The sequence below is a fragment of the Coregonus lavaretus genome (assembly GCF_964263955.1).
Source record: "Coregonus lavaretus genome assembly, chromosome: 13".
Taxonomy (NCBI): domain Eukaryota; kingdom Metazoa; phylum Chordata; class Actinopteri; order Salmoniformes; family Salmonidae; genus Coregonus; species Coregonus lavaretus.
The window spans coordinates 27,926,740-28,070,918 of record NC_140000.1 but is presented as its reverse complement, the minus strand read 5'-3'; the positions used below and the strand labels follow the sequence as shown (position 1 = coordinate 28,070,918).

The window sequence follows — 144,179 nt, the reverse complement described above, 5'->3', positions numbered from 1 at the left end:
CTTGTTTTGGGCACTGGTGATCAGCCTTCATTGTGTTTTGGGCACTGTGACCAGCCTTGGCTGTGTTTTGTACACTGGTGACCAGCCTACCAGCATGTGTTTTGGACACTGGTGACCAGCATACCAGCATAAACTGGTCACCAGCATACCAGCATAAACCAGCATCGAAGTGCTTAATTATTTAAGACAGTACATTAAATATATCAAGACCTAGTTTTTCCCTAATACAGTAGCGACATCAGGTCTGCAAGTCACATTATGCTGGCTTGCAAAGTGATGTTTAATTCCTATTGGAATCCAGCCAGAGTGGGGACATCCAACCATTAGAAATTATATTCATCCACAATCTGCATTCAGAATGACTCCCGTGGCTAGAAAGATTAATAAATGAGACTACCTAAACCCTCTAAACTGGAACAACCATTTCAGTAATGGATGCAACTAACAGATTGGATTAGTTTACAAAAATGTATGTTATTTATCTTTGTGTAGCATAAGATTAATTAGACAATCATTGTACATGCAAAAATACAACAATCAATAAAGATATTGATTAAAACAAACAATTCTAAAAATCTAACTGCAATAGAGCATGCTGGGTAATATGATATTGATGGGCATGGTTTTGCAAGGCCAGCTTGACCAGCTAGACCTTGCTGGACCAGCTTAGACCAGCATGAACCAGCTTTGTCACCAGCATACCAGCATGAACTGGTCACCAGCATATCAGCATAAGATGGCCACCAGCATACCAGCATGATCTGGTCACCAGCATCACCAGCTTGACCAACTGGTCGGCCAGCCTAACCAGCTAGACCATGATAGTCAGTCCAGCTTGACCAGCATAGACCATCATGAACCAGCATAGACCAGCTTGAAATTTAGGCTGGTCTATTCAGTTTTTTTCAGCAGGGAAGTCTGTCTAAGATAGCGAGTTGGTTATTGTTCTTTAGCTGGCATTGCTATGGTTCAGATTCCCAAAACTGCCCAAATTTCATGTTGCTGTAAAGCTGGACTCAATTTGCAGAGCGCCAGATTAAATATGAGTCACCATTAACATGGCTACACTTTTCCTTAAAGCTAATTCAGGAGACCACCCGTGAATGTAATTAAGGCTGCCAAATCTCTTACATTTTTACTGTGCTACACTTGTCAAACCACTCTGAATCTAAAAACGTATGAGAAAAAAATTGAACAGAATCTGTGTTCTGATAGACATGATTGCTGTTACAGTAGTTGCAGAATTACTCCACTTTGATATATTCAAGATATACTGTAAGATGAGTACAGGTCAGCTGTAATGGCATATGAATGGTAACAAAAAATTATATGTATAGTCTGTATGTATAGCTGTGAGGCAGTTTAGGCCAGACATTAGATGGATGGACTGCCTGAGGATGCTTTCATCCAGGGACGTGATGTAATAAAAAAAAAAAAGTTTTTAACTCAAGTGGTTTGACAAATGTGAGAGAAGCTGTCAAGGAAAGAAAACAAAGGAAAGTGGAAGGGGGAAAAAGTAAGGAACTTGTCTGTCGGCCTTGCATTAAAGAATATAATTGGTTAAAGAAAATTGTGATAAATAAAAAAGTATACCAGTTTAATTTAAGGACCAAAGGATTGACAGCCTTCCCATATAGATTGCAAAATAGTTGGGAAGAGATTTTTGACGTACCGATTCCATGACATAGTGGCGCAGTGGTCTAAGGCACTGCATCGCATCGCAGTGCTAACTGTGCCACTAGAGATCCTGGTTCGAATCCAGGCTCTGTAGCAGCCGGCCGCGACCGGGAGACTCATGGGCGGCGCACAATTGGCCCAGCGTCGTCCAGGGTAGGGGAGGGAATGGCCGGCAGGGATGTAGCTCAGTTGATAGAGCATGGCATTTGCAATGCCAGGGTTGTGGGTTCGATTCCCACGGGGGCCCAGTATAAAAACATATGTATTCACTAACTGTAAGTCGCTCTGGATAAGAGCGTCTGCTAAATGACTAAAATGTAAAATAGTGTTTATGAATTTATACGCAAAACGACGCCGGATTCAAAACTTAGAATTTTTCAATTTAAATTATTATATACAATTCTTGCTACCAACAGAATGTTATTTATATGGGGTATACAATCTTCCCAGCTCTGCAGATTTTGCTGCAAAGAGACAGAATCATTTGATCATTTGTTTTGGTACTGTCCATTTGTAGCTTGTTTTTGGACACAGGTCCAGGAATGGCTAAAGGATTGCAATATTTACCTGGAGCTAACCCTGCAGATAGCACTACTGGGTGATCTGAAAAGTCATAGTCAATCGATCAATAATATAATAATACTTTTAACAAAAATGTTTATTTTCAATTTACGATCTGTAGAAACAATGAGAATAGAAAGGTTCAGAACTTTTGCAAAATATCACAGTTCAGTTGAAAAATATATGGCAAATAGAAATCCAATATGGATGGTGTTAAGAGATAGATGGGAAGTGTTGAATGGAGCTGAGGGATGGGACTAATAACAACAATTAATAACAACAAGATAACTAATGTAAAACATACTGTGTCCATAATAAGTATATAGGTTATAGGTTGAGAGCTTTTGTGAAAGAGCACAGAAAAATATGGCATATAGAAGCAAACCAGATGGACATCATGAAAATGATCGGAGGAAGTTCAGGAGTAAAAATAAACAAAATATAATTATTGTAGAATTTGACTGCGTCCATAAAATGTATATAGTATGTATGGGCTGGAAGTAGAGGCCTAAGCATTGTTGTTCACTAGTTTACTCCAATTGGGGAAGGGGTGGTGGGATTGGAAAGTAATGAAGGGAAATATAATTTAAAAAAGGATATGTGTGTGTGTGTATGGATGTATGTATATATGTATGTATGTATGTATATATATGTGTGTGTATGTGTGTATATGTATATATATGTATATATATATGTGTATATGTATGTGTGTATGTATGTGTGTATATATATATATTTATATATATATATATATATATATATATATATATATATATATATATATATATATATATATATATATATATGTATGTATGTATATACAGCAAAAAAACATATGGGGGATTGGAAGTGATGCAGACAATTACATTGATGGAAGTTACAATCTATCGGAAATATTAAAGCTGATCTACCCCCAAAAAAATAAAATAAAAAATACAAAAATAAAAAAATAAAATAAAATAAAAACAAAGGATGCTGCTGTATTTAACTGGGCCAAGGACAGTGTATACAGGTGACAACAGTATCAGTAGGTTTGTGTATCAGCACTGGTTTCACTATTTATCCTCTCATGGGAATAATTAACCAACATACCAAGCATTTCTGGTTTTTAGAACTCTTTGGAACTCTGTTGAAACAAACAGAATGTTTTTAGCATTGGAAAAAACTGTGAACTTGGCTTAAAATGAATGATGTTTCTGTTTTGAATTATGACAGGGATAAAAAGGGCTAATACATTTTAAGTAAACGGCGTCATTAGAAAAAGAAGAAGAAGTCTGTACAAAGAAGCTAACTTGTTTTCCAAAATATGCCTGTTGCATTGGAAAAAATAATAACACTTTTGGAGAGAACCGGCTAACGCATAATAAGACATTTTATGCACATTTATTTATTTTCCTCTGTAGACTAGACCAACATAGTTTGGATTTCATACTTGTAAAAGAGACTTTATCACGTTGAACCTGAGCTACAGTGCCTTTAGAAAGTATTCATGCCCCTTGACTTATTCCACATTTTGTTGTGTTACAGCCTGAATTCAAAATTGATTCAATATATTTTCTACACACAATACCTCATAATGACAAAGTGAAAACATGTTTTTAGACATTTCTGCAAATGTATTGAAAATGAAATACAGAAATATCTCATTTACATAAGTATTCACATCCCTGAGTCAATAATTTGTAGAAGCACCTTCGGCAGCGATTACAGCTGTGTGTCTTTCTGGGTATGTTTTTAAGAGCTTTCCACACCTGCATTGTGCAACATTTGCTCATTATTCTTTTCAAAATTCTACAAGCTCTGTCAAATTCGTTGTTGATCATTACTAGACAACCATGTTCAGGTCTTGCCATAGATTTTCAAGTAGATTTGAGTCAAAACTGTAACTCGGCCACTCAGGAACATTCGGTCCTTAACAATTACAAGAATACCCATAACGTGATGCAGCCACCACCATGCTTGAAAATATGGAGAGTGGTACTCAGTAATGTGTTGTATTGGATTTGCCCCAAACATAACACTTTGCGCCTTGTTGCAAAGAGGATGCATGTTTTGGAATATTTTTATCTGAAGAGGCTTCCTTCTTTTCTCTCTGTCAATTAGGTTATATTGTGGAGTAACTACAATGTTGTTGATCCATCCTCAGTTTTCTCCTATCAAAGCCATTCAACTCTGTAACTGTTTTAAAGTCATCATTAGCCTCGTGGTGAAATCTCTGATCGGTTTCCTTCCTCTCCGGCAACTGAGTTAGGAAGGACACCTGTATCTTTGTAGTGACTGGGTGTATTGATACACCATCCAAAGTGTAATTAATAATTTCACCATGCTGAAAGGGATATTCAATGTCAGCTTTTTTATTTTGACCCGTCTACCAATAGATCCCCTTCTTTGCGAGGCATTGAAAAACCTCCCCGGTCTTTGTAGCTGAATCTGTGTTTGAAATTCACTGCTTGACTACAGACAATTGTATGTGTGGAGTACAGAGATGAGGTAGTCATTCAAAAATCATGTTAAACACTATTATTGCACACAGTGAGTCCATGCAATTTATTATGTGACTTGTTAACAAACTTATTTAGGCTTGCCATAACAAAGGGGTTGAAGACATTTTTGCTTTCATTTTTAATTAATTTGTAAAAAATAAAATAAAAAAACATAATTCACTTTGACATTATGGGGTATTGTGTGTAGGCCAGTGACAAAAAAATCGACATTTAATCTATTTTAAATTCAGGCTGTAACAAAACAAAATGTGGAAAACGTCAAGGGTGTTTGAGTTGTAAACTTCTCCCATTGCTCCAATTGCTCTGAGGCCTCACATGGGCCCTATCGTGGCTCTTTATCGCAGAACGTAGAACAATACATGGTAGAATCAGAGAGCTCTGTAACATGGCAGAGCTATGTTATGCTTATCTACATTCTAGGAGGTAGCTTTGACGGAGCTGAAATAGCCCTTTGAGAACACTACTTCAAGTCTGCTGGTATAATGCTTCATTACTTATAACCGCTTCATAATGCCTTATACCTGAAGGTTTCAGTAAAGTGTTATCAGGTCTTTTTGTGCATAGAGTCAATGGTTTGAGAAGGCTCAGCAACATAGGAGATTTTCTCTCTCTCCTGGCCAAGGCCTCTTTCCTCATCTAAGTTTGGTTCTTAAGCCCCTACTTAGAGGTCTCTGCCAAGAGCCCAGACCTAAATAGACTTCCCCCGTTATAATGCACTGCGGTGCACTCATAAAATAAGAACTCTCCCCACGTGTGGCTCACACACACAGCAGCTGGGTCAGTTGGAGTTACTGCTAAAGAGCAGTCTTTACGTCAAGCAGGGGTGGAGGGGAGTGGTGGTATTGGGGGGGACAACCATTTTCCACCTGGGGGACTTAACAGGGAAAGCCTTGAGCTAAAATTGTATGGCAAAACATTTGACCTATATGAACCTCCCTGGATGGAAAGGCCTGTGGGCGGGTCAGGGGGAACATGGGGAGGCGGATTCTGCCCTAACATGATTAGATTTATGTTGTTTATGGCTTTGCTCGTAGCTGTAGTCATAACTCATCTCAACGGAAAGGGACAGGCAGCTGGCATAGCCATTCAAACCTCTCCACCGATGACCAATAAATGATCAGAAAGTGAACTCTGAGGGGTCTAAGGCCACATGACACTTCCCGTGGTGGATTCTCCCCAAAGTAATTAATGAGATGTGAAATTAAAACCTACTGTCAGGTTGCCCAACTTGCCTTCCATTGCCTTTGCAATGGAGTTCCTCAAGTTTGATAGATCCTCGGCCATAGGATACCAGACAGAGTAGCGTCACCCATGATGAACTGGAATGTTCATCTTCAGACCCAAACTTCATGGAAGCACTTTGGCATGTCCCGGGCCTTCTTCCATGTAAGGAACAGATAATATGGCACAGATGTGAAGCATGATATCGCACAAGTAGCAGCTGACATATGACATTTCCATCCACTATGTGCTGATAAAATACATTTTCTTCTTCATTGCGTTCACTGGGGTTTATAACAAAAAAACAGCTGATCCATATTAAACTCAGATAAGACCAAATGGAATGGGATTAGACATACTTCTGTAATTGACGGAATGCTTCTGCAGCAGCCTCCTTCCACAACTAATAAGGCTTCAGCTTCTTTGTAATCAGATTCTAAGTTTCTGTTGCAAATTTTAGAGCTAGTCCCTGGAGAATATGTGTGTAGAGAGAGAAGAGAACAACGCACACTTCCAACATAGAGCTGACATTATGCAAATGGCTGTGGGTTTGTGAAGCTCATTCCTCTGAGGACGGAGATAGTGTTGTAAACAATACAGGTGGGGCCACACAAAGGACACAGTGCTCCAGTTGGGCAGGTTGTGTGTGTGCACGTGTGTGTGTGCATGCCTGTGAGTGTGTGTTTGCAAAGAAGCATATGGAAAACATGGTACAGTACAAACCAGCTGCCTTTCCAAACTCCTAGGAAGAGCCAGAGACCCTAGGGCAGAGGGATGCCCAGAGGAGCAGCTTTTATTGGGCAGGGGGGGGCAGCTGAGACCTTGATTCTACGAGAGTTAACAAACTGAACCGTTTGCTCCATTGCGATAGGCTCAATCCCATGGTGGGAAGGTTGTGATCTGTTATTTCAATAAAGATGAATACAAGCAGGCTCTATGGTCTGACGCTGTAAACAGGTCTCTCTTTGCTTGAGGTGAAACATCACAAACACGTCCCTGATGGAACCCCATCTGCCTTTACATTCCACATGCACACACACACATCCATGCATGCCCACGAACTCACTCCACACAGACCCTTACAACAGGAGCACCCAAATTGTCCTTCCCCCACACCACATGCGCGATTGGGTAAAATGAGTGCCCGCGCAAATCCTACCCTACCTCGGACACCCTATCTCCCAGGCCTGTCTGTCAACATTGCAGGCTATTAACTGTCTCACTTACCGTTAGCGTTCCAGAGTATCACTGGTAACCGGAGAGCGCGGGCGAGGGATGGGGAGACAGTGAACGCTCCTACGGTTTCTATCATAAACTTTCATATGGCCTTTGCTGACACCCGAGAGTCCAGTTTTCTTTTTTGTCTGGGAGGCTTGAGAATCAAATAATCGCTAACGCACCTCTAACACACACAGAAAGAGACATTGGCTGATAAAAGAAAGCTTATGAAATTATGGAAGGTTCAATGGGAGTTCATTTAAATTTAGTTTGAGAATCATTTGGTCTGTGAATCTACTCCCACACCACAAGTTGTTTGTTTTCTCTTCGGGTACCCTCTGCCCTTTAGAAGTGGCCCCAGAAGCCAATCAATCAATCAATCAATCAATCAAACAATCTCTCTCTCTCTCTCTCTCTCTCTCTCTCTCTCTCTCTCTCTCTCTCTCTCTCTCTCTCTCTCTCTCTCTCTCTCTCTCTCTCTCTCTCTCTCTTCAACAGAAAACATTCTGCACTTTTCTTGTAATGGTGAAACCGATACGGCGGGGTGGGCATGCAATAAATCATGTTTATTTGTTGGTCATTTCCCTCTCTCATTTACTAGACGGCATATTTTCAAAAGGTCATCTCCTTAGTCGTTACTTAATCGCAGCAATCAATGGCTGACATACAGTGTTACAGGAGGGGTCGCAGTTCCGGAGCGACCCACTAGGTGTCATCCTCTGACAACCTTAGGCACCTCCTCACTCACAGTCTGGACTAATCATTACCTTATTGGTGTCACCTGTGTCTACCTGTTCACCTGTGTATATATGCCCTCACTTCCCTGTGTTCTCTTGCTCTGTTTTCTCTGCTAGTCTCTCGATGCCAAACAGTACTAATCAGTATCTGATTGTGAGACGTATGTATAGGTACTTGAGAAGTGTTCTTCCTGTTTAATTGTTGTTTTCAGTCGTAGTTAGTATTTCGTATGTTTGCTGTCAGCCTGTTTTTGGAGACCAATTTGCTCCTCCTTTATTTTATTTTGACAAGTACGTTATTTTGTATCCTGGTTTTGGGACCACCAGTACAGATCCTGGTTTCAACATCTCTGCCTACTGTCTATCCTGCACCGCACCTGGGTCACACCTCACACCAACCCTTACAATATAGCACTTTATTTATACCAGTCTATAGGAGCTGAGGGCCTAAGCCCCAAGGTCCTTAGTCATGGCCTGACAAGCTCCACACCAGCACATAGACAGAGCCACACACTCTCAGGGAAAGCTACAGTAATAACCTAAGAGCTCAACTGTCGCGAAACACACCAAACACTACACATATTAAGCACCATTATTACTGAAAGTTACAAAGGCATTGAAAGGGACCTAAAAGTCAGTCCCTATGAGAAATATGTTCTGCTGTCTGTGAGTACAGTAGCTGCTCTGCTACTCTAGCAAACCCGCTTTGAAGAAGTGATCAGTCCAAAGCAGCAACTAAATACGTGACAACCACATTTTTACATATACACTCTTAGAAAAAAAGGTAGAACCATATAGGGTTCTTCGGTTTGTCCCCATAGGGGAACCTTTTTTGGTGCTAGGTAGAACCTTTAACAGAGGGTTTGTCACAACTTCCTGGTTCGGGCAGGCTTCGGCATTTGTCGTAACCGGCCTTCTAGCCACTGCCGCTCCTCATCTCATCATTCCATTTGTTTTATCTTGTTTATTACACACACCTGGTTCATATCCCCTCATCAGCACCTGTATAAGTGTTCCCTCTGCCCCCTTGTCTTTGTGTGTGATTGTTTATTGTGAGGAGAGTGAAGCCCGGTTGAGCTCCTTGTATTTTGTATTGCCAAGTTATTTTCCCCTTGTGCCTTGTTGGTTCCAGTGCACCTGTTTTGCGCACTGGACTGTTTTGATGCATTGCTGCATAACTCTGTATTCCGGAATAAATCCTGTTATTCTGTGATTTACCCTCCTGCGCCTGACTCCTCCAAATCACCCATCACAGAATCACACACATGGAGTCAGCAGGAGAGGAGCACATGCTTGGAGTCGTGGCACGGGTCCTGGAGCATTCGACGATGCTAGCCAGCTTGGGAGAAGCGATGGATCGGGTTCTTCAGGTCGTCCAATGCCTGGAGAGGAGAGGACCCGATCTGTCGGGACCAGCTGGGAGACGGGATCCAGCCACCCACACCCCAGCACCCAGAGGGATCCATATATCCCGACCACTGAATTTCGACGGGACAGCTGCTCTCTGCCAGGGATTCCTCCTCCAACTGGAGCTATACTATTCCAGCATCAGCCAGGCCCCATCGGAGCGGGAGAAGGTGTCCGCCCTCGTCTCCTGCCTCTCGGGGAAAGCCCTGGAGTGGGCCAACGTGGTCTGGAATGAAGGAGGAGCCGCGTTGGACAACTACGGGGAGTTTGCTCACCTTTTTCGGGCTGTCTTCGATCACCCGCCCGAGGGTAGAGAGGCGGGCGAGTGGCTGGTCCACCTGAGGCAGGGGACGAGGACCGCGAAGGACTTTGCCCTGGAGTTCCGGACTCTAGCAGCTGGGTCCGGGTGGAACGAGCGGGCCCTCATCGACCACTTCCGGTGCCATCTAAGGGAGGACGTCCGAAGTTAGCTAGCCTGCTGGGACACCATGTTGTCCTTCACTCAACTGGTGGACATGGCCATTCGGTTGGACAACCTGCTGGCGGCCAGAGGACATCCTGGAGGGGGCCTGCCCGTTCTACCCCCCCCAACCTGCGTCACGAGCTGATGGAGCTGGGTGGAGGGAGAACGGAGGACGACAGCGCCAGTGTCACTCTGGTGGCACGAGAGGACATTTCACTACACAATGTCGTCAGCGTTCTTTTGGGTCTGGAGGCGGCAGGCAGTTCATTCTCGCGTCACCCCAGGTATCGAACACCCCCACTCGTTCAGAGCACTCTGCTGCGCACTTTACCCTACCCATCCACTTTCCTGACTACATTGTAGTTCCCCAGTGTAAGGCGCTGGTCAATTCAGGCGCAGCTGGGAACATTATGGACAGGTCATTTTTACATGGTTTAGGCATTACATTGGTTCCCCTATCCATTCCACTCCCCATCAGAGCACTTGACAGTCGACCATTAGGGTCCGGGTTCGTTAGGGAGGTTACAGCACCAGTCACTATGGTTACATACAAGACTCATCGAGAGCAAGTCACTTTTTTTATTATTGAGTCTCCTGATTTCCCTGCTGTGTTAGGTCTTCCCTGGTTAGCACTCCACAACCCCACCTTTTCATGGCCGCAGAGGGTTCTCACGGGGTGGTCGGGAGAGTGTCAGGGTATGTGTCTAAGTGTTTCCGTTGGTGCCACCACGGTGGAAAGTCCAGACAGTACCTCTACCGTGTGCATTCCCCCCGAATACCTCGATTTGGTGCACGCGTTTTCCAAAACGCAGGCGACCAAATTACCACCTCATCGGGCGGGGGATTGCGCGATAAACCTCCAGGTAGACGCTGTGCCCCCCAGGAGTCATGTGTATCCCCTGTCGCAGGCTGAAACGGAGGCTATGGAGACATACGTCTCAGAGTCCCTGGGCCGGGGGTTTATACGTCTCTCCACTTTGCCCGCCTCCTCAAGTGTCTTTTTTTGTGAAGAAGAAAGATGGAGGTCTGCGCCCTTGCATTGATTACCGATCACTGAACAAGGGGACAATACGATTTAGTTATCCTCTACCCCTCATTCCATCTGTGATCGAGTCAATGCATGGCCCGCACTTCTTCACAAAATTAGATCTCCGGAGTGCGTACAACCTGGTGCTTGTCCGAGAGGGGGACGAGTGGAAGACAGCATTCAGCACAACCACGGGGCATTACGAATACCTGGTGATGCCTTACGGTTTGATGAATGCTCCATCTTCCAGTCCTTTGTGAACAAGGTGTTTCGGGACATGCTTGGTCGCAGTGTAGTGGTCTTCATCGATGACATTCTGGTGTATTCCGCTATGCGCGCCGAGCATGTGTCCATGGTTCGCAAAGTGCTGGCCTGACTGTTGGAACGTGATCTTTATGCCAAGGCAGAAAAGTGCCTGTTTTTGCAACAGTCCGTCTCCTTCCTCGGATACCGCATTACCACCTCAGGTGTGGAGATGGAGGGAGATCGCATTTCAGCCGTGCGTAATTGGCCGACTCCCACCACGGTAAAGGAGGTGCTGCGTTTTATTGGCTTTGCCAACTACTATCGGAGGTTAATCCGGGACTTTGGCAAGGTCGCAGCTCCCATCACATCTCTGTTGAAGGGTGGGCCGTCCCGGCTCCGCTGGTCTGCTGAGGCTGACAGGGCCTTCAGTAACCTAAGGGGTCTGTTCACCTCAGCCCCGGAACTGGCCCACCCCGATCCATCAGTACCGTTCGTAGTGGAGGTGGATGCGTCCAAAGTAGGGATAGGCGCGGTCCTATCTCAATGCTCGGGCACGCCACCCAAGCTCCACCCCTGTGCCGCCTTCTCCAAGAAGCTCAGCCCGGCGGAGCAGAACTACGACGTTGGTGATCGGGAGCTGCTGGCTGTTGTCCGACCCCTGACTGTGTGGAGGCACTGGCTCGAGGGGGCAAAACACCCTTTCCTCATCTGGACGGACCACCGTAACCTGGAGTACATCCGGGCAGCGAGGACGGTGAACCTTCGCCAGACTATTCTTCAACCGGTTTGATTTTACACTATCATACATCCCGGGTACAAAGAACGTGAAGGCAGACACACTGTCATGGCTGTACGACACAGAGGAGAGGCCCAGAGACAACACCCCTATACTCCCGGCCTCCTGCATTGTGGAGCCGGTAGTATGGGCGATGGACGCGGATATAGAGCAGGCGTTACGCACAGGGCCATCTCCACCTCAGTGCCCAGCTGGGCTGCAGTACGTGTCTGCTCTTGTCCGTGACCGTCTGATATATTGGGCACACACGTCCCCCTCCTCTGGTCACCCAGTTATCGGTCGTACAGTGTGCTGCCTGACCGGAAAGTACTGGTGGCCTACCTTGGCTAAGGACGTGAGGGTGTATGTCTCCTCCTACTCGGTGTGTGCCCAGAGTAAGGCACCTAGGCACCTCCCAGCGGGTAAGTTACAGCCTTTACCAGTTCCACAAAGGCCATGGTCCCACTTGAGTATTGATTTCCTTACTGATCTTCCCCTCTCTCCAGGTAACACCACCATCCTGGTCGTTGTGGACCGCTTTTCCAAAGCCTGCCGCCTCCTTCCTCTGCCCGGTCTCCCCACGGCCCTGCAGACTGCGGAGGCCCTGTTTACACATATCTTCCGGCACTACGGGGTACCAGAGGACATAGTGTCTGACCGGGGTCCCCAGTTCACATCTAAGGTCAGGAAGGCGTTCATGGAACGTATGGGGGTCTCGGTCAGCCTGACCTCTGGTTTTCACCCCAAGTCTAATGGGCAGGTGGAACGGGTGAATCAGGATGTGGGTAGGTTCCTGCGGTCCTACTGGCATGACCGGCCAGGGGAGTGGTCGGTGTTCTTGCCATGGGTCGAATATGCCCAGAACTCTCTCCATCTCTCCTCCACTAACCTAACACCATTCCAATGTGTTTTAGGTTATCTACCGGTTCTGGCACCGTGGCATCAGAGCCAGACCGAGGCTCCTGTAGTGGATGACTGGTTTCGGCGTGTGGAGGAGACATGGAACGCTGCTCACGTCCACCTCCAATGCGCTGTGCGTCGTCAGAATGCCAACGCTGACCGCCACCGCAGTGAGGTCCCGGTCTTTGTACCCGGTGATCGGGTCTGGCTCTCGACCCGGAATCTGCCCCTCCGGCTGTCCTGCCGGAAGCTGAGCCTGCAGTTTGTGGGGCCGTTCAAAGTCCTGAGGAGAATAAACGAGGTTACCTATAGTTTATTACTTCCGCCAGATTATCGTATTAACCCCTCGTTCCATGTGTCTCTCCTCAGGCCGGTGGTGGCTGGTCCGCTCCAGGAGTCTGAGGTGCGGGAGGTCCCTCCGCCTCCTCCACCATGGCGTACTCCGTCCGTTCCATCCTGGATTCGAGGCGTCGGGTGGGGGCCTTCAGTACAGGTACGGTCCAGAGGAGCGGTGCTGGGTTCCAGTGAGCTGCGCGTCAAGGGGGGGGGGGGGGTTGTACTGTCACAAATTCCTCCGAAGCTGCCTCCTCTCCTGTATAAGTGTTCCCTCTGCCCCCTTGTCTTTGTGTGTGATTGTTTATTGTGAGGAGAGTGAAGCTCGGTTGAGCTCCTTGTATTTTGTATTGCCGGGTTATTTTCCCTGTGTGCCTTGTTGGTTCCAGTGCGCCTGTTTTGCGCACTGGACTGTTTTGACACATTACTGCATAACTCTGTATTTCGGAATAAATCCTGTTATTCTGTGATTTACCCTCCTGCGCCTGACTCCTCCAAATCACCCATCACAGGGTTCTACCTAGAACCGTCTATGAATCGTCTGTAAATTGTTTGCACCTGACGTCATAAACAGTGGTGCCTGCCATGGTGCCCGCAATACTGATGCCCAACTCATTAGCATCGTTCCATTGAAATCAGTTGCATTCACACTATTTTCCTTGCATTCACAATACTTTTATTTAAATTGCTGAATTAGCCAACATGCCTGTAATATGTTGTGCTGATAGTGCTTTGTGGACATTAGCTAGCTAGCCATCTTTACATGACGACTGGCACCTGAGGAAAACCTGAGGAAAGCCTGAGGGCCATCTATGTGTTTATCTACTATATATTTGCATTTTAACTAGCGGAGACAGATGTCACAGGAGATCGATGAGGAGGCGGGTGTCATAACAACGCCCATGGATACGGATACACAGGGAGCTTGGAGGAAGAGGTTGAAAAAACCCCAAACCCAAAATCCTCACATACACTAAGTGCACAAAACATTAAAGAGCAATCCCCCTTTTTCCCTCAGAACAGCCTCAATTCGTCGTGGCATGGACTCTACAAGGTGTCGAAAGCGTTCCACAGGGATGCTGGCCCATGTTGACTCCAATGCTTCCCACAGTTGTGTGAAGTTGGCTGGATGTCCTTTGGGTGGTAGACTATTCATGATACACACGGGAAACTGTTGACATGAACAACCCAGCAGTGTTGCAGTTCTTGACACAAACTGGTGCGCCTGGCACCTACTACCATACCCGGTTCAAAGACACTTAAATCTTTTGTCTTGCCCATTCACCCTCTGAATGGCACACATACACAATCCACATTTCAATTGTCACAAGGCTTAAAAATCCTTCTTTAACCTGTCTCCTCCCCTTCATCTACACTGATTGAAGTGGATTTTTAAAGTGACATCAATAAGGGATCATAGCTTTCACCTGCATTCACCTGGTCAGTCTATGTCATGGAAAGAGCAGGTGTTCATAATATTTTGTACACTCAGTGTATAAACAGTGTATAAATAGTATGTAAACATTATTAAAGTGACCAGTGTTCAATTACTATGTACGTAGGGCATCAGTCCCTAAGGTGCAGGGTAGAGTACCCAGTGATAGCTGGCTAGTGACAGTGATTGAGGGGCATGGTAGGGTACTGGTATCACAGCACCTCTCCTCTTTCAAAAAATCTAATGTAACTGTACTGTAAATAGTATTTTTGTTGTCTCTTTTATATATATATATATATATATATATATATATATATATATATATATATATATACATATAACTCTTATTTTATTTTGAATTTAATGTAATATCTTATGTTGTTCTTGTCTATTACTGTTCTGTACTTTGTCATGTATTTGTATGTTTTATTTGGACCCCAGGAAAAGTAGCACGTGCAGTAGCTAATGGGCATCCTAATAACCTAAACTAAACTTGGCTGAGGGTAGAGTACTGGGCAGAGGCCGTCTAGTGGTGGCTGTTTAACAGTCTGAATCCCTGGGGATAGAAGCTGTTTATCAGTCTTTCAGTCTCAGCTTTAATGCACCTGTACTGTGTTCGCCTCTAGATGGTAGTGGGGTGAACACGTCGTGGCTGAGGTCCTTCATCTTCTTGGCCTTCCTGTGACACTGGATGCTGTAGATGTCCTGGAGGGCAGGCACTGTGCCCTCGATGGTGCATTGGGCTGACTGCACTACCCTCTGGAGAGCCCTGCAGTTGCGGATGGTGCAATTGACGTACCAGGCGGTGATACAGCCCAACCAACAGGATGCTCTCAATGGTGCATCTTTAGTTTGTGAGGGTCTTAGGGTCTTAGGTGCCAAGACTAATTTGTTCAGCCTCCTGAGGTTGAAGAGGCGCTGTTGCGCCTTCTTCACCACACTGTCGGTGTGAAGGGACCATTTCAGGTCCTAAGTGATGTGCACGCTGAGGATCTTGAAGCTTTGACCCTCTCCCACTGCGGCTCCATCGATGTGGATGGGGGCGTGCTCTCTCTGCTGTCTCCTGTAGTCCACGATCAGCTCCTTCGTTTTGTTGACGTTGAGGGAGAGGTTATTTTCCTGGCACCACTCCGCCAAGGTACTCACCTCCTCCCTGTGGGCTGTCTCGTCATTGTTGGTAATCAGGCCTACAATTGTTGTGTCGTCAGCAAACCTGATGATTGAGTTGGAAATGTGCGTGGCCACGCAGTCATGGTTGAACAGAGAGTACAGGAGGGTGCTGAGCACGCATCTCTGTGGGGCCCCCGTGTTGAGGATCAGCGTGGCAGAGGTGTTGTTGCCTACCTTCACCACCTGGGGTCAGCCCGTCAGGAATTCCAAGACCCAGTTGCACAGGGAGAGGTTCAGACCCAGAGCTTAGTGATGAGCTTGGAGGGCACTATAGAGTTGAAGGCTGAGCTGTAGACGATGAACAGCATTCTTACATAGGTATTCCTCTTGTCCAGGTGGGATAGGGCAGTGTGCAGTGCAATGGCGATTGTGTCGTCTGTGGATCTGTTGGGGCTGTATGAAAATTGTAGTGGGTCTAGGGTGTCAGGTAAGGTGGAGTTGATATGGTCCTTAACTAGCCTCTCAAAGCACTTTATGATTAGTCATTTAGTTCAGTTACCTTGCTTTGCTTCTGGGCCAGCAGCCTTGTGAGGGTTAACACGCATAAATGTCTTACTCACGCAAGCCATGGAGATCGGGAGCACGCGGTCCTCGTAAGCGGTGGGGGCCCACGGCGGTGGCGTTTTCCTCAAACCAGATTCTGTACGGAGGAATTACTTACAGGAATACGTTTTTTTTTGGAGTAACAAAGTGACCATGTTTTTTTTACCGGTGTGTTACATACATTTTTAGTCATTTAGCAGACGGTCTTATCCAGATTGACTAGGGTTAAGTGCCTTGCTCAAGGGCACATTGGCAGATGTCACCTAGTGGATTCAAACCAGCAACCTTTCAGTTACTAGCCCAATGCTCTTAACCGCTAGGCTACCAGCCACCCTTGTCTAGTGCTAATTACATTTACATTTACGTCATTTAGCAGACGCTCTTATCCAGAGCGACTTACAAATTACACCCTATAGCCAGTGGGATAACCACTTTAAAAAAAATTTTTAGGGGGGGGGGGGGGGGGGGGGGGGAGGGGGGTAGAAGGATTACTTTATCCTATCCCAGGTATTCCTTAAAGAGGTGGGGTTTCAAATGTCTCCGGAAGGTGGTGAGTGACTCCGCTGTCCTGGCGTCGTGAGGGAGCTTGTTCCACCATTAGGGTGCCAGAGCAGCGAACAGTTTTGACTGGGCTGTGCGGGAACTATGCTTCCGCAGAGGAAGGGGAGCCAGCAGGTCAGAGGTGGATGAACGCAATGCCCTCGTTTGGGTGTAGGGACTGATCAGAGCCTGAAGGTACGGAGGTGCCGTTCCCCTCACAGCTCCATAGGCAAGCACCATGGTCTTGTAACAGATGCGAGCTTCAACTGGAAGCCAGTGGAGTGTGCGGAGGAGCGGGGTGACGTGAGAGAACTTGGGAAGGTTGAACACCAGACGGGCTGTGGCATTCTGGATGAGTTGTAGGGGTTTAATGGCACAGGCAGGGAGCCCAGCCAACAGCGAGTTGCAGTAATCCAGACGGGAGATGACAAGTGCCTGGATTAGGACCTGTGCCGCTTCCTGTGTAAGGCAGGGTCGTACTCTCCGAATGTTGTAGAGCATGAACCTGCAGGATCGGGTCACCGCATTGATGTTAGCGGAGAACGACAGGGTGTTGTCCAGGGTCACGCCAAGGCTCTTCGCACTCTGGGAGGAGGACACAACGGAGTTGTCAACCGTGATGGCGAGATCATGGAACGGGCAGTCCTTCCCCGGAAGGAAGAGCAGCTCTGTCTTGCCAAGGTTCAGCTTGAGGTGGTGATCCGTCATCCATACTGATATGTCTGCCAGACATGCAGAGATGCGATTCGCCACCTGGTTATCAGAAGGGGGAAAGGAGAAGATTAGTTGTGTATCGTCAGTGTAGCAATGATAGGAGAGGCCATGTGAGGATATGACAGTGCCAAGTGACTTGGTGTATAGCGAGAATAGGAGAGGGCCTAGAACTGAGCCCTGGGGGACACCAGTGGTGAGAGCACGTGGTGCGGAGACAGCTTCTCGCCACGCCACTTGGTAGGAGCGACCGGTCAGGTAGGACGCAATCCAAGAGTGAGCCGCGCCGGAGATGCCCAGCTCGGAGAGGGTGGAGAGGAGGATCTGATGGTTCACAGTATCAAAGGCAGCAGACGGGTCTAGAAGGACAAGAGCAGAGGAGAGAGAGTTAGCTTTAGCAGTGCGGAGAGCCTCCGTGACACAGAGAAGAGCAGTCTCAGTTGAATGACCAGTCCTGAAACCTGACTGGTTTGGATCAAGAAGGTCATTCTGAGAGAGATAGCAAGAGAGTTGGCTAAAGACGGCATGCTCAATAGTTTTGGAAAGAAAAGAAAGAAGGGATACTGGTCTGTAGTTGTTGACATCAGAGGGATCGAGTGTTGGTTTTTTGAGAAGGGGTGCAACTCTCGCTCTCTTGAAGACGGAAGGGACATAGCCAGCGGTCAAGGATGAGTTGATCAGCGAGGTGAGGTAGGGGAGAAGGTCACCGGAGATGGTCTGGAGAAGAGAGGAGGGGATGGGGTCAAGCGGGCAGGTTGTTGGGCGGCCTGCAGTCACAAGTCGCAAGATTTTATCTGGAGAGAGAGGGGAGAAAGAAGTCAAAGCATAGGGTAGGGCAGTGTGAGCAGGACCAGCAGTGTCATTAGACTTAACAAACGAGGATCGGATGTCGTCAACCTTCTTTTCAAAGTGGTTGACGAAGTCATCCACAGAGAGGGAGGAGGGGGGGGGGGAGGAGGATTCAGCAGGGAGGAGAATGTGGCAAAGAGCTTCCTAGGGTTAGAGGCAGATGCTTGGAATTTAGAGTGGTAGAAAGTGGCCTTAGCAGCAGAAACAGATGAAGAAAATGTAGAGAGGAGGGAGTGAAAAGATGCCAGGTCCGCAGGGAGTCTAGTTTTCTTCCATTTCCGCTCAGCTGCCCGGAGCTCTGTTCTGTGAGCTCGCAATGAGTCATCAAGCCACGGAGCTGGAGGGGAGGACCGAGCCGGCCGGGAGGATAGGGGACACAGAGAGTCAAAGGATGCAGAAAGGGAGGAGAGGAGGGTTGAGGAGGCAGAATCAGGAGATTGGAGGGAGAAGGATTGAGCAGAGGGAAGAGATGATAGGATGGAAGAGGAGAGAGTAGTGGGAGAGAGAGAGCGAAGGTTGCGGCGGCGCATTACCATCTGTGTAGGGGCAGAGTGAGTAGTGTTGGAGGAGAGCGAGAGAGAAAAGGACTAATGGAATTATGAGAAAAGGACTAATGGCACACTAATGGAATTCATGCTGTAGGCTAACTCATTTCCAATAGGCTATCGTAAAGCTGAAAATGTAAGAAATATGGCTGATTAACCTTTTCCTTGTGGAAATGGTCCCATTATTTTGAGTTAATCGAGAAGAAAGAGAACGTTTTAGTCAAATGCAAACTCTGGAAAGGCAGCATTGATCAGTTCGTCCAGAAACACCTTATCAAACCTGAAAAGGCATCTGGAGGTCCTGCACAAAGGCACAACACTGGTTTGCTAAATGTGTGAAAGAGGAGAAATCTATACACATTATGATAATAAACAGAGATGCCTAAATAATATTTCCAAGTGTAATTAAAAATGGCAATAATTAACATACACTGAGTGTACCAAACATTAGGAACACCTGTGAAAGCTATGATCCCTTATTGATGTAATTTGTTAAATCCACTTCAATCAGTGTAGATGAAGTGGAGGAGACAGGTTAAAGAAGGATTTTTAAGCCTTGAGACAATTGAGACTAGGTTTTTCATGCTCAACAGTTTCCCGTGTGTATCAAGAACGGTCCACTACCCAACTTTAAGCTTTCGACACCTTGTAGAGTCCATGCCCCGATGAATTGAGGCTGTTCTGAGGTCAAAAGAGGTGTGTGCAACTCAGTATTAGGAAGGTGTTCCTAATATTTGGTATAGTCAGTGTATGTGTGCCATTCAGAGGGTGAATGGGCAAGACAAAATATTTAAGTGCCTTTGAATGGGCTATGGTAGTAGGTGCCAGGCGCACCAGTTCGAGTGTCAAAAACTGCAACATTGCTTGGGTTTTTCACGCTCAACAGTTTCCCGTATCAAGAATGGTCCACCACCCAAAGGACATCCAGCCAACTTGACACAACTGTGGGAAGCATTGGAGTCAACATGGGCCAGCATCCCTGTGGAATGCTTTCGACACCTTGTAGAGTCCATGCCCCAACGAATTGAGGCTGTTCTGAGGGCAAACTCAATATTATGAAGGTGTTCCTAATGTTTTGTACACTCAGTATATATCGCCATGAATGTGAGAGTAGGGTGACTCCCCTAGCAGGTATTGAACTCAGGCCACCACACCGAGGCCACCAGCATGTTTACCTGACTCCTTAAAGATGATTTAGCAATATGCAAGAGACTATGGTTGAATTACAGGAATTGGAAGGTCAAGAAAGTGTATTTAATTAATCTTATACAATTAATGGATTCACATACAAGACATAAAGATTAAGTTACAAAGCATTAACACGCATTACAAGTCATTATTCTATGCATGATCAGAGAGGGAAATATATAAAAATAATCCATGGCTTGTGCCATGGCCCAATGCTTTTTGGGGGAGAGAGAGAAATAAAGCGAAAGAGAGAGAGAGTGACCACAGCAGGTCAGGAACAAATAGAGAGTGAGAGACAATGAACCCTTTTATATCCAAAGAGCTATCAATGGTTCACCAATCAGGGCCTTAATTGGCTCAGCAACAGTAACAAGACTTGATGTGTAAAGTTTTTTTTTCTACACATAAATGTTCTTGCAACGTTCCAATGAAACGTTTCTTGAACATTCATATTTTATGTTCTAAGAACATGGCAACCATGTTCTATGTATGTTTGGTGGGACGTTGATGGAATATTCTCCTAACCCACAGAAAACTGGACACAAATGTTTTTGCCAAGTTCCCATGAAACGTGTCTAGAACATTAACATCTTATTTTCTGACAACATGGCAACCATGTTCTGTGTATGTTTGGTGGGACGTTGATGGAATATTCTCCTAACCCACAGAAAACTGGACACATGAATGTTTTTACCATGTTCCCATGAAACGTGTCTAGAACATGAATATCTTATATTCTGAGAACATGGTAACCACGTTCTGGGTAAATTCTATTTGACATTAAGGGAATGGTCTCTTGGAAACATTCCCTGCACATCACAGGAACATTCCTATGAAAATATTAGTTAATGACCTAATGAGAATCTTAACGGTCTCTAAAGTTGTGAGAACATTTGTTGTTAACTGGGGAGAGAGCCGTAAATAATCTTCATCTCATGAAGACGATACAGATGCCCACTGGGTTCTATCACACCGCTGAACCACTTAACAACAGGAGACAAACAGAATAAAGGACCAAATAAAAGAACAATGCTCACAAACAAACAACCAAAACACCCAGAAAGAAATATTCCCAAAAACAAAAAATCTGATGCAGCTGTGTTTAACAATCGCTGGCATTAAACGGACGCCGGTTGATATATGCCTACTGCATTGAGAAATAGCTTTTATGATATCCAAAACATTGCTTCAATGGTTTTCCTCTCTCGAAAGTTTGTGGCTTTTGGAGGAAATCAAAATGGCCACTCCCTCCAGGAGACTTAGGGTCAGAGAGGAATGCTCTTCGGAGACCACAATGTGAGTCCCTTCTAGAAGGCTCCAGTGCTGAATCTCCGACCGCATTTTCAAAGAGAGAAAGAGAGGCAGAGAAACAACTTTGGTTCCGATTATGCCACGCTCCAGGTCCCATTCTTGGATGGGATTTAGAGGTGGGCATGCATAGAAATTAAACATTGGTGTCAGTCACGGCACTGGAAATAGCATCTGGATGATGGCCATTCCATTCCAGTATCCGCTGGTGTGGATCCGTTTAGGCTTCAGCCGGAGGTCAAACTTGTGGGAAGAACACAATGGCTTTTGGAACATTTTAACTTCAACACTAAAGTCATGCCATGTTTCCTCCAATGATGGATAAACAATATTTGTATGTCTATGGTTTTCTCTGTTAACCTCTACGGGATGACTGTTGGAAGTAACAGCAAACTTTCCAGGACATAGACATGTCTTATTTGGGCAGAAAGCTTACATTCTTGTTAATCTAACTGCACTGTCCAATTTACAATAGCTATTATAGTGTAAGAATACCATGCTATTGTTTGAGGAGAGTGCACAACAAAAACCTTATCACGGCAACTGGGTTTGATACATTCACCTCTGAAGGTAAATAATGTACATACATTGTCACGACTTCCTCCGAAGCTGCCTCTTCTCCTTGTTCGGGCAGGCTTCGGCGTTCGTCGTCACCAGCCTTCTAGCCACTGCCGTTCCTCATCTCATCATTCCATTTGTTTTGTCTTGTTTATTACACACACCTGGTTCATATCCCCTCATCAGTACCTGTATAAGTGTTCCCTCTGCCCCCTTGTCTTTGTGTGTGATTGTTTATTGTGGAGGTTAGTTTAGCTCGGTTGAGCTCCTTGTATTTTGTATCGCCGGGATATTTCACCCGTGTGCCTTGTTGTTTCCCGGTGCGTTTTACGCACTGGAGTATTTGACGCATTGCTGCGTATCGCTGCGTCTTCGGAATAAACCCTTTTATTCTGTGATTTACCCTCCTGCACCTGACTCCTTCAAAATTGCAGTGCTAGCTGTGCCACTAGAGATCCTGGTTCGAATCCAGGCTCTGTCGTAGCCGGCCGCGACCGGGAGACCCATGGGGCGGCGCACAATTGGCCCAGCGTTGTCCAGGGTAGGGGAGGGAATGGCTGGCAGGGATGTAAACCTGTGTAGCTCAGTTGGTAGAGTATGGCGCTTGCAATGTCAGGGTTGTGGGTTCGATTCCCACGGGGGGCCAGTATGAAAATGTATGCACTCACTAACTGTAAGTCGCTCTGGATAAGAGCGTCTGCTAAATGATTAAAATGTATGTAGCTCAGTTGGTAGAGCATGGCGTTTGCAACGCCAGGGTTGTGGGTTCGATTCCCACGGGGGGCCAGTATGAAAAATAAATAAATATGTATGCACTCACTAACTGTAAGTCGCTCTGGATAAGAGCGTCTGCTAAATGACTAAAATGTAAATGTAATGTATATCCCCTGTCGCAGGCTGAAACAGAGGCGATGGAGACATACGTCTCCAAGTCCCTGCGCCAGGGGTTCATACGTCCCTCCACTTCACCTGCCTCCTCGAGTTTCTTTTTTGTGAAGAAGAAAGACGGAGGTCTGCCCCCTTGCATTAATTATCGAGCACTGAACAAGGGGACAAGACGTTATAGTTATCCCCATGCCATCTGTAATCGAGTCAATGCATGGGGCGTGCTTCTTCACAAAATTAGATTACCAGAGTGCGTACAACCTGGTGCGTGTCCGAGAGGGGGACGAGTGGAATACAGCATTCAGCACAAACACGGGGCATTACGAATACCTGGTGATGCCGTACGGTTTGATGAATGTTCCATCCGTCTTCCACTCCTTTGTGAACGAGGTGTTTCGGGACATGCTTGGTCGCGGCGTAGTTGTCTACATCGATGACATTCTGGTGTATTCCGCTAAGCGCACCAAGCATGTGTCCCTGGTTCACAAAGTGCTGGGCCGACTGTTGGAACATTACCTTTATGCCAAGGCAGAGAAGTGTCTGTTTTTTCAACAGTCCGTCTCCTTCCTCGGATACCGCATTACCACCTCAGGTGTGGAGATGGAGGGAGATCGTATTTCAGCTGTGCGTAATTGGCCGACTCCAACCACGGTAAAGGAGGTGCAGCTCTTTATTGGCTTTGCCAACTACTATTGGAGGTTTATCCGGGGCTTTGGCAAGGTCACAGCTCTCTGTTGAAGGGTGGGCCTTCCCGGCTCCGCTGGTCTGTGCTGAGGCTGACAGGGCATTCAGTAACCTGAGGGTTCTGTTCACCTCAGCCCCGGTACTGGCCCATCCCGATCCATCACTACCGTTCGTAGTGGAGATGGATGCGTCTGAGGTAGGGATAGGCGCTGTCCTATCTCAACGCTCGGGCACGCCACCCAAGCTCCGCCCCTGTGCCTTCTTCTCCAAGAAGCTCAGCCCGGCGGAGTTGGTGATCGGGAGCTGTTGGCTGTTGTTAGAGCCCTGACCGTGTGGAGGCACTGGCACGAGGGGGCGAAACACCCTTTCCTCATCTGGACGGACCACCGTAACCTGGATTACATCCAGGCAGCGAGGAGGCTGAACCCTCGCCAGGCCAGGTGGGCCCTATTCTTCACCCGGTTTGATTTTACACTGTCTTACATCCTGGATACCAAGAACGTGAAAGCAGACGCACTGTCACAGCTGTACGACAAAGAGGAGAGGCCAATAGACAACACCCCCATACTCCCGGCGTCCTGCATTGTGGCACTAGTAGTGTGGGCGATGGACATGGACATAGAGCGGGCGTTACGCACAGAGCCATCTCCACCTCAGTGCCCAGCTGGTCTGCAGTACGTGCTGTCTCTTGTCCGTGACCGTCTGATCTATTGGGCACACACATCCCCCTCCTCTAGTCACCCAGGTATCGGCCGTACAGTGCTCTGCCTGACCGGAAAGTACTGGTGGCCTACCTTGGCTAAGGACGTGAGGGTGTATGTCTCCTCCTGCTCGGTGCACGCCCAGAGTAAGGCACCTAGGCACCTCCCAGCGGGTAAGTTACAGCCCTTACCAGTTCCACAACGGCCATGGTCCCACTTGTGTATTGACTTTCTTACTGATCTTTCTCTCTCCCAGGGTAACAACACCATCCTGGTCGTTGTGGACCGCTTTTCAAAAGCCTGCCACCTCCTTCCTCTGCCCGGTCTCCCAACGGCCCTGCAGACTCCGGAGGCCCTGTTTACTCACGTCTTTCTACCAGAGGACATAGTGTCTGACTGGGGTCCCCAGTTTACATCCAGGGTCTGGAAGGTGTTCATGGAACATCTGGGGGTCTCGGTCAGCCTGGAACGGGTGAATCAAGATGTGGGTAGGTTCCTGCGGTCCTACTGCCAGGACCGGCCTGGGGAGTGGTCAGTGTTCTTGCCATGGGCCGAATATTCCCAGAACTTTCTCTGCCACTCCTCCACTAACCTATCGCCATTTCAATCAGTTTTAGGTTATCAGCCGGTTCTGGCACCGTGGCATCAGAGCCAGACCGAAGCTCATGCGGTGGATGACTGGTTTCGGCGCGCGGAGGAGATGTGGAACGCTGCTCACGTCCATCTCCAGAGCGCCGTACATTGCCAGAAGGCCAACGCTGACCACCACCGCAGTGAGGCCCCGGTCTTTGTACCGGGTGATCGGGTCTGGCTCTCGACCCAGAATCTGCCCCTCCTCCTGCCCTGCGGGAAGCTGAAACTGCGATTTGTTGGGCCGTTCAAAGTCCTGATTCATATCCCCTCATCAGTACCTGTATAAGTGTTCCCTCTTCCTCCTTGTCTTTGTGTGTGATTGATTATTGTGGAGGTTAGTTTAGCTCAGTGTATCGCCGGGATATTTCCCCGTGTGCCTTGTTGTTTCCCAGTGCGCCTGTTTTACGCACTGGCGTATTTGACGCATTGCAGCGTACCGCTGTGTCTTCAGAAATAAACCCTTTAATTCTGTGATTTACCCTCCTGCACCTGACTCCTTCAAAATCACTCACCACATACATTCAGTAATCTTGCTCTGATTTGTCATCCTAAGGTTCCCAGAGATAAAATGTAGCATAGTCTTGTTTGATCAAATCCATTTGTATATTCAAATGGAGGAACTGGGTTCTACAGTTTAAACCCCTGCCGTCTCTGGCTCCACACCCACCCCGCCCGACCATCTAGATGTGTTAAAGTTAGTGTATAAGCTAATGATCCATCATGTATGACATTCCTTGGAGTGTGTAAACTTACATTTTGTTTTACCATATCATTTTTGGATGTTCTCTATAGTTATGTACTTCAAAATGTATTAATTGACCAATTCGGCACATTTGGGCAGACTTGATACAAAATAGTCCAGTACTGCAATGCTTCACTGGATCAATCTGAAACTTTGCACACACACTGCTGATGGAACAAAAATACACTGCTCAAAAAAATTAAGGGAACACTAAAATAACACATCCTAGATCTGAATGAATGAAATAATCTTATTAAATACTTTTTTCTTTACATAGTTGAATGTGCTGACAACAAAATCACACAAAAATTATCAATGGAAATCAAATGTATCAACCCATGGAGGTCTGGATTTGGAGTCACACTCAAAATTAAAGTGGAAAACCACACTACAGGCTGATCCAACTTTGATGTAATGTCCTTAAAACAAGTCAAAATGAGGCTCAGTAGTGTGTGTGGCCTCCACGTGCCTGTATGACCTCCCTACAACGCCTGGGCATGCTCCTGATGAGGTGGCCGATGGTCTCCTGAGGGATCTCCTCCCAGACCTGGACTAAAGCATCCGCCAACTCCTGGACAGTCTGTGGTGCAACGTGGCGTTGGTGGATGGAGCGAGACATGATGTCCCAGATGTGCTCAATTGGATTCAGGTCTGGGGAACGGGCGGGCCAGTCCATAGCATCAATGCCTTCCTCTTGCAGGAACTGCTGACACACTCCAGCCACATGAGGTCTAGCATTGTCTTGCATTAGGAGGAACCTAGGGCCAAACCGCACCAGCATGTGGTCTCACAAGGGGTCTGAGGATCTCATCTCGGTACCTAATGGCAGTCAGGCTACCTCTGGCGAGCACATGGAGGGCTGTGCGGCCCCCCAAAGAAATGCCACCCCACACCATGACTGACCCACCGCCAAACCAGTCATGCTGGAGGATGTTGCAGGCAGCAGAACGTTCTCCACGGCGTCTACAGACTCTGTCACGTCTGTCACATGTGCTCAGTGTGAACCTGTTTTCATCTGTGAAGAGCACAGGGCGCCAGTGGCGAATTTGCCAATCTTGGTGTTCTCTGGCAAATGCCAAACGTCCTGCACGGTGTTGGGCTGTAAGCATAACCCCCACCTGTGGACGTCGGGCCCTCATACCACCCTCATGGAGTCTGTATCTGACCGTTTGAGCAGACATGCACATTTGTGGCCTGCTGGAGGTAATTATGCAGGGCTCTGGCAGTGCTCCTCCTGCTCCTCCTTGCACAAAGGCGGAGGTAGCAGTCCTGCTGCTGGGTTGTTGCCCTCCTACGGCCTCCTCCACGTCTCCTGATGTACTGGCCTGTCTCCTGGTAGCGCCTCCATGCTCTGGACACTACGCTGACAGACACAGCAAACCTTCTTGCCACAGCTCGCATTGATGTGCTATCCTGGATGAGCTGCACTACCTGAGCCACTTGTGTGGGTTGTAGACTCCGTCTCATGCTACCACTAGAGTGAAAGCACCGCCAGCATTCAAAAGTGACCAAAACATCAGCCAGGAAGCATAGGAACTAAGAAGTGGTCTGTGGTCACCACCTGCAAAACCAGTCCTTTATTGGGGGTGTCTTGCTAATTGCCTATAATTTCCACCTGTTGTCTATTCCATTTGCACAACAACATGTGAAATGTATTGTCAATCAGTGTTGCTTCCTAAGTGGACAGTTTGATTTCACAGAAGTGTGATTGACTTGGAGTTACATTGTGTTGTTTAAGTGTTCCCTTTATTTCTTTGAGCAGTGTATAAATAGAACACACCTGTTTTTTTGTTTGTATTATCTTTTACTAGATCTAATGTGTTATACTCTCCTACATTCATTTCACATTTCCAAAAACTTCAAAGTGTTTCCTTTCAAATGGTATCAACAATATGCATATACTTGCTTCCGGTCCTGAGCTACAGGCAGTTAGATTTGGGTATCTCATTTTAAAAAGGGTCCGATCCTTAAGCGGTTAAGTCACACAATGGCTTTCTTGGGCCTCACAGTGGCTGATAGAGAATGTTGTTGTTTAGACCCTAGTTGCGTAGTGCTCTGAGCCTATTCTCAACAGTTCTAAATTATCCCAATTGGAGAGCAGAAAAATTGTGGATGAAAGAGGCCAAAGCCAGAGACCACAACCTCAATGATGGTGCTAGGGAGGAGGTCACATTTCTGGGTCTCGAGTCAACATGGTAACAAGAAATCTGAGGAAGAAAAATCATCCTAAAAAATGAAATGAAATGAAAGATGAATCTTCCTTCAACCATTATAAACCTCAGTTCACAGTGATATAATATTGCAATAAAATGTTGCATTTCAGCTGATAATCCAAAGTCTATTTTCCATCCAGGCTCATTAGTATTCTTCAGTGTTGACTGTTCCATTTATATTGGCTTTGCGGGTACTGTGCATGGCTTTGGGCTGAGCACAGACTGTGACCTGCAGATTTAACAGAGACATGTTCCACCACCAGAATAGCCCACACTAGCAACTTCAGAGCCAAAGTAGGCATACATTTAGAAGTGTTTGCCAACTTAAACAATACCTCTCACAAGTGGTGGCTTTGCTACTTCAAATGTTGTTTCCATGACACCAACTCCCTCAGAGACAGAGCACATCACAAAGAAGTTTATAATGTTAGGTCTTATGAAATGTTCTAAAAGTGACACCTCTTCATATCACACTCTGTAAAGATGGCTGAATAGATCAATGGACACTACTGTGTGGTCCTGTAGTTTATGTTGCTGGAGTGGAGCTCGACCTGCAACTGTAACCAACGAGCCATTAGTTTCAGCTGACTGGAGTTGTTTACAGTAGTTGCCCCAGGTCTCTCCATGGCACTAAGTGGAAACTGTCATCCTTGAAGTGAGTCGTCTCTCTCCGTATCTTTTTCTCTCTCACTCTCTCTCTCCTGCTCTCTCTCTTGCCTGAGGCGAATGAGGTGCCCCCCCTGAAGACTTCTTCAGCATTCGATAGGTCACATGTTCCTAAATATCAGCTGGCGTGCCCCGGGCAAACTTGTAATTAGCTAACTGAACCACTGGGTATCAACAAAATACAGATGCATATTTGAGAGAGGAAGAGTCTAAGGCAAAAAAGTTCATGATACTGCACAAAATTACGGTGTTGCGTCGTTTAATGTGGTAATTGAAATCTGGCAGACAAAAAGCTATTGTGTAAGTGTGAATTTGTTTACATCTGAAATGCAGGTATTTTGCCTACAGTTAGCCTGCACAGTACATTGTGTTTGTGATCCTTCTAGTATTGCATACAGAAGATTAAATGTCAACACAACACAATGTTGTTTATTAGAATAATGTGTACTATACACTCACTCTCTCATTACACACACTCACACACAAACCACTTCTGCTGGCTGTTGAAGAGAAAATAAACAGGATGGTTGTGGTTTGTAATTATCAAGCAGCAAAACAATAGCATTAATCAACCTCATATGGCTGAGTGGGACAGGAAAGACAGGAAAGAATCAGCAGAGAGCAGCAGTGATTCATACACTCTGAAAATGCAACAACACACATTTAAATCTGCTATTGTTACATCCAATTCAAGATATTCAACATATAGAGTACTGGTCAAAAGTTTTAGAACACCTACTCATTCAAAGGTTTTTCTTTATTTTTACTATTTTCTACATTGTAGAATAATAGTGAAGACATCAAAACTATGAAATAACACATATGGAATTATATAGTAACCAAATAAGTGTTAAACAAATCAAAATATATTTTATATTTGAGATTCTCCAAATAGCCACCCTTTGCCTTGATGACAGCTTTGCACACTCTTGGCATTCTCTCAACCAGCTTCATGAGGTAGTCACCTGGAATGCATTTAAATTAACAGGTGTGCCTTCTTAAAAGTTCATTTGTGGAATTTCTTTCCTTCGTAATGCGTTTGAGCCAATCATTTGTGTTGTGACAAGGTGGGGGTGGTATACAGAAGATAGCCCTATTTGGTAAAAGACCAAGTCAATATTATGGCAAGAACAGCTCAAATAAGCAAAGAGAAACGACAGTCCATCATTACTTTAAGACATGAAGGTCAGTCAATGCGGAAAGTTTCAAGAACTTTGAAAACGTTTTTTCAAGTGCAGTCGCAAAAACCATCAAGCGCAATGATGAAACTGGGTCTCATGAGGACCGCCACAGGAAAGGAAGACCCAGAGTTACCTCTGCTGCAGAGGATAAGTTCATTAGAGTTACCAGCCTCAGAATTTGCAGCCCAAATAAATGCTTCACAGACACATCTCAACATCAACTGTTCAGAGGAGACTGTGTGAATCAGGCCTTCATGGTCGAATTGCTGCAAAGAAACCACTACTAAAGGACACCAATAAGAAGAAGAGACTTGCTTGTGCCAAGAACCACCAGCAATGGACATTAGACCAGTAGAAATTTGTCCAGATTTGAGATTTTTGGTTCCAAACGCCATGTCTTTGTGAGACGCGGTGTGGTTGAACAGAAAATCTCAGCATGTGTATTTCCCACTGAAAGGCATGGAGGAGGACGTGTTATGGTATGGGGGTGCTTTGCTGGTGACACTGTCTGTGATTTATTTAGAATTCAAGACACACTTAACCAGCATGGCTACCTCAGCATTCTGCAGCGATACGCCAATCCATCTGGTTTGGGCTTAGTGGGACTATCATTTGTTTTTCAACAGGACAATGACCCAAAACACACCTCCAGGCTGTGTAAGGGCTGTTTTCCAAGAAGGAGAGTGATGGAGTGCTGCATCAGAGAGGTTGTGTTTTCTCTAGCAGGAGGTAAGCTTGGCTTCTCATGTGGTGTTGAGTAAAGCTTAAACCATGTATTTGGATCGTGGGTAGGTGGTTGTGGTTAGGTGTTGTAGGTAGTTTATTTAGGTAGTTATTTAGGTAGTTATTGTAGGTTTCTGTAGGTAATTATTGTAGGTAAGTATTGTTTACGGCGGAGCTCGGCGAAGCACGAGGCTAGCTAGCTAGCGGGTAGCTACTGGTAACGTTTATTGGTAATTATCTGTTTAGTGCAACGGTGGAGAGTTGTTTCCAATGTTAATGTGCTAGCTAGCCAACGTTTAATTTATTGCTGCGTTATGAAAGGAACTAGACACGGACATGATTTATCTGTTTAGTGTGTTAACACACTCTTGGTATGCTAGCTAGCTAGCGGGTAGCTACTGGTAACGTTTACTGGTAATTATCTGTTTAGTGCAACGGTGGAGAGTTGTTTCCAATGTTAATGTGCTGGCTAGCCAACGTTTGGTTTTTGCTGCGTTATGAAAGGAACTAGACACGGACATGAATTATCTGTTTGGTGTGTTGACACACTCTTGGTAGTTTGTTGTAACCAAGTATTGGTGCTAAACTGTGTGTTATTGGATGCTAGCATGCTAGTTAGCTATGGCGTCATAGCTAGGCATCGTGGGCTGTTGTGGGTAGTTACTGTGGGTTGGCATTGTTTTTCGGCGGTGCCGGGGGTAGCACGAAGCTAGCTAGCTAGCCGTTCTTCAAACAAAGTCAACACAGTAGCCATTGCTAGCTAGCCAACATGACCAGCTAACTGTACTGTAGTAGCTAAATACAATATATTTGTGCTACATAGCCAACGTTTAATTATTGCTGCGTTATGAAAGGAACTAGACACGGACACGAATTATCTGCTTAGTGTGTTAACACACTATTGGTGGTTTGTTGTGACCAAGTATTGGTGCTAAACTGTGTGTTATTGGATGCTAGCATGCTAGTTAGCTATGGTGTCATAGTTAGCTAGCTGAATAAAGTGGGCTGAGTCTATTCCTTTAAACATTGAACCGCTGTGGTTCACAACAATTCTGATTTCTAAAGGTGGAAGTTGGTAGAGTTTTTGTTCGGGTGGTTCAGTGAAACAATTATAGTTTCTGAGGTAGAAGTTTTTGGTGAGGGAGGCCCTGCTCTCTACTCTCCCAGATGTTTAGTTCATTTCATTCCGATCTCCTCTGCATTATTGTAGCCATTTTCTACAGCCTGTCAACTATGCCTCTGCCTATCCCTGTTCTCTCCCCTCTGCACAGGCTACACAAACGCCCCACACCGCGTGGCTGCTGCCTCTCTAACCTGGTGGTCCCTGCACGCACCCCACACCTGGAGTTCCAGGTCTCAGGCAGCCTCTGGAACTGCCGTTCTGCTGCCAACAAAGCTGACTTCATCCCAGCCTATGCTAACCTCCAGTCCCTCGACTTCCTGGCGCTGACGGAAACATGGATTACCACTGAAAACACTGCTACTCCTACTGCTCTCTCCTCGTCTGACCATGTGTTCTGGCATACCCCGAGAGCATCTGGTCAGAGGGGTGGTGGCACAGGAATCCTCATCTCTCCCAATTGGACATTCTCAATTTTTCCCCTAACCCATCTGTCTATCTCCTCATTTGAATTCCATGCTGTCACAGTCACTAGCCCATTTAAGCTTAATATCCTTGTCATCTATCGCCCTCCAGGTTCCCTTGGAGAGTTCATCAATGAGCTTGATGCCTTGATAAGTTCCTTTCCTGAGGATGGCTCACCCCTCACAGTTTTGGGGGATTTCAACCTCCCTATGTCCACATTTGACTCATTTCTCTCTGCCTCCTTCATTCCACTCCTCTCCTCTTTTGACCTCACCCTCTCACCGTCCCCCCCTACTCACAAGGCAGGCAATACGCTTGACCTCATCTTTACTAGATGCTGCTCTTCTACTAATCTCACTGCAACTCCCCTCCATGTCTCCGACCACTACTTTGTTTCCTTTTCTCTCTCGCTCTCCTCCCACACTACTCACTCTGCCCCTACACAGATGGTAATGCGCCGCCGCAACCTTCGCTCTCTCTCTCCCACTACTCTCTCCTCTTCCATCCTATCATCTCTTCCCTCTGCTCAATCCTTCTCCCTCCAATCTCCTGATTCTGCCTCCTCAACCCTCCTCTCCTCCCTTTCTGCATCCTTTGACTCTCTGTGTCCCCTATCCTCCCGGCCGGCTCGGTCCTCCCCTCCAGCTCCGTGGCTTGATGACTCATTGCGAGCTCACAGAACAGAGCTCCGGGCAGCGGAGCGGAAATGGAAGAAAACTAAACTCCCTGCCGACCTGGCATTTTTTCACTCCCTCCTCTCTACATTTTCTTCATCTGTTTCTGCTGCTAAGGCCACTTTCTACCACTCTAAATTCCAAGCATCTGCCTCTAACCCTAGGAAGCTCTTTGCCACATTTTCCTCCCTGCTGAATCCTCCTCCCCCCCCCCCCCCCTCCCCCCCCCCCTCCTCTCTCTCTGTGGATGACTTCGTCAACCACTTTGAAAAGAAGGTTGACGACATCCGATCCTCGTTTGTTAAGTCTAATGACACTGCTGGTCCTACTCACACTGCCCTACCCTATGCTTTGACTTCTTTCTCCCCTCTCTCTCCAGATAAAATCCTGCGACTTGTGACTGCAGGCCGCCCAACAACCTGCCCGCTCGACCCCATCCCCTCCTCTCTTCTCCAGACCATCTCCGGTGACCTTCTCCCCTACCTCACCTCGCTGATCAACTCATCCTTGACCGCTGGCCATGTCCCTTCCGTCTTCAAGAGAGCGAGAGTTGCTCCCCTTCTCAAAAAACCAACACTCGATCCCACTGATGTCAACAACTACAGACCAGTATCCCTTCTTTCTTTTCTTTCCAAAACTATTGAGCGTGCTGTCTTTAGCCAACTCTCTTGCTATCTCTCTCAGAATGACCTTCTTGATCCAAACCAGTCAGGTTTCAGGACTGGTCATTCAACTGAGACTGCTCTTCTCTGTGTCACGGAGGCTCTCCGCACTGCTAAAGCTAACTCTCTCTCCTCTGCTCTTGTCCTTCTAGACCTGTCTGCTGCCTTTGATACTGTGAACCATCAGATCCTCCTCTCCACCCTCTCCGAGCTGGGCATCTCCGGCGCGGCTCACTCCTGGATTGCGTCCTACCTGACCGGTCGCTCCTACCAAGTGGCGTGGCGAGAAGCTGTCTCCGCACCACGTGCTCTCACCACTGGTGTCCCCCAGGGCTCAGTTCTAGGCCCTCTCCTTTTCTCCCTATACACCAAGTCACTTGGCTCTGTCATATCCTCACATGGCCTCTCCTATCATTGCTAAACTGACGATACACAACTAATCTTCTCCTTTCCCCCTTCTGATAACCAGGTGGCGAATCGCATCTCTGCATGTCTGGCAGACATATCAGTATGGATGACGGATCACCACCTCAAGCTGAACCCTGGCAAGACGGAGCTGCTCTTCCTCCCGGGGAAGGACTGCCCGTTCCATGATCTCGCCATCACGGTTGACAACTCCGTTGTGTCCTCCTCCCAGAGTGCGAAGAGCCTTGGCGTGACCCTGGACAACACCCTGTCGTTCTCCGCTAACATCAAGGCGGTGACCCGCTCCTGCAGGTTCATGCTCTACAACATTCGGAGAGTACGACCCTGCCTTACACAGGAAGCGGCACAGGTCCTAATCCAGGCACTTGTCATCTCCCGTCTGGACTACTGCAACTCGCTGTTGGCTGGCCTCCCTGCCTGTGCCATTAAACCCCTTCAACTCATCCAGAATGCCGCAGCCCGTCTGGTATTCAACCTTCCCAAGTTCTCTCACGTCACCCCCCTCCTCCGCACACTCCACTGGTTTCCAGTTGAAGCTCGCATCCGTTACAAGACCATGGTGCTTGCCTATGGAGCAGTGAGGGGAACGGCACCTCTGTACCTTCGGGCTCTGATCAGTCCCTACACCCAAACGAGGGCATTGCGTTCATCCACCTCTGGCCTGCTGGCTCCCCTTCCTCTGCGGAAGCATAGTTCCCGCTCAGCCCAGTCAAAACTGTTCGCTGCTCTGGCACCCCAATGGTGGAACAAGCTCCCTCACGACGCCAGGACAGCGGAGTCACTCACCACCTTCCGGAGACATTTGAAACCCCACCTCTTTAAGGAATACCTGGGATAGGATAAGGTAATCCTTCTACCCCCCCCCCCCCCCAAAAAAAAAAAAAAATTTGTAAAGTGGTTATCCCACTGGCTATAGGGTGAATGCACCAATTTGTGAGTCGCTCTGGATAAGAGCGTCTGCTAAATGACGTAAATGTGCCCTTGAGCAAGGCACTTAACCCTAATTGCTCCTGTAAGTCGCTCTGGATAAGAGCGTCTGCTAAATGACTAAAATGTAAATGTAAAATGTAAATGTAAATCAGATGACCTGGCCTACACAATCCCCCGACCTCAACCAAATTGAGATGGTTTGGGATGAGTCGGACCACAGAGTGAAGGAAAAGCAGCCAACAAGTGCTCAGCATATGTGGGAACTCCTTCAAGACTGTTGGAAAAGCATTCCAGGTGAAGCTGGTTGAGGGAATGCCAAGAGTGTGCAAAGCTGTCATCAAGGCAAATGGTGGCTATTTGAAGAATCTCAAATATATAAAATATATTTTGATTTATTTAACTCTTCTTTGGTTACTACATGATTTCATATGTGTTATTCCATAGTTTTGATGTCTTCACTATTATTCTACAATGTAGAAAATAGTAAAAATAAAGAAAAACCCTTGAATGAGTAGGTGACATTTGACTGGTAGTGTAAACAATGCCTTGCACAAGTATTCATCCACCTTCGCATTTTTCCTATTTTGTTGCATTACAACCTGTAATTTAAATGTATTTATTTCGATTTCATGTAATGGACATACACAAAATAATCCAAATTGGTGAAGTGAAATGAAAAAAATAACTTGTTCAAAACATTATAAAAAGTAAATAACGGAAAAATGATGCGTGCATATGTATTCACCCCCTTTGCTATGAAGTCCTAAATAAGATCTGGTGCAACCAATTACCCTCAGAAGTCAAATAATTAGTTAAATAAAGTCCACCTGTGTGCAATCTAAGTGTCACATGATCTCAGTATATATACACCTGTTCTGAAAGGCCCCAGAGTCTGCAACACCACTAAGCAAGGGGCACCACCAAGCAAGCAGCACCATGAAGACCAAGGAGCTCTCCAAACAGGTCAGGGAAAAAGAGTTGTGGAGAAGTACAGATCAGGGTTGGGTTATAAAAAAATATCTGAAACTTTGAACATCCCACGGAGCACCATTAAATCCATTATTAAAAAATGGAAAGAATATGGCAAAGAAAAAAATAAGCAAACAAGAGACTCCCCAAACATATGGAAGAAGGTACTCTGGTCAGATGTGACTAAACTTGAGCTTTTTGGCCATCAAGGAAAACGCTATGTCTGGTGCAAACCCAAGACCTCTCATCACCCCGAGAACACCATCCCCACAGTGAAGCATGGTGGCGGCAGCATCATGCTGTGGGGATGTTTTTCATCGGCAGGGACTGGGAAACTGGTCAGAATTGAAGGAATGATGGATGGCGCTAAATACAGGGACATTCTTGAGGGAAACCTGTTTCAGTCTTCCAGAGATTTGAGACTGGGACGGAGGTTCACCTTCCAGCAGGACAATGGCCCTAAGCATACTGCTAAAGCAACACTTGAGTGGTTTAAGGGGAAACATTTAAATGTCTTGGAATGGCCTAGTCAAAGCCCAGACCTCAATCCAGTTGAGAATCTGTGGTATTACTTAAAGATTGCTGTACACCAGCAGAACCCATCCAACTTGAAGGAGCTGGAGCAGTTTTGCCTTGAAGAATGGGCAAAAATCCCAGTGGATAGATGTGCCAAGCTTATAGAGATATACCCCAAGAAAGTTGCAGCTGTAATTGCTGCAAAGGTGGCTCTACAAAGTATTGACTTTGGGGGGGGGGGGGGGGGGGTTAATAGTTATGCAACTAAAGTTTTCTGCTTTTTGCCTTATTTCTTGATTGTTTCACACACAAAAATATTTTGCATCTTCAAAGTGGTAGGTATGTTGTGTAAATCAAATTATACAAACCGCCCAAAACTCCATTTTAATTCTAGGTTGTAAGGCAACAAAATAGGAAAAATGCCAAGGGGGTGAATACTTTCGCAACCCACTGTACAAATTGATTACTGAAGAATATAACTTATAAATGCTTCATGAGCTTAGTTCAATTGTCTCACCCCACCAGAACCCAAAATATAAGCTTGTAAACAAACAATGTATAGCCTCAAAATATAGTTAAAACTGTCATCTTGATGTCATGGATGGTCAATGGTCAATCCTTGCATCCATAGCTCTTTCTATGAATTTGAGAGTGGTTACATTTCTCCAGCCCCAAGCTATTTACAAAAATCAGTGGTGGGGTAACCACTTTGTTATTGTTTGAACTGCGGATTGCTTTATATTTTGGCAAAAAAAAACGATTACAAAGATTTTGTGATTGTTGATGGCGCTACAAGCTCTTGACCATTATAGCTGATAGAGATAACATTCTAGTCTGGGATTGATTAAAAACACGGCTGTATATCTTTTCAGGTGCACAAGGGTCTTTAAGGACAGAAGGGCAGAGGAATGTAGAGTGAAAGAAAAAAGAGCTTTGGTTTGGAATTCTCATGAACAGTCACCAGACGCAAAGCCAGTTCCTGTCTAGGTAGCTGTCGATATGGAGCATGAAGAGTAAGACAAACATTCTGAAACAGATCAGCAGATACACTCCTAACACCTGATTTAAGGTCAGTTTTGCATTTTCTACCCCTAATGGTTAAGGTTAGAATTGTGGGAGTGTAAGCTGATCCTAGACTGCACTGGTGGCTACTTACTTCTACGGGATGCTTCTCCCCATTGCACTTTCTGTCAGTTTTCATCAGCCAAACATCTTAACTTCCATAAACAAATTCCTAATCCTCTAGACCAAGAGTTCCCAAACACTCAGGCGCCCCTTCCAGAAAAGTTTGCAGGTTTAAAGTTTATTTCTTGCAAATCTACACATTTTGTCAATGGGTGCAGAGAAAATGTTGCAGTTTAAAAGCTAATTTTCTTGCAATTCTAATTATTTTGCCATGTCTTACAATATATGTATTCATGTGATATTTGAGTGACTCAAACATTACAACAAGATCTATGGACTAAAAAACCTAGCTAAAAATTATACCATTCTACTATTACAACTTTCAAGAGTAAGTTGAAAGCCAGACTGAGTTCCTAACGTTTGGGAACCACTGCTCTGGACAGCTGAACCACAACTGTCCTGAAATGACATCTCACTGTGGGCCATCTGTTGGAAGCCTTTTTAGAGTAAGATTCATACTCAGAAGAGGCCATGTCGCTTACATACCCTCCAGTCTAAACTATATCTCACATTGATGTATCACCATCGCTGCTTCCACTAAAGCCCAAAGTATTAACTTTGGTGATCTATTCTTTTAATCCTGGAGGTCGCCCGACCCTGGGCCACGAGAGCCAAAGCAACCCATCTGGCTTTGATTCCCCACCACATTTGGTTTCTTAACTAAAGATAATCATATAATTACTTCCCACAGGCCTACTGCTCAGAATAGAGCCTGTACTAAAAACCTAATAAGGTAGCCATTCCTATCAGATTTTGCGTTATTAACATCTCCCCCTCCCCCATCTGTCCATCAAAGTGGTCCAGTCCAATTATCACCTCGTTTGGCAGTTGCCATAGAGCCTTGGCGTTCAGGGTTTGATGAGGGCATTCAAAATGTTCAGTTCAGAGTCTTAGCTACAGTGTGTACTGATGTGTTGTACCAAACAACCGCTGTTTCTCTACACATGGCCAGAGATAGGGAGGGAGGGAGAGAGGGAGGGAGCAGAGGGATGAGGGTCAAAGGGGAATCAGACTCACAGGAAGGGATTTATTATTCCACTCCCCTATCCAGATGAAAACAGTTCATGTCTCCTGCACTTCCGAAATGAAACAACCCAACGAGGAGTGAATAAGGTTCACGGTGCTATTTGCATACAACCGAAACAGAGACCAACGTTTTTCTCTCTCTCTTGTCCCCATAGCTACGCCATTGCCGCTTGACCTTTTTTTAATGTGAAAAAAATAAGTGATCTCATTTGATACAATTTCCAAATACTGCCAGGGGAAATGGTTGGTTTGAATAGACCCACTGTTCTGCTCTGCTTGCCTCTGTTCTGTGCACAGTCTCACTCCCACTAGAAGTCTGTGATGTTGGATCCAGCACTCCACTCTTGTGGCTCTTGGGCGCAGTCCAAAGTTAAGTTAAGCAGCGTTACCCCCTTTCCTCACCTCTGCTCCATGGTGCAGACACGTACTGCAAATGCACTCGCCGTGACACACATTCTGTATAGTGCAGACAGAAATGTTCACATGCACACACACTCACTCCCCCTACACGTACATGTATACCCACACCCAAATGCATGCACTTACAAGTAAGCGTGAATGCACACATAGACAGAGACAGACAGAGAGACAGACATACAGACAAATAGACAGACAAATAGACAGACACACAGACACACACACACATACATTACAGACACACATATTCACGTTCACTAACGATACCGCACAGACACGTACTGTACCCTTACTGTAAACCAGTGGCGGCTCCTGAAAAAAATCTCAGGGGGGGCAATTTTTCTGATGATTTAGGTGACCTACACACATTTAAAAAAAGATATGTCCAGCAACAACATGAAGACAGGGGCAGCATATAAGTCAATACCAGAAGCATTTATTGACTGATCTCAAAAGTGTTGGCTTACCAGGGTTGGTGGAGCCCTCAGTTTCATCTTTGCCTCGCAAAGCTAACTCAAACACTCCGCAAAACTTCACACACTGGATTAGCCGGCTGAGGATGTGGCGGTTCTTGCTAATGTCGTAGTAAATATATTTGTTATAGTGAATATGGAATATGATATGTTGAGTAAAATGTTGTGCTAAGATCTATTTAGGTCAGGAGCTGGTTATAAGTTCTGTTCCTATCCAATAACAATGGACAAAAGGGTCCTATCTTGTCAGCCTTGTCAGCAGGTGGCCAAGGACAACACCCACGCCATAGGCCTCTCAGTTCTTCCAACTCACGAGTTCTTGCTCTGAGGACACACACACACACACACACAAACACACACACACACACATCATCACTGTTAAACACACACACACACACACACACACACACATCATCACTGTTAAACACACACACACACACACACACACACACAAAAATCCCCTCTCTTAGGCTGAACATTTGAAGACAGAGAACCCGACTCAGAGCCAATGCAACAGTGACAGTAGCCTGGAGGGGACCTCGCCCAACTCATCAGGACCAATCAGAAGATCAGAACTACTAGATTCAACCTACTTCATTTATTGCATAAAATGTCTGCACACAATGTTTCGGGGCTCTCTTCAGATAATAATAATAATAATAATAATATGCAATTTAGCAGACGCTTTTATCCAAAGCGACTTACAGTCATGCGTGCATACATTTTTGTGTATGGGTGGTCCCGGGGATCGAACCCACTACCTTGGCGTTACAAGCGCCGTGCTCTACCAGCTGAGCTACAGAAAGTGGATACTCATGGATGCGCATCGCAATTGTAAAATGTCAACACAATTGGAGACACCGCGTCATTTTTGGAGACATGTTATTGACAGTAAACTATTGTAGATGCGACTGCTAACTAAATAAAACATTTTAGCTGGCTAGCTAATCATCTTAGCTAAATGTGGGGCAAACAATTCAGTTATTTACCGTTAATTTGAGGGATTGGGGTGAAAGAAATCGAGTTACATAGTGATACTTTACGATATACTGTATTGACAATATCGCAATATTTTAGCGCTAGTTGGCTGTACCTGCACCAAAACACCATTATTGTTCCTTCATAGCTTGTTCTCAATCTTTTCACATTGGGAGCCAATTTGTTTTCAGCACTTTTATTTCCATGACTGATCAAAACTCGTTCTCATGGCTTTCTGATCCCTCTGCAACAGACATATGGTGCGCAATAAAATCACAGTATCGAATCGCAATACGTATAGAATCATGAGACTCGCAATGCATATATCTTATCATGAGGTTCCTGGCAATTCCCAGCCCAAGTTCATTTGCCACAACAAATCTCTTCGCTAGCAAACGCGATGTCTTCTCCAAAACGGCAATGTGTCTCCAGCAATGTTTACTTTTTTGACGTTCTATGGCATCTCCACTTTCCAAGCATATATGACCACATGTAATATTTTGGTAAGTGATGCAAATAGTGAACTATGTAGGGCCAGGATGTAAAATATATGTAGCTGCAGCAATTTCTCTTATCTGATATGGTAAGTAATGGGGCTTAATGTATAGCTCCCTAAGAGACTGACGAACGGGTCCGTGCACGCGATTCCAGATATCTTTACCTCTGAATAAACTGCCTTTATTATACCATATCCACCCTGTCCAAAGTCTCTACTTGGTCTCAGTTCTCCAGTAAACTTGTGATTATCAACACTAACCTCATCGTTGTGGCGGCGGACAGCTAGCCTGTATCCCTCATCCAGTTGAGTGGCAATGTTATTTTTTCGTTCGTACCAATTTTTGGAAAATCCTCGGGTGTAGGACTTTCCGCCTTTAGTAGAAACCTGTTGAATTATTAAATTTGGTCTGGGAGGTCCTAATTGTTTCGTTGCCAATTTATCTTCATTTGTTCGCCGACAAAAAGTAACTTATTTCAAAGAGACAATCGAGTTGCACTGAACGCTATAGCCATCTTGATAGTAGTACGTGAATTGATTGATGAGGCTACCCGCTCTTTTCTTAGTTACGTTCATGGTTACGTTACGTATGACGAAAGCGCGTAAGTGCAAGCCCTCAGACACCCATAGAGATTGTATTGAAAGCTCTGAAATTTGAAAAAAATAGATTTTACATGGGAGTCTATGACAGACTTCTGGGCGATTTTCAACCTGACTGAAATCGCCCCAAAAGGGGGGGGAGCCATTTGAAGCACGACTTTAGCCTGATTGGACATTTAGTGGCAGTGTGGCACTGTGGCAGATCAGACGTCTAGATTACAACACTGATAACTACTGTTGCCGTGATATAATTGATTAGAAAAAAAATCCCTTCCTTTTCCCGTTTGGCAGTGCGTCGCCCATATCGCCCTATTGAACACACCGCCCCTGCTGTAAACTCACTTTCACATAGGCTTATTATAAAGGCATACAGGCATTCTTCCACACGCTTAAAAACATTGTTTTGACAGCTCCAATCCTAGGGAAACAGTCTACTGTCTCCTCCTTGCATACTGTATGCTTGGACGGTGGACCATCCAGGGGCTGTCAACAAGACAGAGGGCTCAAAGGCTCTTGGCCATCACAAAGTAGCTGTGCCGACATGTGACACCACTCTAAAATATTTCCTCTCATAAATGGCTTTAAGGTCTGAACGATGAAATAGTATACTCTACATCTGGTTCAGTCTAAGGTCAGATATACAGTACTTTGCCTCTTTTAATTTGTCGCTGTCACATACACATACACATACACACACAGGCGCACACACACACACATATGTATGTACACACACACACATACACTGCTTTCCTTTTCAATTACCACGAAGCAACACCAAATCACGGGAAACAAAATGTTAAACTTCCATTCCCATAAACTCTTATTCATAGATCCCATAGCTACATCCCATACGTTTCAGTCATCATGGCATTGTATATTCTCTGAATTCAACCACAGAGCCAAGCCATGGATCTGTATAGATTACATCTACCTCACACAATCATGCACTGAACCACACACAGTACTCTTTGTCAGCAACATCCCACACATGCAACTACCCACTAACAACATCTGCACTCCACAGCTGAGTCATACTGCTAGCTAAGTAGAACTGAACGACCTGGCAACGAAGATGTTGAAGAACACAACACTACATGAGTTTGGTCTTTCTCCAGTTTGCATACTGTTAGACTGTTGTTACCCCAGTCCCTTGATCCTACTAAAAGACAAGATGTTGCGCAAGTTGGACATCTCTCTGGTTTCAAAATCATCTTTATTCAGGCTGATAATTCTTTACACAAGCAATATGGAGAGTTTTACTACCATCATGTGCAAATAGGTTTGGCTTTGCATGGGTATGTTGTATTACAGATGTAGAATCTTAATTTGATCACCCTTTTGCAGGAGAACTTTCCTGCGATGCAGGAAATTTAAAATGTGTATTGCATTTGAGGATTAAAAAGGCTTCTGTAGTTTGTCATTTCCACTTTGAAATTTCAGACTTGATTTTCCCTTGCGAAAAATGTATCAACCCCTACAAAAATGTCAATTAATTATAATCCACATAATAATTCACATTTCCAGTTGCTGCAGGATTATTTTCCTGCTGTAGCAAACTGGCTTAAATTAAGATCCTACATCTGTATTATGTGACTGCCCTGGAGATAGGTGGACTTGCAGATTGCAGACCGGTTCTCATCTCTCCAGTCTGACTTCCTGAGTCACAATGCCTGTGGAGATTGCCTCCCTATAGAATGCTGATGTGGTGCCTCTTTCACACCAGATGAGGAACACATGTCTAGAAATCCGGTCGTTCTCTCTTCCCAGTTCTTTTCTCCCTCTCTTTTTATGGAAAAGACAAACAGATGACAGAACTGAACAATTATATTTTGTGCAGAGGAGGGAGCATTCTCCCATGGTCATTTGAATAGGCTCCTGGACAGAACGAGACCCATGAACTTGAACTTAAGCAGGTTTTATTGATTTTGGTACCTGAAATGGCCTGCTCTTAGCATTGCCCTGCTTAGCCTGGTCCTTCAGAATGACAAATGGCCTTAAGACTTCAAGTACAGTGGTCCTTGTTGACCTTTTTACGTGCAGTAAGGTCTATTGCCACAAGATATTCTCACCAGCATACATTACAAGTTGCCTATTACAGAGCACTTTTTTCTCCATCTTTAATTTATTCAACCTTTATTTAACAAGGCGAGTCGGTTAAGAACTTTTTTTTTAAGTTAAAGGGATACTTCAGAATTTTGGCAATGAGGCCCTTTATCTACTTCCCCCAGAGTCAGATGAACTCGTGGATACCATTTTTATGTCTCTGTGTGCAGTTTGAAGGAAGTTGCTAACTACCGCTAGTGCAATTGCTAACTAGCATTAGCGCAATGACTGGAAGTCTATGGGCTAGCATACTAGTAGATACCCATAGACTTCCAGTTCTTATGCTAACGCTAGTTAGCATTGGGTCTAAAACTACCTCTAACTTCATACTGGACACAGAGAATCCTGAAGTATCCCTTTAAGAAGATCAAAATGGGATGATGATGTTTGGGTGGTAGATCAACAGGTTAGACGTTTCCAAGAAGGCAGAGGGATGGGGAGAGTGGAATGCTGTGACCCAAAAGGGTAGACAATTTGTGTGCTATGTCTTTCCAGAATTGTATGTTAACTGGACAGTGCCAGGTGGCGTGAAAGAACAAATTCTTATTTACAATGACAGTATGGCTAAACTGTTCAAGTCTCCTACAACTCAAGCAGGATCCAACACAGCCGAGACAACAACATCGCTCTCATAACCTATAATCAAACCCCCTCTGTTTTCTCCCGATTGATCTCATTTGTTATTCAGTTGGTGTTTGTTACATAAGGGGAACCAGATCCACTTGGGAACACATTGTTCTGCTCCTCTGTATGTCTGATATCTACTGCCCCGCTTCTCCTGAACACTGTGTCCTATCCGCTTACAACCCTCCTTTACTTTATTTACAGATTATCTTCCTAACAACAAGGCCAATAGGCCATGCCAAAGGCCACATGTGTAAATGTGTGTGTTCTATGTGTGTTTCAGTGGAGGCTGGTGGGCGGAGCTATAGGAGGATGGGCACATTGTAATGGCTGGAATGGAATCAATTGAATGGAGTCAAACATGTGGTTTCCATATGTTTGATCTGTTTGATACCGTTCCATTAATTCCATTCCAGCTATTACAATGATTCCGTCCTCCTATAGCTCCTCCCACCAGCCTCCACTGGTGTGTATGTTTGTGTATGTCTGTTCATACGTGAATGCATGACGCAGCATGTATGTGAGTGTGCACGTGTGCGCAAGTGTGTATGAATGTGTGCATTTGTATCCCATCCTTCCGTGCTCTGGATTGGCACGCCATCACCCAGCTTGGCAGCACCAGAGGCTCCTCGCCTATTCCATGTTTGAACTAAATCAAGTCCAGACAGCCATGCAGCTAGAGGGTCCAGAACATCCAATGCCAACCACACTGCTTTATTAATGCCAACCATCAGCAGCTATTTATTAGCTTGGCAAATTTAGCAGTAGAACAACTCCACTTTAAACCATAGGAGTCTGGAGCCTTATTGTGATGCAAATGTTCTACTCACAACTTCTAGGCAGTGTACAGCATCCATATTAGGGTGCCTGTATTGCTTCCAATGTGGGTGTACAAAAGAACTCAGTTGGAATATTTTGAAGCTGTAAGTACATCTGTAATAATACTGAGCCAGACACAACAAAATGAGAAAATAAAATGGAGGGTGGTGCTGAGAGAAGTAGGGGGGAAATAGCTGAAGCAACCTTGACGCCGGAGAGGGGTCAGAATGGGCCCAAAGTATGGGGGGTTGCTGACTGCTGATGGCATTTCTATGAAAACACAAGCTTCATCCAATGTATACTTTTCCCAATGTATACTTACTTGCGTATTCTAAAGAAGAAGGCCTGCATTTCTCAGCCCTGTGGGGGAAACTTGACTCATGGCCCCAGGACTCGCCACCTCTGTGGGTGTACAGTCTGCCCTGAATCTGTTTATTTTTAATTAAGTGGGGCCCGCCAACTTGGGGAAGTAAAATGGACCAAGGGGTACTGTCTGGATATGGATGGGATCCATTGACAAGCTTTACTAGGTTGCCATGAGGTTATCTCAGGCACTTTGGTGGTTCGATTCTCTACCCTTGGATTTGGACTCCACCTCATAGATTTAAAGCATTGGATTGGTGTGAGCATGGGTTAGAGGGAATTTCCACCATATTTCATATACCAATCGCATGCTTTCTATGAGGTGGAGTAAACGAGTGCAAACTTCAGGGAGAAGGGTACTAAATCAAACTGCAACCAGTGTTTAGACGTTTAGTGCAAAGGTTTACCTGATGACACTCAGCAGCTGGACCCTAATGAGAGCTAGATGGGAGAACTGGGGGGAACCAGCCTCAGACACAATGTGTGCATGTATGTGAAAATTCTACTTTGCACTGTGCCCAGGGAATGTGTGATGTGTTCATATAATGTTAGCGTTTGCTAAATTTTAAGTACATCTGGGTTAAATGTGAGGGAACAAGGGTACTCTATTTTTTAATTCAAGGAGTGAGGTTAATTCTAAGTTCAAACTCATACATTACTTACAGTATTATTACCCTGACCTGCCGCAGAGACATACAGTATATCTGCCAGTCATTCATTCATCATTACCAAAAAATACATGTTGCATCAGAGAGGCCAATCTGTGAAAGACAATCTGTGAAATCCAATCTGTGAAATCAGATCAGATACAGTAGTGCAGCTCATTGAGGTTGTGCAATATAACACTCTGGTAACTGATATGATACATTATATGCTATATGCTTGAAAGAGTTCTCCCTGCACATTTCTGTCACACAACTCCCATTCCCTCTTAAAAAACTGTATCAACAGACTGTACAGTAAGAAGATCAAATACAAATGTATATAATTGAAGAAAATCGACCCGTCTGCAATATTGAGACTTTTTCATGTCCAATCATGTGCAAATATTACTTATGTAATGATCTCTTTTCTCTCAGCATCAGATTTGGCCAATGAAGGACAATGTGGCAGTCAGTGACAATAAATCATCTTTGTCTGTCCAAAGGCCATATGTAAGGACGGCCATGTCACACCAAGGCACATCATCACACCAAATACCCAGACCAGCAGACAGCCAGCTCCTGTCTCTTTGGCGAGATGACTTCCTTTCCAATCACCCGTCAACAAGAGAGAGCGAGAGAGAGAGATGAGGAGAGGAATGCAAGGGGGACTTTCCATTTTTAAGCGCTAGACGCATCTGCGTCTCACTCCCCCTTTGGGAGACAGTACAGAGCATAAATTACAAAGGCGAGATGGGGTTGAGAGGGCGGAGGGGGGAGAGGACATAGACTTTTCCATGGATCAGTGGAGAAAATGAATGTCCCTCTTTTGTTTCTGTTTTATGGAAATGTATTCCTATGGACATGCATCCATATTGGACAACAACAACCAATGAAACATTGAACTGAATGGACGAACAGGCAACAAACAGGAATAACATTAAACCTATGATGACTCTTTGCAATTAACTATTTTCCAAAGTCAGTGGGTGATATAAACAGTTAACATTTTTACATGTTTAGTCATTTAGCAGACGCTCTTATCCAGAGCGACTTACATTATCTTTTTATTTTATTTTTCATACTGGTCCCCCGTGGGAATCAAACCCTCAACCAACTGAGCTACATCCCTGCCGGCCATTCCCTCCCCTACCCTGGACTAATTGTGCGCCGCCCCATGGGTCTCCCGGTCGCGGCCGGCTATGACAGAGCCTGGATTCGAACCAGGACCTCTAGTGGCACAGCTAGCACTGCGATGCAGTGCCGTAGACCACTGCGCCACTCGGGAGTCCGAGTGACGTAGCGATACCAATCGTTGCAGAGGATTTTTTTAAATAATCTTTCAAACTCCATAATCTGTCCCTGTCTCTGTCCTATGGTCCCTGTCCAGGATGGTTTATTGAATACAGCAGACCAGGCCCTGCCTGTGCCAGAGGTGAAAAGGTGATGTTGTCATAGTGTGTGTGTTTAAGGTTAATCTCGCTGCATTTCCTAAATGGTAGGAAGCATGAGTTTTTACTCACCAAAGTAACAACACAGTGTGGTCAAAGACTTAGTGTCTTAGTTGTAGTCAAGATCTGGTTACCTATAACTACAAACATAGTTATGTTTTAGCGTTTTTAAATATTTATTGACTTATTTCCGGATATCTTCGGAACAACCCACAATGACCTATTTCTCAACGTCATATGGAGAACCGGTGCTACCTAGCTAGTTCCAGCTGGCGTTAGCTACTAGCCATGCAAGCATGTAATAACATTCCAAACCAAGTGTTGGCGCTGGTGAGCCGTTTCACGGCTTCTCCCTCTGAAAGCCTCTCCTTGGCACTTCTTTGACAGTGGTAGTTAACTCAGACGTCAATCAGTCAGTCTCCGCTCTCTCTATTTTATATCTGCTGGGTTATTTTGTTGTGTTATGTGGGTTCCTGCCTGTGCTAGACTAGTTCTCCGGTTGGATGGCGTTATGTATTTCCAAAACTTCGGTTTACTTTAATGTACACTACCAGTCAAAAGTTTGGACAAACCTTCTCATTCCAGGGTTTTTCTTTATTTTTACAATTTTTTACATTATAGAATAATAGTGAAGACATCAAAACTATGAAATAACACATATGGAATCATGTAGTAACCAAAAAAGTGTTAAACAAATCAAAATATATTTTATATTTGAGATTCTTCAAATAGCCACCCTTTGCCTTGATGACAGCTTTGCACACTCTTGGCATTCTCTCAACCAGCTTCCTGAGGTAGTCACCTGGAATGCATTTCAATTAACAGGTGTGCCTTCTTAAAAGTTCATTTGTGGAATTTCTTTCCTTCTTAATGCTTTTGAGCCAATCAGTTGTGTTGTGACAAGGTAGGGGGGTATACAGAAGATAGTCATATTTGGTAAAAGACCAAGTCAATATTATGGCAAGAACAGCTCAAATAAGCAAAGAGAAACAACAGTCCATCATTACTTTAAGACATGAAGGTCAGTCAATACGGAACATTTCAAGAACTTTGAACGTTTCTTCAAGTGCAGTCGCAAAAACCATCAAGCGCTATGATGAAACAGGCTCTCATGACGACCGCCACAAGAAAGGAAGACCCAGAATTACCTCTGCTGCAGAGGATAAGTCCATTAGAGTTACCAGCCTCAGAAATTGCTGCCCAAATAAATGCTTCACTGTCACGATCGTCTTGAAATGAAGCGGGCCAAGGCGCAGCGTGAGATGCGTACATATTTATTACGTGTACAAAACAGCGAACAAAACAACCAACGATACGTGAAGTCCTTCGACACAAAACACAACTCAAAAGGAACAAGAAACCACAACCACAAAGTGAAAACAGACAGTTTAAATATGGCTCCCAATCAGAGACAACCAGAAAACAGCTGACACTCGTTGCCTCTGATTGGGAGTCACTTAGGCCAACACAGAAAACAACAACCTAGAAAACCCAACATAGAAACAACCCACACAGAACGAACACACCCTGGCTCAACATACAGAGTCCCGGAGCCAGAGCGTGACAGTACCCCCCCCTAAAGGCGCGGACTGCGACCGCGCCTCAAAAATAGCAAAACAGGGGAGGGCTGGGTGGGCATACTTCCTCGGTGGCGGTTCCGGCTCCGGGCTTGACCACCACCCCTCCATAATCCCCCCGTAGCGCCCCTGGTCCGGTCTGACCCCGCTGGCTGGATCTGGACTGGACATCGACGGAGCAGATTGCTTAAGCTCCGTTGTGGAGCAGCTGACCTGTACCTGATCAGGCACCGGACTGACGACGCGCACCCCTGGCTTGGCGCGTGAGGCAAGAACGGACCGGACCTGGCTGACGATGCGCACCCCTGGCTCGGTGCGTGGAGCAGCAACGGACCGGACCGGGCTGACGATACGCACCCCTAGCTTGGTGCTTGGAGCCGGAACGGGCCTCACCGGATTGACTACTCGCATCCCTGGCTTGGTGCGAGTAGCAGGAACAGGCCGGGTCGGGCTGGCGACGCGCACCGTAGGTTTGGTGCGAGTGGCAGGAACAGGCCGGGTCGGGCTGGCGACGCGCACCGTAAACTTGGTGCGGGTGGCAGGAACAGGCCGGACCGGGCTGGTGACGCACACCGTAGGCTTGGTGCGTGGAGCAGGGACAGGCCGGGCTGGGCTGGCGACGCACCCTGTAGGCTTGGTGCGTGGAGCAGGAACAGGCCGGGCCGGGCTGGCGACGCGCACCGTAGGTTTGATGCGAGTGGCAGGAACAGGCCGGACAGGGCTGACGAAACGCACCACAGACTTGGTGCGGGGAGCAGGAACAGGCCGGGCCGGGCTGACGACACGCACCACAGGCTCGATGCGAGGAACAGGAACAGGCCGGACCGCACTGGGGACACACACCACTGGCCTTACGCAGGGATCAGGAACGGGCCGGACCGGACTGGTAACACACCCCAGTACCTCTCGCCGTGCCTCCACACTTTCCCTCTCCTCTGTGACCGGTGGCCCCCTTAACCTGGCGGCCCTCTCTGCCAACCTTCTGCACCACTCTATCCCGTACTCCTGCTGCCCCGTCGTCCACGGCGTGAGCCCCCCCCTAAAAAAATTCTGGGCTTGTCTCTCCCCCGTGGACCAGGCCTCCATGGTTCTCGTCCAATTCTCTCTCCACTTCTCGTAATTCCAGCCTTTCTCTTCATCACGCTGCTTGACCCAGTCGTGGTGGTTTCTTCTGTCACGATCGTCTTGAAATGAAGCGGGCCAAGGCGCAGCATGAGATGCGTACATATTTATTATGTGTACAAAACAGCGAACAAAACAACCAACGATACGTGAAGTCCTTCGACACAAAACACAACTCAAAAGGAACAAGAAACCACAACCACAAAGTGAAAACAGACAGTTTAAATATGGCTCCCAATCAGAGACAACCAGAAAACAGCTGACACTCGTTGCCTCTGATTGGGAGTCACTTAGGCCAACACAGAAAACAACAACCTAGAAAACCCAACATAGAAACAACCCACACAGAACGAACACACCCTGGCTCAACATACAGAGTCCCGGAGCCAGAGCTTGACATTCACAGAGTTCAAGTAACAGACACATCTCAACATCAACTGTTCAACTGTTCAACTGCAAAGAAACCACTACTAAAGGACACCAATAAGAAGAAGAGACCTGCTTGAGCCAAGAAACATGAGCAATGGACATTAGACCGGTGGAAATCTGTCCTTTGGTCTGGAGTCCAAATTGGAGATTTTTGGTTCGAACTGCCGTGTCTTTGTGACACGCAATGTGGGTGAACGGATGATCTCCACATGTGTATTTCCCACCGTAGAGCATGGAGGAGGAGGTGTTATGGTGTGGGGATGCTTTGCTGGTGACACTGTCTGTGATTTATTTAGAACACTTAACTAGCATGGCTACCACAGCATTCTGCAGCGATACGCCATCCCATCTGGTTTGGGCTTAGTGGGACTATCATTTGTTTTTCAACAGGACAATGACCCAACACACCTCCAGGCTGTGTAAGGGTTATTTGACCAAGAAGGAGAGTGATGGAATGCTGCATCAGATGACCTGGCCTCCACAATCCCCCGACTTCAACTCAGTTGAGATGGTTTGGGATGAGTCGGACGGCAGAGTGAAGGAAAAGCAGCCAACAAATGCTTAGCATATGTGGGAACTCCTTCAAGACTGTTGGAAAAGCATTCAAGGTGAAGCTGGTTGAGAGACTGCCAAGAGTGTTGCAAAGCTGTCATCAAGGCAAAGGCTGGCTATTTGAAGATTCTCAAATCGAAAATATATTTTGATTTGTTTAACACTTTTTTGGTTACTACATGATTCCATAAGTGTTATTTCATAGTTTTGATGTCTTCACTATTATTCTACAATGTAAAAAATAGTAAAAATACAGAAAAACCCTTGAATGAGTAGGTGTGTCCAAACTTTTGACTGGTACTGTATCTGTAAGCTAGGTGTTGATGGCAACTGGCTGACTCACGCAGTGCTAATGTAATGTTAACATGCTGGTAGGGCTAACATTAGCAGGCTAGTAGGGTTACCATTAGCAGGCTTTGGTAGCTAACTCAGCCGTCAATCGGTAAGTCTCCGCTCTCTGCTTTATATCTGCCGGCTTTTTTTTGTGTACTGTGGGTTCGGATACGCAAACAGCGCCGGAAGAAGATGGCTGCCGTTTTACAGCCCTCTAACCAATTGTACTATTATGTGTGTTTTTCCGCGTTATTTGTAATTTATTTTGTACATAATGTTTATGCCATCGTCTCTTATAACCAAAGAGAGCTTCTGGATATCAGGACAGCGATTACTCACCTCGCGTTGGACGAACACTTTTTTTTCAACGAGGCGTTCGCGAAGGATATTCTACAGACTCCAGACAAGGCCCAGATCCCCGTCATTCGCGTGAGGAAGAGACGGAGATACCGTGGACGTAGGTCGGGGTGCCTTGTAAAGATCCGACGGCGAACGAGTAAACTGCCTCTCCCATCAATCCTATTAGCCAACGTTCAAGCTTTGGATAATAAAATGGACGATTTAAGATTACGGTTATCCTACCAACGGGACATTAAAAACTGTAATATCTTATGTTTCACGGAGTCGTGGCTGAATGACAACAATGACAACATTCAGCTAGCAGGCTATACGCTACATCGGCAGGACAGAACGGCAGACTCGGGTAAGACGAGGGGTGGCGGTCTCTGTATTTTTGTAAACAACAGCTGGTGCACAAAATCAAATACTAAGGAAGTCTCAAGGTTTTGCTCGCCTGAGGTAGAGTATCTTATGATAAGCTGTAGACCACACTATTTACCAAGAGAGTTTTCATCTATACTTTTCATAGCTGTCTATTTACCACCACAAACCAATGCTGGCATTAAGATTGCACTGAATGAGTTGTACAAGGCCATTAATCAACAGGAAAACGCTCATCCAGATGCAGCGCTCCTAGTAGCAGGGGACTTTAATGCAGGGAAACTTAAATCCGTTCTACCTCATTTCTACCAGCATGTTAAATGTGCAACCAGAGGGGAAAAAACTCTAGACCACCTTTACTCCACACACAGAGACGCATACAAAGCTCTCCCTCGCCCTCCATTTGGCAAATCTGACCATAACTCTATCCTCCTGATTCCTGCTTATAAGCAAAAACTGAAGCAGGAAGCACCAGTGACTCGGCTAATAAAAAAGTGGTCAGATGACGCAGATGCTAAGCTACAGGACTGTTTTGCTAGCACAGACTGGAACATGTTCAGGGATTCTTCAGACAGCATTGAGGAGTACACCACATCAGTCACTGGCTTCATCAATAAGTGCATCGATGATGTCGTCCCCACAGTGACCGTACGTACATACCCCAACCAGAAGCCATGGATTACAGGAAACATCCGCACTGAGCTAAAGGGTAGAGCTGCCGCTTTCAAGGAACGGGACTCTAACCCGGACGCTTATAAGAAATCCCGCTATGACCTCCGACGAACCATCAAACAGGCAAAGAGTCAATACAGGTCTAAGATTGAATCATACTACACTGGCTCTGACGCTCGTCGGATGTGGCAGGGCTTGAAAACTATTACAGACTACAAAGGGAAGCACAGCCGCGAGCTGCCCAGTGACACAAGCCTACCAGACGAGCTAAACCACTTCTATGCTCGCTTCGAGGCAAGCAACACTGAAGCATGCATGAGAGCACCAGCTGTTCCGGACGACTATGTGATCACGCTCTCCGTAGCCGATGTGAGTAAGACTTTTAAGCAGGTCAACATTCACAAGGCCGCAGGGCCAGACGGATTACCAGGACGTGTACTCCGAGCATGTGCTGACCAACTGGCAAGTGTCTTCACTGACATTTTCAACATGTCCCTGACTGAGTCTGTAATACCAACATGTTTCAAGCAGACCACCATAGTCCCCGTGCCCAAGAACTCTAAGATAACCTGCCTAAATGACTACCGACCCGTGGCACTGACGTCTGTAGCCATGAAGTGCTTTGAAAGACTGGTCATGGCTCACATCAACAGCATAATCCCAGAAACCCTAGACCCACTCCAATTTGCATACCGCCCCAACAGATCCACAGATGATGCAATCTCTATCGCACTCCACACTGCCCTTTCCCACCTGGACAAGAGGAACACCTACGTGAGAATGCTATTCATTGACTACAGCTCAGCATTCAACACCATAGTGCCCTCAAAGCTCATCACTAAGCTAAGGATCCTGGGACTAAACACCTCCCTCTGCAACTGGATCCTGGACTTCCTGACGGGCCGCCCCCAGGTGGTAAGGGTAGGTAACAACACATCTGCCACACTGATCCTCAACACGGGGGCCCCTCAGGGGTGCGTGCTCAGTCCCCTCCTGTACTCTCTGTTCACCCATGACTGCATGGCCAGGCACGACTCCAACACCATCATTAAGTTTGCCGACGACACAACAGTGGTAGGCCTGATCACCGACAACGATGAGACAGCCTATAGGGAGGAGGTCAGAGATCTGGCCGTGTGGTGCCAGGACAACAACCTCTCCCTCAACGTGACCAAGACAAAGGAGATGATTGTGGACTACAGGAAAAAAAAGAGGACTGAGCACGCCCCCATTCTCATCGACGGGGCTGTAGTGGAACAGGTTGAGAGCTTCAAGTTCCTTGGTGTCCACATCACCAACGAACTATCATGGTCCAAACACACCAAGACAGTCGTGAAGAGGGCACGACAAAGCCTATTCCCCCTCAGGAGACTAAAAAGATTTGGCATGGGTCCTCAGATCCTCAAAAAATTCTACAGCTGCACCATCGAGAGCATCCTGACTGGTTGCATCACCGCCTGGTATGGCAACTGCTTGGCCTCTGACCGCAAGGCACTACAGAGGGTAGTGCGTACGGCCCAGTACATCACTGGGGCAAAGCTCCCTGCCATCCAGGACCTCTATACCAGGCGGTGTCAGAGGAAGGCCCTCAAAATTGTCAAAGACTCCAGTCACCCTAGTCATAGACTGTTCTCTCTGCTACCGCACGGCAAGCGGTACCGGAGTGCCAAGTCTAGGTCCAAAAGACTTCTCAACAGCTTCTACCCCCAAGCCATAAGACTCCTGAACAGCTAATCATGGCTACCCGGACTATTTGCACTGCCCCCCCACCCCATCCTTTTTACGCTGCTGCTACTCTGTTAAGTATTTATGCATAGTCACTTTAACTCTACCCACATGTACATATTACCTCAACTAGCCGGTGCCCCCGCACATTGACTATGCAACGGTACCCCCCTGTATATATAGCCTCCCTACTGTCACTTTATTCTATTGTATATATAGCCTCCCTACTGTCACTTTATTTTTTACTTCTGCTCTTTTTTTCTCAACACTTTTTTGTTGTTGTTTTATTCTTACTTTTTTGTTTAAAATAAATGCACTGTTGGTTAAGGGCTGTAAGTAAGCATTTCACTGTAATGTCTGCACCTGTTGTATTCGGCGCATGTGACCAATAAAATTTGATTTGATTTGATTTGATTTGATTTGATTCTTGCCTGTGCTAGACTAGTTGTTCTCTGGCTTACTACTTAGCTATGTCAACTGTGGTGGTTGGCTATCTAGGCTAGCTAGCAGGCTAAAATAACTAACTTTAGCTGGCTGGCTTGCTGGCTAAGATAACTGCATATTCCGGTAAGATTATTTTATAACTGTTTAGATGGCGTTATGTGTTTCCAAAACGTTGGTTTACTTTAAGGTAGCTGTAAGGTAGGTGTTGATAGCAACTGGCCAACTAACGTAGTGCTAACGTAATGTTAGCAGGCTGGTAGGTCTAAAGTTAGCAGGCTAGTAGGGCTAATGATAGCAGGCTAGTTGGTTATCAACCTTGCAAGCTGATTTGTAACAATACATTTTTTAAAGTATTTCTTTGTAAGTTGGATAAAAATTTAATTGAAACCAGTAGTCATGAGTGCAAACAATTTGGTTTAATTTGAAGTTATACATTTGAAGTTATTTCCATAAGAGTTTACATTATAGGGAATAGGCTGGCTTGCCGAGTCCTCCATATTACATTACACCCCACAAATGTTTTTATTACGGCATACCAGCATTCTTCAGAATACTGATCAGTTTTATGTAATAACTCTAAAAATAGAAAAGTAAGGTGTAACTTTGCATTAGGACTTTTGATGCATATTCTAATGCAAATCCATATGTTACATGTGGTTATGTTTATGCTACCTACCCTTTAAAATGCTACTAAAAGAAAATGACATGCACCTGCGTGTTAAGACAAACTTGCTTGCAACAACAAACCCACATGCTTTCTCAAACAGCTACAACTGTACATTGTCTTCTCTTGAGTTGGGCTCGGGGATGGAACAACTGTTGAACATCTGAGCTTGTGGTTGTTTGTGGGGGAAGGGTGGAGAGTGTGTATGAGTGTGCGTGTATGAGTGTGCGTGTGTGTGTGTGTGTATTCCACATCTGTTGCTATGGGGTAATGATGTTAGGGACAATGCAGGATGAATCACAATGATTGTTTTTTCCAAAATAATAACAATAAATGTTTGTTTTATAATGCCAATCCTGGTCTAATGTAACAATCCTTGTATGACCTGCCTACATTTTTACGCATATTATTCGTTAATTGTGGATATAAATTAAGATATGCACGATTTTTTATTATATACTGAACAAAAATATATACGCAACATGTAAAGTGTTGGTCCCATGTTTCATGAGCTGAAAAAAAAATCCCAGAAATTTGCCATACGCACAAAAAGCTTATTTCTCTCAAATTTTGTTCACAAATTTGTTTACATCACTGTGAGTGAACATTTCTCCTTTGCCAAAATAATCCATCCACCTGGCAGGTGCTGCATATCAAGAAGCTGATTAAACAGCATGATCATTACACAGGTGCACCTTGTGCTGGTGACAATAAAAGGCCCCTGAAAAATGTGCAGTTTTGTCACACAACACAATGCCACAGATGTCTCAGGTTTTGAGGGAGTGTGCAATTGGAATGCTAACTGCAGGAATGTCCACCAGAGCTGTTGCCAGATAATTTAATGTTCATTTCTCTACCATAAGCCGCCTCCAACGTTGTTTTAGAGAATATGGCAGTATGCCCAACCGGCCTCATAACTGCAGACCACGTGTAACCACGCCAGCCCAGAACCTCCACATCCAGCTTCTTCACCTGCAGGATCATCTGAGAACAGCCATCCGGACAGCTGATGAAACTGAGGAGTATTTATGTCTGTAATAAAGCCCTTTTGTAGGGAAAAACTAATTCTGATTGGCTGGGCCTGACTCCCCAGTGGGTGGGCCTGGCTCCCAAGTGCGTGGACCTATGCTCTCCCAGGCCCACCCATGGCTCCGCCCCTGCCCATTGATGTGAAATCCATAGATCAGGGCCTAATGAATTCATTGAAATTGATTGATTTCCTCATATGAACTGTAACTCAGTAAAATCGTTGAAATTGTTGCATGTTGCGTTTATATTTTTGTTCAGTATATATATCTATTTTTTAATAACTGTATAAAATACAATCGAGGTGAGGGCGTTGGAAATGCTTTTGGCAGTTAATCTCCTTCTGTTTGTGGGTGGCACTGTGTGCTCTTTTTAAAGGATGGGTCCCAATCTCTCAAAGGCCCTAGGATACAGGTGGACAGGGGTGGTCTGCCAGTCACTGGGACGACAATCCAACTTGGGATGGGGGGAGGTTTTAGTGGGTGGAATAGTGGAGAACAATTGGAGGTTTACTCAGTAGCAGTGCAAATACCATGGTACAGCTATATGGACACTCAATCATTATGGTACTTTTTAATGGTAAGTTTCCAAACATATAACATGATAAATAGAGTTTAAACTTGTATCTCATTATGGTAAATTGTGAAATAAGTATAGCCAGTTGTAACTGTAATGGCTTAGCAGATAATAATAATAAAAGACGATCAGTATTTACCTGGCTAAAAGAGAAGGAATATAATATGTATTGTTTACAAGAACCTCATTCAACAATTTTTGATTAAGTTGTGTGTAAAAAGGTCATGCGGAGGGGCCAAATATACTTCTCCCATGGGCAAACAAACTAAAAAGTAATGATGATATTAATTAACAATTGTTTTTATCGGAATTTGTCAAATTGTTCATACAGATCCGCAAGGTAGATGGATTATTTAAAATATGTTATTGAACCATAAACAGATTTGGCTCATTCATCTATAAGGTTCAAATAATAATGATCCACTCTTCTTTGGAAAGATATATAATAATTTATCAAGCCTACAAGCAATACAAGATTCTATTATTATGGTGGGAGATTATAATATGGTTTTAAATACCTCAATGGACCGTAAAGGAAATCACACTACAAACTATCACCCTCATGCTCTTAAGGAAATCACAAATATCATGGATATATTGGAACAAGTGGATATATGGAGGCTTAAATATCCTGACCTAGTGAGATATACATGGCAATTAGTTTTTAACGAGGACAGAAGATTTTATAACTTACTTTTCCGACATAACATACCATAGGTACAGCAGATCCCCTTATTGTATGGGACACTTTTAAATGTGCCTTTAGAGGCCATGAAATTCAATACTCATATTTTAAACAAAAGCAATTTAGGTCAAAATCATTCATAATTACAAAGGATATAGAGGGACTAACAGTACAGATAGATAGCAATAAAAACGGTATCATAGAGGCACAGAATACGTTAGAGGAAAAACAAAAATAAATGGAGGAACTTATTGAAGAAAGATCAAGTGTAATATATTATTACAAAATAAAGCGAACTGGATGGAATATGGGGTAAAATGCACCAAATTCTATTTTAATCTTCAACATAGAAATTCTACCAAAAATAATTTACTGAAACTTGTTATAAATGATGGAGGCACCAATGATTCACAAAACTATATTTTGAAAGAGGAAGCAAAGCATATGTTTTCATTTCAGTCTCCTCCATCTCCACTAACCGAAGGTAATTGTAAGGATTTTTTTCTATTAATTATGTAAAATTCACAGAATAGAAAGGTTCAGAACTTTTGTGAAATATCACAGCACTGTTGAAAAATATATGGTAAATAGAATTTTAAAAAATGCATGGTGTTCAGAGATCGATGGGAGGGGTTGAGTGGAGCTGAAGGGTGGGACTAAAAATAACAATAATTAATAATTTTTATAATTATTAGTCATTTAGCAGACGCTCTTATCCAGAGCGACTTACAGGAGCAATTAGGGTTAAGTGCCTTGCTCAAGGGCACATCGACAGATTTTTCACCTAGTCGGCTCGGGGATTAGAACCAGCGACCTTTCGGTTACTGGCACAACGCTCTTAACCACTAAGCTACCTGCCGCCCCAAGATAACTAATGTAACATACACTGTGTCCGTAAAATACATATAGGTTCAGAACTTTTGTGAAACAGCACAGTTGAAAAATATATGGCAAATAGAAATCAAAACTGGATGGTTTTCAGAGATAGATGGGAGGGGTTGAGGTTAGCTGAAGGATGGGACTAAAAACAAACAAAAATAACTATTGTAAAATATACTGTGTCCGTAAAATATATATAGTATGTATAAGTTGGAAGTGGAAGCCTATGTGTTGTTGTCCATTAGTTTACTCCAATTAGGGGAGGGATGGTAGTGTTAGGGGAAAATAATAAAGGAAAATATATTTGTAAATATATAAATATATTATACACCAAAAAATATATATGTGCGATTGGAAAATGATGCAAACAATTACATTGATGGTAGCCACAATCTATCTGCAATATTGAAGCTGATCTACAACCCAACCCCCCCCCCCCCCCCCCCCAGTTGAGGGATATTTTTATTTCACCTCTTGATAATAAACAGCTCTACTTTATAAGACAATAATAAATGGATTAGATAAATTGGAAATTAAAAAGTAATGAGTGCATCAACATGAGTTTTCCATAACCTGTATGATATAATACCACAGTGTAATTGCTCTCTTAAATGAGAAATAACTTCATTTTCACTGAATCACCCCTTAGTCTGATAGATTACCAGGTTTTATTTCTACCGAATATAATATGCTGTAAAGGGCAACTTTTGGGAGAAAGCAGGACTACGTTAACACCAACCTCACACATACCTCGGAGATATCTGAGAGATATAAGAAAGATCAGGAAAGGTTATTTTTTTGTTGACACATATTTAAGCCCTTTTTTTAGGCACTAAACTTCTTCCATATATACAGTGCATTTGGAAAGTATTCAGACCCCTTTACTTTTTCCACATCTTGTTAAGTTACAGCCTTATTCTAAAATGGATTACATTTTTTTTTTCTCATCAATCTACACACAATACCCCATAATGACAAAATGAAAACAGGTTTTTAGACATTTTTGCAAATAGATGGGTGTTAGTAACAGAAATACCTTATTTACATAAGTATTCAGGCCCTTCGCTATGAGACTCGAAATTGAGCTCAGGTGCATCCTGTTTTCATTGATGATGTTTCTACAACTTTATTGGAGTCCACCTGTGGTAAATTCAATTGATTGGACATGATTTAGAAAGGCACACACCTGTCTATATAAGGTCCCACAGTTGACAGTGCATGTCAGAACAAAAACCAAGGCATGAGGTCGAAGGAATTGTCAGTAGAGCTCCGACAGAATTGTGTCAAGGCACAGAAGGGTACCAAAACATTTCTGGAGCATTGAAGGTCCACAAGAACACAGTGGCCTCCATCATTCTTAAATGGAAGAAGTTTGGAACCACAAAGCAATCGGGTGAGAAGGGCCTTGGTCAGGGAGGTGACCAAGAACCCAATGGTCACTCTGACAGAGCTCCAGAGTTCCTCTGTGGAGATGGGAGAACCTTCCAGAAGAATAACCATCTCTTCAGCACTCCACCAATCAGGCCTTTATGGTAGTGGCCAGACGGAAGCCACTCCTCAGTAAAAGGCACATGACAGCATGCTTGGAGTTTGCCAAAAGGCACCTGAAGACTCTCAGACCATAAGAAAAAATATTATCTGGTCTGATGAAACCAAGATTGAACTCTTCGGACTGAATGCCAAGCATCACGTCTGGAGGTAACCTGGCACCATCCCTACGGTGAAGCATGGTGGTGGCAGCATCATGCTGTGGGGATGTTTTTTTAGCGGCAAGGACTGGGAGATTAATCAGGATTGAGGGAAAGATGAACGGAGCAATGTACAGAGAGATACTTGATGAAAACCTGCTCCAGGGCGCTCAGGACCTCAGACTGGGGCGAAGCTTCACCTTCCAACAGGACAACGACTCTAAGCACACAGCCAAGACAATGCAGGAGTGGCTTCGCGACAAGTCTCTGAATGTCCTTGAGTGGCCCAGCCAGAGCCCAGACTTGAACCCGATCTAACATCTCTGGAGAGACCTGAAAATAGCTGTGCAGCAATGCTCCCCATCCAACCTGACAGAGCTTGAGAGGATCTGCAGAGAAGAATGTACAGGTGTGCCAAGCTTGTAGCATCATACCCAAGAAGACTCGAGGCTGTAATCGCTGCCAAAGGTGATTCAACAAAGTACTGAGTGAAGGGTCTGAATACTTATGTAATTATAGTAGCCTTGGTGAGTAACCCCCACACATCAGCCATATAATCCACCCACCTACCCCATCCCTGGACCTTCACTATCCAATGGTCCCTGTCCAGGATTGTTTAATCATTACATTAGACAAAACCCTGCTAGTGCCAGGGGTGAAAAGGTGACGTTGACACAGTGTGTGTGGATACGGAGCGTCTCGTCATTGACAGGAATACGTATCTCAGTTTGGCCCGTTATCAAACATAGGCTGACCCAAAGATAGGGTCTACCTAGGGTTGCATTTTTTTCAGGTAATTTCTCCAGAATTCCCAAGTTTTCCAGGTGGATGTTTATCAATAGGTCTTATGCTATGCAGCTGTAGGCCTTACAAAACTATGCAACCACTTGACTATGCAGATAATGGAGTTAAACATGGCAGTTTGGTAATAAGGGACAGTTAGTGTTCAGTAAATAGGTCAATTGTTTCGGCTTGTTTTCAGCTAGTTGTTCAGCGTTAGTTGATTGCAAGCACTGCTTGCACACTTTCATAGCAAAGCCATGGTAATAAGATTATTTGAGAAAGAAATCCATATACAGTACTACTGACTGAGGCTGTGTGTGTGTGCGTGCGTGCGTGCGTACAGTGAGATACTGTACACTGAGTTCTCTATTCTAATGGGGGTGTTGATGTTGTGCTGACACACACTGTCTCATTATGAGATGCACTGAGATCTCCATGGCATTTAGGGTATTGGCGTTGTTTTGACAGTGACTGTATCATGCATGACCTACTGACTTGTCTTGAAACCAGATCTGAACTAAAGGAGTTAGTTAGCTTCGGCTTAAATAATAGCACGTCCATGTCCTTTTGCTGATTAATAATATAACTTTTTTTTTGCCATTTTGTTTTATTAAGTTGTTTGTTTCAGTGGTGTAATATAAATCACAGTAGTTCCAGTTCATTTCTAACCTGTATATCGCTCTGATAGGTTTTGTGCTGTTTGTTTTGCTTAACAGTGGACTTTTCAACTACTCTTATCAGTACCGCTGGTTTCCCAACTCTACTGCTGGGAATTAACACACCCCATGGGGGAGTCACCCCTGGAACCTCCCACAGAATGAGCTAACCCTAGACAGAATAAAAGCCAGGGTTGGAGAGTGAAGGCACTATTACAGACCCAGAATCAGTGGTGGAGATGTGGGTCAGCAACTTGCTGTGTCTGGCCGCTCTGGCTGTTGCCCTCTCTTTACCTACCTTCTCTGATGGAGCTGCACTACATGTGTTGTCAGCTCCTAACCTGCTGCGTGTGGGCAGTAATGAGAACATCTTTGTGGAGTCTCAGGACCATACAGGAGGTCCCCTGGACATTCAGATCATGGTGAAGAACCACCCTACCCAGAGCAAAGTGCTGGCCTCTAAATCAGTTGTTCTGGATCAAGCAAACAACTTCCAGGCTCTGACACAACTGGTCATCCCAGAGGGGGACCACTTTGTGGACTACCCCAAGCAGAAGCAGTATGTGGTCCTGCAGGCCAAGTTCCCTGACCGTGTCCTAGAGAAGGTTGTCCTAGTCTCCTTCCAGTCTGGATACATCTTCATCCAGACTGACAAGACCATTTACACACCGGCCAGCACCGTCTACTACAGAGTGTTCTCTATGACTCCTGGCCTGGAGCCTCTGACCAGGGAGATATTTGTGGACAAGGAGGTCGCCAAAAACAAAGAGATTGCAGTCTCTGTGGAGATCATGACTCCTGAGAACATTACCATCTTCAGGGAGATCATCAACCCAGACAAGGGAGTCAAATCTGGACAGTTCAATCTCCCTGCGATCGTCAGCTTCGGGACATGGCATGTGGTCACGAGGTTCCAGAGCACTCCTCAGAAGACCTTCTCATCTGACTTTGAGGTCAAGGAGTATGTTCTGCCCAGCTTCGAGGTTAGTCTGACCCCAGAAAAAGCCTTCTTCTACGTCGACGACAAAGACCTGACCGTTGACATCACTGCCAGGTATCTATACGGTAAGGAAGTGACAGGGACAGGCTATGTGGTGTTTGGTGTCATCACAACAGAGAATGAGAAAAAGAGCTTCCCCGCCTCTCTGCAGAGAGTAGTGATCGGAGAAGGTAAAGGAGTGGCTTGTCTGAAAAAGGAACACATCACACAGACTTTCGCAGACATCAATGATCTGGTCAAACAGTCCATCTTCATCTCAGTCAGCGTGTTAACAGAGGGTGGGGGTGAGATGGTAGAGGCAGAGAAGAGAGGGATCCAGATCGTCACTTCACCATACACCATCCTCTTCAAGAGAATGCCCAAATACTTCAAACCTGGCATGCCTTTCGACGTCTCGGTTTACGTTACGAATCCCGACAACTCTCCAGCCAGTGGAGTGGAGATTGAGGTGACTCCAGATAATGAAATAGGGGTGACCAGGGCCAACGGTTTTGCCAAAGTTACACTTAACACTGTGGCATCGGCCAAAGAGCTGCCAATCACTGTGAAGACCAAGGACCCGGCTATCAAACACACCAGACAGGCAGAGGCCACCATGAAGGTTCTCCCATACAGGACTTCCACCGGGAACTTCCTCCATGTCGGGGTTGACTCTAATGAGTTGAAAATAGGAGACCCAATGAAGATCAATCTGAATCTGGGACCCCTCGCCTTACAAAACCATGAAATTACATACATGTTCCTGAGTAGAGGTCAGCTGGTGAAAGTGGGCAGATTCAGAAGACAGGGCAATGCACTGGTGACACTGTCAGTGCCTGTCTCCAAGGAGATGCTTCCGTCATTCCGCATCGTAGCGTACTATCATGTGGGAACAGCTGACCTGGTGGCAGACTCTGTCTGGGTTGACATCAAGGTCTCCTGCATGGGCTCACTGAAAGTGACGTCGACCAGACCCAAGCCATCCTATGAGCCTCGTAAGGCTTTTAGCCTGACCATCACTGGAGACCCAGGAGCTAAAGTAGGGCTGGTGGCTGTAGACAAGGGAGTCTACGTTCTCAACAACAAACACCGTCTCACACAGACCAAGATCTGGGACACTATAGAGAAGCATGATACAGGCTGTACAGCTGGAGGGGGAGCAGACAATATGGGGGTGTTCTATGATGCTGGTCTGGTATTTGAGACCAACACTGCTAAAGGGACTGGGATCAGAACAGACCCCAGCTGTCCTGTTAATTCTAGGCGGAGGTGAGCAGTGACCATCAGTGACGTCATCACTAGTATGGCCAGTAAGTACAATGGTCTGGCCAAGGAGTGTTGTGTGGACGGGATGAGGGACAACACCATGGGATACACCTGTGACAGACGGGCCCAGTACATCACAGATGGGGACATCTGCGTCCAAGCCTTCCTCGTCTGCTGCAATGAGATGGCCTCCAAGAAGGATGAATACAAACAGGATGCACTGCTGCTCTCACGCAGTGAGAAGGATGATGATGATGCGTTCATGCGGTCTGAAGACATTGTGTCTCGTAGTCAGTTCCCTGAGAGCTGGATGTGGGAGGACACCAATCTTCCTGAATGCCCCGCCCAAGCCAAGAACTGCGAGACCACATCTGTAATAAAGAACAACTTCCTGAAGGATTCCATCACCACCTGGCAGATAACAGCCATCAGCCTCTCTAAAACTCATGGTATCTGTGTGGCAGATCCGTTTGAGATGATAGTTCTGAAGGAGTTCTTCATCGACCTCAAGCTGCCCTACTCAGCCGTCCGCAATGAACAGCTGGAGGTCAAAGCGATCCTCCACAACTACAGCGAAGACCCCATCATTGTGCGTGTGGAGCTGATGGAAAATGGTGAGGTGTGCAGCTCGGCAAGCAAGAAGGGTAAGTACAGGCAGGAAGTGAACATGGACCCCATGTCCACCCGGGTTGTACCCTATGTCCTCATCCCTATGAGGCTGGGCTTGCACTCCATTGAGGTCAAGGCGTCTGTGAAAAACTCTGGCAGGAATGACGGTGTGAAGAGGGACCTGCGCGTTGTGGCTGAGGGAGTGCTGGTCAAGAAGGAAAACAACGTACTCCTGAACCCGGCTAAACATGGTGGTGAGCAGACGGCACACATACCAAGTGGAGTTCCCCGGAACCAGGTGCCAAACTCTGATGCTGACACACTTATTAGTGTGACAGGTGGAGAGCAGACCAGTGTGCTGGTGGAGCAGGCCATCAGTGGAGACTCTCTGGGCAGTCTGATAGTTCAGCCAGTCGGGTGTGGGGAACAGAACATGATCTACATGACCCTGCCTGTCATTGCTACACACTACCTGGACAACACCAAAAAGTGGGAGGATATTGGCCTGGACAGGCGGAACACAGCCATCAAGTACATCAACATTGGTTACCAACGTGAGCTGGCCTACCGTAAAGAAGATGGCTCCTACGCTGCTTGGTTAGACAGAAAGAGCAGTACCTGGCTGACAGCATACGTAGTGAAGGTGTTTGCCATGTCCAGTACACTGATCAGTGTTGAGGAAAAAGTGCTCTGTAGTGCTGTCAAGTGGCTGATCCTGAACACACAACAGCCAGACGGCATCTTTAATGAGTTTGCTCCTGTCATTCACGCAGAGATGACGGGTAACGTGAGGGGGTCGGACAATGACGCCTCTTTGACAGCCTTTGTTCTCATCGCCATGCAGGAAGCAAGCTTACTGTGTGAGCAGGTTGTCAACAGCCTACCAGGCAGTATGATTAAGGCAGTAGCGTACCTCGAGAAGCGTCTTCCCCACCTGACGAACCCTTATGCTGTAGCTATGACCTCCTATGCTCTGGCCAATGCAGGGAAACTCGACAAAGAGACCCTACTGAAGTTCGCCTCTCCACAGCTGGACCACTGGCCAGTCCCTGGTGGTCACCAGTACACGCTGGAGGCCACGTCGTACGCTCTGCTTGCCCTGGTCAAGGTGAAGGCCTACGAAGAGGCCGGCCCCATAGTCAGGTGGCTCAACAAGCAGAAGAAGGTGGGAGGGGGATACGGATCCACACAGTCCACCATCATGGTGTTCCAGGCTGTGGCTGAGTATTGGGGCAATGTGAAGGACCTGAAAGACATTGACCTGAACATCAACCTAGAGGTAGCCAGCAGGGCATCAGTCACCAAGTGGTCCATCAACAACAAGAACCAGTTCCACACTCGTACAGACAAGGTCAACTCCATAGACAAGGACTTGACAGTAAAAGCCTCAGGAAATGGTGAGGCGACCTTGTCGGTGGTGACACTGTACTATGCCCTGCCAGAGGAGAAGGCCAGTGACTGTGAAAGCTTTGACCTCTCTGTCACCCTCACTAAGATGGACAAAACAAGCCACGAGGACGCCTTGGAGTCGTTCATGCTCACTATTGAGGTATTGTATCGTAACTCAGAGAAAGATGCGACCATGTCTATCCTGGACATCGGCTTGCTGACCGGCTTCATTGTAGACACAGATGATCTGAAATTGTTGTCCAAGGGGAGGGAGCGCTACATAGAGAAGTTTGAGATGGACAAAGTTCTGTCTGAAAGAGGGTCTCTCATCCTATATCTAGACAAGGTGTCCCATAAGTTACCAGACAGAATATCCTTTAGGATCCACAGAGTACAGGAAGTGGGAGTTCTACAGCCAGCTGCCATCTCTGTATACGAATACTACAACCAGAAGCACTGTGTGAAGTTCTACCACCCACAGAGGGAGGGTGGTACTCTGAGCAGACTGTGTCTTGGAGACGTGTGCACGTGTGCGGAAGAGAGCTGCAGTATGCAGAAGAAAGATGAGCTAGATGTCAACCGCATAGACAAAGCCTGCGGCGCGGGACTGGATTACGTTTACAAAGCTACGGTGGTGGACTCGAAGCTGACGACACACACAGATACTTACACCATGAAGATCGATGAGGTCATCAAGCCAGGTACTGATGAGGGAGTGGAGGGGAGGAATCGTGACTTCATGGGACTAGCTTACTGTAGAGAGGCTCTGGGTCTAAAGCAGGGGAAAACATACATGATTATGGGGAAGTCTGAAGACCTGCACAGAGTGGAGGATAAAGGACTGTTGCAGTACAAGTATGTCCTAGGAGAACAGACGTGGATAGAGTACTGGCCCTCACAACAAGAGTGCACGTCCAGAGACTACAGAGAAGTCTGTCTGGGCATTGATGAGTTCATCAACCAGATCACAACCTTTGGCTGCCCTGTTTAGCTTCTCTTCTTGTTTAGTTAAATTTAAATTTTTGTAACATTGCAATCCAGGTTGCATGCCCTGTCATAACTCATTGTAACCTAGAGAGTGTATGGAGATGAGTTTGACCACTTGGAATATATTCTTTTAGAAACTGACCAGTAAATTCTGTACACTGTGCACAATAAAACAGTTTGGGAAAGAAAATATGTTTTATTTTAAAGTTAACCTATGATGATAATACATACATTTAAGTGTGCCATTTACAGTCGTCATAGTTACATTTTCTATGGCTTTATTTTAGCACTAAAATGACCCTGCCTTCTGTAATAAGTATGAAAGAAATGCATTAAAAAAACATATTGTCTAATTCCTTTGTGTGCGTGCCATCAGTCATTTTGGGGATTTAATTGTTTATTGGTTTTAAACACCAAACAAAAACGATTTATGTTTAAGGTTGAGTTGGATGGTAACTGTTTTTGTTCACTATTTGAGCACCAAAATGGCCAAATATCTCTTTCTGGTCCACATGGCAAATCAGTCAGAGTACTATACATCTTTCAGTACTTCATCATTGTTTTTACCAAATGCGATCAGGATTAGCAAACATTTTCTCCTGCCCCATATGGCACTAAGCAAATAAGATGTACTATATACAAATCAGTCAGGGTAATAGACACTTTCATCACTGCTTTTACCGATGTGGAAACTTGTTTATAGAAACAAGATTATTTATAATCAGGGGTTAATTTATTATGAGCAAGGTTTTGACATTAGGGGTACAGACAAAATACACTGACCCTTACCAGGAGGAAGTGTGTTTGAGTCATTGAGCTTTTGTTTTACAGACATGTCATCATGGGAGATATGCAGTATGTATTTTAGCAGACAACAGTTGTAGTGGGATCACACGCACGCACACGCACACACACACACACACACTGATGCGGAACCTTTCATGTAAGCCTTGGGGATGACACAGCTGGAGTGGCTCTGAGTGTTTGAAGGACATTTCAGTCTCAATCAGTGAAGATTAACGACGAAAATAGAAATAATCACCCCACATTAACCATAGCTCAACATCCTCACTCTCTTCCTGAACCCAGATGACAAAGCAAGTCTAAAGCCCCATTTATACCTGGTGCTAACATGCATCCTTTGTTCTGATCTTGTCAACATTCTGATTGTGTCCACATTTTTTGACAGGTGTAGACAATCAAAATACACATTGTGATCTTTCTGACCACATCCGGAGGTAGTCAAGCACGCATTGTATGTGGACATCTTACAAGTGTACAGATCTGGTTGGTGAAACAATTTAACTCATCATTATGGCGAAAGTAAAATGATTGACTAAGCATTACATTATTTTGAAAGAATATCTCTCAAATAATTGTAATACATGGAAGGACCAGGAAATCTGGTCACAATGCCGAGAGAATGGACAGATAACACATTGTAATACCATGGGCTCTATTTGAACATACCTAATGTAATGGTAAATCTAAGCGCAGGCGATAGCGCTATAGGTTCAGCGTTGTGTCCAAAAAATGTCACTATCACAATTATCGGCGCACTTGCTGGCGTTGGCACGAAAGGGCTGAGTTTTGATGAATAAATAAGTTGTTAGTGTGTCAAGGCTTGGCCCCTCACTGGCCAATCAGAACGTGCTCCATGGCGAAATATGTGGTTGCTTCAGGTTGTGTATTTACGGTTTTTTATGTATTGCCTTGGAATCAACTCCAATTCCAATGTTAGTCCGTTATAGTTTGTTAAATGGCTTACAGAAACGAAATATAGACCTATCCCATCTTTGCTAAATAGGATAACTTGAACCCATTTCCAGTCCACATTCCTCTAAGTAATTGCATGGCTTCAATAGCATTCACACTGATATAGGGGCTAGGCCTACTGTAAATTGCATTATGGCTGAGCATGGACATGCAAAACATTGTCAATAAGCAAGATTAAATTAATTACTGATAAGGCCTAAAAAGAGAAAGAATAATTTGAATCAAATTCTAAACAAAACAACTTCCTTTAAATAGGCTATGACGTTGAAACAATGATGCTGATTCAAACATACCATTTTACTATCAACATTTAAACAAAGTCAAATAACATATGTCTAATTAAATATGAAATTCAGCATAATTTCAACCACCACTGCGTATGCCAAACATTAGGAACACCTTCCTAATATTGAGTTGCACCCTCTCCTTTTGCCCTCAAAACAGCCTCAATTCGTCAGGGCATGGACTCTCCAAGGTGTCGAAAGCGTTCCACAGGAATGCTGGCCCATGTTGACTCCAATGCTTCCCACAGTGGTGTCAAGTTGTGGATGTCACGCTGTGATTTGAATTTTCCTTTAAATCAGAGCGCATAGGAGATAACTCAGAGGTCACTGTCGTGGTGGATGGTAGTTTTGTTTCGCCACTCCCCTCCTCCTCCCTCCTCATTCAAATTCTCCAGGGTCCCAGAGCAGCTGTTCTCATATGTCACACAAACACTATCTCTCTCACAAACACTCTGTCACATATGGATACACATACACACACACACCCCTTATTGACACCTTGGCAGTAAATTACTATGATCTGAGAGTTGGAGGTCATTGATATAATACTTTTTTCATGCCGCTCTCTCTTATGGGATAAATTAAGAATGGTAAGATTTCAAATCAAATCAAATCAAATTTTATTGGTCACATGCGCCGAATACAACAGGTGCAGACATTACAGTGAAATGCTTACTTACAGCCCTTAACCAACAGTGCATTTATTTTAAACAAAAAAAGTAAGAATAAAACAACAACAAAAAAGTGTTGAGAAAAAAAGAGCAGAAGTAAAAAATAAAGTGACAGTAGGGAGGCTATATATACAATAGAATAAAGTGACAGTAGGGAGGCTATATATACAGGGGGGTACCGTTGCATAGTCAATGTGCGGGGGCACCGGCTAGTTGAGGTAATATGTACATGTGGGTAGAGTTAAAGTGACTATGCATAAATACTTAACAGAGTAGCAGCAGCGTAAAAAGGATGGGGTGGGGGGGCAGTGCAAATAGTCCGGGTAGCCATGATTAGCTGTTCAGGAGTCTTATGGCTTGGGGGTAGAAGCTGTTGAGAAGTCTTTTGGACCTAGACTTGGCACTCCGGTACCGCTTGCCGTGCGGTAGCAGAGAGAACAGTCTATGACTAGGGTGACTGGAGTCTTTGACAATTTTGAGGGCCTTCCTCTGACACCGCCTGGTATAGAGGTCCTGGATGGCAGGGAGCTTTGCCCCAGTGATGTACTGGGCCGTACGCACTACCCTCTGTAGTGCCTTGCGGTCAGAGGCCAAGCAGTTGCCATACCAGGCGGTGATGCAACCAGTCAGGATGCTCTCGATGGTGCAGCTGTAGAATTTTTTGAGGATCTGAGGACCCATGCCAAATCTTTTTAGTCTCCTGAGGGGGAATAGGCTTTGTCGTGCCCTCTTCACGACTGTCTTGGTGTGTTTGGACCATGATAGTTCGTTGGTGATGTGGACACCAAGGAACTTGAAGCTCTCAACCTGTTCCACTACAGCCCCGTCGATGAGAATGGGGGCGTGCTCAGTCCTCTTTTTTTTCCTGTAGTCCACAATCATCTCCTTTGTCTTGGTCACGTTGAGGGAGAGGTTGTTGTCCTGGCACCACACGGCCAGATCTCTGACCTCCTCCCTATAGGCTGTCTCATCGTTGTCGGTGATCAGGCCTACCACTGTTGTGTCGTCGGCAAACTTAATGATGGTGTTGGAGTCGTGCCTGGCCATGCAGTCATGGGTGAACAGAGAGTACAGGAGGGGACTGAGCACGCACCCCTGAGGGGCCCCCGTGTTGAGGATCAGTGTGGCAGATGTGTTGTTACCTACCCTTACCACCTGGGGGCGGCCCGTCAGGAAGTCCAGGATCCAGTTGCAGAGGGAGGTGTTTAGTCCCAGGATCCTTAGCTTAGTGATGAGCTTTGAGGGCACTATGGTGTTGAATGCTGAGCTGTAGTCAATGAATAGCATTCTCACGTAGGTGTTCCTCTTGTCCAGGTGGGAAAGGGCAGTGTGGAGTGCGATAGAGATTGCATCATCTGTGGATCTGTTGGGGCGGTATGCAAATTGGAGTGGGTCTAGGGTTTCTGGGATTATGCTGTTGATGTGAGCCATGACCAGTCTTTCAAAGCACTTCATGGCTACAGACGTCAGTGCCACGGGTCGGTAGTCATTTAGGCAGGTTATCTTAGAGTTCTTGGGCACGGGGACTATGGTGGTCTGCTTGAAACATGTTGGTATTACAGACTCAGTCAGGGACATGTTGAAAATGTCAGTGAAGACACTTGCCAGTTGGTCAGCACATGCTCGGAGTACACGTCCTGGTAATCCGTCTGGCCCTGCGGCCTTGTGAATGTTGACCTGCTTAGAAGTCTTACTCACATCGGCTACGGAGAGCGTGATCACATAGTCGTCCGGAACAGCTGGTGCTCTCATGCATGCTTCAGTGTTGCTTGCCTCGAAGCGAGCATAGAAGTGGTTTAGCTCGTCTGGTAGGCTTGTGTCACTGGGCAGCTCGCGGCTGTGCTTCCCTTTGTAGTCTGTAATAGTTTTCAAGCCCTGCCACATCCGACGAGCGTCAGAGCCAGTGTAGTATGATTCAATCTTAGACCTGTATTGACTCTTTGCCTGTTTGATGGTTCGTCGGAGGTCATAGCGGGATTTCTTATAAGCGTCCGGGTTAGAGTCCCGTTCCTTGAAAGCGGCAGCTCTACCCTTTAGCTCAGTGCGGATGTTTCCTGTAATCCATGGCTTCTGGTTGGGGTATGTACGTACGGTCACTGTGGGGACGACATCATCGATGCACTTATTGATGAAGCCAGTGACTGATGTGGTGGATTTAGTGCTGGTCTAGAAACATGAACTGAGCAGGCCACAGGTAGGACCGTGAAATTAGACAGTAACATATTGTCTTGAAAATGTCATTTATTTTGTTTAAAGGACAGAGAAGGTAATTTAAAGTTCACACCCTGAAAGGTATTTAAAACCATTTGAGAAATGTTTAAACTACTGGATCATATGGTGTCAACATTCAAACCATTTCTATCCAGGGTATTTTTCAATTTAAGCGCTAAAGTTGGGTGATGGTAGTGATGGTGGTGGTGGTGATATGAAAAACAACTTGTACTAGATAAATGTAGAGTGTTACAGAGCTGCCTCGCATGACCCAGTGGAAAAGAACACACTACAGGTGCACCCCAGAAAACTGTGTAGGGAGTCCGTCTGTAGTACTCCACTGAATTATAGCCCTTGTACCGAGTGCCTGCTTTAGCTAGCCAATAATAACACAGGCTTGTGCCATGGAGGATCTCCTTTCTACTTTACATGGATCTGGCCATCATAATTATTCCTTAATTGGAAGGCATCCAAGAGACAGTGCTACAGTAGCCTACAGCAGCACATTATTACTGTAGCCATAGAAAATAATGACAAGAGCATTACAGTTATGGGTACACTTAACAGTAATTATACAGTATTTCTATGACCGTAGACTGCTACTGAAGGTGCAATGGGATTAATAGAGATATAATTACTAGAATGAGAAAAGTCCATCAGACAACAATTTGACAGCACACTCATGAGTACACTCAATACAGTGGGGGAAAAAAAGTATTTAGTCAGCCACCAATTGTGCAAGTTCTCCCACTTAAAAAGATGAGAGAGGCCTGTAATTTTCATCATAGGTACACGTCAACTATGACAGACAAATTGAGAATTTTTTTTCCAGAAAATCACATTGTAGGATTTTTTAGGAATTTATTTGCAAATTATGGTGGAAAATAAGTATTTGGTCATCTACAAACAAGCAAGATTTCTGGCTCTCACAGACCTGTAACTTCTTCTTTAAGAGGCTCCTCTGTCCTCCACTCGTTACCTGTATTAATGGCACCTGTTTGAACTTGTTATCAGTATAAAAGACACCTGTCCACAACCTCAAACAGTCACACTCCAGACTCCACTATGGCCAAGACCAAAGAGCTGTCAAAGGACACCAGAAACAAAATTGTAGACCTGCACCAGGCTGGGAAGACTGAATCTGCAATAGGTAAGCAGCTTGGTTTGAAGAAATCAACTGTGGGAGCAATTATTAGGAAATGGAAGACATACAAGACCACTGATAATCTCCCTCGATCTGGGGCTTCACGCAATATCTCACCCCGTGGGGTCAAAATGATCACAAGAACGGTGAGCAAAAATCCCAGAACCACAGAGACAGTGCTAGTGAATGACCTGCAGAGAGCTGGGACCAAAGTAACAAAGCCTACCATCAGTAACACACTACGCCGCCAGGGACTCAAATCCTGCAGTGCCAGACGTGTCCCCCTGCTTAAGCAAGTACATGTCCAGGCCCGTCTGAAGTTTGCTAGAGTGCATTTGGATGATCCAGAAGAGGATTGGGAGAATGTCATATGGTCAGATGAAACCAAAATATAACTTTTTGGTAAAAACTCAACTTGTCGTGTTTGGAGGACAAAGAATGCTGAGTTGCATCCAAAGAACACCATACCTACTGTGAAGCATGGAGGTGGAAACATCATGCTTTGGGGCTGTTTTTCTGCAAAGGGACCAGGACGACTGATCCGTGTAAAGGAAAGAATGAATGGGGCCATGTATCGTGAGATTTTGAGTGAAAACCTCCTTCCATCAGCAAGGGCATTGAAGATGAAACGTGGCTGGGTCTTTCAGCATGACAATGATCCCAAACACACCGCCCGGGCAACGAAGGAGTGGCTTCGTAAGAAGCATTTCAAGGTCCTGTAGTGGCCTAGCCAGTCTCCAGATCTCAACCCTATAGAAAATCTTTGGAGGGAGTTGAAAGTCCGTGTTGCCCAGCGACAGCCCCAAAACATCACTGCTCTAGAGGAGATCTGCATGGAGGAATGGGCCAAAATACCAGCAACAGTGTGTGAAAACCTTACAGAAAACGACTTACAGAAAACGTTTGACATGTGTCATTGCCAACAAAGGGTATATAACAAAGTATTGAGAAACTTTTGTTATTGACCAAATACTTATTTTCCACCATAATTTGCTAATAAATTCATGAAAAATCCTACAATGTGATTTTCTGGAGAAAAAAAATCTCATTTTGTGTACCTATGATGAACATTACAGGCCTCTCTCATCTTTTTAAGTGGGAGAACTTGCACAATTGGTGGCTGACTAAATACTTTTTTCCCCCACTGTATGTAGTAATTATATTTATATGACTGTAGCCTGCTACTAATGTGCAGTACAATATGGTTGATATACCCAGCTATCCCTGGGAACTGAGAATAACCGACACCCTGCAAGCTGGCATAATTGAAGCCTGAGGCTGTGCTGGGCTGATGGCTGGTGATGTCGTAAACCATGTCCACTGTCAGTGCCGAAATTAAGAGACAAACAGATCCAGCAAATCAAGGCTGTGTCACCAGCTGAATCCGAGACATGAATGCCTTGGTATAACCATGCTATATGGTGCAGTGAGTCAGTGTCAATCATCGGGCCCGGCTCCACAAGGGGCCAAAAGGGGGCTTAGCCCCCTCAGTTGAAACTTGTGCCATGTCAATTTTCTGTCTCTTTATAAAAAATAGCAAAAAATGGACAGAGCGGACAAAACAGCATCATGGACAGAGCGCATCGTGGAGTGTGTGGGGGGCTATGGAAAGCCACTGGGTGGTTAGATATGACTCCTTTGGGTGTCCATAAAAAGCGGGGGAAACGTTGCTCATCTATGTAAGGCTAAGTGAATAACGTGGTATGCCTCAGTCTGTAATATTTGATTTTGATTTATAAGGATGGGGTCAAGTTTACAGTTGAAGATGCTTCACTCAACTCAGCCTCACGCCCCACCACTACAGAGTTCAGTAAGCTTCTTGGCCAGCTGTAAAAGGCGTTAGTGTTAGTAGCCTATTTCGCTCTAACCAGCTAATCTACCACTGCCACGATGGTTATCAGAAATCAAACCACTGAGGCCGCCGCCAAGCCCACTAGCCTTCCACTAGTGCTGCCAAGATAATGGCTCCACAGCCCGCTCCACCTACAACTGTTCCTGAAGAGCTTGGAACAGAGGAGCCAGCCCAGGTTAGCCTATATAATCCTACCCTAGCCGCAAGTGTTCTGTAATATTCTTTTCATTTAATAGCAACTGGTTCATAGGAAGAGAGTGGCTGGAATACTCGGTTACTGCAGATGTGTCACTTCTTGTTCAAAAGTACTCATTAATACTGGCATTTTAACTTTTATTTTTATTGTGGTATAGCGTGATATAAGCAGAATTCAATATAATTGCATTGCAATAACCCAAATGGGTATAGCTACATATCGGTATGTTTCATCATAGAAATAGATAGCCTACATTTTATTTATATGATAGCCGATCGCTTTTCATGTTTGCAAATGGAACTGTACGTATTGGAAATGTGTTTATGGTAGGCCGGCATTGCTTAATTGATTACGTGCGACGGTCGAATTTGGTCCACAGAAGTGTATTGGGCCATATCGCAATGTGTGGCTGAACTAGCCTAATTATAGATTGTGTCATGCTTTTATCGATCAGATATTTTGTTTATAGGCTTATAGTAGGCCTACCGCTGTTCTGTTCCGTTCGCATTCATTCGTTCGCATTTGCAGTTGTGTTGGTATTCAAAGCCAAACTGCTATCCACTATTTTTGTTTTGCATTAATAACTAGGCTACTGCTTTCAGCTTTTAGTTTGCGTTATTTTGATAAGACAGCTGTGTGTAGGGCTGCACTCACATAGGCTGTTTGTAATAGGTTAATTACCCTATCTATCTTGCAACCTACTGTATATTCATTGCCAAAATGGCTTTGCTTTAGTGTGTAGGGCGCTGTCCATTGTACTGATACAGCGAAGCAGAGATAGGGTACATATTCCGTTCCGTTCTGTCACTTCAAAAGCACTCAATGGTCTTGGAGTCTTGCTGTACTTTCTCGCGCTGTCATGTCCTTTATCCAGTTTCCGTTTCTTACACCTCGTTTTCATCTTTTTCACCCCTTCTTATCTCCTCCCCTTCTCCCCACCTTAAATGACAGAGCAGGAAATTGCCCCCATGAAGTCCCTTTGTTTTTATTCATCAGGGCCAAGGGTTAAAGACCGAAAACATATTTCTGGCTCTTTAGATTCCTAGTAAGACATACTTGAACAATGACAAATTATCAAAGAATCTCCACTGCAGTTGGATGTGTGGAAGATGTATCTATAAAGCTCATGCTTCCCTTCTCAACAACACCAGTCTGTTCTAACTTAACACTAATATGCTTTTATTCACAATGTCGTGCACCCAAAGGGAACATTGCATTTCTTCAGGATTACTGCAATGTGTGTGCCGATGGTCACAGACCTAAGGGGGTCCACACTCCTCATCAAAGAGTGCCCAAGAAAGTGCCTGCATGAAGATTAACTCAAAAAGTTGTGACAATGCTCCAGCTGTTACCTATCTAGAGCCAGCTATTGTTGCTGGGCCACCCCCATGGGATTTGGGCCCTGAGACCTCCCTGGCACTTCACACAGCGACTCCATAACAACAGGCACTGTCGGGAGCTAATAGGTTCTGGTTTGTGTCTGTCTGTGTGTGTGTGTGTGTGTGATGGGGTTCGGGGCAGCAGTTAGAAACCCTTGTCTCTCATCAGAGCAGTTGAGAGCCCAGGTCTGCTTGTAGGTGGAACAGCACCTCCAGGGATAAAGAAATGGGCTTATTTGGAGTGCCTGCCTTTCTGTGGCCGGCCATTAATGCATTGCCATCAGATAGCAGCTGTGTAAAGGGGCCCTGTTGCTGTTGCTGAGCAGATAAAGGGGGTGCAATGTACTGTAAGAGGGAAGTGTGTGTATGTGTGTGTGTGTGTGTGTGCGTGCGAGCTTGCACGTGTTCGTGTGTGCATGCCTGTGTGTGTGTTTAAACACTAAACAGAGGTTGGTCTCTCTAGGGTTTTTCATGGTTCAGATGCAGGCATGGCTTGACCCCTCACTGACCCGTCTACCTCGTTAAATCCGGCAGGCACAGACGACACGTTTGCGCTTCCATACCGTTTACAAGATTCCACGGGTCAAAGGGTGCAGGGGGTTTACGACAAGAACAACAGCAGACGCAAGTTGCCCCACGTCGCGAACGGAAAGTGAGGCAGAGGTAGACATGACTGCCAAAGGCATCAGGCTTTTTACAGTAGTTGGATAGGTAATGGTAGAATAACAGACAACCCATGTTTGTCTTAGAATACCCAGATAAGATGACAAAAAAGTCATAGAGGACTGAATTAGCTCTGTTAATTCCTGTATTACCGTTCGCTATAAGGCTAACTCCTATTGCCTCTTCCACCCTGTGAACAGGAATGCGATCTAAGAATAGGGTTGATATTGCAACACCTCCAGTACACCTATCAGCAGGCCAGCCAGGCAGCTCTCCGTCCACCAACGAGGAGATAATAGACTGATAGATCAAAGTGACGTTGCCAAATCTGCACCGCTACTATGCCACCCAGCCCTGCTATCCCAGGAGCGTGAGTGACAGGCCCCAACTCTGACCGACAGGCCCCTTTATCCTGCTCCATGTCCGTCAGAGCCTCGTAAATCTAACGAACACACACGCACTCTCTCTCACACACACAAACACCCGCACCACACCACACACACACCTCCTCCTCCTTTCACCCTCCATTCTCTGAGAATTAATTCAGCACCTTGGCATTGACCACTGCCCCTTCCATTACTCATTACTTGCCTGCTGACATCCGCCTAAAAATAGTGCCCCTAACCCTTTAGGCAGCACTATGGGAACTGGGTCTTGACTTAGTGGATCAAGAGGGGCACACACTAAAGCTTGACTACGACTATAACATTTCTATTGAATGTTTTATGACTGTCTTTTAGATATGATTGGGATTTGAATGTGTGAATCTCTCTCTCTATATGACACACGCTGTCTTTCTCTGGTTTCGCTGGTAGGCTACACCATTGACAGAGCAATGGAGGCTGGCGGGAGGAGCTATAGGAGGACGGGCTCATTGAAATGGCCGGAATGGAATAAATGGAACGGTATCAAACGCATTAAAACCACGTTTTACTCCGTTCCATCAATCCCATTCCAACCATTACAATGAGCCCGTCTTCCTATAGCTCCTCCCACCAGCCTCCACTGACTGAGAGCGAGGTCTGAGAGAGTGAACATGTGTGGGGAAATGTGATCTGTGGTTTGACACCTCTGTGTTGCAGGGCTGCCCTCTGCTGGGCCGGATGAATACAGCTGTTCAATAGACTGTATAGTGACTATTCTAATCTAAGCAACTGCGTCAGTCGGCTAGATGTTATCCCAGTGAGATAAGATTTATACGGTTAGATCATGTGCTCATAAAAAAACGAGCCATCTAGTTGATACTCTATAGGGACACGTAACATTCCATCAATATTCACTGATCCAACTACACAGGGGAGGTTAAGTCAAAAAGAAAACCATTAGGTCGTTGTTTCAAGACAAGAATCAGGCCATACCCGAGAAACCAAACTAAATGTGAGTCAAAGATAGAGAAGAGATTCTCAAAACTTTACAGAGGCATTACAGTGACTTCTCAACACACCAGTAGTGTAGGGGAGGCACCTCTGTGTTTGAGGTAATAAGTCAAACATACTTATCCCTAGCCAAGTCCATTAGGGTCTAGCAATAAGTCATAGACATTACTCAGTCTCACCACAGTGCATTAGCAGTTATAAGTCATATTAGTCAAATGAGAGTCACACGTGATGATCGGTACTGCATGCATTTGCTTTGGGGAGCGGAGGGACATAAATCGTGCTGGTATTAGAGTCCAGCTGCTTTGCAAGAAAAACGAATGGCAAACAGCAAATGGCGAGTGTTCATCAACATTGTCAGCCCCCCTCTCACCACCAGAATGTGGGAGCAGTGGGGGGCTGATGGGGTAAGGGCATGGGAGGCATGGACACCCACTGGGTTTTGGGAAAAGACAGCTGAGCTAAGTCACTGTACCCCCCTAAAAGATAGTCTCTATCTCTCTCAAAACCATCTCCAGATCTGGTTTTCTGGTGGTTGTGTGGCATTGTATTTTGTTGCTCAGGCTCAGTTTGTCAACAGCGTGTCTAAATAAGTTGGTGTTAGATTAATTTGTATTTAAGAATAATAAGGTGGGCGGAGCAAAGTGCCTCAAGGGGTATAAAACAGTATGTATGGGTTTTTGGCGCCAGAGCTCTCCATGAATAAAAATACAGATCATTCTTGCTGGTTGTGGACCTTGAATCATTTATGATTAAAACCAGGGCCTTACAACCCCTGGTAATGATTCAAGCTTAGGTTGAATTAGAGATAGACATTCTCGTGACAGTTGGCCCTGGACTTTGAGGGCCAGCTTAAAAGGGGGAAATATTTCCTAACTGTTATACTTGGTGAAACATCATGCTCTTTGTTCGATTTCCGTCTGTCTGTTTCTGATAAATTACGGACATTGAGAGAATCAATGAGCACATTCAACCTAAAAATAATTCCAAATCTCATCCATCTGGATTGTGGCGAGACAATAGACAAAGACAGACATAAACAAACCATGGAAAACTAAACCACAGACAACAATTTTCTCTTTAATAAGACTCTGATACTCCCACTGTCCCTTCAACACACAACAACATATATTTATAGCATATACACACACCAGCATTTCATTTTCAAACACATTAGAATCTGTGGAATCTCAATGGAGGTGGCAACATATCATGCTTCTTGCTCAGGTTTAGAAAAAAACAAAACTGTATATTGATTTTTTAAATGGTGGGATGGGATGCCCTTGTGTACATTCTGTTTCAACACTGATTAAACTGAACGGATCACTGATTTGACCCAAGGCTTACCAATCCTGAATCTGGAATACCCATGTGTTTTTTGTTCAACTGATGCCTTGTTAATTTTTATATCCAGTTCAGAGTACAATCAATCATAATTGAGGAGCGGAACAGTTCAAACAGAAAACCTGTCGACACAGCACTCCTTGGAGACAGCTGACGCTGTGCTCCAACAACGTAATTTTTACATTGTCAAAATGTTGTCAAACGTCTTCTTCAGTATTTTGGAGACATTCTATTTGCAGCGAAGCGCCATTTACAGAACATTTACAAGTATGTTTACAGAGACCATATCATTATGTTTTCAATACATATTAGTTACTGGGAAAACCTTGAAAGGGGGCTTCCTTTCATAAATTCATACACAATTTATTCCACAGACCCCTCCCTCCTTTAGTCCAATGCTCAATATTTCATTTACATTATTCACATAAAAATGTACCCAGTCCTTACATTTCTCTTCAACTTAAATAAACTAAACATTAGAAACAAAAAAGCCAACTCACTTCTCTTTCAACTCACTTCTCTTTTCATAATAATAACAACAATTACTCATTAGTGTCAAATGTGTATTTTTCCCCCTCAGGGCTGCTGAAATCTACCATGGATGATACTGTTATGGTAGAATTGATGCCGTGATATCTTCTACCATCTACAAATGGTAACACTGATGCACCCTGTCGGGTGGTGATGACGTCATATCCTGTTTTGTATTTTGCTTGTGTCTTTTTTTGCGTAATGCAGAGTTGTTGCTTCTTCTTCTTCTTCTTCATCGGCCCTTTTCCCAGGGAAAGTTTATGTTTTTTGGGGCCTAGAAAGCAATTTGTGATTGGTTTGGCACAGGTCATAGGGGATGTGCCCCTTCGGGAAGAGGGGGGCTCTCTACCCATACGAGCGGAGGCTGGGTTTGGGAAGGTGGGGGGGGGGGGCTAAGAATCGCCTTTGTGAGTGGCACACACCTCACAGGACCTCTGGAGAGATAATAGACGGAGAGGACAAGATGAGGGTCAGTTTCAACACAGTGATACACCACACAACAACAAGGGAAAACACCAGAGATCCAAAATGGTGTCCATTTTGAGCCGTTCTGAATGCGCCATCTGAATGGTGAGCCAAAATGGTCGCCAATTTGAGCATTTGTAAATGTGTAAGGAAGACCCACCCTCACTGACCCTGCTAATGACAAGGCTTATAAACCCTTGACCTGGCAATAATACTACATTTTAAAAGGTCCTGAGCGCAGGGAATGAACCCATAAGGCTTTATAGGGAAATGAAGAGGCTAATCAAACCAAGTAGCAGATGCTCCAGGCAGAATCCTGACTCCTTTTAATGAATGACGGACCATCAACGACCATTTAGTCGCCCATAATGTGAGTGAGCTAGCGCTACGAGTGTGATCAACACAGTGTGATTGATGCTAACAGTAGCAATAGATTGACGGAGGCACCTGTCAGGCAGCTAAACGGTCCACCACACTAGCTCATGAGTATCGCCATTTGAATTAGCTCCGGTGGTATGTTTAGAAATAAACATGTCCCCGAATCCCAATCTATGGAATTACATCGTAACATTCAATCAGTGTCGATACATTAAACCCCCCAGTCACAAACCCCCAGCCCCCCGGCCATAAACCCCTCCAAGTCATCATGGTAAAAGAGTGCAGGGTATGCAAACAGGGCAGATTAGAAATGTGATGTTAACTTGTGAAAGACTGAGACTGTGACTTGAAGTGTGAGTGGCAGAGTGAATTCACTCTGATTAAAGTGGTTAATTTTGACGGAGCTCGTGTGGCTGCAGCTCTGCAGCTGGGTGACCCTCTTCTGTTTGCTTTGGATATAATTTATGACCTGCTGGCAGGCAGGCAGGCAGGTGGGGACTAAGCCCTAGGTGGAGGGTGGAGGGGCGAAGGGCAGTAATGCTGACCACGCCGTGGGGAGGGGGGTGATGGTGAGGGGGGTACATAACTGGGCCGGGGTCCTGTTTCCATCCCTGGCAGCTAGCTAGCTCCCCAACACTCAGGGAATTCGACACTGGGCGTTGAGCCTAGCGACCGGAGCTCCGGGAGCGAAAGCAGTCAGTATTAAGATACCCCACCGCCCCTCCGTGTCCCTTTAGGCCCTCTGGGGGCTGGAGGATTCCCCATGTCACCCTTTACCCTAGGGACACTCACGTATGCACAAGTGACGACTTGCATCTGAGACGGCACTAAACCGACCGGCTCAGTTGGATGGCTCTTCGTTGCCAAGGCCAACACTACGAACCCATGGCGCCGCTTTATGGCATGTTGTGAACCCTGGCCCTAATGTGAAAAGTCAACCAGAGTAGAACGCGAGACCATTAACTACTGCTGTAATTGAACCCCAGCTTAATCTACAGTTAAGAACACTGTAAAAAAAAACCTCTTTGTGGGTTAAGGACACTGAGATAAGATTCCTTGCTTGAATCCCTAGAAATATTGGCACAACTGATATAATATTATTAGGTTATGTTGTCATTTGGGGGCGGTTTCCAAGACACAGATGATTCAAAGACACAGATTAAGCCTAGTCTTAGACTGAAAAGCATGTTTAAAATTGAGATTTTCAATGGAGATTCTCTATTCAAATGCATTTTAGTCCAAGACTAAGCATAATCTGTGTCCGGGAAACCGGCCCTTTGAGTTCCCTCTCTCTCTCTCTCTCTCTGTCTATGTACCTGCGACATGCTGAGGCTTCATGGGGCCCACTTTTTTCAGGAAGGGCTCCTCACTTTCAAAGGCCAGGATTGGCTCAGTGGGCATGTCACTCTCTGATTTCTCCCGCCCCACATTGGTGCTGTTGCCGTGATTGGCTAGCTGGATGATCTCCTCAAAGTGTGCGGTGTCCCCCTTGCTAGACAGGCCATTCTCGTGTCTGGCAGGCTGAACACCGTTGACCACATGGACCGTGGAGCTGTGGGAGGGAGATGGTTATGGTGAGATGGAGAGTGAAACATGGTTAAACACAAAAGGGCTACGGTCCCAAGTGGTTCAGTTGCAGATTTTCCCCTCGGGCCTGTTCAGTAGGATGTAACATTATACTGTAGATATAACGTAGATAGAAATGTCTACAAATGTGTAGAACAGAAATGATTGTCAGATAGATTGAAATATAATAAATAGAGCTGACACGATTCTATCTGCAACATTCAAAACGTTTCACATCACTGAATACAACCCTGGTCTCCCCTCAGAGGCTAACTGAAGTCCTCAAACCTTATATTACACTATCTCTCACAAACAAAAAACATGTTTAAATAGCTAAATAAACAATATCTCTACTTTTCTACTGTAGGCCTATGTCTTGAGGCTCTCTCTGTTTTCTCTTGTGGGGTCGAAACTACACAAATCAGCATAAGTCTTGATTAGAATGCATCCAACACTGCTGGTTTCTGGTTTGCTTGTTTTCTAATAACAATAGTGCATGGCTTGCTATTTCTAACAGATGATATTTCGGACAAGAGGAAATGGTTCTTGAACCTTACCTGTCTCTCACATCACTATGGGCGTTCTCTGTATTCTTGTTGACCTCTGGGCTTGGCTGGTAGTCAGCAGAGGCTGCGGAAAACAAATCAAATCCACTGTAAAACACACACACATACAAATGTGCAAACACACACACACACACTCAGACAGACACACTCAGACACACACACACACACACTCAGACACACACACACACACACACACACACACACACTCAGACACACACACACACACACACTCAGACACACACACACACACTCACTCACACTCAGACACACACACTCAGACACACACACTCAGACACACACACTCACACACTCACACTCACACTCACACACTCACACACTCACACTCACACACTCACACTCACACACTCACACTCACACTCACACACTCACACTCACACTCACACACTCACACTCACACTCACACACTCACACTCACACACTCACACTCTCACACTCACACACTCACACTCACACACTCACACACTCACACTCACACACTCACACTCATACACTCACACACTCACACTCAGACACACACACAGAGTTCGCAGGGCCACCCTGAAGCAAGCACAGGCAGAACTCAATATGCAGGATGGATCCAACCAGTGTTGGATTCATGATTACATCCTGGGGCTTTCAGTGTTTAGCACTCCCTATACTCAGACCTACTGTGGCTGTGGCTCTGTGTGTGTGTGTGTGTGTGTGTGTGTGTGTGTGTGTGTGTGTGTGTGTGTGTGTGTGTGTGTGTGTGTGTGTGTGTGTGTGTGTGTGTGTATGTGTGTCAGTGCGTCCGTATTTGAGCATGTGTGTGTGTGCGCGCACGTGTGTGTGTTTGTTTGAGTATGTCCAAAGGCCTGATTGGAGGGGAGCAACGCCTCCCAACTTGCCTGGACTCCCAACCACATCAGTGCCTCCAATAATGGTTTCCACCACGGCGGAATCCTGGCCACATGTACTCAAATCCCCTATCCCCATTTCCTACTCATCTGCAAATGTTGTGTGTGTGTGTGTGTGTGTGTGTGTGTGTGTACGTGTGCGCGTGTCTCTGGCCAAATGGGGATGGGGTTGTTCTAGTAGTGTACTCCTGAGTGGCGCAGTGGTCTAAGGCACTGCATCGCAGTGCTAACTGTGCCAATAGAGATCCTGGTTCGAATCCAGGCTCTGTCGTAGCCGGCCGCGACCGGGAGACTCATGGGCGGCGCACAATTGGCCCAGCGTCGTCCAGGGTAGGGGAGGGAATGGCCGGCAGGGATGTAGCTGTTGATAGAGCATGGCGTTTGCAACGCCAGGGTTGTGGGTTCGTTTCCCACGGGGGGCCAGTATAAAAAAATTAAGAAAAATGTATTCACTAACTGTAAGTCGCTCTGGATAAGAGCGTCTGCTAAATGACTAAAATGTAAATGTAGTAGGAGTAATATTTGTGTGTCTTTGTCATGTGAACACTGTATTTATTGTGTCTTATGTACATCTGGCTGCACAGTGAATGTCCCTGCGGCCTCGATAAAGGTTGAATAAAACAGAATTTAATTGATGGGCTAAATGTCGTGACTGGTCCATTTACAGTCACTAAGCCAACCCAGCAATGCAATGCATTGCCATAAGAGATTCCCAGAAGCTGAAAAGCCGTTGGGCTGTGATTTTCAGAATATTATTAAATACTCTTCATATGAAAAGGGAACACAACCCAGATGGCGATGGAATACAGACAAACATGTTAAATATCAGGAGGGAGGACAGGGACTGTTCATGGACCCCTTTTATCCTCTTATCCATTTTATTCGTAACTACAGCACTTTATTAGCAGCACTACATATTTAATTCTAATTAGATAATTTTGCTGCATATTTACATTGACTGTTTTTGACTGTGTATGTTTCTATGTATGTTTATATTGTTTGAGAGCTCTTACGAAACGTGTATTTTAGTAGCTACAAATGGCTTAGATAAACTTGACAAAGTACTGAAGCTAAACAGAGGGGGAAAAAGTAGAAGTACAGTCCCTGTCCTTCTAAATCAACAAGATTCATATTATATAGGAAGTGGAAGGGAATAGATCAGTGAGCTACTTCCTTTACTCCTATATCAGGCCTAAACGTAAGCAACACACAGTCGGCTAAATCCTACATTGAGTAATGGGTATGTAACTTGGAATTTGGCCTAAATCATACATTGAAGTCATTGGGGATTTGCATTTTTTTTGGGGGGGGGGGGGGGGGGGGGTGAACAGATTTCAAAGTTAACATTAAGACTGATACAGCCATCCAATCAAAGAAGCCAAATTATCAGACTGGGCACACACTAGTTGAATCAACGTTGAACCAACGTGGAATAGACATTGAAATGACGTCTGTGCCCAGTGGGATTTAATTAGTTTATTAAACCAGTCAGTATCTAGAGCTGAACTTCTCCATTAATGTGGCAGTGAAACATAGGCTGGAAAAGGACCTGGGACACAGCACACTGATGTTTGAATCCGTTCCCCCTGGATATCATTGATGAATTAATCTAAATTAATAATTTTCCTTTCAGGATTAACTGAGATTAATTGTTTGACTCCGAGTCCAAACATCAATATCCTGAACACAAGAGCGATATAATGAACAAAGATGGACGCCGTTTACGCTGCTTTTCATTTTCTGCTTACCTTTGCTGCTCTCGGCCTCTTTGCCATTGACTTGGGAGGGAGGTGGGGATTTGGTGTCTTTCTATAGAGAGATAGATTATCACGTGTTACATGTATTTTTAAATTGAGTGAAGTGCATTGCCATTGTGCCTTCGCAACAAACGTACCTTTTCCCCTCCGTCTGTCTTGCGTGTCCTCTTCATGATCTGCTCGAGACGCTAAGGAAGAGAGCACAAAGACGACAATGGTCAGAGAGAGGGAAAACACTGAGAATGTTAATAAGATGGCGGATGCAGATTATGTGCTCAGTCCCCATGGGTTGAATCACAGAGTAATACAGTAACTGTGCAGTAACTTAATCTCAATGGACTCCTTGTTGGCACCGAACAGCTAAAACAACACCCAACTCCTACCTGGTCCAAGATAGCCATGATGCTGCATCTGGCATCTGTAAAACATACAGATGCAGGGCAGCTTTGATGTTGAGTTCTGATACATGCTATTGTTAGGTGATCCGTGTGTGTGTGTGTGTCACAGGAGTGTCACAGGAGGTTGGTGGCACCTTAATTGTGGAGGACGGGCTTGTGGTAATGGCTGAAGCAGAATTGGTGGAATGGATTCAAATACATTAAACACATGGTTTCCATGTGTTTGATTCCATTCCATGTGTTCCGTTCCATAACTTATTATAAGCCGTCCTCCCCTAAGCAGCCTCCACTGAAGTGTGTGTGTGTCGGTGTGCGTCCTTGTGTTCATGTGGATGTGCACTCCATGCATTCATGTGTGTGTGAACGAGCGTTCGTCTTTGCGTTTCTGTGTGTGTGTGCGTGATCCACAGAATACACTCAGTCAGGTATGTAAGAGCAGCTGTGGAGCAGTGTTTAGAGGCGTGTGACTAAGCACGGGTTTGGGTAGAGGACATGCTGTTCTTGTGCAGTAATACCACTAGAGCCTGGCTCAACACACAATGTGGAGCTGCTTTGGCCAGCTGAGCTGCATGGGCTGGCAGCCTCAGATAAGAGGGAAAAAAGAGGGAGATAAAAGAGAGAGAGAGAGAGAGAGAGAGAGAGAGAGAGAGAGAGAGAGAGAGAGACGGGGGAGAGAGGGAAAGAAAGCGAGGGTGAGAGGGAGAGAGAGAAAAACAGACAGAAAGAGAGAGGGGTAGAGAAATAGAGAGAAAATAAAGAGAGAATGGGAGAGAGTGGGATGAAGGTGGAGGCCAAGAGACAGACAGAAAGAAAAAGAGAGGGTGTGAAAGAAAGAGCAAGAGTGAGAGAGAGAGCAGACTTAGCAAGCTGCAGCATGGTATCACTGTGGGTGGTACACAAGGTGCGGTCAGAACACATAACCCTGGACTGCACACTGAACTGGCCCAGTTAGGACTCACTCTCCACCATTACTGTTTATATATAGCCTGAGATCTTATACCTAGTATATAGTCTTCCCGCTCACACACAGAGACTGTAAGCCCTATTCAATCAAAATAAGTAACCAGGCTAAGCCAAAAACCTCATTCTTATGGCGGCAAGAATGTGAGAGTTGATATTATATTCAACAAATCCATGTCTAAAGAGAGAAACAAAAATAAACTTAATTATAAGCTAAACAAAACAAAACTTAATTATAAGCTAAATCAAGCATGCTGCCAAGAAGAATGATGTTGCTACAAGAACAATGTTATTTTTGACTGATCCCACAATAATAACAGTTTTGATTGAATAAGGCCCTGTGTGTGCTTACTGTAAATGTATACTAAACATTCCACTTTATACCTTTGGAATATGTACAGGCAGTACAGAAGAAATACAGTAGTCCGGGTGCCAGTCTGTTTGGCATGACAATTCCAATAGAGTACAAACAGTCTGTTTGTGCTGTCTTGCCAACTCCTTTGGCATGAAAATGGCTGAAATTAGATAGGAGTTGGCTATACAGAACACACAGATATGGGTACCAGGGTAGAGAGGACACTGGTGGGGTATATTAACGTAGAGTAGAATGAATGAATGGATCTTTTCTTACCTTCTTCCTCTCCAGTCTCTCCTGCTCCTCCTTCTGGAAGTGTTTCTCTCTGTCCAGACGCTGTTTCTCGGCCTCCTCCTTGGCCTTAGCCTCAGCCTCCTCTCTCTGGAAAGCATACAGATTACAATGTGGTATGCTCTTCCCTTACAGAAAAAAAATAACAATAATTTCACGTGTGTTTTTGGAACACTTCACATGTGGTCACATGTTTTCACATGTGTAGTTTCATGTTGTCACATGTTATCACATTAACTTCACAGAAGATGATGACATGAAAACGCGTTTTTGGAACACTTCACATGGGATCACGTGAAATTCATGTGGAATCCGTAAGGGTTACCATAGAGATACATTATATTACTGACCAAGACGGCCGCCCTTTTAGCCACATTGCTGGGATGCCAATGTCCATTCTAGTGTTCTATTTAATTGTATGGATTTTACAAGGCTAATAACATGCTACTACCACCAATAGTGTTGTTATATATGTGTTATCTGAGGGAGATAGTGACTATATAAAACTACAGGAAATACTATCTTTTTGTAGTAGTAGAAGTGAACATTTTCAACATTGTGAGAATTTTGTCATGGTATTGAACCTGTCATTGAACACAATAACCTTTCTAGGCTACTGTATTTTTTAAATACATCATTATTAATTACTGCCTCTACGAATGACACTTCACTGACGGCGCACTAGAGGGTATCATAGGGTTGCCAGCCAGAGAAAACAACCACTTAGACAGGGACAAAATCCACACAAACCCAGGGGCAGCTCCTATCTCCTATCACACAGTCTGTTGACACTGCAAACAAACACTTCTGTGAATCACAGTGTTTTCCGGCTCACTGACTGACATATGTTCCTGCTAGTCGGGATCACTGACCTCGACTGCTCCCGAGCAACGGCGGTAGAACCATGGTAAACACAGGAAGTCGACGGTGAGTCAATAAGACTCAGGCCTTTTGTGCTGCGCTCCGAAAAGTGAAAGGGGCCATTCAATGTGCCATTAATGTCAATGTCTGCAGCCATTGGGAAAATATTGACCAATGCTAACGACAAATCACATAGGTTGAAAGTGATTTGAACAAATATACAAAACAAGTTTAGTTATGAGATATGCCGTACCAAATGAGGTCAGGTAGATGACAAACTTGGCTAATGTAGTGATATGGGACAGAGAGGGTGTTCAATACAGATAAGGTTACAGAAGGCTCTCTGTCACAAAGCAGGTGGACAATAAGAAAAGCGGACGGACAGACGAACCCACACAGCCCTGTGTTCGTAGACTAGCGCCCTCTGTCCGCTGGCAGTTGGCGGTGCTTGTTTACCTGTTTCTGTAGGCGCTCATTCTCCTCCTGCTCTGCCCTGGCTCTCTCCTGCGCCTCCTTCTCCTCATCCACACGCTGGGCCTCGTCTCTCAGGCGCTGCTCCTCGGCCATGAGGCGCGCCTCCTCCTCCCGCAGCTTGCTCTCCTCCGCCTCCCGCAGCTTACGCTCCTCTCGCAGGACCCTGAGCATAGGACGACAAGCATTCAGCAATCCTACCTATAATGTATCGACAGGGGCTCTCTATCCAACCAGTATACCAATCAAAACATAGGCTTATTTACAAATGTAAACATCTAGATTTAGAATACATCAGTGTACTCTATCTTAAAGAGTGCATCTTTTGTCTTTGTACTACATTGGCAATTGCTGTGTCAGGAAAATTAAAAGTGAAACACAATCAGGAAATGAAACTATTTTAAAAGGAAATTGTTGCCTGCTGGTGAAATGGAGAGGAACAGAGAGCAACAGGAGACCATTGCCCAGCCTGACAGCTGTCATGATATAAATACCCAGTGGTCACATAGTAACTGTGGTCAACATGGCACAATAGGCTGACACGGGCTCGTCCACGGGAAATCATTTTTAGCTCATAAACCTGAGCGGAGGGGGGCAACTTAAGCCGTTACACAAATGTCAACAGCTCCACACCTCTGGGGGTAACACGAGCACCACACATACTGTATCATAGACAGTACTGAGTGGTCTAATTCAGCCATGCATATGATACCGTGGAGAACTGTACTGTACTCCATATGTTGACGCTTTACACTTGAAATTATTCAAATTGTGATGTGCTGCCATGGTTACTTCCACTTTGTCTCTTTGAAGCTGGTAAGAGATCGATTGTCTTTACAGTAGATAGGATAATGGATATAAGGTGGTTGCAAAATTCCAGAAACTCTGGAATCCTCCAACAAGGATTTCTGGAAAACCTGGAAATATTGGGGAAATTTCAGGCATTTTGCAACCCGACTGGATGCTGCTCTGGCTCTCTCCAGTGTGGGTTTATGTACTGTAAATGAGGATAATATGATTCTCACTTCTCTCTCTCCTCCTGCTCGCGTTTCTCCTGCTCCTCCCTCTCCCTCTGCTCGCGGGCTTGCCTCCTCTTCTCGGCCAGGATCCGGGCGGCCTCCTCTGGTTTGTTGGTGCCCGCCATAGGCTTGGCTGACGGGGAGGCAGATGGGGCTGGGGATGATGCAGGGGCACTGGGGGTTGATTGGGCGGAAGGAGGGACCTCAGAGGGAGTGGCGGCGGCCGCTGTGATTGGTGTTCTCAGCGAAGGGGGCGTGGCCGGAGCGGAGGATACCACGATTGAAGGAACGGGGGAGCCTGGAGAGAGAATTGAGCAGGAAAAGAGGAGAGGAATGGGAAAATACAATAAGAAGAGTTATTGCATGTGGTGAGCCACTGTGGCTCTCTGAAGAGATACTTGGAGTGAACTCCATAAGTAAATAGTCCCACTAAACTATTTTCTAAAGACAAATCACTGTTCACACTATCTTCTTCTTTAAGCTGAAACATTGATAAAACATTTATCAAGCATTTTTCAGTAATTAGCACCCCCTCTGCTGTTCCTCACTGTGTGTGAAGGAGAGAAAGAAAGAGAAGCTGTGTAACTCACTTAGCAAGCTAGCTTTGTCGGCGTGCCTAATTAACTACGATGGTAATCATCCTCTGGCTGTGCCGGAGTTACGGTGCACTGACACGCACGCACGTACGCACGCATTCACTTAAGTCCAGTTTGAGTTTCAAGTTCATTCTTCTCAGCCATGGGAACGACTGAGCCAAACCACAAATAACTAAATAGGTAAAGTATGAGTCAGCCGTGGCAGGGCATAGACCTACAGAAAACAGACCCATTAAAATCCAACTTGTGTCAGGTGAAAATCTAAAGGTACAGAATTGTATGGGTATGTAGTGTTCTCATGGCTTTTGTGCCAAGTGCATAAAATATACCTTATTCTAAAGTTTCTAGGGTGAGTGAGTAAGTCCATATTGTTCAAACCATAACTTTAATTTGAAACAGTCTGTGGGCAGGAAGTCCACCAGTGATGGTTGATGTTTCCTTATAGCTTTGAGAAACTAGACTGAAGACAGGCCTTGCTTTCACAGAGCTTAATTTCATTATGTAAATATAACTGGCTTAAAATGTGATATAATACAGGAACTACACTGGGGCATTGCAAAAGCAGTGGGTTGTTGACCTGCTACACTGGAAGCTTAACTTATGGCCAACGCGAGCAGAGCGTGAACCACTTTATCAAGTGTTCCGGGCATGAGCTACTTAGAAATCTTGAAAATAGAACCAGATCGTAATTTTACACTGAGCAGCGCAAGCCTGTCGCGAACTGCACTGCTTACGCCCATGTTTCATTGAAAGTAAAAGGAGTGTCTCACACTCGGCAAAAGTTACACGTCTAGTGTTACAATTGAACTCATTCCAACAACGTAAACAATACACCCCAATTAAAGTGAATGCGGTTACACTGATCAACCCCTTTAAAATTGTCCTGCACTGTTGTGATCCCTGTAAGAGGAGTACACTGTACTAACACATAACCCTCCACCTGGGGGTACTAACTAGCTACTGCATACTCACTCTTGCCTTTGGGCTCCTCGGGCGTGGCTGACCTACGGCCGCGGGTCTCCCTGGCCCTCTCCAGGGGTACGGGGGAGGAGGTGCGCCCGTGGTCCACCCGGGCCGGGGTCCTAGTCCTCTTGGGTCGGGCCTTGGGTGTAGAGGGGCTAGCCCGGGCTGAAGAGGGAGGTTTGGGGGAAGCAGCAGGGCTGGGAGAGGAGGAGGAAGGTCTTGCTCTAGGAGTAGTGGCAGGTGAGGCAGCCCGCTGTCTGGATAAGGGACTAGGACTGGAGAGAGGGAGGGGGGGAGGGGGGGAGTGAGAGATATAATTATTATGAATAACATGAATACATTTATCTTACAAATCATTAGAAATTATTAGAAATTTGTAAATAATAATAAGTAAATAACAGTTAAGTAAAGTTTAGTCGAACATTTAGTCATATCCAGTCCTAGGGATGAAAAAAATAGTCCATCTCTATACACAATAAAGCAAGGAGAAAGTCTCACCACTAATTCCTCCATTGAAGTAATACTATTGAACTGTTTCAGTTACGTATGTGCCTCCCTAACCTCAAGTCTCAGACAGCAGTCAATAAACATTACCTCACCATGTCAGCAGGGTCCGACACAACATAACACGTGTAACATTGTGTGGTCTGTGACAGAGCATTATGGGATGGTTTCTCAGCAGTAGACAGTGTAATAGTCGCAGCTCGGAGGAGAAAGTTCCATTATATCAGAGTGGTGTGTGTACTTCTCTTCTTCCTTAAGGCCTCCGGCATTCTCAGCTCTCTCTCTCTCTCTCCCTAGACCCTTTTGTTAAGTCAAAGCACTCGTTTTTTTCTCTCTCTCTTCCCTCCATCTGTCAGTGACCCCAGCCATTTCCATCTCCCGCGGCCGGCTATGCTAAACGCACTGGATAAATATCCTTAGGCTCAGGGGCCTCATGCTTTTAAGTCTTAGCCTCCGTTCACATAAATACACAGACACGCTGGTTTTACCATCTGCACTCACAACCATGGTATCTTTGTCTCTTACTGTATCCCGAACCTTAGGAAACACTCTAAGCTCTAAGTTTCGGCATCATGTCTTTTACTCTATTCACACTATAATGTCGACCCAATCTATACTGTGCTGGCTTGTATATTTACTTTGCACATTGTCCTTTCCAGCAAATTTTCAACAACTATGGTGGATGTGTAACCAGGCCAATACAGTACAGCTGGGCTTGGTTCGGCTCACTAGTGTGTAAAGGGTGTTCAATGCTATACTGTGCCAAAGGCAGATACAGTAGATCCGTGTGAGACCAGGTTACCTGGGGTCCGGTCTGTGCTTCATACTGGGTAAGGACTGTCTCTTCTCCAGCACCTTCTCTCTGCTCAGAGCGCTCTTCTCCTTCTCATTCTCCCGTTCCTTGTCCTTCTTCTCTTTCTTTCTCTTCTCTATCTGCAGAGACACAACCCATCAGGATGAAATGATCAAAACAAAAATGATACGGTACATTCTAGCTTATTCAAAGTGCCAAATAGTATTGTATTGTATTTCAACTGTAAGGGCTGGTAGTAGTCTGGTTGAGCAGCGGCGCCCCAGATTTCGGACCACGCAGGCCTCCAGGCGACAGGGGTCGAGTCCTGTCTGTGACCTTCACTGTCTATGACCCTCTTCCATTTGTATCTCCCTCTCTATCCACTCACCTCTTTATCCTGTCAATGTCATTGAAAAACACAAGAAGAAAAAAAAGGGATTGGTTGACGTACCGGCGTGGAGTCGGTTCGGCGCTGGCGCTGGGTGATGTCGGGCGTGCTGGACGTCACCCTCCAGCGGTCGGAGCAGCGGTGGTGAGGCCGGTGGGCACACAGCGTCAGCGGGCTGGCCGAGGACAAACGGGGGCATAGGGGCGACTCTGGAGGGACGGGAAGGAGAGGCACATAGAGAGCAGAGAGATAGAGATAAATACGACACCCTAAAAACACAAGCAGAGCACAAGCAACAAAGGTATTCATTACAACACATCACTTCACACACCCTACATGAGTATTGCTCAAATCTCTCCTCGGTGCCCCTGAAACGTTTCAGAATTGTGTTGTAGACAGAATTATTGTAGTTCATAAGCTCATTCAAGGGCTTGATGATTAGTTGACAAGTTGAATCAGAAGTGCTAGCTCTGACTGGAACAACTTATCTAATACATGGAACTGCTGGGGGCCAAGAGGAGAGGATGGAGAAATGTTGTTCTAAATGACAAACGACCCCACTAATAGCAGGTCTCATCTATCCCAGTGTGAGTGTGATGTCTAATTAAGGTCTTTACCGTTGCTGAGCACGCTGGCGGCGCTGCGGCTACGAGCCAGGAAGGACAGGGTGGGCGTCATCAGTCGGTCCACAATGCTGCTCTCCCACGGACTCAGCTGGAGGCTACGGGCTGCGGGAGGGGACAAACATTAACAATATTATCACATATATTCAAAATCCTACGATGGCCCAAGGGGCAAACCAGCTACAGTTTGCCCCCTTAGGGCCACCGTGAATATCTCCACTTCTGTATGACTACGTCAGAGGACGTCAGCATTAATATGCACCTTACACCCACTAACTGTTTGATAACTACTGCAACCCCATTTTAATATTTATTACCCCATTTATTAATTATTATTAATAAATGACTAAAATGTAATGATCCAATCTCGCATACGCATTCACATCACAGCGTCACAGAAAGGCCGTTTGCTTCTCGTTTTATATGAAATAGCGACAACGAGCTAAGCTTTGCTCAGTTAGCTTTCCCACGTTATATACACTGCTCAAAAAAATAAAGGGAACACTAAAATAACACATCCTAGAGCTGAATGAATGAAATAATCGTATTAAATACTTTTTTCTTTACATAGTTGAATGTGCTGACAAAATCACATTATCAATGGAAATCAAATGTATCAACCCATGGAGGTCTGGATTTGGAGTCACCCTCAAAATTAAAGTGGAAAACCACACTACAGGCTGATCCAACTTTGATGTAATGTCCTTAAAACAAGTCAAAATGAGGCTCAGTAGTGTGTGTGGCCTCCACGTGCCTGTATGACCTCCCTACAACGCCTGGGCATGCTCCTGATGGGGTGGCGAATGGTCTCCTGAGGGATCTCCTCCCAGACCTGGACTAAAGCATCCGCCAACTCCTGGACAGTCTGTGGTGCAATGTGGCGTTGGTGGATGGAGCGAGACATGATGTCCCAGATGTGCTCAATTGGATTCAGGTCTGGGGAACGGGCGGTCCATAGCATCAATGCCTTCCTCTTGCAGGAACTGCTGACACACTCCAGCCACATGAGGTCTAGCATTGTCTTGCATTAGGAGGAACCCAGGGCCAACCGCACCAGCATATGGTCTCACAAGGGGTCTGAGGATCTCATCTCAGTACCTAATGGCAGTCAGGCTACCTCTGGCGAGCACATGGAGGGTGGGCGGCCCCCCCAAAGAAATGCCACCCCACACCATGACTGACCCACCGCCAAACCGGTCATGCTGGAGGATGTTGCAGGCAGCAGAACGTTCTCCACGGCATCTCCAGACTCTGTCACATCTGTCACATGTGCTCAGTGGGAACCTGCTTTCATCTGTGAAGAGCACAGGGCGCCAGTGGCGAATTTGCCAATCTTGGTGTTCTCTGGCAAATGCCAAATGTCCTGCACGGTGTTGGGCTGTAAGCACAAGCCCCACCTGTGGACGTCGGGCCCTCATACCACCCTCATGGAGTCTGTTTCTGACCGTTTGAGCAGACACATGCACATTTGTGACCTGCTGGAGGTCATTTTGCAGGGCTCTGGCAGTGCTCCTCCTGCTCCTCCTTGCACAAAGGCGGAGGTAGCAGTCCTGCTGCTGGGTTGTTGCCCTCCTACGGCCTCCTCCACGTCTCCTGATGTACTGGCCTGTCTCCTGGTAGCACCTCCATGCTCTGGATACTACGCTGACAGACACAGCAAACCTTCTTGCCACAGCTCGCATTGATGTGCCATCCTGGATGAGCTTCACTACCTGAGCCACTTGTGTGGGTTGTAGACTCCGTCTCATGCTACCACTAGAGTGAAAGCACCGCCAGCATTCAAAAGTGACCAAAACATCAGCCAGGAAGCATAGGAACTGAGAAGTGGTCTGTGGTCACCACCTGCAAAACCAGTCCTTTATTGGGGGGTGTCTTGCTAATTGCCAATAATTTCCACCTGTTGTCTATTCCATTTGCACAACAGCATGTGAAATGTATTGTCAATCAGTGTTGCTTCCTAAGTGGACAGTTTGATTTCACAGAAGTGTGATTGACTTGGAGTTACATTGTGTTGTTTAAGTGTTCCCTTTATTTTTTTGAGCAGTGTATTATAATGGCATATCAAATAACACAATATTTCACCCGCATAAACCCTTATGTCTCTAGTAAACATGCACACCAAATAAAGCCTCAAACCAACCCAGGCCTATGCCCCATTCTTATACTCTATGGGGAAATGGTGGATTCCTTATTAGACTGGGCAAACTTCCAGACACATAACATGAGAGGGAGGAAGAACAGAACCCGTATGTCTCATAACTTTACGATTGGAGCACCATAAAGTAGGCACTGCCAGAGTTAGCAACATCTTGTATTTAGAAAAACTCCTCTGGCTATGGAGGCAGCTGTTTAGAACATTGACATTGAAAACGAGGGAAGAGAGAGATGAAAGAAGTCCACTGCAGAGGTTTGCCCGGGGTCATTTTTGGTACACCAAATCACGTCCCACTTCCCTATTAAACCTGCCCTGAACGATAATAAGGTTATCCAGCAGAGAGAGAGAGAGAGAGAGAGAGAGAGAGAGAGAGAGAGAGAGAGAGAGAGAGAGAGAGAGAGAGAGAGAGAGAGAGAGAGAGAGAGAGAGAGAGAGAGAGAGAGAGAGAGAGAGAGAGAGAGAGAGAGAGAGAGAGAGAGAGAGAGAGAGAGAGAGAGAGAGAGAAATAAAAAAGAGAGGAGAGGAAAGCTTTTGATAGACAATAAGTGAGACAAAAGAACAGGGGATAGAGGAGAAAGAAGAGGAGTAGAGATAGACAGGAAGAGACGAGAGAGAGGAAGAAGAGAGACGAGAGAGAAAGATAGGGTAGGTAGAGAGGAGAGAGAAGGAGAGTGAAAGGGTTATGCTTTCAGCAGAGTCACCTTAATCTATTTTCAAGCATCACAGGTGTTCCTGTGGCGTTTTCAGAATCCATTATCCCTCAAAACGCTGGCTCATCCCTTAGTGGCTGACTTTTCTATTTCAAACACTAAAGTTCCTATGTGTTCACACCGGTACACTGTGACCTACTTAGACACGTACTTCTGAAAGAACTCTGTACCTGCAGAGGTGTTCTAGGTGCACTGAAGCACCTCTGACTTGTGTGAGGTCTGCTCAATATTCTTAGATTGCCGGCAGCTAGATTCAGCATTGTACAGTGTAGTTATTTTGGGTTAGCATAGGCCTGAAAACCCATTCATCATCATCACTATCATCACCATCACCAACACCATTCAAGATATCATCACCATCACCATTCAAGACATCATCATTATCATCAGAATCACCATTCAAGAGATTGACCAAGACTTTCCAGTGAGTGAAAAAACATCTACTGACACACCATCACCACCAAATGAATAACCCAAGAACACCAAAAACGTAGGACATAAAATATGAAGACAGCGTAAATGAACCCATATATTCACACCAAAGTATGAAGTATATAAATTCAGGGACTGAACAAAATGCAGAGGGAGGGAGAAAAACCATAACCCATGAACCACAGAAAAAAAAAAAACGAAGGTGGATTTGAATTTGGAAGGTGAAGATGATTCGGTAATCAACCATCGAACACAGGCAGGCGATTGGATTGGAGACAGCGGGGAGAGAAAAAAAACGGTAGAGAAAAAAAAAACACTAAAAATGTGAGGGAACGGATATGAAACGGGGGCGTTCCCGGAAAAGGGGGCCTGGCGTGTCTTACTTCTGTTGGGGGAGTTCCAGAGGGTGGCGGAGGACTTGGAGAGCCTCTTGTTTATAACCGAATCCACGTGTTTGGGCAGGTTGACCGCCGACACCGAGCATCTGCCTGCGAAGCCAAGAGAGTAGTCCACAGAGATGGTTGGGTCACACTGTTTCACAGGGGAGGGAGGGAGACCTCCAGGATGTGTCACGGTGATATCAATCCCACCCCCCAGACACACATACATACATACATACATACATACATACAGCAAACATCCAAATACCAAAATGGTGTATTTCTAGAGGGCAACTATTTCTGTTTCCATAAAGAAACAAAATAATAAAATCTCTGTATTGAACGTTTCATCTGACAGTGTTATTTGACATTCCTTTTGACATGGAGATGACGGGAAACAGAATAGAAATTCAAACTGTCAAAGTGTCATGTCAAAGTATATTTCAAGGAGCCTCCACCAACAATTGAATACAATCTGGAAATAATGCAACTAGGGGCTTTTTCTATGCACTGAAAAAATATATTCAAATAAATATTGTGTTGAGTCTAGTTGGTCATGCATCATTCAGTTAGATCTTGATATTCAAAATAGACACACTTGACTGTTTGTGAAAGAGTGCCACCAAAACAACCTTAAAAACGTCCTGCACTGAAAACTACTGACTATCAACGGACTGTGAACACATGTCTAACCTGCAATGATATGATTAGATTGTAAATGTAAAAGAGTATACGTCCCGTCTTTATCCCAACCAGAGCCTGTTGTACACAAAGTAGTAACAGTGTTTTTGTTACCACAACATTTTGCACTACACAAACTAATACCAATGTCAGTCAACACAACTGATTCAAATGTAACACAACTGACACACATGTAACACAACTGACACCTAGGAGTGAACTACTGCGACAACCCACTGATTAAACACCATTCCCCTCCAGACCCTCTAGTAGAGACTAATCAAATGAACATTGTGCCCTTTATTAAATGCCACCAGACATACAACAGTATAGTCTAATGTTAATGGGGGAACTGGATGTCTCTGTCTCTGTCCTCAATGTCCCTCCTCAGATATGAGTCTGTTGTTGTTACTGATGGATTCTCAGTAGTCCACTGTATCCTGTTTGTTTACGCTTGTTACCGTTCAGTATTTATTTTCCTTCTTTTTTTTCTTCTACTTTTCAGTCTTTGACAGTTGAGTGCACTGGGTCTGAAAGAGGAGCCTTGGGGGGCAGGTTGATTTGGCGGTCAACATTAGGCATTACTTATGGCTCATAAGGGACGTAGCAAGACAGCACAAACAGATCTGGGACCAGGCTATAAGTGATTCCATGACGTAAGATATTATACTGTATGAGACCCCCTGAGATTTAGACTTGCAAAGGGGGAGAACAGCAGAGAGAGAGAGAGAGAGAGAGAGAGAGAGAGAGAGAGAGAGAGACATCACTGCTTCATACACCTCTTACCAAGTACATTGCAGTTACCGACCATTTGATTTGAAGGGGCATTTGGCAACATTAATCAATGCTAGCTAAACATGAATTAACCACTATTCTGATGTGTGTTGATGATCGATATAGCCCCGCTTACTGCAGGCTATTATGTACCTGCATATAGAATCACATTGAAGAATCAATACTTTCTCCGTATCTACGGGCTAATGACCCTGAATTAAACAACCAGTCAAGCAGTAACCTACACTATGTGCCTGAGTTTGGTTGTGCGGATAAGGCCACTGCCTTCGGGACATACAGTATGTAACCCTGCTTGCGTGGGTTCGAATCCCGGTCAAACCCAGAACTCTTCCTCACACTACTTATATTCACTCTGTCTCCCCTTCATAACTTTCAATCAAATATTAAAAAATATAAAATCCTTTAATAAATTGTACACTGTAGAGGCACCAGAGACCCTACAAAAACAGGGTGAAAGAGAATAAGGGGATGACTTTTGAGTATGTCGCACAAACGCAGACCGGAAAACATTGGTCAGAATTGTTTGTGTCTCGCAGGGCATCACTACATATCTGACACCATCACAGCCCCACCCCCCACATATACACCTCAACCATGCCTGGACATCACATATTCACCTCAGCCTTGTCATTACCCAGCTATTTCCTCTCGGAATGAAGCCAATGTTCCCTCCCTCTGCAGGGAAATTAGACTACTGTAGTGTGGCACATCCCAGCAAGAGCAGATATAGACGTCAACCCACCTGTCGTGTGTGTGTATGCCTGCGCACACGTGTGTGATATCTCAGAGTGATTTAATTAGAGATAACTATGTATCTGTGTTGGGGTTGAGAGGAGCTGTTCAGCAGTGTAGGCTGATTGATGCCAGACTGAATCATGGAGAACCACCTCTGCTTAATAGGGTTGAAGGTGACTGGAATTAAAGTTTGACTGTCACTAATTGACTATATACTGTAAAGTGAGTGGCCTAATTTATGGTTTACTTAAGTGCAAAACAACCGTAAGACTGTGAAAATATGGCACGGTAGAATGTGAATGTCTGCACAGTAGTACCCTTCTCACACTACTGAAGCGAGCCAAAATGAGCTGTACTGCACTGGCCTGATAACGCATCCACCATAGTTGCTGGAACTGTGCTGGGAAGGACCATGTGAAAGAAATGATCCAAGCCAAAACAGTAATTCGGCTCGGCACGATAGTGTAAAATGTATATAGGTGAGGCAGTTGTCTTTGTAGGAAGGAGAGGCTTTGGCAGTGTCTGGGTCTGTGGATTCTGGTTCTGGGTTCCTCTTTCAGCGGTAGGTACTCACTTTCTCTCTGGCTGGATTTCTGGCTGAGGCCTCCGGCCCAGGACAATCTCTGCTGACGGATCTCAGCCCAGGTCTTCTTAGTGGACCGCTGGAGGGCAGCCTCATACCGCTCCTGCATACCAAACATGGAGAAATACTAGGTTAGTACTAGTTAATAATTCTCTAACCCATTCTCTTCTAGTTACCCACCCACCTTATTCTCTTTTTTTGTTAAGGCGAGTGGAATTCCACCCTCCTTTAGTATTTTTCTGACCCTCATTGAGACAGTGTGGAAATAGATGGAGGAGACCGGTTAGTAGAAGGGAAAGCAGAAAGGTGGACGTGGGGATTGAACCCACAATAATCAGGGCTCTAATATTGGCTTGCTGTGAGGAGTATTACCACCCGTTCTGGAGTGAAGTTTCCCCTAGGTACAGATCTAGGATCAGCTGCCCCTCCCCCAATACTAACCTTTGCCATTAGTGAGGAAAATGCAAAACTGACCTAAGACCAGCGTCTAGGGGTACTTCACCCTTCTCCCTCACAACCCACCTTGTTCTTCTCTAGTTTCTGTTTCTGCCTCTCCTCCAGGGCGGCGCGACGTTTCTCTGTCTTGATCCGCTGCTCCTCCAGCTTCCTGCGCCGCTCGTCCAGCTGGCTCCCCCTCAGCTGCCGGGCCTTTTCCTCTTTGTCCAGCCATTGGGACTTCTTCGCCGCTACAGGAGAACCACATCAGGAGGGTTAGAGTGGCAAGATAACAAAATTGGTTTCAAGAGAGAACTCTCTCGCTCTCCGAGGCCCTGTTCAAATGTTTCAAAATTGCATCATTCCTTTCTCCCTTCCTTGAGGTAATCACTGATTAGAAATGACTGGACAAGTGAAAGCCATGTGGGGGAGCCCTCTCTCTCTTCCTCTTTTTTGACTATCTTCTATTCTCTCTTTGAATACTCTCTCTCCCTGTTGCATTGTTAGATGTTGACCAACATTTTAACGTCGTTTTGCTATGGACAAAAAATGGAGTCCCTTGTGTTTTAATCTGTTCCAATAAAAAATTGTACTTCTTCCAAAAGTAAATCTGCGGTAAACAGTATTTTAAGTCTTTTTAAACGAAACACAAATGCCTCTTCACTCTGATGTTGACTGTGCTTTCAAATCTAAAATCCCTCTGAAGTGCGGGTGTGTGAAGCAGTGTTTCTTTTCAACAGGGAATTTCCACTTTCCCTCAGATATAACTTGAATTACTTCACTTTGCACAGAGCGACACAGAGGCAGCATTATGCAAGGTTCGGCAGATACCCCTGGACTGACACTTTACCACGTTAATCGCATCAAGCTCCCTACGCCGGTTTCAATAAACTGCACGCTTTGATATGGTAAGCGTCCCCATCCCCTGAGCCATTCATTATGCCACCACCTCTATGACTGCGGCTGCATCTCAAATAGCACCTTATCCCCTACATAGGGCACTACTTTTTCACCAGAGCCCTACGGGGAAATAGGGTACCATTTGGGACACAACGTGCCTCTCTCTCTTTGCACATAAGCCACTATATCTTTTGGCTTTATTGAATAAACCCCCATGGACGATCAGCTTCTTTCAGGGGGGTGGGGGGTACTTGACGCAACAAAAGCAACTGGTTATTTGGCGGTTATCAGATTAAGTTAGGGGAACGCTGGGGCAACATTGGAGGCAAACACTTAGATTTATCGCAAGGTGCACAGCTGTGCTTTTATCTGAGAGAAGTAGGCTCAAAAAGCATCAGGAAACAAAAAGCACCATTACACCATGCCACAGCAGGCCAGAGGTCCCCAGCACTAACAAAATGAGTTCCTACATCTTATCTGCTACAGTGAGTGTGCATTTCGGTTCAACTTAATTACTTTTAATAACAGTACTTTGAGTCTAGTAAGGCAAGGGCATATTATTAACTTCTGTTGATGCAAAGCTTTGAGGGCTAGCAGTAGAGGTAATTGCGTGCAGACTGTCTCGGGTTTCAACCTTGTGTAAATCTGAAGTATGGGGAGTGAGAAGGAGGGAGTGTGGGAGGAGGGAGTGAGAAGGAGGGAGTGTGGGAGGAGAGAAGAGGAAGGAGAAGCAAGGCTTCCAGTGTCCACAGAGGCAACATTTAAGAGCTGGCTTTGGATGGAGAATTATACAGCTCTCGCCTTCACTGCCTCAAAGGCACTCTGACTTGTCACAGTGAGAGTATGACAGACTGCACATTGCCCTCACACATCAAATATGAGACAGCATGAGTGTGACACTGACAAGGCCCACATGAGATCTTGGAACATTGACAGTGAGCAGCACAGTGGCCATGTTAATCTAGAACATGTATAGCATTGAGGAGTAGGAAAAAGATAATGCTATAGGGAACTTTTATAATGCTGGTGTCAAATAGACAATTATTTAGTGCAATAAATGCATACTTTCAGTTAATAACTGATCTTAGATAATTTACTAATGTCCCCAGTGATATGATATCAGTTTTGACATCTGTCATTGTTTGAATAGGATGGCGTAGTGCCAGTTAAGCCAATAAAACAGTGTGTGTGTGTGTGTGTGTATGTATGTGTGCATATTGAAGAGATCAACCGCACTACATTTCCCCTGTGGATGTGACTTAAATACGGTCCTCCTTCCCTTCATCTCCCCTAATGTTTCCCTGCATTGACACTCAACATCTAGGTCTGCTAGGCAGCAGCTAGAGCCATTAAATAATCATTAACTGAGTCCTGTTCCCTCCCTGTCCACATTAAGTATGCATTACACTCTACAGAGAGCCAAGAATGGACAACTCATATGGTCACAGGGCCAAACACATCTTCTTGGGCCAAAGTGGACAATTCATGCATTACTCAGCAGAGGCCTATCAAAATACTAAAACATACAGGGAGAAAATACGATCTTGTTTGAGGGGAAAAAAGGAAAACAATGGAACAATATAGCCTACATTTGAAGAAGACACAGTACGCTCCAGCTGTTGATACAGTATATAAATATGTACAAATTTGTGGAACAAACAGCTGACTGAAGACCGAACGGCCGGGCAGTCACGCAGTTGAGTCCGTTTATCCGGTAACATGGACACTACAACGTGATGAAACTTTGTTGCTCTTTGTTGAAACAAGCAAGGTGTTGTAGCAAATGAGTCTTCATTTGCTACAACACAGGCTTGGAACCTCACAGGCTTGGAACCTCTAACCCTGGCAACTTGACTGATAAACTCATTGGTACACTCACAATGGCTGCCTGGTACTGTAATGCAATCATTTCCATGGTAATGTAGAAAGTTCATTCAAAATATTTTTTGTAGAGAGGGTGATTGAGCGACAAACAGACACAATTGTTAAAATCAATCAAGGCAACAGGTCAAAACAGCAGGTCAAGGCAACAAGAACCACCACCACCACCACCACTACCACCATGGACACATAGGGTGTGGCTTACCTTGTATCTGGCCGAGCTTGTCTGGAGGGGGGATGGGTGAAAGGGAAGACAAGAGCAACTGTCAATCATGCAAAGCAGTGCACGTCGCCAGGATGTCACTAGAGCCAAGGACAGCGTGGCTTGTGTAACAAACAAACAAAAACACTCAAGCGGGTGACAGGCAGCCATCTTGACTGACAAAATAAATAGAGCCAGAGACTTGTTAAGGCAACTTGAAGCAGGGCATTGACATATGCTACCATCAATTGAAAACTAGTCTGTATCAATTGACGTTGGGTTAAACATATAAGTTCAGAGCTGGGGACCTTTAAAGCATTTGTGAGTTCAAACAAAAAGGGGTTAGCTAGGCTATTGTTTTAATAAAAAGCACATGAACATTTATTTGGAGCATGCACATTGAAAACTATTATGTGTCTTGAAAGCCAAATACTAAATCATCATTGGCTTGGTTTTCGTTCTCATTGAAGTACTCAGCTTGAGCCGCAGCCTAGGTTGGTTTGACGTTCATCAACGTTTTCCAAATGTTTCTGTGATACATGTGCACACCATCTGTAGGCCTGAAAAGAAAGCCAATGCCGACACAACCTAAAACAAAATCTGCCACCACCCCTTACCCCCCAACACTAGGGGGCATCCTCTCCCTGTGTACATAGTTTCCTCCTCTCAACCCCCATCTCAGCTTACCCAGATATTTGGCCTTCTCCTCTCTCCGCTCCTTGGCCAGCTTCTGTCTGTCCTCTGACTTCACTGCGTCTAGGGTGAGAACAAGAGAAAGAGTGAGAGAGAGGAAGTGAATGTGAGAGGTCATTGTACACAGAGAGAAGCCCCAATCCAGCCCCACAACTGCAGAGGGATAAAACGCTGGAAGCTGGCAGTCAAATCTGGCAACTATATCAGAGCCACATAGAGACTCCACTCTAGTATCTAATAGAAGTGAATGAGCAACGTGGAAAACACTCTGATTAGGACTGGTGGTTAGTCACACCATGGCACACCTTGGCTACAGTTTCCCGGTGAGTATTCATGAGTGAACACGTAATTGCATTCAGTGAAGTAATGGACCTACTCCTAGACAGGATATGGCTATAAACAGGGTTTAATTTTCCCTTGTGCCAAGTCAATAATGGTTTTTCAGCATTCAATTTAGCCGTTACTGACTTTTGAGGAAATGCATACCACATAAACAATCAAGGGTATGTTCTTTGTCCAACCTCGAGACAAAAACATTGTATATCAGAACAATCCATTTCTATAGAGGTCCTCTTCGATCTGCAAGCAGAGCTGTCTTGCAAGTTATTGTATATGTACAAAGTCTCTGATGGTGCTGCCTGGAAAAATGAGTGTGTATCTGTGTTACATTACTGAAAAAAGAGAGAGGAGTGTTGATTTATCTTTTCCTACTGTAACATCTCTGGTGTCTGCATTCCTCTGAGCACCTTAACTCATGCCTGGAAAGCATAGTCCTACTGTTACAGGAATTCTACTGCACCCCTTTGTTTAGTATAGATTATTTGTGGAACATTGCCCCTGACCCATAACCAATTACCAATTTAACCCCAATTGCTTTTGAACGATAATAATAATAATAAATATAATTAGATGATCATGTTGTATATGATTAATTGCATAATTATGACCTAAGCAAAACTCCCTGAATGAATACACCATACTGTAATTGTGATGTAATTCTCAAATGCCAAGCACCATTTACTACCTTTTCATGACAATTGATCAGCATTTAACTGGCCAAGTTGAATTCTACTGTATGTGTGAAGGTTTCGAGCATCATCTTCCATCCTTTCCTTCCATACACAGACCACATGTTCTACATCCATGTCACAATTCATACTTCAGTTGATTCTAACACATTCTAACACAATCATGAGAGTGCTGAAACAATCCACCAGATAGGGCAGAACAGCAGCAGCCTCCCTATAACATCCTCTGACCCACTTTGACACTAGGTCTGATTATGTATAGTGCTGTAAAAAGCTCTAGTGTGTGTGTGTGTGTGTGTGTGTGTGTGTGTGTGTGTGTGTGTGTAGGCCCTGACCATGACGATGAGTCACCCACAGGAGCCTCCAAGTTGACCCAGAAACACTGCAGCGTGTTTGGGTTCCAGACTGTTAGCAGCACACTCCTCAAATCTCAACAATATGATTTTCTCTCATCTGTTAAACTTGCCTTTTTGAAAGGAATAGAGGAGCAGTTTGATGCATAGCTCTCATGGCAGACTGTAAAGACAAAGTAGCTAGCTAGCGCACACAGGATTTGGTTCTGGGTTCCGAGTTCAATGCATAGGGAACTTTTGTCTGGGCATATCCAATAGGTATCCTTTAAATGGACCACTTCTCTCAATGGATGAAGATGGGACTGCTTTTCTGGCTATATAGTGCCTTCAGAAAGTATTCATATCCCTTGAATTATTCCACATTTTGTTGTGTTACAGCCTGAATTCAAAATTGATTAAATATTTTTAACAATCTCACCCATCTACACACAATAGCCCACAATGACAAAGTGAAAATATGTTTTTAGAAATATGTGCAAATTTATTGAAAAGGAAATACAGAAATATCTAATTTACATAAGTATTTCAAGCAGATTTAAGTCAAAACTAACTCGGCCACTTCACTGTCTTCTTCGTAAGTAAATCCAGTGTAGATTTGGCCTTGTGTTTTTGGTTATTGTCCTGTGTACAGGCTTCCTTCTTTTCACTCTTGTCAATTAGGTTAGTTAATATTGTGGAGTAATTACAATGTTGTTGATCCATCCTCAGTTTTCTCCTATCACATAAACTCTAACTGTTTTAAAGTCACCATTGGCCTCATGGTGAAATCCCTGAGAGGTTTCCTTCCTCTCCAGCAACTGAGTTAGGAAGGACGCCTTTATCTTTGTAGTGACTGGGTGTATTGATACACCATCCAAATCGTAATTAATAACTTGCTTAAATTAATATTCAATGTCTGCTTTTTATTATTATTACCCATCTACCAATAGGTGCCCTTCTTTGCGAGGCATTGGAAAACCTCCCTTGTCTTTGTGGTTGAATCTGTGTTTGAAATTCCCTGCTCGAATGAGGGCCCTTACAGATAATTGTATGTGTGGGGTACAGAGATGATGTTGTCATTCAGAAATAATGTTAAACACTATTATTTCATACAGGGGGAGTCCATGCAACTTATTATGTGACTTGTTGAGCAAATGTTTACTACTGAACTTATTTAGGCTTGCCATAACAAAGGGGTTGAATACTTATTGACTCAAGACGTCAGCTTTTCATTTTAAATGAATTTGTAAAAATGTCTAAAAACATAATTCCACTTTGACATTATGGGGTATTGTGTGTAGGCCATTGACAAAAAATCTCAATTTAATCAATTTTTAAGGCACTGTATTTATGTCCATGGGAAATCCACAATAAAGTTTTACAGTAAAAACCAAGTCTCCATAGCAACAAATAACAAGTGCCATGGAGAGGGCTTTGGGGGAGCTGTGTGTGTGTGTGTGTGTGTGTGTGTGTGTGTGTGTGTGTGTGTGTGTGTGCGACATGCGTGTGTACGTGTGTGGCTGAACTGAAGTAGTCATAGTGAAGAGTAAAATCCCTGGTCCTTTAAAGATCTCTTGAAAACACAGGGACCCTAACAACCTCCCAGGAGCAGGAGGCAAGGGACCGCCGCTGGCCAAGTGCCATGAGCTGTCAGACACGAGGCCGAGATGTGCCAAAGTTTAATTAAAGCGACCATTATGGAGGTAATGCTCTCAAAGGCATGCCTTGCCATTTAATTTAGCTAATTAAGAGCTGCAGAGTGTTTCTCATCCTTTTCCTCTTCCTCCTACCCGCAGGGTAAGATAAAACACAGAGGTAAGCTTGCATGACTGAGCAGAAAGGCAACCTAAAGGAGAGGAAGTGACAGAAGTCGTTTTAGAAGTTTGTTGACTTATTGGTGCTCAAACGCTTCTAACAGACCTTCCAGAGACATAACATTATACGCCTTATCATAAGCCACTACAAAGGCTCATACATGCTTATAACAGGTTATAAAGCATTATAACTGTAGGCTTTAAGTAAAGTGTTACCAATATCTTTTACATTACAAAAGCTGATCCAAGATCTGTTATCTACTGAGGGTCCTGCAGTTCAATTCCGACGTCACTAAAATGATCTCCTTGATCTGATCTGGCACACCAAAATCAGAATTCTAATTTGGCGTTACTGTGATCATTTCGGGAAATCAGTCAGTAGAACTATTTTGGTTCAGCTCTGCCACATCACGCTACGGTTAAATAGACCATGACCACAGTCAATAGATTAAAGGGCAGAGAGAAAGTAAGTTTATGTTCACAAAACCCCCCAAACACGTGTTTGCATGTGCTACATTAGCCAGCGCTCGGGGCAGGACAAGTAGTGGCATTGTGGAAACAAAGGTGGTGGTGGTGCAGCGGGTCAAGCTAGTCTAAATGCCCCCCTGGCATTTATGCCCCCCTGGCAAATGTGATGCCCAGTCAGGTTCATTCTTCCAACTTTCATTAGAGACCGGAGGTGATTAGCAAGCAGGCTAGCTATAGCCCTTTAGCGATTAGACTGTTAGTGAATAGCATTAGCCATCCACACAACATTACATCAGAAATTACAACAAAAATAACATTTAGGCTCAATTCTATAAACCCACAACAACACAATTCTAGCTTAAATGGATTTTGTCATGTGAGCTGTAAGCGCTGTAACTAACCCCCTGCACCAGGTCTATTGGATTTACCCCCAGCACTGAAAGCCTGTGGTCAGGATAATCCTGGACTGAACCATTTTGTTTTCCCGAGGGGTCGGATGATATCACCTGGGCACTGAGGTAATAGATCAATAATCACAGGGCACTGCTGAAGATAGCCTTTATTACACAACCATGGACATCGATTGCTGTGTTCCTACCCCTGAAAATGGTCATAAGCTACTTCAAATGCTCTATGGTAGATAGAAACACATACTAATGGGAAGCCATGTTCACACCATTTCCTTTATTACCGGTAACACCACAGTATAGGGAGACTTACCTTTATTAGGTTTGGGGCTAGGACTTGAGCCAGGCATGGGCGACGTTGGTGTAGCAGGTGACTTCGGGATGACGTCCAGTTTCGTGGGGGTCCCCACTCTCCTTTCCTTGTCCTTTTTCGTGATGGTTTCCATTATCTGGGCTGCGCCTGTTTTATGGGGGCCTGTCACCCCCTCAGTGTATTCCTTTGTGGCGTTTGCGTCCTGAGCCAGGTGGGGAGCTGGTCGGAGAACGAGAGAAAAAGAAGCCAGGTGAGAAAAGTGTGAAGCGTAACACACCACAGTATAGAGATGGAATTAAACCTGTCCTCATTCCAAAGCAACAGCTTGTCTGGAGGTGGGTCTGAGTGAGGTATTGCTCTACTTCATAGTCTCTAGAAGGTAACAGGTGCAACAGGTAGAGTCAAGGTCTATTAGGAAACCCCTTCTCCATGGGATAACTTTATATAGCATACTGCTTATGATCATAAAATGCTTAGGATCATAATGCACATACCTGCAGTTTCCTGTACATACATACTGTACCAGCAAGTCATAGTATGAGATCAACAGAGAACACAGGCATTGTGCATTGTGGTCTCTGCTGAGCTACTCAACTAACTCTCAGCTTCAATAATGTAAAACAATAAAACACACAACAATGATAAAGCACAGCATGACAAAAACAATATGATACATCTCACCCACTGGCAAACCTTGAAGTCTAAATGACACAAGATATGCTTAATCCACTAGCACTCTAATAGTTACAAGATCTCCGTTCTCTGGTCTGGTTCTCTAACTTTACCCCACACTCCTCTCTCAGAACGACCGGCTGATTTATCGACAGTCAGGGCTGAGTGAATTCTCTCCCTGGCAGAACAAAACAAGGTAATTGCCTCTCTGCCTCTTGATGATTCTACCGGGGAGGAACAGATTTATTTAGTGAGAGGAGGGGGAAAATACATGCAGGTTCCTCTCTTTATGACAAAGGTGATCATAAATTTAGCCAAACATACATTTTTTAAAAGGTGTAATCTGTAGTTTCATACTAAAAAGTATTGTCTGGTCTTTTTGAGTAAACTGAACACTGATTAGGTGGCTTACGTGGCACCATGTTTGTTATTGTGTGTGTACAGTTTAATTGGACCTTGATTGTGTATGCATTTCATCCTGTGACCACGTAAGACAATGGAATTACAGGTTGCACCTGCAAAAACCTTTAGAATTAGAAACAGTTGGACAGGGTGTTGGTTGCGAGAGCTCTACGGCTGGGTCAGTGGCTCAGTGGCAGTGTGACTCACACTTGGCAGCTTGAGCCTGAAGCTCCCTGCTCAAACATAACTTTGCCCAGGCTTTGGAGGCCTCACAAAGGCCTAGGGGGAAATATTTTGCTCCTTTGTCCACTCAGCACTGTCGCCCTACATTCCCTATGCAACATTCAGCATTGAGCCGAGTTTCTTCCACATAGTCTCTCAGGGTAAACGCTGGGGCAACGTGCTTTAAATTATTCATCCAGGGCTAAAAACAATGATGGTGGAGAAAGTATGTCACAAAGGTCCATAGACAGGAGATTTACTCTCTTCTGTGCAACACAGTGGCAAGTATGATAATGCCACACAGTGCAGCAATGCTGGAAGAAGCAAATAGTGTATGATTCTAGTTGCATGTAGCCTATAGAGTATAGCTATATTGTTTTGAATTGTACTCTGATACTGAACAGTAGGTGTATAGAAATTGAATGACTAGAACGGACATTCTATTTCTATGGGAACAGGCCTCCTCCATATTGACATGTTATTCTCAGTCACCTGCCATCTGTTGTACAGTCTACCTGGCATAGAGAGACACACACAGCTAACCAGACCTCCTCCATCACATACACTAGGTATTTTGGGGGGACGCTGGCAGGCACCTGGCAGAGCGAAACCTGTGTGAATTATACATGTTATGGTCTGCTTGAGGAAGTGATGAAAATAAGACTGGCATTCAGGCAACCTGCTGCTTAGCTCCACAGAGAAGAGAGTGGATGGGCATGGGTAGCCAACCAAGTCAACAGTGAGGACCAATGCATTATTACCACAAAAAAGAAGGACCCACTCCATGAAGCATATTGTATATCAATATCAACACCATTTGACATTTCAACTTTTAATTTGAATTGATTCACAACATCCGAGAGTGCTACTTTCATACATTTATGTTACAAGAAGCATTCTAGTCCCTCCTAGCTACTCCTCTAGTCATAACTGACTGAGCTCTTCGGCATCCCTCTGTTGACTGAGACATCAGACCTCATGGAAAAGACAAGCCAGAGCTCAGCTCATATCATCAGTTATGGAATGAGCATTTACTCTGATGACCCTTAGTTGCACATCAGCTGCCTGAGAGAGCGAGAGCGAGAGCGAGAGCGAGAGCGAGAGCGAGAGCGAGAGCGAGAGCGAGAGAGAGAGAGAGAGAGAGAGAGAGAGAGAGAGAGAGAGAGAGAGCGAGAGAGAGAGAGAGAGAGAGAGAGAGAGAGAGAGAGAGAGAGAGAGAGAGAGAGAGAGAGGGAGAGAGAGAGAGAGAGAGCGAGAGAGAGAGAGAGAGAGAGAGAGAGAGCGAGAGAGTGCGCTGGCATGCAAGATGAGCTGAGACGAGTCTATGAAGGAGCTCAGCTGAGACGAGACAGATACACTGCGGTCCCCTTCTCAAAGCCTGCCACTGTTAAATAAGTACTGGGCCAGCGATGTGGATGTGCTCAGTGATGTACTCAGAGAGAGAGAGAGGAGCCATTGTTGGGGTCTCTGTATGGCAACGGGCCTGCTGCCAAACACACTGCAATGACAGGGAGAAGAGTCAGAGGGGAAGATATATAGAGAGGGGGAAACAGAACGAGGGCAGAGAGAGAGGACAGAGAGAGAGATATATAAAAGGGGGGATATATGGAGAAAAGGAGAGAGAAACAGAAAGAGGGACAGAGTAAGAGTGTGCAGAGGATGGCAACTAGAATCCCTCATCATAAGGGGATTTAGTGGGTGATCATGGGCGTTGGCCAACTTGGATGCATACCACAAACCCATGTGAAACCAAACAAACAAGTGAAAATAAGTTAAACCAAAACACAAAGCCTAGCCTACACAGAATTAAAACATGTACTGACAGAAGAACATAGAGTGAAGGAATAACACAACTTCCCCATTCGAGAACAAAAATGTCGGAGTCCATATATAATTGGGGGTTTGTGACTATTTTGGCTAAAGCCGAATGGGTGAAGTCACTCTCCAGTCTCCACCACCCAAAATTACCACCACTGGACTTCCTTTTCCTTCCCCCTCTTTCCTTCCTCTTATGCTCTGACATGTGGGAGGCTGTGATGTCATCCACATGGGACAGTTACAAATCTGGAACTATGTAATGATCAACCTAACACCTCTTTCCACCCTGGCTCCGTCACAGACTGCAGGCAAAGACCGACCACATCTCAATGGATCAAACTGACTCACAAGAAGGAGACAAAGTGCCCCAAAGAGACAACATCACAATGCCACAAAACCAACTCCTGATGTGCCCTTTTGAGTGGATGAGAGAGCGCTAAATTACATATTTTACTAAGAATGAAAGTTGCGGGAAAGTTTTCAATACACTTTAACAATAGCTATGATTGCTTTTATATTAAAAGATCAAATGCAAAGCAATCTGCCTATTCGAGATTTGCTGAGTCCCTGCCTCTCTGTGACCTGGTCAGAAAATTGCAGTCGTATTGAGCAAAGTAATTAAAAACTTTTGTTGTGAACCCCAGCCCACACATCACACAACCACAACACTGGTAGATGAAAAAAATACATTGAACCTTTCTTTTTTATTACTATTACCCTACTTGAAATACAGTCGCACACGTACGTGTTACATTCCCTGGGCTAGATATGGCGAGGTAGAATCCAAAGGTCACAGCCAGTGCAGTCTTGACAGACAGGTAGTGTTGCTCTCATATACCCCTGAGGGAGCATATCATAGCATATTTTATTTATTTCATCTTTATTTAACCAGGTAAGCCAGTTGAGAACAAGTTCTCATTTACAACTGGCCAAGATAAAGCAAAGCAGTGCGATAAAAACAACAACAGAGTTACATATGGGGTAAAACAAAACATAAAGTCAAAAATACAACAGAAAATATATATACAGTGTGTGCAAATGTAGCAAGTTATGGAGGTAAGGCAATAAATAGGCTATAGTGCAAAATAATTAGTATTAACAATGGAATGAAAAAAAAAAAAAAATGAATGATAGATGTGCAAGAGATGATGTGCAAATAGAGATACTGGGGTGCAAATGAGCAAAATAAATAACAATATGGGGATGAGGTAGTTGGGTGGGCTAATTTCAGATGTGCTGTGTACAGGTGCAGTGATCAGTAAGGTGCTCTGACAACTGATGTTTAAAGTTAGTGAGGGAGTCTCCAGCTTCAGAGATTTTTGCAATTCGTTCCAGTCATTGGCAGCAGAGAACTGGAAGGAATGGCGGCCAAAGGAGGTGTTAGCTTTGGGGATGGCCAGTGAGATATACCTGCTGGAGCACATACTACGGGTGGGTGTTGCTATGGTGACCAATGAGCTAAGATAAGGTGGGGATTTGCCAAGCAGTGATTTATAGATGGCCTGGAGCCAGTGGGTTTGGCGACGAATATGTAGTGAGGACCAGCCAACAAGAGCGTACAGGTCACAGTGGTGGGTAGTATATGGGGCTTTGGTGACAAAACGGATGGCACTGTGATAGACTACATCCAATTTGCTGAGTAGGGTGTTGGAGGCTATTTTGTAAATGACATCGCCGAAGTCAAGGATCGGTAGGATAGTCAGTTTTACGAGGGCATGTTTGGCAGCATGAGTGAAGGAGGCTTTGTTGCGAAATAGGAAGCCGATTCTAGATTTAACTTTGGATTGGAGATTCTTAATGTGAGTCTGGAAGGAGAGTTTACAGTCTAACCAGAAACCTAGGTATTTGTAGTTGTCCACATACTCTAGGTCAGACCCGTCGAGAGTAGTGATTCTAGTCGGGTGGGCGGGTGCCAGCAGCGTTCGATTGAAGAGCATGCATTTCGTTTTACTAGTGTTTAAGAGCAGTTGGAGGCTACTGAAGGAGTGTTGTATGGCATTGAAGCTCGTTTGGAGGTTTGTTAACAGTGTCCAATGAAGGGCCAGATGTATACAAAATGGTGTCGTCTGCGTAGAGGTGGATCTGAGAGTCACCAGCAGCAAGAGCGACATCATTGATATACACAGAGAAAAGAGTCGGCCCAAGAATTGAACCCTGTGGCACCCCCATAGAGACTGCCATAGGTCCAGTCAACAGGCCCTCCGATTTGACACATTGAACTCTATCTGAGAAGTAGTTGGTGAACCAGGCGAGGCAGTCATTTGAGAAACCAAGGTTATTTAGTCTGCCAATAAGAATGCGGTGGTTGACAGAGTCGAAAGCCTTGGCCAGGTCGATGAAGACGGCTGCACAGTACTGTCTATATTCGATTGCGGTTATAATATCATTTAGGATCTTGAGCGTGGCTGAGGTGCACCCATGACCAGCTCGGAAACCGGATTGCATAGCGGAGAAGGTACGGTGGGATTCGAAATGGTCGGTGACCTGTTTGTTAACTTGGCTTTCAAAAGCTTTCAAAAAGGCAGGGCAGGATGGATATAGGTCTGTAACAGTTTGGATCTAGAGTGTCACCCCCTTTGAAGAGGGGGATGACCACGGCAGCTTTCCAATCTCTGGGGATCTCAGACGTTACGAAAGAGAGGTTGAACAGGCTAATAATAGGGGTTACGACAATTTCGGCGGCTAGTTTTAGAAAGAAAGGGTCCAGATTGTCTAGCCCAGATGATTTGTAGGGGTCCAGATTTTGCAGCTCTTTCAGAACATCAGCTGTCTGAATTTGTGTGATGGAGAAGCGGGGGGGGGGCCATGGGCAAGTTGCAGCGGAGGGTGCAGAGCTGGTGGCCTGGGTAGTGGTATCCAGGTGGAAAGCATGGCCAGCCGTAGCAAAATGCTTGTTGAAATTCTCGATTATTGTAGATTTATCGGTGGTGATAGTGTTTCCTAGCCTCAGTGCAGTGGGCAGCTGGGAGGAGGTGCTCTTATTCTCCATGGACTTTACAGTGTCCCAAAACGTTTTGGAGTTAGTGCTACAGGATGCAAATTTCTGTTTGAAAAAGCTAGCCTTTGCTTTCCTGACTGCTTGTGTATATTGGTTCCTGACTTCTCTGAAAAGTTGCATATCGCGGGGGCTATTTGATGCTAATGCAGTACGCCACAGGATGTTTTTGTGATGGTCAAGGGCAGTCAAGTCTGAGGAGAACCAGGGGCTATATCTGTTCTTAGTTCTGTATTTTTTGAATGGTGCATGTTTATTTATTTAAGATTGAGAGGAAATTACTTTTAAAAGAACAACCAGGCATCCTCTACTGACGGAATAAGATCTATATCCATCCAGGATACCTGGGCCAGGTCAATTAGGAAGGCCTGCTCACTAAAATGTTTTAGGGCGCGTTTGACAGTGATGAGGGGTGGTCGTTTGACAGCGGACCCGTTACGGACGCAGGCAATAAGGCAGTGATCGCTGAGATCCTGGTTGAAGACAGCGGAGGTGTATTTAGAGGGTAAGTTAGTCAGGATGATATCTATGAGGGTACCCATGTTTACGGATTTAGGGTTGTACCTGGTAGGTTCGTTGATAATTTGTGTGAGATTGAGGGCATCTAGTTTGGATTGTAGGATGGCCGGGGTGTTAAGCATATCCCAATTTAGGTCACCAAGCAGTACGAACTCTGAGGATAAATGGGGGGCAATCAATTCACATATGGTATCCAGGGCACAGCTGGGGGCTGAGGGGGGTCTGTAGCAAGCGGCAACAGTAAGACTTATTTCTGGAAAGGTGGATTTTTAGAAGTAGAAGCTCAAACTGTTTGGGCACATACTCATGAGCACCTGAGGACTATTGTCATAAAGAACACAATGGGTAGCAGCGCTGAGTGCGACCGCTCTGATAATCTGTATGATATATACAATGTAGTGTCTATGATATAAATGTGCAAGAATTCCGGTCTGGAGGCGCAGTGTGTAGGCTGAATACAAATGAAACCTTAAACTACTAAGCGTAAGAGTTGGTGGAAATGAGAAGAGAAGAGGTGTTGTTTTGTGTTGAGCTGCAGGCCAGGGGAGGTTTGGCTGATTAATTTTCCATGGTGTTTCGGTGCAGTGGAGAGAAATTAGGGTCATGATGGAAGTGATATTCTGGCTGCCTGCAGCCCTGAACTTTCGGACAACAGAGAAGGGATGGCTGATAGAAGGACCAAGAGAGAAGACACTATTGGTCTCACTGAATAATATTCTATGGTATTGACATTTAGTCATCTGTGCCCATACTCTCAGAGTAGGATCTGTTTGGACTTTAATATTATAATGAATAAGATTACATGGACAAACAGGGCCTGATCCTAGATCAACACTGCTACTCTGAGATGCTTTATGAATATGGGCACTGAGCAACAAGCCTGGTCACCCCATGCCAGTTACCCTGACAGCAAACAGAATTGGGGCACAGCACAGCAACTAAATGTTAGCACGCTACCTGCAATTTAACACACTGTGCTTTTCAAAATGCAAATCCAATACTTGCACAGGTGTCCTCAATGAATTCCGACATAACCATTACTCGATTGACTGTCGAGTAACCATTCAAATACTGCCTTCTGACGTAGGACAGTGACCCAAGACATCTGAGGGTAAAACGTCTAAAACAACTTCTAAAAAGTTAATGCAATAAGCATGTTATGAGGTAGACACTGCTGTCCAACTGTGTGTGTATTCAAGTGTGAATTGTCTTACAAATAACTGTTTCACATTCATTTAGTCACATTATTACGCACAGAATAAACTGAAACTTTGTTGAGTGAGCAGTAGGCACGTTCTTTGTTTGGTCTCGCTACATTTTGAAGAGACCAAATACAGTACCTTGAGGCACTCCCTTTCCATTACCTTCACACTACTATACTGTCTCCCCTAAATCTTTCTACCCTGGGAGCACCTACAGTCAAAAACCATTACAGCACCTTTCTCCCTTCCGAGGCGGTCACCATTTACATTATTCATAATGCATAAATCAATCCATAGTCACCACTCAGATACTTTTCCACAGCCACCTCTCTACTCAACACAGAAAATCCCAAGGCAATGCATTTACAGTGCACTTCAATGCTTGATAACAGCATTTTACACACGCGTACGCACGCACACCAACCTAATACATTTTTATGCTTCTTGGAGTGGTCCTACCACTAACAGCCTCCTTGCACAGACCCAGAGAAGTGCCACTAGAATCAGTCTATCTAATGAACACTATGCCACTGCAGATTTCCATGGTGAGTGGTCTCTACTTTCTATCAAACCTGGGTTCAAATGCTACTTGAAATCTTTCAAATACTTTGAGAATTTACTTTGAGAATTTGCCTGCCTGGAGTGCAAGATGGGCAGCGTTTGCACTTTTGCGACTTTTCTAATGGTACCATTATGCCAGGCAAGCTCAATCAAACACAGCTAAAGTATTTTAAATGCTTTCGAATAGTATTTGAGCCTAGGTCTGCTATGGGTAGATAGAGACAAACAGTGAAAAGCAGAGGGTTGAGCAGGCCAGGCCAGGGCCTAGAAAGTGGGACAGACAAGTTTCAGGAATCTGAGGCATGCTGGTCATGTACACTGGGGTGTCCAGTACACACTGTCTGTCTGTGTGTCTGCCACTTACTCCATGACCTAGCTATCTAGGCACTCTGTGTCCTCATGCCCTGCGTGTGTCAAACAGTGTCTGTGATCTTGTGTGTATATCCCTGCAAGACACAGAAGACAGGAAAGCTACTGTAACACTCAAAACCCAATACAAACGCTGCAAAGATCACATAGGCACAATCGTATTACACACAAACAACCACACTCATTGAATTAAATCTTACATCTTATCTTAAATGACAGGTTAAGAATCAACAGGCCGCAGAGCAGCTCTAATATGTCTCACTGTGTCTTCCTGTCGGAGACAGAGGAGGACAGAGGAGTGTTGTGGTTCCAAAATAAGATATGTAGAGCTCTATGTTAAATGGCCATTTCCGATCACCTCACTTATTTATGGTATGCCATCTAAGCCAAGCCTATTACTGCCAGGAACCACAAAAGCTCTCCAGGGAGAGACCAGTGACCAAATGTGCATGCTCAGGGCAAGGGAGTACTAATGCTATATTACTGAATGTCATATCAAATCAAATGCTTCGGAAACAACAGGTGAAGAATAACAGTGAAATGCTGTTACAACAATGCAGAGAGAAAAAAAGAGGAAGAATATAAAAATAATAACACAAGGAATAAATACACGAGTAACGATAACTTGGTTATATACACGGGGTACCAGTACCGAGTTGATGTGCAGGGGTACGAGGTAATTGAGGTAGATATGTACATATAGGTAGGGATAAACTAAAGTCACTAGGCAACAGGATAGATAATAAACACTAGGAGCAGCATATGTGATGAGTCAAAAGAGTTAGCGCAAAAAGGGTCAATGCAGATAGATAAATAGTTCACCAATAGCTAGCTACCTGGACTAACTATTTAGCAGTCGTATGGCTTGGGGGTAGAAGATGTAAGAGGGTCATGTTGGTTCCAGACTTGATGCATCAGTACTGCTACTGCACAGCAAGCGGAGAGAACAGTCTATGACATGGGTGGCTGGAGTCTTCAACCATTTTTAGGGCCTTCCTCTGACACCGCCTTGTATAGAGGTCTTGGATGGCAGGGAGCTCGGCCCCAGTGAAATACTGGGCCGTACGCACCACCCTCTGTAAAAATGTTCCCTCTAAGCTGCACACGCAGGTGCAGAAGACATATCAGCCCACAGAGAGAGAAGCATGAGATTGAACTTCATTCAACTTTCTAGAGCAGTGGTCACCAACCAGTCAATCGTGACCTCCCAAGGCATTCCTAGTGGATCGTCCAATATTTCTGTAAAGACGCAACGATGAACCCTTGTGTTCCTATTTTTTTTATTAATCTTGGGCTGTTAGCGGTAGGTGCACCTGATTCAGTTACCCTGTGTGCCGGGTAGGCGAACTGTTGCCATTTTGAACCATTTCATGTGTCTGAAGGTACAAACTCTGCCTTCCCGGCGGGCCCGGAGAGCAAATCAAGTGCACTATAGGCCTAACGCTGGCCAATCGGATGGCTCAGATTACCGTGTCTGCAGTAACGTAGCAGGCACAAAATAAAGCTACAGCAAAATGTATCCTATGAGATTTCAAAATGTTTCAAACCATGACTAGAGAGAGACTGTCAACGAATACAGCAAAGAGCTGCTGTTTTTATGAGTGAGTTCATGTTTAAGTTCTTTCTAAGCACTGTCAACACTTTGTATTCAACACTTTTATAAGCCATAAAATGCGCATTCTTCCTATTTCCACTCAGCGCTACAACAAGCACTGTAGCAGTAATGAATGAGTAGGAAAGTGTATCTATAGGCTTACATTGTTATTATTAATGGCTTGGGTCTTTTTAATATCGAGGAAAATTCCACTTTTTTATTTATTTAACTAGGCAAGTCACTTAAGAACAAATTCTTATTTACAATGAAGGCCTACCAAAAGGCATAAGGCCTCATCCGGATTAAAAATAAATAAAATATAGGACAAAACACACATCACGACAAGAGAGACACCACAACACTACATAAAGAGAGACCTAAGACAACCACACAGCATGGTAGCAACACTTTCTCTGTTCATAGGAGTAACAACAACGAAATAATGCGGTGTGACTCGAGTTTCGCCATGAGCTAGAAGACGGTGCGGTGTCCCTTTTCGGTCAGTGTCAGTGGAGGAAAGGGATGAGCGGAGGGATGTTGAGAGGCAGGACCCTCAGTCTGCTGCTCTCTCCCTCCGCTGAGACTGACCATCAGATGCAGGCACCGTCAGCCCAGTAAAATAAAAAGCAAATGATTTAAATGTATGCTCACTCAGCTGTGCCTCACAAGTAATACAACAACGGATCTATTACCGGTGTGATCATGTAGCCTATCTCAAACTTTAAAATATATATTTTTTAAATGTCCCGAACAACAATGCATTGGCAGGGCAATTCAAGCAAAGCCAATATGCGGTGATAATGTATTGGGCCTATAGCTTACTGCACAAACCTCATTGCTACAGTACTGTTTTTAATTGGTTAATGTTGCATAGGCTTACCTTTGTAAGTCATGTAAAAAAAAATAGATTTTCTATAGATCTCATCTTGCATTTTGACTCAGAAAGTGATCTTGCCACAGAAAAGGTTGGTGACCACTGTTCTAGAGTTGATCCTGTTAACACTATCAACGTTTCCGTTTACTGTTGCAATTGTGATCAAATCAATGCAATATTAGCCATTTTCAATGCAACATACCGAAACAAAACGAACTATGCAAGAGATTTTGGTGTAGGCAGAATGCATCGGAGTAGGATTCAATTGCATTGACACACACTACTCAGCCTGTACTCTACACAGACCGGTGCAGCATAAACAATCAGAGCTGCAGTAGGCCTATATGCCAATAGACCATTGCCATATATGGATCTGTGCCATTTACTTTGAACTGGACTGTGTTTACAGCATGAGCGGTTGTGAGTAGATGAGCTTGTTTTGAGATCTAAGTGAAAGCTGCATGTTGCCACGTGTGCACATTGTGTTCATATCCTTTGCTAGGTAGTGAGTTATTAGCCCAGTTATAGATCATTTGTAGTCAGCAATAGGGAAGTGATTGCTTCCCACAAGAGCACAAAACATGTACATTTCTAGACATATTTGAAAAGTTAGTCAGGTAAAGAGCTATTTTTTGTCTTAAAGGGTCAGTGTAGTATTTTGAGACAGGCTTGAATAAGCTAAGTAGCCAATAGGCAGAGGGTAGCATGATTTGTCTGATTCTCTGTAATAATGGTATGGGAATAATAATGCATTTTATTTTGTAAAGTGTTTTTTTGCATCACACAACACAACATTTTCAGTCACCTCCTTGTCTGAAGGACAAGTGGATAAACAGGTTCATTCTAATCAAAGTACTTCACATAAAAATGACTTATGTAATACCTTTGATTAAAAATTACACAAAAAGCCCCAAGGCCTGACAAAAATGAAAATATATTTTTCTTATACATTTTTTTGGGTACCCTGACAATCAACAAACACAAAAAAAACATGTATGTTTGGGTGTGTGTGCCACATCCCTGTCTGTTGGCTACCTGTTCTTCACCCTCCAGCTCATGTGATTGTGAGGCGGCGTCATTATGCAGGCATTGAGGAACAAAGAGCGATGAGGTTGTCTCATCCACAACGCAAACATATGACTCAAACTCCAAAGTATGACTAAAATTCCTCCCACAAACATTACTCAATTACAGCTGAGAAGAGATTTTGTCTTTGGAAGCAAACCATCACGAGGCAATGGGAATGTGAAACTAAGAATTCCCCTAGCCTGGTCCCAGATCTGTTTGTGCTGTCTTAGTGCCTTGCCAACTCCTATGGTCATTGTCACGCCAATCAATGACCATAGGATTTAGCAAGAAAACAGATATCGCACCAGGTTTGGATTCCCACTATCCACAGCAAAGCACATGGGTAAAACCCATGTACAGTTGAAGTCGGAAGTTTACATACACCTTAGCCAAATACATTTAAACTCAGTTTTTCACAATTCCTGACATTTAATCCTAGTAAAGATTCCCTGTCTTAGGTCAATTAGGATCACCACTTTATTTTAAGAATGTGAAATGTCAGAATAATAGATTTAATAATGATTTATTTCAGCTTTTATTTATTTCATCACATTCCCAGTGGATCAGAAGTTTACATACGCTCAATTAGTATTTGGTAGCATTGCCTTTAAATTGTTTAACTTGGGTCAAACATTTCGGGTAGCCTTCCAAAGCTTGGGTGAATCTTGGCCCATTCTTCCTGACAGAGCTGGTGTAACTGAGTCAGGTTTGTAGGCCTCCTTGCTCACACACACTTTTTCAGTTCTACCCACACATTTTCAAAAGGATTGAGGTCAGGGCTTTGTGATGGCCACTCCAATACCTTGACTTTGTTGTCTTTAAGCCATTTTGCCACAACTTTGGAAGTATGCTTGGGGTCATTGTCCATTTGGAAGACCCATTTGCGACCAAGCTTTAACTTCCTGACTGATGTCTTGAGATGTTGCTTCAATATATCCACATACATTTTCCTTCCTCATGATGCCATCCATTTTGTGAAGTGCACCAGTCCCTCCTGCAGCAAAGCACCCCCACAGCATGATGCTGCCACACCCGTGCTTCACAGTTGGGATGGTGTTCTTCGGCTTGCAAGCTTTCCCCTTTTTCCTCCAAACATAACGATGGTCATTATGGCCAAACAGCTCTATTTTTGTTTCATCAGACCAGAGGACATTTCTCCAAAAAGTACGATCTTTGTCCCCATGTGCAGTTGCAAACCGTAATCTGGCTTTTTTTATGGCGGTTTTGGAGCAGTGGCTTCTTCCTTGCTGAGCGGCCTTTCAGGTTATGTCGATATAGGACTTGTTTTACTGTGGATATAGATACTTTTGTACCTTTTTCCTCCAGCATCTTCACAAGGTCCTTTGCTGTTGTTCTGGGATTGATTTGCACTTTTCGCACCAAAGTACGTTAATCTCTAGGAGACAGAACGCGTCTCCTTCCTGAGCGGTATGACAGCTGCGTGGTCCCATGGTGTTTATACTTGCGTACTATTGTTTGTACAGATGAACGTGGTACCTTCAGGCGTTTGGAAATTGCTCCAAAGGATGAACCAGACTTGTGGAGGTCTACCATTTTTTATCTGATGTCTTGGCTGATTTCTTTTGATTTTCCCATGCTGTCAAGCAAAGAGCCACAGAGTTGAAGGTAGGCCTTGAAATACACTGCTCAAAAAAATAAAGGGAACACTTAAACAACACAATGTAACTTCAAGTCAATCACACTTCTGTGAAATCAAACTGTCCACTTAGGAAGCAACACTGATTGACAATACATTTCACATGCTGTTGTGCAAATGGAATAGACAACAGGTGGAAATTATAGGCAATTAGCAAGACACCCCCAATAAAAGGACTGGTTTTGCAGGTGGTGACCACAGACCACTTCTCAGTTCCTATGCTTCCTGGCTGATGTTTTGGTCACTTTTGAATGCTGGCGGTGCTTTCACTCTAGTGGTAGCATGAGACGGAGTCTACAACCCACACAAGTGGCTCAGTTAGTGCAGCTCATCCAGGATGGCACATCAATGCGAGCTGTGGCAAGAAGGTTTGCTGTGTCTGTCAGCGTAGTGTCCAGAGCATGGAGGCGCTACCAGGAGACAGGCCAGCACATCAGGAGACGTGGAGGAGGCCATAGGAGGGCAAAAACCCAGCAGCAGGACTGCTACCTCCGCCTTTGTGCAAGGAGGAGCAGGAAGAGCACTGCCAGAGCCCTGCAAAATGACCTCCAGCAGGTCACAAATGTGCATGTGTCTGCTCAAACGGTCAGAAACAGACTCCATGAGGGTGGTATGAGGGCCCGACGTCCACAGGTGGGGGTTGTGCTTACAGCCCAACACCGTGCAGGACATTTGGCATTTGCCAGAGAACACCAAGATTGGCAAATTCGCCACTGGCGCCCTGTGCTCTTCACAGATGAAAGCAGGTTCCCACTGAGCACGTGACAGACGTGACAGAGTCTGGAGACGCCGTGGAGAACGTTCTGCTGCCTGCAACATCCTCCAGCATGACCGCTTTGGCGGTGGGTCAGTCATGGTGTGGGGTGACATTTCTTTGGGGGGCCGCACAGCCCTCCATGTGCTCGCCAGAGGTAGCCTGACTGCCATTAGGTACCGAGATGAGATCCTCAGACCCCTTGTGAGACCATATGCTGGTGCGGTTGGCCCTGGTTTCCTCCTAATGCAAGACAATGCTAGACCTCATGTGGCTGGAGTGTGTCAGCAGTTCCTGCAAGAGGAAGGCATTGATGCTATGGACTGGCCTGCCCGTTCCCCAGACCTGAATCCAATTGAGCACATCTGGGACATCATGTCTCGGTCCATCCACCAACGCCACGTTGCACCACAGACTGTCCAGGAGTTGGCAGATGCTTTAGTCCAGGTCTGGGAGGAGATCCCTCAGGAGACCATCCGCCACCTCATCAGGAGCATGCCCAGGCGTTGTAGGGAGGTCATACAGGCACGTGGAGGCCACACACACTACTGAGCCTCATTTTGACTTGTTTTAAGGACATTACATCAAAGTTGGATCAGCCTGTAGTGTGGTTTTCCACTTTAAATTTTGAGGGTGACTCCAAATCCAGACCTCCATGGGTTGATACATTTGATTTCCATTGATAATTTTTGTGTGATTTTGTTGTCAGCACATTCAACTATGTAAAGAAAAAAGTATTTAATAAGATTATTTCATTCATTCAGATCTAGGATGTGTTATTTTAGTGTTCCCTTTATTTTTTTGAGCAGTGTACATCCATACATCCACAGGCACACCTCCAATTGACTCAAATGATGTCAATTAGCCTATCAGAAGCTTCTAAAGCCATGACATCATTTTCTGGAATTTTCCAAGCTGTTTAAAGGCACAGTCAACTTAGTGTATGTAAACTTCTGACCCACTGGAATTGTGATACAGTGAATTATAAGTGAAATAATCTGTCTGTAAACAATTGTTGGAAAAATTACTTGTGTCATGCACAAAGTAGATGTCCTAACCGACTTGCCAAAACTATAGTTTGTTAACAAGAAATTTGTGAAGTGGATGAGTTTTAATGACTCCAACCTAAGTGTATGTAAACTTCCGACGTCAACTGTAGATCCTGGTCCCAGGACATCAACCAATTAGATCAGATACAAACACAGTGGGTCACTCATATGCACCCAAACATCAAATCCCGGGTATTATCATGAGCACTGGCATGGCCCAGGACATGGAAATATAGGACAGGGAGGGAATGAAATATTCATAGATCCAAGTATTGCTCTCTCAAGCACATCTCTCTTCCGGTCTCCTGCCAAACCAGGCAAAAAAGGACTGAGCACAGCAAGACAATCACTGGTAATAAATCGGGGCTTGTGATATGTGGACTTGGAACTGACTTGCAAAACAGAAGCCCTTGCTTAAAAATAGACTTCAAACTGAACTTGCCAGAAAAAGAGCACTGAGTAAACAGGGTGGGAAGTCTCGCTTGGTTCTCCTTCAAAATGGAAATGAGGCAAACAACAGGCTAGGAAATAGCTTTGGGTCCCGAGCCGTGAAATCAGAGTGGAAAGGGAAAAGGGCTGTTCCGAAAAACAGTAAAGAGGAACTCGGGAGGCCGAAAGAGAATATGTCTGCATCTCATTTGAGTGGGACAGGGAACTAATGAATTACCTCACCGTCACCCCCCTAGCGCCTCTCTCGGCCCTCACACTCTCACCCCGGATGGGGTGATGTAAGGGGCTATGGTGGGGCCCCAGACACACTGTAAGCGCAGTGTAAACAACAACCCCCAATTCTGTGCCAGAAGGCTCTCACTGTGTTAGTGTTGGTGTGTGTGTGTGCGTGCGTGAGTGGTCATGCCGGGGTTTAAAAGTTCCAGCTATCGGGCTTGCCAGCCTGCCAAATGAGTGTATTTGCACTTTGTTTTGAAGTTCCTAAAGTTCAAGCGACGACGGGTGTGAGAGAGAAATAAATAACAGATAAATCACTAATTCACGTGTACACGGTTTCACTCTGCATTAGCACAATCAACACAACATTGCATGTTACTTTTTAACTCGACAAAATTGAATTACTTCCTTGTGAGCATTATTATACATACAACAAATGAGAGAAGAAATGTGTGCAGGGTTTACAATGTAACTAAACTAACTGAGGTTGAAAGATGCTTGGGCCTCCAACATCTAGAAATGGCAACTTATGGCCTAGTTAAGAAAAATAATGCTTACAACGCATGATTTGGGGCCAAAAACACCCAGTTTAATCCTCCACTGGTCTATGCGAGGTGGCCTCATGGCACCACACACACCCCTGTCACAACGCGTTTACACAGCGGCGTCACGGGGCATTAGCTAGGAGGAGTTACTGTTTAGTGGCTGTAAATGGGGTGGTTTTAAGTTTTGATGTGTACAAAACCTCTACAAACAAACTCAACTGATTGTGCCAAAGCCCCCTTAATTGAACAATCAATATTTAATGGAGCATTTGAAGGCACAGTCCTCAAGATGTATCCGACTAGCAGGGTATACATCGACAACTTCACTGTTCTAGGAAGTGAGTAGTAACTGGCTGGGTAATATACAAAATGGACATATCAAAAACAATACGAAAAATAAATAATAAGGGAAAGAAAAGGAAAAACCAGTAACAAAGTGTAATGCCATAGTGAAATTACCGTAACATCACATTCCAAGACTGTAGAGCCTTAACTGGTAGATCGAGGGGGTTTACATCAGATGCAGTTCAAATAGTAATGCTTCCAAGAGACTTCAATCACATTACCTTGTTGTTGGCCAGATGCCCATTACAAAACACAGCTGTGCCTGGATGGCTGGTTAGTCAAACCCGCATTGAACATCTCTGCTATCTGCTATTCCTCTTCTCTCTGTACATCCCCAACGAGTGACACAGCCAAAATTCCTACTCTCCCAGAGGGTTAGGTTTCTAACTCAGCAGTGATTTGGAGCCAACAGAAAGAGATGAACAAAAGAGCTGGTTCAAACTTTTTCTCTGTGGAAAACCAAACTACAATGCTAAATTCCACAAGCTTACATATAATGTAGCTAGATCGTACATTGATGAAAACCAGGCACCACTATTGGTGTAATTTTGTGTCATTAAGACTTTGTTGACAGTTGCTGAAGATAGGGATGTCTGGGACTGTGTGTGTTCCTGCGTGAGGTACACTACCAGTCAAAAGTTTGGACATACCTACTCATTCAAGGGTTTGTCTTTATTTGTACTATTTTCTACAATGTAGAATAATAGTGAAGACATCAAAACTATGAAATAACACATATGGAATAATGTAGCAACCAAAAAAGTGTTAAACAAATCCAAATGTATTTTATACAGTGGGGGGAAAAGTATTTAGTCAGCCACCAATTGTGCAAGTTCTCCCACTTAAAAAGATGAGAGGCCTGTAATTTTCATCATAGGTACACGTCAACTATGACAGACAAATTGAGAGAAAAAAATCCAGAAAATAACATTGTAGGATTTTTAATGAATTTACTTGCAAATTATGGTGGAAAATAAGTATTTGGTCACCTACAAACAAGCAAGATTTCTGGCTCTCACAGACCTGTAACTTCTTTTTTAAGAGGCTCCTCTGTCCTCCACTCGTTACCTGTATTAATGGCACCTGTTTGAACTTGTTATCAGTATAAAAGACACCTGTCCACAACCTCAAACAGTCACACTCCAAACTCCACTATGGCCAAGACCAAAGAGCTGTCAAAGGACACCAGAAACAAAAAATTGTAGACCTGCACCAGGCTGGGAAGACTGAATCTGCAATAGGTAAGCAGCTTGGTTTGAAGAAATCAACTGTGGGAGCAATTATTAGGAAATGGAAGACATACAAGACCACTGATAATCTCCCTCGATCTGGGGCTCCACGCAAGATCTCACCCCGTGGGGTCAAAATGATCACAAGAACGGTGAGCAAAAATCCCAGAACCACACGGGGGGACCTAGTGAATGACCTGCAGAGAGCTGGGACCAAAGTAACAAAGCCTACCATCAGTAACACACTACACCGCCAGGGACTCAAATCCTGCAGTGCAAGACGTGTCCCACTGCTTAAGCCAGTACATGTCCAGGCCCGTCTGAAGTTTGCTAGAGTGTATTTGGATGATCCAGAAGAGGATTGGGAGAATGTCATATGGTCAGATGAAACCAAAATATAACTTTTTGGTAAAAACTCAACACGTCGTGTTTGGAGGACAAAGAATGCTGAGTTGCATCCAAAGAACACCATACCTACTGTGAAGCATGGGGGTGGAAACATCATGCTTTGGGGCTGTTTTTCTGCAAAGGGACCAGGAAGACTGATCCGTGTAAAGGAAAGAATGAATGGGGCCATGTATCGTGAGATTTTGAGTGAAAACCTCCTTCCATCAGCAAGGGCATTGAAGATGAAACGTGGCTGGGTCTTTCAGCATGACAATGATCCCAAACACACCGCCCGGGCAACGAAGGAGTGGCTTCGTAAGAAGCATTTCAAGGTCCTGGAGTGGCCTAGCCAGTCTCCAGATCTCAACCCCATAGAAAATCTTTGGAGGGAGTTGAATGTCCGTGTTGCCCAGCGACAGCCCCAAAACATCACTGCTCTAGAGGAGATCTGCATGGAGGAATGGGCCAAAATACCAGCAGCAGTGTGTGAAGACTTACAGAAAACATTTGACCTGTGTCATTGCCAACAAAGGGTATATAACAAAGTATTGAGAAACTTTTGTTATTGACCAAATACTTATTTTCCACCATAATTTGCAAATAAATTCATAAAAAATCCTACAATGTGATTTTCTGGATTTTATTTTCTCATTTTGTCTGTCATAGTTGACGTGTACCTATGATGAAAATTACAGGCCTCTCTCATATTTTTAAGTGGGAGAACTTGCACAATTGGTGGCTGACTAAATACTTTTTTCCCCCACTGTATTTGAGATTCTTCTAATAGCCAGCCTTTGCCTTGATGACAGCATTGCACAAGCTTGGCATTCTCTCAACCAGCTTCACCTGGAATGCTTTTCCAACAGTCTTGAAGGAGTTCATATATATGCTGAGCACTTGTTGGCTGCTTTTCCTTCACTATTCCTTCACTCTGCGGTCCAACTCGTCCCAACCGGGGGATTGTGGAGGCCAGGTCATCTGATGCTGCACTCCATCACTCTCCTTCTTGGTCAAATAGCCCTTACATAGCCTGGAGGTGTGTTTGGTCATTGTCCTGCTGAAAAACAAACGATAGTCCCACTAAGCCCAAACCAGATGGGATGGCGTATCACTGCAGAATGCTGTGGTAGCCATGCTGGTTAAGTGTACCTTGAATTCAAAATAAATCACAGAGTGTCACCAGCAAAGCACCCCCCACACCAAAACACCTCCTCCTCCATGCTTTACGGTGGGAAATACAAATGCCGAGATCATCCGTTCACCCACACCACATCTCACAAAGCCACGGCTGTTGGAACCAAAAATTTCAAATTTCGACTCCAGACCAAAGGACAATTTTCCACCGGTCTTATGTCCATTGCTCGTGTTTCTTGGCCCAAGCAAGTCTCATCTTCTTATTGGTGTCCTATAGTAGTGGTTTCTTTGCAGCAATTTGAACATGAAGGCCTGATTCACAGTCTCCTCTGAACAATTGATGTTGAGATGTGTCTGTTACTTGAACTCTGTGACGCATTTATTTGGGCTGGTAACTCTAATGAACTTATCCTCTGCAGCAGAGGTAACTCATGGTCTTCCATTCCTGTGGCGGTCCTCATGAGAGCCAGTTTCATCATAGCGGTTGATGGTTTTTGCGACTGCACTTTAAGAAACTTTCAAAGTTCTTGACAATTTTCGTATTGACTGACCTTCATGTCTTAAAGTAATGATGCACTGTCATTTTTCTTTGCTTATTTGAGCTGTTCTTGCCATAATATGGGCTTGGTCTTTTACCAAATAGGGCTATCTTCTGTATACCCCCCTACCTTGTCACAACACAACTGATTAGCTCAAACGCATTAAGAAGGAAATAAATTCCACAAATTAACTTTTAAGAAGGCACACCTGTTCATTGAAATGCATTCCAGGTGACTATCTCATGAAGCTGGTTGAGAGAATGCCAAGAGTGTGCAAAATTGTCATCAAGGCAAAGGGTGACTATTTAAAGAATCTCAAATATAAAATATATTTTGATTTGTTTAACACTTTTTTGGTTACTACATGATTCCATATGTGTTATTTCATAGTTTTGATGTCTTCACTATTATTCTACAATGTAAAAAATAGTAAAAATAAAGAAAAACCCTTGAATGAGTAGGTGTGTCCAAACCTTTGACTGGTAGTGTAGGTGGGAGGATGACAGGTTGTTTCGTTCAAACATAGTCATTTTCAGTGCCATTACTTCAGGCAAACAACATCAGGTTCCAACAGTAATCAAGTGAACAGTCTCAACGCCAAACATACAATTAAGGAGAGTCCAAATGTCCTTGTTCGTTAGTGTATAGTGTTTGGGTTTTTAAGGTCCCACCCAACCATTCAGAGATTCTCTGCATGCTGGCAAGAGCTCTAATTATAGCTTCCACAAGAACACAAAAGACCATAAGAGTAATGTGTAATCTCTCAAAGCCTAGACTCTTAGAGAAAAAGGGTTCCAAAAGGGTTATTTGTCTGACCCATATGAGAAACCTTTTTAGTTCCAGGTAGAAACCAGTTGAGTTCCATTTAAAACCCATTCCACAGGGGGTTCTTCATGGAACTCAAAAGGGTTCTACCTGGAGCCAAAAGGGTTCTACTTGGAACCAAAAAGGGTTCTTCAAAATGTCCTGCAAAAACTATAGGTTTAGTGCCAAAAAGGCGCCCTTGTTCAATATTCTCCAATGGGAGAATCGTTTTTCCTGTCATCCCGCCCATTAAGTGCTGTCAATACATATCACCCAACATACCAGTTACAGCCAATCAGAGCTGCTAACAGGGGTAGAGGGTCTGTCTGCCCGTCTGTCGGCTCTTTCACCACAGATGAGATCACTACATTGCCTGATACACCAGAACGTGCTTTGCGCTTAACTCAGCGGTGAGTTAAAACACACCATGGACTCAGTTCTGGCTATCATAAACTTTATCCGATCAACTTGCATGCAACATCGGTTGTTGCGTAGTCTGCTGAGCATCCTGATCTACTTTTACATAATGATGTTCGGTGGCTAAGCAAGGGTAATAACGCTGTCAAGAGAGCAGCCTATGTGAGCTTAGGGAGGAGATAGTTGCTTTTCTCCACGATTGCCGCCACAAGAAAGCCAACACATATCTAGCAAAAATGTTTGATGAGGAGTTTGTATCAAATGTTTGTTTTTTAGTGACAATCAATTGAATACACTTAATTTGAGACTACAGGGGAGGGATAAAACCATTATTGACATGATTGACTTATTTTTAAAATATATTTTTTATTTTCTCCTCTGATTTGAGCCCAAACAAAATGCTTAATTTCCCTACACTGTGCAACTATATTCAGTCATCATCAGTACAGATCACTCCTGTGATGTCAGAGTTTTTAGATAAACTGAAAGCTAACTTTGCAACTCGATTTGACGAGTTTAAGTGTCCCCAGAGGTTGTGCAGTTTGTTATATGGACCCGTTCTCTACTGATGGGGAGGGATAGAGACTTCTCCGCAAAAGCTAGTCAACTGAAATATGCCATGCATAAAATGTTTCCAATCTGTAAAAAATAAACAGAAGAAGACAGAGAAAATAATGAAATAATATTGAAATAGAAAATAGAACAGAATGTGATGCTGGTCAACTGAGATATGCAATTCATAAAAGGTTTCAAAAGATGAAGCTATGTATGTAAAACGGACAGGAAATTAGAAATTATTTAATGTGATGCAGGTCAACTGTGTTATAAGTACAAATGTGTTCCATTATTTAAACAATTTGATGCACTGAATAAGGCTAATCTTAAAGCACTTAAAATGCAACATTTCATTTTAATAAAAGTGCTTTATAAGATTATAATTGTGTTTGTGCATCGTTTTTTATACCCGTCTTAGGAAGAGTAATCCCATGTAGAAAATCTCTGGCCCCCTTGTAAATAACCTTTTTCAATTCTGGCCCCTGTAAGAATATGGTTGAATAGCCCTGGTGTACAGCCTCCATCATCCACAACATTGGAGGCTAGAGAAACCCGTGACTATTTTAGGACAGCTTACTGCAATGACAAGCTTGGCAACTATCTTCCATGGAGCCAAGGTTTGGGACTATGAACCTGTGGATCAATAGTACAACAGGAAACTTGGTGGACAGTCAGAGGTTTAGTTCAAAGTGCTTTATAAAAAACCAATAAACGACTACCACAACATTTGGGTCAAGATATTTCTGACAAGATGGCCACCACCACCAAATGATCTTTCTGATCGGTGCAGGGGGGAGAACACATTGAGGTGGCCTATCAGAACAGGACCACACCCTTTAGCTGAACAGGGCCTGGGTCTAATATTAGCCGATGGGTCTGGAGACTGGAACTTTCAGAAGACCAAGAGAGCACAGATCAGCCTGTCTGGGCTATTTTGAGAGGAGTGGAAATGGCAGGATAGGAAGCAGCTATGGAGTTCAGAGCTAGTTTCCTCCCATCACCCTTCGCTTTCAGCAAAGACCCAGTCAGGGAAGTGGGGTACAGCTGTTTGGTGATATAATTAGGCCACGGCACCACTCAGAGTTATTCTGAGGTTACAGAGGAGCGACAGAGATAGAGAAAGAGAGAGAGAATAAGGGGGTGGGAAGAGAGAATTAAAAAAGAGGCAGGTTTGTAAATAGCTGATATGTACGTTTCAGGGCCCCTCGTGTTTTGAAAGTGAGGGGTCAGGCGGTCAGCTATTAGACAGCATGTGGCTCTGGTATTCGGTCACTTCCTCTCTGTGTCCTTTTGGTTTTAAATTCCTGTGTAGCACTCTGTCGAGACCCTACTACAGTGTTTGTCCAATGTTTTGGATGACAAATTCATGAATGCATGAACTCTTCAGACGATTTACAAACCTGGTTGTATACAGCAATGACCATTACTTTATAGGGAACCAATCCGCCATAAATTAGCTGTTTGTATTAGATTATATGTTACATTTAACTCAGCCACACAATTTACTTCAAAGCACTTCGTTGTCATCTGCTATTAGCCTTTATTCACTATCCCTGGAGCTTTGGAGTTACAGATCCACATAAAGAAATTATAGGTCTGGAACCATCTGAAACATCAATGGTCTCCTATTTCAAAAGGCTAATATTATGTGGGGAAGACCAAAGGAATTGAAGAGGCTTCCCCAACTGCCAGGCCCTGTTAAAAGCGTGACTAATAACATATGTAATGGGACTGTGAATCAGCATGAATATGCATACAACTTAAGTGCTTAAGAGACCAAATTAACATCAGAAGCATGGGCGAGAAAAACGATCACATTAATTTTAAAAGCAATGATCTTGCACCCAAATTAACATAACCAATGACTGGTTATAATTCTGGCAACGCAATTCAGAGCATAAAAAGATTGAAAGGTAACTCAACTCAGCAAAAAAAGAAACGTCCTCTCACAGACAACTGCGTTTATTTTCAGCAAACATAACATGTGTAAATATTTGTATGAACATAAGATTCAACAACTGAGACATAAACTGAACAAGTTCCACAGTCATGTGACTAACAGAAATGGAATGATGTGTCCCTGAACAAAGAGGGGGGGGGGGGGGTCAAAATCAAAAGTACCAGTCAGTATCGGGTGTGGCCACCAGCTGCATTAAGCTCAGTCCGATGATGCTGTGACACACCGCCCCAGACCATGATGGACCCTCCACCTCCAAATCGATCCCGCTCCAGAGTACAGGCCTCGGTGTAACGCTCATTCCTTCGACGATTAACGCGAATCCGACCATCACCCCTGGTGAGACAAAACCGCGACTCGTCAGTGAAGAGCACTTTTTGTCAGTCCTGTCTGGTCCAGCGACGGTGGGTTTGTGCCCATAGGCAACGTTGTTGCCGGTGATGTCTGGTGAGGACCTGCCTTACAACAGGCCTACAAGCCCTCAGTCCAGCCTCTCTCAGCCTATTGCGGACAGTCTGAGCACTGATGGAGGGATTGTGCGTTCCTGGTGTAACTCGGGCAGTTGTTGTTGCCATCCTGTACCTGTCCCGCAGGTGTGATGTTTGGATGTTCCGATCCTGTGCAGGTGTTGTTACACGTGGTCTGCCACTGCGAGGAAGATCAGCTATCTGTCCTGTCTCCCTGTAGCGCTGTCTTAGGCGTCTCACAGTACAGACATTGCCATTCTTTGCCCTGGCCACATCTGCAGTCCTCATGCCTCCTTGCAGCATGCCTAAGGCACGTTCACGCAGATGAGCAGGGACCCTGGGCATCTTTCTTTTGGTGTTTTTCAGTCAGTAGAAAGGCCTCTTTAGTGTCCTAAGTTTTCATAACTGTGACCTTAATTGCCTACCGTCCGTAAGCTGTTAGTGTTTTAATGACCGTTCCACAGGTGCATGTTCATTAATTATTTATGGTTAATTGAACAAGCATGGGAGACAGTGTTTAAACCCTTTACAATGAAGATCTGTGAAGTTATTTAGATTTGTATTAATTATCTTTGAAAGACAGGGTCCTGAAAAAGGCAAGTTTCTTTTTTTGCTGAGTTTATTTCACCTGTTTTCAGTCTAAACATGTATGTTTTTGTTTACCTTTGAGCGTGTCTGAATCGGAATTCCACAAAAGTGCTTCAATAAAACCTATTATCAGCTCAATTTAATGACGGTTAGTCGTTACCTTAAGTGGGGTCAAAAGTTCACAAACATAAACAGAAAACTGTGTCTGATTAATTCAGTCAAAACACTTAAATATCCACACAGCCTGAGAAAATATTATGGAGCCTTAGAGTTGCCGGTTTCCAGTAAGGTGAGCTGGAGGGCTAAATCCACTCCCCTGTGAGAAGTCAGTGTCTGAGGTAAGCGTGAGTGGTGTGATTTACACCAGCTGGGTGCTGTAGAGGGGACCATTGCTGACATGATGCAATCTCTATGTGTGGGGTTCGGAAGTTTAGCCCTGGAGAATATATATTTTCACTGAGCTCTCCTTCATCTCTTTACCTCTTCTCCACATCTCTTTGGCTCTTCTTTACCTCTTCTCCACCCCCACTGAAACTCTTCCTCTGAGGGAGAAACACCACGCTGAAAACATACACATACACACACAAACATGCCCGCTAGCACGCACACACACAAACAGGGAGGCCCCTGCACCGGAAGAAAGAGCGATACGCCACCCATGCATTGTTAGCATTGGAAGAACATTAGCCTCTCTAGCGACACAGACTTGCCTGTTGTTTAAAGACCTGACACCAAATCTGGCATGATTTCTGTCACTCTGTGGCCTCTCCTTCTCTTTTCTCCTCTCTTTTTCTTCTCTCCGGTCCTCATTCAAACCCCACCTCTGCTGTGCATTTTGCTGAGCATGGACTTTTTGAACATGTGGGCGAGGAGGACTACTTCCTAACCCTATCCTTCTAAATCATCTTCCCTCCTGCACCAACAACATACCAGCATTACTAGGGCCCAGAGTTTTCCCTGGTTAGGTTGAGTGGTCTGGAAAACTCCTGTTCCTATACTACATTCCATCAGCATTCGAGCAACGAGCCATACCTCTTAAATAGGATAGCAAGGTAAATCCTTCTCCTTATTCTGCTGATATTATTTCCAAATTCTATCGGGGATTTAGGATTTGCCTAATCCTTCTAACCATGCAAATACTTCTCAATTCTTCCCAAAAAGTAAACTGGATTAATATGTTGGGAAACAGGGCATTTGATTGGCAACATAATCTTGGGTAGAGGAACCATACATATGGAATTAACTGGATTATACTGGATATAGAGCCTTCGTCCTTCTGGTGGGTCTTCCTTCTGCACTGTAACCGGTAATAAATAAATGAGATTATAAAACAGAGGAGTGAAATGATAAATGAGATTATATAACGAAAAATACTTTCTATTTGCTCGACATCTCTCCCGTCCTCCCTCAAATCAAGAGATTAAAAATGTGCCCCTTGTTGAAATCTCAGTCTGTGAGCAAATTGAAATCTTCAGAGAGGATGAACTATTTCTGTGCGAGCTGGAAGCTCATCGACACACACAGCAGCAACAACACGTATTTTATAGGCCAGCTTTGATGTTGATGAAGCGAAGGAACACTGCAACAACTAGGCTATAGTAGGATGTACAACCTACATAGACTCATCCACTCACTGACTCATTCACAACTGTGCAGGAATAATGTATGGTAATATCCGTATGTCCAGTTGAAATAAAGTATTTTCTGAGGAAAGTTATGCAAAACAAGTTGATCCAACAATGACGTTGTTAGAATCTCAAGATGATCGCATCCCCACAGATATTTCTCCATATATCAAATCTGACACCTAATTTGTGGCTAGAAGACCAATCTTAGGCTACATCTCTATACGACAGCAATGTTTACATTTGTGATCACCCTTACAAAAAAAGAACACAAAATTAATGTGAAGAAGAAAAAAAAAGGTTTTCAGACACGTGTGAAGTTTCACATGTAAATTGTTGTGGAATGTTTTCCCCCGCACATTTATTTCTCACATTTTCACCACTTTCAGCTACATCTGGTCTCCGAACCAGGGCCGACCAGAACCGACCCTGTTTAGCTTCAGAGGCAAACCAGCAGTGGGATGTGTTGCTGGAAGGAATGTTCAAAAACTAGCAACTGGAAAAAAGGCAGCGAATGCAAAGGCCAGGGTAACATAACCAAAGATAAGAAAAATTTGCAGTTTCATATGTGAAAAACGTTCACATGTGGAATTGCAAGTTCACATGTGAAAAAGATTTTCACATATGAAACTGCAAATTAGATTTTTGTTGACATGCAATTCCACATGTCAAAGTGAGGTTTTCACATTTTGAGTTTTCTTACATGTGAAACAGCAAATGTGATCTTCACATGTGGACATTTCTTACATGTGAACCTGGAAATTTGACAAATCCGCCAAATCTTAGACGGCATTGGTCTCCAGTCCACAAACCTCAATTTCCGTCTTTCTCACGTTCGTTCTGAAATAGCTGAGTGGAAAAAACCTGAAAAGTGTGTCAACGTGAGACTCCTAGCCCACCAATCTCTAACTGATTCATAAATATACTCAATAATGCAGCTTTCGCTCCAAAAAACGGGACACTGGCTTTACAATTCACATATTCTCCTAATTACGTAAGAGCAGCTCCTGAGGCTGAAGCTGTGCCTGTGTAGCTGGCTGAGTGATCCTGTTCACTGCAGTCCTGACAGCCTGACAGGGCTGGTGGTGCTGGGGCTCCCTGACTGGGTTACACAATAGAAAAAGTCCTGTCAGATACTACGGTTTGTTTCCCTGTCAGTCTGCTAAGACTCTTTATCCTCCGGATGACGAGCGTGTTTGTACAAACTAGGGCTAGTAACAGTAGGCTACAACATGGAACTTAGTGAACAAGCTATGAAGCTTTAGGCAGAAGACACTCTCGCTCAGCTAGGCTCAAATATCTCCATAACAATGCAAGTACAGTCACAGCAATATTTGATATTTTATTTTAGGGGGTAGATCAGCTTTAATATTACAGATAGGTTGTAACTTCCATCAATGTAATTGTCTGCATCACTTCCAATATTTGATATTGATTCATGGGGCAATTTACATGTATAGTGCCATTTGGAATAAACACACAACAAACAGTATTGACCTTAATGTTAATTGATCTGTTGATTAGATCTATTGACCATTACAGTGCATCAGCAAGTGCGTGACCCAATATGACACACGTTGTCAAGATCTAAAGTAAGCCTAAACTGTGATACTATGGCTAACCCTCAATTAGTTTAAAGGTAGTTACCATTAACTGTGCAGTTACACACTTGAGATTTACAGTATATATCAGAACATGCCAGTACGAAACACATCAACATTCACATGATCTGCCTCCAGAGTTCATACATCAAGACGGCTTCTCTTCACTTTGCTCCTCACAGGCACCTGACAAGTTCTTCAGAAGGTGAAGCCTGAATTCTATATGATATGCCCTGTACTGTCTGACATCTACAGTAACTATTTCAGACAGATGTTATTTTTATAGCCCTCTCTGATGAGTAGAGCATACTCTGTGTGTGTGTGTGTGTGTGTGTGTGTGTGTGCGCACGCGCCATTTGGGACACAGCCCTAAAGAAAAGAAGGATTAGAAGATGTTCTTCAAAAGTCCTGACGAAGGCGGAATTCCACAATGCCTGGGCAGGACTAAAGAGCCTCTCTACTACAGCAGCCCCACTGCAAGGGCCTCTGATTCACCGTTCACACCAATGAATGGATCGTATCAACGGTATTCTATGCTACTTGCTAGTTGAACGTAGTAGCATTAGCAATCATAAACAATGCACTTCAGAGGCACACTCTGCTAACACAAATGGGTAGGGCAGGCTATATATTCCAGCCCACTTCTAGTACAACACAGAAAAACATGTCTGGCTTTGGTTAGCTACAAAGGTAGTCTGTCCTCCAAGGTGTGAATGAATGACTGCCACAATAACCTATTCAAAATCCTTAGATATTGAAAAAGTCTCCAACCAGATGACATTAAAATATTGATTAAGTATCCTACTGAAGTTGGGTAAATCACTTCTATATATGTTCTCAGACGACAACAGAGTTCGGCTAAGACATGACAAATAGGTGACCCTTCATGCTTGAGGAATGCGACGATGAAGATTGACTAAGATCTTTAACAGGACCTGTCAGTCAGAGAGGGCTGCATGCATGAGTCGTCTCTTTGTTACATTTTTAGCTCATGTAACATGTTCCCCATGAATCATTAAAGGCAGCTTCAGAAACAGCTTCTGATCAGTGTCAAGGGGCAGAGATCATAGAAGAAGAATACTACAGGCTACAGTGCACATAATGATTATGGCGTTTCCTGGACACAGCCATTAATGACATAGCCTGGTTCCAGACTTGTATGTGCTGTAGCCAACTCCTATTGTCATTGTCATCCAATGACCATATAAGTTGGCAAGACCAAACAAACGGATCTAGGACCAGGCTTTCAATTACATAGCTGCTAGATAGATACAACAGAGTCTGGTCAAGGTTCCCACGGTCAACAAGGTGGAGCTCCTTTTTTATGAATCTCAGCCAAAACAAGTAACAACCCACCCATCCAGCAGCCCACAAGAAGTAGGAAGGAAGCTCTTGGTTGGACACTGTTGTCCATTGTGTGTGTGTGTCCTACTAGCAGAGCAGGGTAATGGGTCAATACCATGGTTCTAGCTCTTAGACAACCTCAGTTCTAACCAGTAACACCACCTCACCTGCATTATGACACAACTACATCCACTCATGAATTGTGTGAGAATCTGAGTAATTCCATCTTTTTCCATCTGGGGAGGTTTTATTTTGAGGATCTTAGTTATCCACCCCCAGCCGCCCTATTCATTACTGGGAGTATTATTACTCACACAGAGGTAATTGGCCAACAGGCTATTACACAAAATAGGCCTGGTGATTATCAGGTATGTCTGATTCAGAGAGAAAGTGCATTGTCCTCTATTTCACAATAAACCTATCTTCATGTATTCAAATAGGGCTGTTTATCTGGCTGTGTAAAGTGGGACATTGAAATAGCCACTGACACCCTCTTAACTGGATGTCATCCATGGCTGTGCTCTGGTCTTCAGCCAAAAAGTCCTTCACTCACTCATAATTATACTTCATAATAGTCCTTATGCATGATGATGACACATGAACAGCCATTGAGGCGAGGAGGCATATCCTGAACAATGCGACAATCCATGCTACTCTGATCATCTCTCATCTGACAAATACAGGGTTATGGTGTGTGTGAGTGTGTGTGTATATACAACACGTGTGCCCGAAGGGAATGCACAACTGCACTCATACTCCTGCCACATCCGTTTTGACCCTTCACTGTTAAACACTCTTATGCAAAAGCCCACTGACAGAATGACAGCATACTGCTTATAATATCCAGTGGATAACTTTGTCCTTGAACACTAGCTCTGGGACATATAAAATCATAGAACTTCAAGAGTAAATCAATCAATCTGGACAGATGAAGTTGGGTCCTGCCTTCACCTTGGCTCTGCACTTCTGATTAAAGGGCATCTGATCTCAGTAGGCTAAATCACAGTGATCATTTGTGTATCCATTTACAGATCAGAAGGCACCTGGATTAAAGATATTTGAACCATGAATCCCTGCATGAGAACTAGGCTAGTCAAGATCAAATGGCACAGAACAGAAGCCGTTCATTACCCGCTTGATGGGTGCTCATGTGATAAGCCGGTTGAGGGGGAAACGGAGCGGATCCCAGACCAGTGACCGCATAATGTCAACATGGGGAGGGGACAGAGATTACCTCATTAAGCGCCGCTGTATTAATTATTATTAATTCAGTTTTGCTCGAATAGACAGTGTTTGGGTTAGGCTGTTAGAGACACTCGTCATACATTTGTTGAGAAACCTGTTGAGGAAAATCCAGTGATTTAAACCCAGAATATTCCCATGTGTTTTTGTTGTTGTCATACGGATTAGAGAAGAATTAGCAGTGTGGCAGTAGACTAGGCTGTATTGTGGAGGCTTTTTGGACGGGAGTCAATCAGGACTAGCCTATGCTGTGGTGAATGTGGTGAATTTATGTCTCTGCTTCCTCTAGTTCCTTCCTATTGACTATGTGTTGTTACACGTTTAAAGCGTGGAAATAACCCTTATTAGACAACGCCACACATAGCCTAACAATGATACAACTGAGAAGAAATTAAGCTCGTTTGATCTCAAACAACTTCACATTCACACGCACAACGACCGTGCAAATTACCGATAAAATCATCATTCGATACAAAGTTTGTCGGGAGATACGTGAGAAACGTCACCAGAAAATCCTCGAACGCATTGACAGACCGAACAATAAACGTTTCAACGCGCGTGAAATTTACACGAGGTTCAATAAAATAATAGGTGACTTACATGTTGATTCAGGCAACGCATTTCCCACCAAATCGGTGTCGAGGTCTTTGCTTTCCATTTTATTCATTCAATCATGCGCTTTCGGCTCGTCCTCTCCCGACCGTATGTATACTCATTCCTCAGACAGAAGGGAAACTTGGTTGAGTCACTCTAGTTGCTCACCAGCGCGCGCAGTCTACCCCTATTTCCAAATGGGAAACGAACGCGGTAGGTAGCGCTCTTTCAAAAATAAAAACTGTGCCGCACAAAGAATAACAATGCTTTTGGCTGTAAACTATGTTGGCTGCAATACCACCAACGTTCCCAAATTGCTTAGGATCAGAAAGATATAGAGGGGGAGGGGAAATAAGTAAAACCGACACAACTGTTGGCGGTATGCTCATTGTACGGACCGTCGGATGCGGGCCTCTGGATCGGACTGTTCCATAACCAGTAGGGGTGTGAATATGTTATGGATCACATTTATCTTCAATCTTTATACCGCATTATCTAATTCACCGTGAATAACATATATTTGTATTACTATGTTGTAATTACTTATATTTGACTATGTGCATGTCTAAACGTGTTTAATCAAATACTTCACATATGAATCAAATGTATACCCCTGTCATTCCAAATGGAGCCATCCGTTTATTAAAAAAAATACAACCTCTGGTCCATTCCAGTGTAAAGTAATTCAATGCTTTTCATGTGTTGAATGCCTGACCACTGCTTCAACGATGCTATCACCCAAACAACATTGAAAACAAATGTTTTCAAAGCCATTCTTTAGAAGTCACTTATGGTAGCCGAATTATTAGTGCATCACTTAGTAGACTAGCCTACCAGGTGATGCACACTCACTAACACAAACCAAACACACAAGCAATCACATACACACATTCCTCATACTCACTCACACACACACACACACACACACACACAGCCAACGCTGCTGTCCCGTGTCATATAGAGAGACATTGAACCACTGGTCACTTCCCGTTTCACACTGAGTATTTATAAACTGTATTCGTGACATACACTCCCAGTCAAAAGTTTGGACACACATATTCATTCAAGGGTTTTTCTTTATTTTTACATTGTAGAATAATAGTGAAGACATCAAAACTATGAAATAACACATATGGAATCATGTATGACATAGCTCACTCTAATATAGCCTATCTACTGCTGTAGTGAGTGGGCCTATGCCCTCCCAGGCCCACACATGGCTGCGCCCCTGCCCAGTCATGTGAAATCCATAGATTAGGGCCTAATTTATTTATTTCAATTGACTGATTTCCTTCTATGAACTGTAACTCAGTAAAATCTTTGAAATTGTTGCATGTTGCGTTTATACACTGCTCATTCTTAGTAGGCCTATATCTTGTGTACATTTTTCCGGTGTAAATACGTATAGATTGCATTTTGATTACTGTTACAATGCTAGTTGTTAGTTGGATTGGTCCCGATGTTCTTGATTTCTTGTTTGTAGCTTCTTCTTTTTTTCTTTTTTTACATTTGAATTATTTGTGGACTTGTTTGACATTTTAATGCATTGTTAGGCGCTAGTTCCATAAGCAATAAGACCCACATCATTGACATTATCCTATTTTCAACATGTAATGAACAAAAATTATATCACAACATGTAAAGAGTTGGTCCCGTGTTTCATGGGCTGAAATAAAAGATCCCAGAAATGTTCCATACGCACAAAAAGCGTATTTCTCTCAAATGTTGTGCACAAATTTGTTTGCATCCCTGTTAGTGAGTATTTCTCCTTTGCCAAGATAATCCATCCACATGACAGGTGTGGCATATCAAGAAGCTGATTAAACAGCATGATTATTACATAGGTGCACCTTGTGCTGGGGACAATAAAATGTCAATCTAAAATGTGCAGTTTTGTCACACAACACAATGCCACAGATGTCTCACATTTTGAGGGAGTGTGCCATTGGCATGCTGACTGCAGGAATGTCCAACAGAGTTGATGCCAGATAATTGAATGTTAATTTCTCTACCATAAGCCACCTCCAACGTTGTTTTAGAGAATTTGGCAGTACATTCAAACGGCCTCACAACCGCAGAACACATGAAACTACGCCAACCCAGGACCTCCACGTCTGGCTTCTTCACCTGCGGGATCGTCTGAGGAGGGGAGGGGGGGGGGGGGGGGGGTTCCTGAGGAGTATTTCTGTCTATAATAAAGCCGTTTTGTGGGGAAAAACTAATTCCAATTGGCTGGGCCTGGCTCCCAAGTGAGTGGGCCTATGCCCTCCCAGGCCCACACATGGCTGTGCCCCTGCCCAGTCATGTGAAATCCATAGATTAGGGCCTAATTTATTTATTTCAATTGACTGATTTCCTTCTATGAACTGTAACTCAGTAAAATCTTTGAAATTGTTGCATGTTGCGTTTATACACTGCTCAAAAAAATAAAGGGAACACTAAAATAACACATCCTCGATCTGAATGAATGAAATAATCTTATTAAAAACTTATTTTTTTACATAGTTGAATGTGCTGACAACAAAATCACACAAAAATTATCAATGGAAATCAAATGTATCAACCCATGGAGGTCTGGATTTGGAGTCACACTCAAAATTAAAGTGGAAAACCACACTACAGGCTGATCCAACTTTGATGTAATGTCCTTAAAACAAGTCAAAATGAGGCTCAGTAGTGTTTGTGGCCTCCACGTGCCTGTATGACCTCCCTACAACGCCTGGGCATGCTCCTGATGAGGTGGCGGATGGTCTCCTGAGGGATCTCCTCCCAGACCTGGACTAAAGCATCCGCCAACTCCTGGACAGTCTGTGGTGCAACGTGGCGTTGGTGGATGGAGCGAGACATGATGTCCCAGATGTGCTCAATTGGATTCAGGTCTGGGGAACGGGCGGGCCAGTCCATAGCATCAATGCCTTCCTCTTGCAGGAACTGCTGACACACTCCAGCCACATGAGGTCTAGCATTGTCTTGCATTAGGAGGAACCCAGAGCCAACCGCACCAGCATATGGTCTCACAAGGGGTCTGAGGATCTCATCTCGGTACCTAATGGCAGTCAGGCTACCTCTGGCGAGCACATGGAGGGCTGTGTGGCCCCCCAAAGAAATGCCACCCCACAC

At 44.6% G+C, this 144,179-nt stretch overlaps 2 protein-coding genes across 12 annotated transcripts; one reads left to right on the top strand and one right to left on the bottom strand.

Moving 5' to 3' along the window:
• Positions 1 to 62,029: 62,029 nt before the first annotated feature.
• LOC311140245 (complement C3-like) lies at positions 62,030 to 67,396 on the top strand. Its single transcript, XM_084175201.1, is given in 2 exon segments — positions 62,030 to 64,062; positions 64,066 to 67,396. Coding segments are annotated over 2 exon segments (4,992 nt in total). The 5' UTR covers positions 62,030 to 62,052; the 3' UTR covers positions 67,048 to 67,396.
• Positions 67,397 to 79,655: 12,259 nt separating this feature from the next.
• Positions 79,656 to 141,467, bottom strand: LOC311140423 (uncharacterized protein). Of its 11 annotated transcripts, none has more exons than XM_084175466.1 (19): positions 141,066 to 141,467; positions 109,265 to 109,483; positions 104,897 to 104,965; positions 104,213 to 104,233; positions 101,314 to 101,477; positions 100,783 to 100,894; positions 98,001 to 98,105; positions 94,315 to 94,425; positions 93,761 to 93,906; positions 93,319 to 93,449; positions 92,022 to 92,287; positions 90,460 to 90,751; positions 89,420 to 89,600; positions 88,088 to 88,192; positions 86,236 to 86,286; positions 86,090 to 86,150; positions 83,437 to 83,509; positions 82,630 to 82,865; positions 79,656 to 80,904 (listed from the first exon to the last, which is right to left on the bottom strand). In XM_084175466.1, the coding sequence occupies exons 1-19, from the start codon at positions 141,130 to 141,132 to the stop codon at positions 80,894 to 80,896; spliced, it is 2,421 nt and encodes an 806-aa protein (XP_084031592.1). In that variant the 5' UTR covers positions 141,133 to 141,467; the 3' UTR covers positions 79,656 to 80,893. The 11 variants fall into 11 exon arrangements, with proteins under 11 accessions (XP_084031592.1, XP_084031598.1, XP_084031595.1 ...); XM_084175472.1 differs by having other exon boundaries at positions 82,684 to 82,865; XM_084175469.1 differs by having other exon boundaries at positions 92,028 to 92,287.
• Between the last annotated feature and the right edge of the window lie 2,712 nt (positions 141,468 to 144,179).

Coding starts and splice junctions, on each gene's coding strand:
- LOC311140423 (XM_084175466.1), bottom strand. CDS start 141,132: ATGAATAAAATGGAAAGCAAAGACCTCGACACCGATTTGGTGGGAAAT. Junction 88,193..89,419: donor ATGAGCGCCTACAGAAACAG/GTAAACAAGCAC, acceptor TATGCTTTCCAG/AGAGAGGAGGCTGAGGCTAA. Junction 82,866..83,436: donor CATAGTGATGTGAGAGACAG/GTAAGGTTCAAG, acceptor TCCCTCCCACAG/CTCCACGGTCCATGTGGTCA.